The sequence below is a fragment of the Microtus oregoni genome, unplaced genomic scaffold (genome assembly GCF_018167655.1).
Source record: "Microtus oregoni isolate MIOR12 unplaced genomic scaffold, Mior012 000028F_ref0000031, whole genome shotgun sequence".
In the NCBI taxonomy this organism is placed as follows: domain Eukaryota; kingdom Metazoa; phylum Chordata; class Mammalia; order Rodentia; family Cricetidae; genus Microtus; species Microtus oregoni.
Window position 1 is genome coordinate 20,878,421 of NW_024543087.1, and position 144,179 is coordinate 21,022,599.

Here is a 144,179-nt window from a genome sequence, read left to right on the forward strand (position 1 = left end):
AGGGCTACCTCCACCAGCCTGGAAAGTGGGCTTTCTGGACCCCTTTTACAGGCAGGCATGGACTCAGGCTTTGTGTAGGGTGTTCTTGAATTGTAACAGCAATCCTGAGCATGATACAATCAATGCGTCTGACACTTTGTTCTCTAATTGAGGGGAAAGTAAGATCCTTAGAGCCCCTCTGGTATTTGAGAGGCAAGATTTTCTAGATGATAGTAAATGATCAACTATGACTATGGTATTCGTGGATACAGCTGTTTGTGACCAAACCCACTTCTGGAGACGAACTCAGGGGCAGTGATCGCGCCTCCCAAGAGCCGATTCTCATGGGTCTTTGACATTGGCCTGCATGGAAAGCAAGCCCAGGGCCCAAACAACAAGTAATAGCTAGCGCCTACTCAGCACCAGGCAGATGGCTTGAGAGTGGCATGGCCTCTGGCGCACTTGGCCACAAGCCTCTGAAGGTGGAAGGTTGTCCAGAAGGTACACATTGTGTCTGTTCTCTGATAGACACATGACGGCGCAAATTCATGACCAACTTACACCTATGACAAAATTATAATATATTAATAGCAATACAATAGAATAAAGGCTTGTGGAGACAACCAATCTTCCAGAAGCTAAAGATTGGCATTCATCGTTCGTGAAGTTGGCTGGAGGCTATGCCTTCAGAATCTGGTTAAACTGCAGTGAGCAAGCCCAGGGTTAGTTGCAGAGGATCAGGTTCCGAGAAGAACCTTTGCACATGCTGAAACTGGCCCATGAGGTTGTGTGCAGCCTCCTCCCAAGCAAGATGTGTGGAAATAATTCTGGTGGCTTCGGAAAGCATGCTGTCGGTAACGATGGCTTCCGCAAAGACTTCAGTGCACAGCAGCTTGGCCGCACTGACATAAACCTTTTGACTTCTCTCCATATAAGGCATTTCTGAAAGGCACTTAAATGTCACATAGGGCAATGACAATTGCCTAGCTACTTCAGGGACATGGTGAGGCAGCTCTCCGTTCTCATTCAGGGTCAGGTGCACAGTCAGTCTGTGAGCCCTCATTGGCATGAAGGGCCATGTCAGAATCTTCTCTGCCAATCTGTGGGCACGTGATATGTTTGGCAAGCATGAGCGTGTGCCTCTGATGCTCACCAACTGCTCTCTGGGAGGAGGCCCTAGTATGAATGGCGGTAAGATTGACAGGGGCGCTCTCAGAGAACAGTGTAGTATTCCTGCCAAGCACCATCTCAGCCAATAAACAGAGTCGTTGGTAAAACCCTCCCTTCCTCGGCTTCTGCCTTTGCCCCTCCGTTGCATAGCAGTGGTGGCCTCCAGCCCAGGCCCACTGAGGGTGACCACCTCAACCCAGAGGTAGTGAGAGGAAGTGGAGAAAAATGTCAATGAATACGACGTGTTTGCAAGCAAGCCAACCTGGCTGCTCTCTTTGTGGGCTGCAGCTTGCCATCAAGCACCGTGACAGGTGACATCCACTCTGCTCCATTGCTTGCTCTGGCTGCATCGCAGATGGCCTCCCTTTACTCCTCTGCACGCGGGCTGAGGTCCAGACAGTGGGGTCCATGGGAGGCTACTCTTCTGATTCCAGGGAAGGGTGGGGAGGGCCTCTTGTGTCTCTGAATGCGAAGGGTCTGGTCTCCACTGTGAGGGTGGGACACTGGGCCCTCCCCAGGTCGTCGTCTTGTAGCTTTCTCAGTTTGAAATGGAACCCCAGAAAGGCAGAGAGTAGAGAGGCCTCAGGTTCCTGCAAACAGTGTTTGAATGACCTGGCCTCTGGTTCCTTAGTTCCTGCTCTGATACCAGGGTGTAGGTGATAGAGAGAGGTCTGCACTTCCAAAATGGTGGCTTTCAAACCAGCCTTGAGGGCAGAAAGTGAGGAGACTAAGGGAGCCAGGCCCTGGTGAGTTCCACTCTAGACTGAACCCAGGTGGAAAGGGACTGCAGCCAGTTCCTTGTTAAGAAATCAACCTCCTCCTCCTCTTCCTCTCTCTCTGGCTCCAGGCAGAGGAGAGCTGGCTGGCCTGGCCGGGAACACACAGACCCCTATTCTCACTCTTAAGTATTCCTGAGAGGCTGGTGAGAGCAGGGGCTGCCTCATGGGCGTCTTGTGAGAGGACCCAGCACTGAGGAGAGCCTGCCAATGTGGGGCACTCCTTCCAAGAGTCAGAAAAACTGGACCCTCCCGTTCAGTGCTCATTCAGTTCAGTGCACAAGGCCTCAAGAACCATTGAGTAGACTTTAGGAGGGTGAGGCGGCTGAGACAAAGGAGGAATGGGACTGTCTTTCTTAATAATAAAGGAAGGGAGGGAGGAAGGGAGGGAGGGAGGGAGGGAAGGAGGGAGGGAGGGAAGGAGGAAGGGAGGTAAGGAAGAAGAAAGGGAGGAAGGAAGAAAGAAAAGGAAAAGGCACGTTAACATCAGTTAATACAGGCTAGTGTGGAGGGGGAGAATCCAGTCTCTGAAACGGGGGTAGCCATGACTGACGGTCAGATGAGGCCCGAGGCATTCTCTTGCAGGCTGTATTCCCTGTTCTTCTTCACCCTCCAGCTTATGAAGAAGAGTAGCAGTGTGCCCAAGGCCTTGTAGACCACCTGCAGGCCCAGGTACCTGTGAGACAGAAAGAGAAAGGAGGGCTCCTCAGTCTATGTCCCTGGGCCAAGGACAGCAAGAAGATGGACATTATTTTCACAGTGGCCTGGGAGCTGTGAAGGCCATCACTCAGCTAACAAGCTGCCTTCTCCCAGGTGGGGGCCGCTTTGGGCATACATACAACACTGGTGATCCTCTGCTCCTCAGTGGTACCACTGAGGGCCAGAGGTGGCACCACTGCCCCAGCTGTGCACCGAGGGCTTGCATCTTCCTGTTGCTCCTCTGCTGGTCTGCTCTGTCAGCCCTCTAGCCCTTGTACAGCCCCTTCAAGGCCACCTTCTCCACCATTTCTAGATGACAGAATGGCAACAAGAGAGAGATGGCTGGGTTTGGCTTACTGGCATCGGTTGGACCCCCTTCCTGGGACCTCTGCTGGGTGCTGAGCGACAGACCCTGTCTCTCTGAGCAGTGGAGGCTGTGTGGTATCTTCCACGTTCCTATTCTCTCTCAGCCTCCAGTACCCTTTACCTTTGGTGAACTTTTGCTGCTGCCATGGGCTCGTGAGGGACAGAACCTCGGGAGACATCTCAAAGGAGGCAGGCCCTCTGTCTCCTTACCTAAATGGCTTCTTACAGGTCTCCAGATGCGTACTACAGTGGCCCCTGCTCTCTGTCCATGACAGAGTTTGTTTGCAGACATCCCTCCTATCTTGTCCCTTAGAAGCCTGACAGCCCCTACCACAGCCACAAGGCAAATGCCTGTTTGTTTTATTTTGTTTTGGTCTGCTGGGACCACAGGTTGGATCTCTTCGACACCAGTGTGAGTAGGAGCCCTCACCTGTTTCGGAGAGCATCATTGTCATAATATGAGCAGGCCCCTCGTCTCCCTGAGCACAGGTAGTTCCACCGGATACAGGAGGAGTCGATGATGAGACCATACAGGGCCGGAGATGGCAGCCAGGCTGGCGACGATGGGAAAGAGAATTCAGAGTGTCTGGGTCATGTGGAGCTGCAGTCAGAGATGCCCGGGTCCCCCATACCAATGGCACGGTCACACATCTGAGGCCGGCTCTACTCCCTCTCAGAATCACAGTGACTTGGGAAAGTGGAAAACTATCGGTTAAGCTTAAATCCTCTTCTCACCAGAAGGCTAAGGAGATAAAGGGGGATCCTTTCAGGGCAGAGTGAATCCCAGGGTCAATCTGATGTCAGCTCCCCCACACTGCACACTTCAGTTCTTACACTCAAGGCTGGCCCCAAGTAGAGACTCTGCCTGGAGAGTACTAATGTCCCCAAGTTCTCACGTGGTCTCCAGGTGGCTTCATTACAATGCAGAGCCAGTGAGCAAGAGGGCACAAGGATTGCAGTGTGGGACGTCCTTCTATGTGTTGCTTTTATTGATTAATGAATAAATGTGTTTTGGCCAGTGGCTTAGCAGAATAGGGCAAGGCGGGAGTTCCAAACAGATAGAGGAGGAGACAGTAGGCGGAGTCAGTGAGACACCACATAGCTGCCGGAGGAGAAAGACACGGACACCAGCTGGGAACTTCGCTGGTAGGCCACGACCTCGTGGTGATGCACAGATTAATGGAGATGGGTTAGTTTAGGATATAAAAGCTATCTAGCAATATGCTTAAGCTACTGATCAAGTAGTATTGCAATTAACATAGTTTCAAAGTGGTTATTTCAGGCCTGAGCGGCCAGGAAACAAATGAACAGCCTTTGACTACAAGGATGCACTGAACTCCACTTGAAATCCTATGTTCTTCCCTCTAAACTGCTCTTCTGGACTAGACAACCCCCCTTGAAAACCCTTAATATCCAAACTGCTCAGAACCTAAGTTGCCAAACGTCTCCGCACCTGGGGGGTAATGTCTACATAGTCCAGTAGGCGCAGTGCTTTGCTGGGTGCTGAATATTCTAGATGCCCACTCCTCAACCCCACCATGCTCTGTGCTGTTGGCTAAATTCTGGGCAGCCAGTGGGTCAGAGTGGACTTGTTCATGACTGACACTGAGGATGGGCCATGCCATACTTAAAAACATAGTGCCCAAAACATCTGACTACCAACACCCTGTGAGTTGCTGTTTCTGGCAGAAAGAGGTGATCCAGCCCTTGGCCCTAGCCCATAAGTGAGAAACTTCCAGAAGCAGCCTCTCAGTCCCTGGTCACTTTCCAGTTTCCAGGTGAATAGTTACTGGAAACAGACTCTGGTGACACATCCTCAGTAGAAGCCAAGGAGAGTTTTCAACCATATCTCCACGGGTAACTGCACACCTGCTGGAGTTTATAAATAGGCAGTCTTTTCATCTACCCCAGAGTGGAGCTGTGTTCTGGAGCAATGAGTGGAATTTCTCCAGGCCTGCGTTTTCTAGCTGTGGTCCCACACTGTGTTATCTGAGCTCAGGTGGAAAAGCAAAAGCAGCAAGTGCTTGGAGCAGTGGGACAGAGAGGCCATTCTCTAAGTCACATATAGAAGCAGGGCAGGAAGTCATTTGGGAGGAATACCAGGTCTCTTTCCCAACCAGGCATTAGAATAAGTCACAAATGAGCTAGAGATGGTAAATCAGAAGTGAATACAAGGAGCTGTGTGGCCCAGGAAGGTGATAGGCATCATTTAGAGTGTCCTTTGGAACTTAAAGGGACTTCATCACAGGACAAGTGGCTTGAGTCAAGAAACTCCATTGAAATGCTGGCTCAGCCCTGCATAGGCTCCTGCAGTTGACCTTAGAAGGGATGATTGACACATGCTAGAAGGATAATGGTTGTGACCTGCACTCCTGCTTAATAATGCAGAATAGAGTCGGGAGGTGGTGGGGCACATGCGTTTAATTCCAGCACTCGGGAGGCAGAGGCAGGCGGATCTCTGTGAGTTCAAGGCCAGCCTGGTCTACAAGAGCTAGTTCCAAGGCTGGCTCCAAAGCAACATAGAGAAACCCTGTCTTGAAAAACCAGTGAAATAATACTAATAATAGTAATAATAATAATTAATAATAGTGCAGAACAAGCTTCATATAGGTTTCAGTGTTGAGGCAGTTCACATTAATAGTAATTGAAATCCTTCAGGTTGGAATCTCCAAATCCAACCCCTGCAATTCTTAGTGCAAAGATCCTCGGTTGAACTTAATCTCTTTACTTCTGTCTACCCTTCTAGCACTCGGAAAAAGCCAGATGCCTCCTGCTCCCATGGAGGTGCTCCCTCCATGGAGTGCTCCCTTCCTGTGGGTCTCGGCTGACCATGTGTACACCCAGCTTGAGTGTGGAGATAGAAAGCTCCAGGTTACTTGAAGACAAACAGGGTTCATAGGCAGAGGGCCCCCTGACAGAGAGACATTTGCTGAAACCAGGGCAGAGGAGTGAAGTCTGGAAAAGGGGAAGAAAGCAAGGGCCCAGCCCAGAAGTTGCTCTGTCTGGGGCAGAATGCGAGGTGTTGTTTCCTAGGACGGATTCTTGGCAAAAGTGTACAAATACTTGCTTTTAACTCTCTATGCGGTACTCTCAGCGATGCCCTTTTCTTTTCCTCTGCTTACATAATTTAGTTTGGCTTGAATGCCGTAAACAAAATCTTTCCCAATCTCAAGCAGTTAGGCAAACTGTTCCTGACAGAGTTTGGTACCTGATGCTGGTTACCCACAGCTTCCTATACAGTAGACGGGAGGCAGGGCTTCTCCCAATCCTGCCCCGCCCCATAGCCTTTCAATGTCCATTGGTCCAGGGCCTCTACCCCAGAAAGAAAGCTTAGTTACCTACCCAGCAAGCGCATCAACAAGAACTGGACCCCAATGGCAAATGACTTTTCATCTTGGTTTACCACGCTGAAAAGGAAAACAGGAAATCAGCATAGGAAAGGACTGCGAGGACTCTGGGCTGCAGTGTCACCTAGAGAGAGTGGGGCATGGGGTGAGGGGAATAGACAGAATCAGAGCAGGTTAGAGCAGGTTGGAACCAGTCCTTCCCTAGTCTGATCGGGCACATGGACAGTGAGATTTGCCTGATTAAGGGCTCCTATGACGCCCAAGGTTCTCAGTCGCTGCATCAGCTTTAGCAGAATACAGATTCTCAGTCTGACATTTATTCAAAATACACAGTATTCCAGGAGAGTTGGATGCAAACTTGAATTCGAGAACCTACAGTCTGTATCGTTTTCAGGGCTGTCCAGAGACTACTTGGAGAAAAAGCAGGCAAGAGAGACAGAGTAGAAGGGAGTTTCTGGCTGGATGCTAAGACAGCAGGTCTGAACAGCACCCATGGGGTGTCTTGTACCAGGAAAGGAGGGCCCTAGGCTCTCAGCTTCTGTGCAGGTATGAAAAAATTCCTTGCCCTGGGCCAGCTTTGTGAGGTGTGACTTGAGCAGCTGCATTGGATGCCGCCCTCAGAAAGGCCCAGTTTGGTTTATGTATGACTTGAAATTCTTAATGATTCACATGCCAAAGGCTTTACATTTTCATTTGCACCAGGTTCTGTGGATTTGATGCATGGCCCTTCCTTTCTCCTTCAAGAGGGAGGAGGAAAGGCCAGGTCAAGAGGTTTAGCTCTCCCTAGAGAGCTCCCCCCCTCAGCTGGAGAAGGGAAGTAGGGGACTGGGCTGTGGGGGGACACCTCACATGCAGGGTGGGAGCCCAGAGCAGAGGCAGAAGGGCCTGCCGTGTGACTAGACTCGGACTTGTCCAGGCTTTCAGCACACATACTCCTGGGTAGGGGACTGTCATTTGGAAAAGAACTCAGAGCTGAGGGGACAACGAGGACGAGGACTCCACAGTAGCCTCCAGACCATTGCATGTTGCTTTATAACTGCTGCCAGGGTCGGCCAGCAACTGAGAGACATCTCCAGAGGGATGACCCCGTGAAGGGATGCTCTTTGGGGTACTAGTGAGAGAAAGAGGCACCATCTGGGATCTCCCAGGGAACAGTGCCTGGAATCCTGATAGAATAGATGTTCTTTTCCTCTGTATCTATAGCTTCTCTTCAATGGCCCAATCCATAGTGGACACCTGATCTTCATTGCCAAGTTACGGGGCTGAAGTCAGCTCAGACACAAGTCCTTGGTGTATCTAACCATGAGGTTGCACCCTGAGAGGTTTGACTAAGCTGGGAAGACCTCCCACGGATGTTCACGGTACTGTTAAAGAATCTGGGGTCCTGCGCTGAATGGTGAACTTCACATTGGTGTTCGTCTTCCTACTTCTGACTATGGCTACAGTGCCAACAGTGGCCTCCTGCTCCTGCCCCACAGCTAGGGCTGCCCTTGCCAGCATGTCTCCTCTGCCATGATGGACTGTATCCTCGACTCTGCACCAAAGACCTTTCTTCTGTAAGTTGCTTTTCTCAGGCATTTTGTCCCAGAAACAGGAAAAATAATGAACTCATTGCCCCTGTGTCTTTGTCCTTCACCTAGGCAGTCTGACCACTATATGTTTTAACTTAGTAAGATTTGGACAGTCCAGTTTGGCTATTGACCGAGCTCCTAGGCCAACCACCTTGGGATCCTGGAAACTCCTCTCTGTTTCTACTCTAGACCAGCCAGTCTTCGGAGGGTTGAACTGATGCCAGTCTCTACACAGGAAGGTGTTTGATAGGGATTGAATGCCCTATCCAAATCCCTTACCCTCTCTCCTCTTAGGGTCTCATGCAGGTTTATGTCAGGGTCAGAAGGTTGGCCAGGACTACCTAGGCCAGCAGGGAAGAAGGGAGCTCCACTGAAGCACCCTGTGTGACAGAGCCAGTCCTTGGGGTGCACAATGCAGGAAGCAGTAGCATTCATGCCTATTCTTACTGAGATCTTATAGTCCTGACTCCTGCCTTTGGGCCATTTCCCTGGGCTGGGGCTGCAGGTAGCAGCCTTGAGGCAGGAGCTGCAATTGGCTCACGGCTCACAGGATAAACAGCGGCTCCCTCAAGCTCAGTGTTCTCATGCTGGAATGGAAGCCTGCTGCACACAACGCCTGCATTTGGATCTGTGTGTCAATTCTGAAGGATCCAGAGGACAAGGATAATGGATACACCTTCAGGGGATGTGCTGCTGTCTGTTGTAATGACATCTTTTGTTTTCTTATCTTCTGCCAGCATCACTGAAAGAGCAAGAGTGACAGGAGCTTGGCAGCCTATGGGCTAATGGACAGAGAACAGACTTGGGTAGAGTAAAATACTAGTGGCTACTTTGTGCTCCTTCAGTGCTGGAGCTCAAACCCAGGGTTTTGTGCATGCTAGACAAGTGCTCTGTCGCTAAATGACATTCTTGGCATAGCATCTGGTCCTCCCTCATCTCTTAACCTTCTGGAGAAAATAGGTCTTAGCCAATATGGACAACACCACCTCCCATCTCCTTTTTGAGGTAGGATGGGGGCTCTCAACCTTCCTAATGCTGTGACCCTTTAAGACAGTTCCTCACATTGTGGTGACCCTAACCATAAAAGTATTTTCATTGTGACTTCATAAGTGTAATTTTGCTACTGTTATGAATCTAATGTACATATCTGTGTTCTCCTATGGTCTCAGGTGACCCCTGTGAAAGGGCTGTTCCACTCCCAAAGGCGTCACAGATTGAGAAACACTGGGGTAGGGTTTCATGTTGCTTGGGTTGGCCTTTAACTTACTACGTAGGCAAAGATGACCTTGAACTCCTGATTCTCCTGCTTCTGCTCGAGTACTGAATTTATAGGCGACACCACCACACCCAGCATGGCACCTTCTGTGTACAAAGCAATTGATCCTGTAAAGCTGACACTATCAAGGAAACTGAGGCTCCTGAGGTCAGCCAACACCCAAGGACACTCGGGAAATATGATGCAGAAACTTTGAATCTGGCAGGGGAGTTTCCAGTCTCTGTGTTTCTCCTTCTCTGCTTTCTAAGTAAGCAGATGAGAAGGGCGGGAGGGCATAGACGGAAGCAGGCAGGAGGTGGCCAAGGAGGAGCACTCTCTATAAAAACCTTAGAGGCACTCAAGGGTCAGCTGCAATGAGACACCTCCTTTGTCCCGTCCAACCTGAGCCCTAAATCTCTAGCCTCCTGTGGTTTCCTCATTTTTACCCTTTCCCAAAGCTTCTGGAACTTTCTTCAGTTCCCAACTTGCTGTTTGTACATCCAGCTGATTTCCTCCTCTTTCTCCTCAGTTCTTTTAAGACTGAAAAAGAAGAGAGTCTGTGTGCACAGCCTGTCTTTAACATGGGGCTCGGCCTTTGGACAGCTCTGCCATCCCACGAATAGAACGGAGGGGCCAGCAGAGCCCGTGTCTCCTAGGTGCTGGGAGCCTGAGTGAGGCCTCCTTACCAGGAGCTCTTCCTGTGACCAGGAACATCTGCTGTTAGTGTACTCTGTTGTCTTGTCGCCACTGGACACTCGAGGGTTTGGAGGAGAGACTCCAAGCGGAGACAGGATGGAACATCAAAGGGAGGGCGGGAAAGATCAGAGACGTCACTCACCGAAGCACCATCATGTAGAGCGGGTTGTGGGAGACGCAGGCAATGAGCGCCACAAAGGAGATGAGGAAGATGGACGGGAGCAGGAAGTGTGCACAGGACACCGGGCAGGATCCTGTCTTTGCTGACGCAGACCCTCCAGTCACACAGCTGCAGTTCAAATAGCTCTTGACGAAGAACAGGAGGGGGTACGTCACGATTCTACCTACACGTGTCCCCACCTCCACACAGGCTCCTGCTGCAGACTCCCACTGGTATGAACCCCTTTGCCCTCCAGTTCCCAGGGAAGAAGGGGGAGCCTGGATTCAAAGACTGAGAGGCCAGACAAGTCTTCTAGAGTACCCCATGGGATGCCACCTCTCTTACTGTTTGGGCATTAGAAACAATCTTCACCAAGAGTCCAGCATGGGCTAAACTCCTGCAGCCTCTTATCTTATTATCATCTAGATGCCTAAGATCTCACCACCAGGCAAAATACCTGCAGCGAGGAGCCTAGAGCCTGGGAGGTCCTCCGGGTCCAGTTAGCTGTAGTGGTTGTGCGAAGATATACTTGGGGAGCCCAGGAAACAACAATGGAGTCCTTTGAGCCCTCTGTATCACTTCCCACCAAGGAGGCATCCTTTGGCCTAAGAGGGGACCCCAGAGGAGGCCCTGCCTTGTTGTAATTCTATATGGTTCAATACCATGGTACAACTCACTTGATGGCCACTGCTCATCTGGTCATCTTTACCTTCCCCCTTACGGTTGCTGATGGCCAAGCCTAGGATACGGTCAGAGCTGTAGCTGTCGCGGAGCTATGTGAACTAATGGGCTGAGAAGCTTCCCTCTGACAGATAGTGGGGCCCATGCTCCCGCCCCACCTTGGCTCTCAAGTTCAGAAGTTTATAATACACAATGCTGCTGTTACCTCCCTTGGTCTGGATTTTAAACTAGCAAGACTTTTTCCCCTTACAATTTATTATTTTTTTCCTTGATATCATGGTAATGGATTTTATCTTGATGTACTTGTGCTGTTATTGGAAGCTTGTCAAGATTATTTCTGGAAGTAGATGAGTCAGACGTAAGCAAATAAAGATAAGAAGACCACAGAAGCCGCTACTCTTCCAGTTAGAAGGTAAATTAAGGGACCATCTTGGCATGTTCCTTTGCCAAGGAACCCATAGAGGTGGCTGGGGAAACGGTCTTGTCCTGTCTCCTAGGAAGAGGTGGTAAGTGGAAGCTACCCTGGGTGATGGCCACCACACAAATGCATCCTTGCTACTGGGACATCCAAAGGCAATGGTGTAGACTTCCCATTGCTCTCTCTGGGGAAAGATCATCTAACCCCCGAGCCCAGCTTGTCCAGCCCTGCCCAGCGCTGGGCCTGCCTGGCCCTGGCCCTGCTAGCTGTGACACTCCTCACTTAACCCCCACCCAGCCTTCTCTCTGTTCCTGTGGTGCATTCACAGGGGGCTCTGTGCCTGCTCTTCCCGCACCTGCCATGGGCTTCGGGCTTCCGCAGGATTCCTCTGCTGGTGGCTCAGGTGTCAGTCATCTTAGGGACCCCCACCCCCATACTCTCTGTGCTTTCAAGTGTCTTTCCTTCTCACCTCAGCCTTTATCTTGGGCATTTATTGGACTGAATGTACATTGTGAGAACGGGGCTTTGTCGGAAGCTCCTCGTCTCTTCCTCAGCATAGCAGCTGCACTCAGTGTGCTGTTCTGTTTGCTGATTCATAAACTAATAACCGGAGGAGTCATTTGCTCTTGGTTGAGGCCAGAAGGCCCAGGGACACTGCCCTCACAGATTGATGGATGGGGCCCCTCTAGGTTGCCCAATAAGGAGACCCTATGGTCTTGAACTCCAGGTGAGGCAGGGCTTTTGCTTCTAATCCCAGATTTGCTCTTAGTTTCCTGGCTTCAGACTAGATCCATGGCACTCAAGGGAGCTGAGGGGTTGAAGCAAAGGCCCTCGACTGCTGCTCCCAGGACTGACCTTCCGGGTCCATTCCCAAAGTCCCTCTGCTCCCAGTCCATGTGACCCTGCAGCAAGGCCTGAGCCCAGAATGCAGAAGTGCCCCCAGGGAGTCATCAGGATAGTCACAAGTCTCCACTGAGGGCAAAGACTTCAACATGTTTTTTATTGTTTCACCAAGTCCCCAAGAATGGACTTGTTGGTCACGGGCCAATCTTTAATTGACTCTGGGCTGCAGGCATCTGGTCATGACCCTGGGGCAGTGAAGGTGGAGACAGGGGGAAGGAGGCTAGGATGCTGATATTGAGTACCAGAGCCCCCACACTCCATGCGGCTCCGTCTGCCCCCATGACCCCCGGGTCCTTACCGGTTGCTTGGAAGCTGCTGACGTCAGGTTGAGGCTGCTGCAGCCAGCGTGGCAAGGGGAGAGGTACTCTACTCCATTGTCTCCGCAGACTGGGTGGAAGATGGAATCTGGGCACGAGCAATCCCTGCGGCAGGCAGGAGGCTGCGGATGTATAGAACTTGATGTGCTGCCAGCAAGACAGGAAGCAAGGAATCAAACAAAGCAAGACCGAGAAACGGCGCTACACTCCAGCCCGGCATGAGTTCCTGGCCTGGTGGATGTGCCTGCATGTCTCTGTTTGTCTTGGGCGACTGCCACCCAAGGATCTGAACTGAGCCCGTGGGGGCCAGCTGTGAATCTGCCACTGTTTGGAAACCATGGCTCTCGCCATTTATGTTAACGCTGGAGCCAAAACGCACCCATTACTCAGTTGGAAAGGTCTAGCCAGCAAACCCCAATGCCACTGTCAGAGTCAAAGTGACCAACTGATTAAGACTTTGTTGAAAGAAATGGTGGATGCCACAGTAATGTCATTGGTAATACTTGCCTTCTCTCATCTTCCAGCTAAGCTTTGGTTAAAGGCAGTGGCTGGGACCTTTGGAGGCACCTGAGGTTCTCATTGCTTGCTCATCTCCTGATTCAATATGGACTTGATGATCTGGGTCTCCCTAGTCCCTTTCCCAGCCTGGCCAGAACTTCATCAAAGTGGATTTTAATGACTGATCTTATTGATCTTCTTTGGGGAACTTGTGACAGGGACTAACAGATCACAGCTGAATACTGCATTGATGAAACAATGCTAGTGACTGTTAGCATTTATGGGATGTCACAGTGGAAGGGGATCTTCAGGTATAGTCACCTCAGTAAGCCTAGAAACATTATGCTTCTTAAGAGGATGAGAAAACTAGAGCTTAGGTAGATAACGTCCCCATAGCAACAAAGAGAATCATACCTAGAACTCAGGCAAAGCAGATGACAGAGCTGGGACCAAACTCCCAGTGAAAACCTCCTAAAGGCCCAAGAGCTTTCAGGCTTCTCTGGGTCCAGAGTCAGCCTGCACAACAGCAGGGAGCTCCCCCACGCTAAACAACATTCTCTTCCTTTGTTTCCCATCTCCTCCCTCACCCCTCAAATACAGAGGTCATCTCAAACTATTTATTCTTTTGGGCTTTGCCTGATGCTGTTGCTATATTTGGAGATGTAGTTCTCTATGAGAAAAAGAACACTCAGGGGCTGAAAGAGTCTCCAAATCTTGCAAACTCCTTAGCCTACGTTCTAAAGAAAAGGTTGCAGGGCGGTTATTGGAGCGAGAGGGTTGGGGGTGGGGTGGGGGATTGTGCATGTCCCTTGCTCACAGGGTTGAAACACCCTTTCTGAAGATGAAGCTTTACTTTAAACGCATGATGCATGCTGCTTTTTACAAATACTGGCACCTGGACCTGCCCTTTGCCTCTCTGGCCCACTTTCATTGCTCGTCTCGAAATCTTTTCAAGTCTTCTCATCTTTCTTTGACAGATCAACAAGGTTTTACCTAACTCTAGCTAGCCCAGGGCTGGCACTAATCATAGATTATTTCCTGGTTCCTAGGGTTCAGGCTCATTCAGAAACCAAACCGATCAGTTTGTGATGCTTCTTACAAAACAGAACCTTAACCCCGACCACCGGCTGGTCTCATCTCTTAATGGAACACACTCTTTGAGACCTGGTTTTCTGTGTTTCCATGTCAGAGATCAGATCCAAGTAGACAGGACAGCGGAGGTAAAAAGAGGCAGAGCAGAAAGACACACAGTGACTGGATTCTGGCTGCGGTTACAAAGGGTATTTCTGCATCCCTTAGTTCATTACCTGAGGGGGTAGACCTCAGCCACAGCTGGTGTAGAACATCCCATGAAGAACAGAGGGGCGCAGAGGATCATGGAGATGGTCATGATGGCGGCAGCCACTCGGGGGATGGTTTGCAGAGAGAAAACAAAGCGTTTCATGAGGATTCCTCCAAACAGCATCCCCAAGGCCGCAGCAGGAAGGTTCACAGCACCTGGGGGAAAAGGAGAAGAGCTGGATACACAGCCCAGGAGCCCTGAGCTGCGCCACCAGTGAGGAGTGCGGCTTCATGAAGGAACACTGGGTATACTTGATTACGATAGTAGTGAATGACGACCAAGAATTATTAACTATTGAGTGTTGACTGGGTACATCCTGAGAAATTGCTTCACTAGAGGGTTGGCCTGGCTGATCAAAGAAAAAAGAAGACACATATAATCCCAGCACTTGGGAAGCAGAATCTGGAGGATCAGGAATTCAAGGTCACCCTACCCTACTTAGCATTTTTATTATTCGCCTGAACTGCTGTAGGCCTTGTCTCAAAGAAACAAAATTGGAAACAAGATGATGGTAACAAGGATAAGGAAGTGGATCATTTTTGGGTGGTAACCAAGTCTGAGATTGAAGAGGAGATAATAATGTCCTATCTAAAGCCTACACCGGAGCTCAATGAGTCCAGGGAGTCGTCCTCTTATCTTATCTTATCTTATCTTATCTTATCTTATCTTATCTATCTATGTGGTCAAGTTCATCTATGGATTGGTCCCAGGCATCACCCAGGCACTTGGTGGACCCCCCCATGGGTGGTTCTTAGCATCTACTGCAAGAAGTACGGACACCCCCTCCATAGATTCTGGGTTCCACTTATCCGGGCAGCTCTGAGCATTTGCATTGCCATTGTGTGAAGGAGCCTGATGTGTCATGACATTGAGACTCAAGTTCCTGGAGAAGGAAACCCCTGAAGAGGTGTTTTGTGTGTCTCAAGCTCCATGTTCTTTCTCTCCTCTGTTGCCCCTGATAAGGTCAGTTGGGAGGCTATCAGATTCCCACCCTCTTGATGGGAAGGAAGGCAGCCCCCAGTCTCCACCCACTCCTGAATAGAAGAATAGGAGTCTTAGAAATCTGCCAAAAACATTCTAGGTTGCCAACCAGGAAAAAAATCCTTAAAATTCTTTCTCTTGGGCAAGTCCTCCTGTCTCCGGTCTGTATCCGGTCTGGCCCTGGGTTATCCTTGGATGGACTGCACGGTACCCAGTTCCTCCCCAGGAGGCACCTCCCCAGGTCCTGCAGCTGTGCCCTCTGACGCACCGATGAGGAAGTTGGCATAGGCGGCTGAGGCCCCATACTGTTTCTCCAGGAACTTGTTGAGGAACGTAGAGAGGCCAGCGATGACAGAGGAGAAGGTACACTGAGCCAGGACCACCAGAATGAAGAGTGGGTTCATCAGCAGCCTCAGAAAGATGCGGGGGAACCCTGCAAGTAGATGGCTGTCAGGGGACAGGCCTTCGTAAGAGCATCACAGGCTTCCCAGAGCCTTGCCAGCACCCCGACTCGTCCCCCTAGGCAAGCTTCCTCTCTTCCTTGGGGCACAGTTAGAGACCCTCAGGCTCACAGTCATCATCCCAGGGGCATACAGTCCTTGGATTCCCACTCAGCACACTTGTAGTCTGACTAAGACGATGCTGGCAGTAGGTACATAGAAACTGGGCTCACATTGGGAAAGGTCTCCTCCCACAACTGCTACCTCTACAGGAAGTGAAGAGGAGAGAATGGAAGTGGAGGCTTGGGGTGGTGATTGGCTCTGCCTGGATTAGCGTCTACTGGTGCCTGTAAAGAACCAGCTACCAGAATCATTGACCGAAGCCTCTGAACTGAGGGGGCACCTAGGAGGTGAGGCAGTCCCAGATCTTGTTGTTTCTTGTCGCCCTGTACTCTGAACCTGGTCTCCTGCCACCCAGAACCAGCCCACCCAAGGCTACCGGGGCAGTCAGTTACGTTTGATGAAATCCATCAGGGAGCCTCTTGACTTGTCTTCCTCCATCTTCAGTGTTTCTTCTGCAGTAACAGACCTCTGAAGACAGCAAACATGGTGATGTTAATGGCCCATCCCTGTGCCCTTGACTCTCTGGACTTGGTGGCTCAAGAACCACGTGGATACACGGGAGGGCATCTTGAGGATGCACTCTTGAAGCAAACGCCACCTGTGCCTTAATGAGCCTGGTGCCTTGGCTGGAGACCAGAGTTAATCCATGCCAACACCTCCCACAGAACCTAAGGGCATGTTATTTCATCTGACTGTCCCATGACTGAGGCCAAAAGCATCGTCCTGGATCTTACCCCTTGTCTGTACGTCAGGGCTACACTGGGTCCCATATGCAGACCCAGGGATGGCTGGTTTCTAGAACAACAGGGGTCTCCAATGTCTACTCTTTTCAGCTCTCCCTTTCTGTGTCTCCTCTCTAAGGTCTCTGCTTTCTCCCCAGTCCAAAGGTGAGTCCAGGCTCTGTCCTAACCATTACCTGTGCCTTCTGGGCACATTACCCAAGTGCCCTTGCTAGTCTCTGAAGCCAGCAGTTCAAGACAGAGGCCGTGACTCTCCCTGAACCACTGCATAGATGTAGGCCTGCGCTCTACCGTTGACATTCTTTGGTGCTCCATTAATTGAGCACCTGCTCCACTCTGGGCAACATGCCCATCATTCCCCCTGCATTACCTCCTTCCTCACAGCTTCTTTCCCAGACAGGTTCTCTAATTAGCCCCAAGAATGCTACAGGAGAGGAAGCTTAGAAACAAAGCAATTTAGCTAAGATCATTCAACTAGTTTATGAGTGGAAGTCTTCAAGCTTAGATCTGTCTAACCTAGCCTATCAAAATATGTCATAACCTTGTAAATGCTTCCTCTACCCGTGACCCCTTTCCCACAGTGGGGCCCATTTCTGTCTCAAATCCCGGATACATGAGCTCCGACTCAGTCCACAGCCAAGTCTTTGCATCACCCCCTCAGGAACAACCAGCCTGACCTTGGCCCCATCTCTCTGGTGGTCATTGCCCTGGCCCTTAGCCATATTTTCCATCTTTTCTTGAGCCTCTCAGATCTCCAACTTCTATTCCTTCATGAATCCCAACCTCAGCCTACTGCCATATTGTCGCTAGGTGGCCGGGGAGTCACCACAGTGCCCAGTCACCCCATTGCCCGGAACTCACAGGAGAAAATGTGAAGCATTTCAGCCTCACATAAAGGCCCCACCCAGTCTCCATTCTCAACTTCCTCGTTCTTTTTCACAGCAGATACAGCCCTACTAAAAACATGCCACCCTCGACGCATCCTTGCACCTCATGCCTCAGATTGCCCTTCTCACCCAGGCTTTCAGGCTCAAACCTTAGTAAGCTCTATTAAACATAGAAGTCAAATGAGCCTCGCTGCCTGCTCAGCATGGTGTGAGAATCTGTGTGTGTCCATCCATGTGGAGGATAGAGAACAACCTTGGGTGTCATCCTCCAGGCACCCGCCATCTTGATTTTGTTTTTTCAAGAGAAAATCTTTAAGTGGCTTGGAGCTCCCCATGTAGCCTGGCCGGCTGGGAAACCCCAAGGAATCCTCCCATTTCTTTGCTTCCTCAGCCTGGGATTGCAATTACACAGCATTATATTTGACATTTTTAGAAAGTGATACTATGGGGCTCAAGCTCCGGTCCTCACGTTTGCACGCAAGCCCTTTACAGACTGAGATAGCTCTCTATCCCCCAGCCCATTGTTACTGTTTCCTAACACTTTCGCTCAGCTTAGGTGGACTCAGGGGTTCTAACACTATGCTCCCTGGAACCCTCTGGTCTTTGAAATGACATCATGGTAGGAGACGACTGAGGGGCACCTCCTCTCAGTCTCTGCTGAGCCCTGTGTCCCCAGACTTGTCACCTTCTCACCCAGCGCGCTGAAGCAGCTGCAGCTTCCCAGCTTTTCGTTTCCTCACCCCGTGTACTGTGCTTAAGTCGTGGGCTCTGGGAAACTTACCTCTGCTCCTCTGGGCATTGCTTGAGGAAAGAAAAAAAAGGGCAAAGAAGTAACAACTAAGAAGCCTGAAGAAAGGAGCAGGCCCAGCCACCAGGCTCCGATCCATCGGGGATCACCTGGGCTCAAGTTCACAGCCGCTAGAAAGAAATCAAAGGATGAAAATGTCTGTTGGTGGAACACATGCATTTTCTCCAGACTAGAAAGGGACTTTCAGTTCAAGGGGTGTCTCCTTGACTTTCTTCCCATAATGGTGACAGGACACCCCATGGTGTAGGACCGTGGTCACGACACTCCCTCGCCAGGCCTCTCTGGTCTTCCCAGACCACCTGGACCATTGCACAGAAAGTCAGACACTAGAGAATGCCCAGCCCCATCCCTCTTCATACTATGCTTCTTCCCTAGCTGTTGGCGGGAATAATGGTGAAATGATCTGGTCTCTAGAGGGCTGGCATGGTTCACGTACTACAAACTCCATTCCATCATCCTAGGGTCTCCTCTGGCATGTCAGTGGGGGAACTGTTACGTACATCTGACTTCCTCCAACGAATCAGGAAACCAAATCCCTGGTCCATTAGTCAATTTCAGACCTGTCTTCCTGGTACCCTAACCTATACTCTGAACCACTGAGCTCTGAGCTCCATTTTACACCCTACTTTTGAGGAACCCTAAGAAAGGCAGGTCTATAATTCTTAGTTGCCCAAGTATATAGCCATCAACACGGTGGGTTGCCTGTCCTCCAAAAGAGAAATTTTCTCCTGAAAATCTGCTCCACTCTCCATCTAGAAGCTTCCATTGTGTTCCTTGACATGAAACATGGAGACATCATCTTTCTTTTCTGGAAGAAAGTGTCAGAATGATCTCCAGTCACTCGGCAACAGGTATTGTCCTACATGGTCAGGGAGCTCCTTGCTCGTCTCTTTGTAGAGGGAGGGGATCAATCAGAAGCCACAGTAAAAGGGTGACAAGAATGTGTGTCTTCTGCATACCTACCAGTGTCCACCCTGCCATAGTCCACAAAGATCCTGAGCATGACTGAGCCCAGCAGGTACCCGAAAGCTGGTCCAAACACAGCAATAGCAAATAAGATGGCTGGAAATTGAAGCAAGGGATAAGGGGTTGAGGGGACATTGAGAATGTTCAGCAAGCCTAGTTTCCCAAACCGAGGGAGATTCCCGAGGTATCACCCACTGTCCCCTGGGAGTAAGGAGCCCACCATGCCTAGGTCACTTCCTGAAGCCCACGCCTATCACATCTCCTGCAGATAAGGACCAGATGCCAAGGCTGGCAGCACCGAGCCTGCTGCTCCTCCAGCTCCTGCCAGAGAGATCTCCCGGCCTGAAATGAACCTGCCTCCACCGTATCTTAAAAAATACCAGTCCAGGGCGTGTTTGTGGGTGAAGCTTTCTGTGTACAGTGCTGGGGCTCTGGCAAGCGAAGGTAGAGTCAGAGATGCAGTTTGTGACCCGAGGCCCTGAGAGAGCTCAGTGTGGCTTTTTCTGAGGGAAGAAATCAGGCACCAGTTGGCCATCTGCTACCTGCTTCACACATGACAACCTGTTCACAGCTCAGAGAAGTCGTGTATCACCCAGCATGAGCCTGGAAGACTGAGTGACTTGTGGGGGATCTAAACCCATGGCCCAGAGGCCACATGGTCTCCTGGATAGTTGCAAATGTGGCCCAATACACATTTTAATCTTACTTAAAACATTATGTGTCTTGTTGCATTTGAAGAACTCGATTGCATGATTCTCTAGTGTGAACTTGGTAGAACACAATGTCATGTATGTTGTGATGTCAAAGGCTCAAAACTGTGCTAAATGGTGATACATCAGCTCCTATAATCCCAAAGCACATGGGACACACAAAGGATCTTGGCTCTGTCTTCTAGGCGAGAGCCTGGAGACCTGCGCTAGCCACTTGAGACCCACACAAGTGGAAGGAAACAGAACTGGCATTCATAACAGGTCTTTGTCATCCACCGTATTGTGGGCCAAGAAGATCATTTCAACGCCAAGAGCTTCTGCAGGTGTCACATCAGGCCCCAACCTCCCCTGCTCATCCCTCTTAAAGTTCAAGACTCACAGATATACAGAGGGGAGTTGGTGGGCTCTGCAAAGTCATCCACGTAGGAGATCCCAAATGGCTGAATGGGCACGGTCCCAATGCCGGCCAGCAGCTGAGCAATCACCATCAGGGTCCACATGCTGCTGGTCTCCTTTTGCGTGTCTGGCACGGTGTTATGGCACTTGCTGGGGGGCAGGTCCGGCAAATGCTTCTGGCAAAGGTCGGCCTGAAGGCGGCTGCTGTTTCCTGCAATGATCATGCCCACGGGTCACCACCACCCTGGCCTCTTGCTTCCGCCATCTGTCCTCCATTCTTGCCCCCGTCTTGTCCTTTCTCCATACCCCAGTGGGAGGGAAGGAGGGTCAGGGAATAGGAAAACCTGACAAGGTGTTTGAGGAATATTCTTCTGCTTGACTGGCAGAAGGAACAACAGGAACTGAGGTGGGGGTAAGGGGGACTGTGGCTCCTGCATCAGGAGCAGCTCTGCCCAAGATGGGGCAGGAGCAGTCCTTCTTCCTTCTCTACTGCTGCTGGTAGAGGGCAGAGCACACGCATCAGACTGCAGCCTTGGAGCACAGCACTGCCCAGCTGGAAGAAGGAATCCACAGTCAAAACCCAGAGTTCTTGCCACTGCCAGCCTTGGCTCTGGTCTTCCCTGGGTCATGACCCCCTAATCCTTCACTTCTGAATGATCCCAACACCCCAGCACATCGAAGGACTTGCTGCCAAAGATATTCAGTGACCTGACCACACCTGGGCAGCTCCCCAGAATTGGAGATTCTTAATGCTTTTTGGCCTTTTGGCTAGGATCAAGTGAAGAATCACAAACTCGGAAAACAAGGGGATTTGAAGGCCCTCGCATGTTACAGATCGGGGAGCTAGACTGCACCTGGAAGCCCTCCTTGAAGGGCTCCAGTCATCTCAGCATGGACTTTGGATGCCACGGTTCCTGTGGCTTGGACCTTGTCAGGCTTGGCGGCTGCTTCCATGCTTCTGCTTTCAATTTGGTCCACACTAAACAATCAGCGTTGTTGGCTTTCCAAGGCCTTGAGGGGCTTGAGGGATCTTTTCCAGATTCCTTTTATTTCTGCCTCGTTCTGGCCAATGGAAATCACTGATGTCACCATTCTCGCTCTGTGGGGTTTTCACTAACACTAATGGAATCAGTTTAATTCCTACTTATAATGTTTCCAGAGGCACGACCCTGAGGCAGGGGACCCCAGAGTCTCCTGGAGAGGAAAAGTGAGGGTCATGGACTAGATGATAGGGCTGGGACAAGAGCTCTGCTGTCTCCGCTGCCCTTTTCCCCTCCCACCCAGGTCTCATCTGGCCTAACACCATCACTGCCTTTTTTCAGCATTAGGGTCTGGACAAGACCCATTTACAAACTTCCAGCAAAGGGGACTCATTGCTCATTGGTCACTGAGGTATGACTTAGAAAAAACAGAGGGGACCAAGGTCAAGTATTATGTGAAGCTATTTATGACAGTGCTCATCTGTAATCTCAGAACTCAAGGAGCTGAGGCAAAAGGATTACCAGTTAGAGGACAGCCTGGTGTTCATAGCCTGTGACCTTCCCAACAAACCAAAATATTACTATAACTACTAATTAATGCTGATGGGTTGTGCAGCATGTTGATGCCTTTGACCCAGACCCAGATAAGGGGCCCATTATCTGTGATTATTATCTGTTCAAGAAATAGTTTAAAGGTCATCTGAAAGCAAATGACAGTCCCAGGAAAGAGGTATAAAGACTTGTCCCCTTTGCCCAGCTCAGCCATTGGAGACCCATGCCTAGACCTGAGAAGCCATCTTCTGAATGGCAGTGTGGGTGATGCCTGCCTACTGAAAAACACCTGCACCAAGATTCACTGCTTTAGTTGCTCAGTCATCTTGATGTGGGATTCTCCTCTGTATGCTGTGAATACGGTTGGTGAATAAAGAAACTGCCTTGGCCTGTTGACAGGGCAGAACTTAGGTAGGCTGGGGAAACTAACTGAATGCTGGGGGAAGGAAGGCTTAGAGAGAGAAGCCATGTAGCCCTGCTAGAGACAGACATCGGAACTTTATCCTGTAAGCCATAGACTCATGGCGATACACAGATTACTAGAAATGGGTTAAATTCAGATGTAAGAGGTAGCCAATAAGAAGCTAGAGCTAATGGGCCAAGCAGTGATTTAAATAAAATAGTTTCTGTGTGATTATTTCTGGGCTGAGCAGCTGGGAGCCAACAAGTGGCCTTCCTTCAACAAATTGGTATGCCAACATGGGTAACTACATCTACATAAAAACCTGAGAAAGTTTAAAAAGGAATCCTAGACACAAAAGAACAAAGTTAAGCATGGTTTTTTGGTAGTGGCATTTTCTTGGGTGGGCTGTTTGCTAAAAGCAAGCAAAGGCATGGTCCTTTAAGAGAGGTTCTCCTGATTCAGTGGTAGCAGAAAAAAAAGCTGAGCTGTTTTGAAATGCTGGCTTTCTGGACTGTGCTGCCAGTCAGAACTCTGGCTCTTTCAGGAGGCTGAGCATTTAAATAGGGTTTGTAAACAAACTGTTACAAACTGCTTACTGGCTCAACATAGACCTGCTGCATACTTGCAACTGGGGCGGTGTGTGGCTCAGAGGCAGTGAACAGCTCCACCATGCTGGACTGGGTGGGGCAAGCAGTCAGTACCATATATGCCCTAGTAATGCCACATCTTTTTTTTTTTAAATTTGTTTATTTATTAAGGATTTCTGCCTCCTCCCCGCCACCGCCTCCCATTTCCCTCCCCCTCCCCCAATCAAGTCCCCCTCCCTCATCAGTTCGAGGAGCAATCAGGGTTCCCTGACCTGTGGGAAGTCCAAGGACCGCCCACCTCCATCCAGGTCTAGTAAGGTGAGCATCCAATCTGCCTAGGCTCCCCCAAAGCCAGTACGTGCAGTAGGATCAAAAACCCATCGCCACTGTTCTTGAGTTCTCAGTAGTCCTCATTGTCCACTATGTTCAGCAAGTCCGGTTTTATGCCACATATTAAGTTTTTAAAAAGCGCTTCACATTTTAAGAAGTGCTCCTGAACAGTAAAGAATTACAGAAACACAATAGGACACATTCAGACATAAAAGACCTCTAAATGGGTCACAATATTGGATAAATGTTTGTGGGCTTGGAAGAAAGAAGAAAAAGAATATTGACAGTTATAAAAAAAAAGTAAATGGTTTAAAAAAAAAGTAAAGTCTTTAAAGAGACAGAGTCCAGACAGTCATAGATTAAAAGGAGTAAATAAAGAATAAGCCATGTAAAGATGGAATACACACAGAGAGTCTGGATTATGTATATTATTGTGTTTTCTTTGATTTTTTGACTGCAGAGAGACATTTTATTCTGGAAACTGCTAAGATAAACCAACATATATATTTTAAGGGTATCTTGAATTCAAAATAAGGTCTAAGAATATATTGCTTTGGAAAAGAAGTTCTTCTTTTGTTTCCACAAAAGATGAGAGCCTGTGGAATCCTTCTAGACTAATATGGTTTGATGGACCAAGATACCTTGAAAGGTCACTGTAAATAACCCCAAAAATACTTCACCCAACAAAAATCAGGAAGAAGTTTGAAGAGAACTATGTCCATATTCTCAAATATTGTTTATATATGTTTCTTTACATTTAAAGGGGGAAATGCTATAAAGATTTACATTGGTATCAATCTTGGTTTATTGGTACAAATTTAAGGTCAATTTTGTATATGTATATTTCTGCTCTTGATTAAGGTATTGTGTTTGTGCATTTAAAAATGTAATGTATAATTAAGAAATATCGGTTAATAGATAATCATCTATAATAGTCAAGCTTGTAGGCATAGTCTAGATGTACAGAGATGTATTTCAGATGGGTAGGCATTCTTTAAACTTCTCATAGACTACAGAATATGACATTTAAAATGTTTAAGAACTTAGGAATTTTCATGACAGTGAGACACATCTGCTCCTGGCAGCACCATGCTACTTCAAGAGGAAGATGGGCATCGAAGAGGCTCCTTATGAAGTTGGTTAGCCATTTGGACAAGAAATTGCTTTTGCCTGGACTGCTTGATGGTATGTTGGGTGAACTGGACATGCAGGACCCACAGAGAAATGACTGCTGAACTTGCCTAAAGGTGAGGCTGTCCTTCAAGGTTCTTGCTTCATAAAATAATCTGCTAGACATTCTGCAGGACATAGAAGAAAGTGACTGACAAACTGCCAATATAAGCAGAACTGTCTTAGAAATTTTCTGCTTCATGGAAAAGTCTGCTGGATATTATGGGTCTGTTGGCTGAAGATGGATGCCCCAATGGTACAGAAGAACTTTGGGAGACTGTCCAGGCAGCAAGATGCCTCTGTCAATTCTAGAGTTTTGGAAGTTGCTTACAATGCACTTTCTGTTTACTAAGGTAATATTATATTCTTCTGGAGTCTTTGATGGAGTTGAAGAATAGATAGTAATAATATAGTTTTCCTTAGTTATCATAAAAGATAAAGTAAATATAAATATTGTAACTGTAATTCTTGCTTGGTACCTGTTTTATTATATGTAATTTTACTAAGTTAAAGTTAAAACCTTTCTTTTTGAATTCTCAGTATTCCTCATTGTCCGCTATGTTCAGCTAGTCCGGATTTATCCCATGCTTTTTCAGACCTAGGCCAGCTGGCCTTGGTGAGATCCCAATAGAACATCCCCATTGTCTTAGTGTGTGGGTGCACCCCTCGTGGTCCTGAGTTCCTTGCTCGTGCTCCGTCTCCTTCTGCTCCTGATTTGGACCTTGAGATTTCTGTCCGGTGCTCCCATGTGGGTCTCTGTCTCTGTCTCCTTTCATCGCCTGATGAAGGTTAATATTCATGAGGATGCCTATGTGTTTGTCTTTGGATTCACCTTCTTATTTAGCTTCTCTAGGAACATGAATTATAAGCTCAATGTCCTTTATTTATGGCTAGAAACCAAATATGAGTGAGTACATCCCATGTTCCTCTTTTTGGGTCTGGCTTACCTTACTCAGGATAGTGTTTTCTATTTCCATCCATTTGTATGCAAAATTCAAGAAGTCCTTGTTTTTTACTGCTGAGTAATTCAAGAATAATTGCAGTGGGTTTTTGATCCTACTGCACGTACTGGCTTTGGGGGAGCCTAGGCAGTTTGGATGCTCACCTTACGAGACCTGGATAGAGGTGGGCAGTCCTTGGGCTTCCCACAGGTCAGGGAACCCTGATTGCTCTTTGAGCAGATGAGGGAGGGGGACTTGATCGGGGGAGTGGGAGGGAAATGGGAAGCGGTTGTGGGGACGAGGCAGAAATCCTTAATAAATAAATAAATTTAAATAAAAAAAATAAAAAAAAACCTTTCTTTTTTATTTAAACAGAAAAAGGGAGATGATGTGAGATTCCCTTCTGTATGCTGTGAATACCATTGGTGAATAAAGAAACTTCCTTTGCCTGATGGACAAAACTTAGGTAGGAGGGGAAAACTAAACTGAATGCTGGGGGAAGGAAGGCTTAGAGAGAGAAAAAAACCACATAGCCCCTCTAGAGACAGATGCTAGAACTTTATCTGAGAAGCCACAGCCTCATTATGATATATAGATTACTAGAAACAGGTTAAATTAAGATGAAAGAGTTAGCCAATAAGAAGCTAGAGCTAATGGGCAAAGCAGTGATTTAAATAATATAGTTTTTGTGTGATTATTTCTGGGCTGAGCAGCCAGGAACCAACAATCAGCCTTCCTTCAACATCATCTGGCTAGTGACAGCTGACACAGGCATGGCCGATGTTGGGATCGTTTGAAGTCCTGGCCTCCAGCTGCTCTTTCCTGCTAGAGATCTTTACTTTCCTTTTGATTTGAGCTACTGAAAGCTGTGTCAAAGTTGTTTACCTGCTCTGCCTCACAAGCATGTGTTGCCTTGCCTTGAGGATCAGAGGATAAGGTTTTTACCTGTTGGCCCACCTGACTGTGTTGAGTATATCAGCCTCCATGGTGCTATTGAATAAAGGGCTTCTTACCAGTGACTAGAGGTCAGTGTCTCTGTCTCTCTGTGTGTCTTTGTGTGTTTCAGTCTCCAGCCCCTTGCCTGAAGCTCGGTAACTGTATGGTAGCTCATAGAGCGCAGAGAGGCGTTGTGTACTGCAGCCCTTACGTATTCTTCAACTCACCACTGGCTCCAGGTTCTAAGAAGTCAATCACAGTATTGCCTCACCAAATCAGAATCAGAATATCACTTAATACCCTGCAGGATGACTGGCATCAAAAAGCCGGAAAACAACAGGGGCTGGTGACGATGCAAGGCCAATGAGACCCTTGCACACTGCTGGTGGAGTGTGTGAAATGGTGCGGTCCTCTGCCAAACAGGTTCAGACAGAGAATTACCAAATGATCCAGCAGTTCCACAATAATGAAAAGAAGTAGAAGCAGGTGCTGGAAAGTGATCTTTATGGTCACCTTGGTTGGTGAAAACCAAGAAGTAGAAACAATCCAGCAAATAAGTCAAATACGGTCCATAGTACAGAATGTTATTCAGTCTGAAAAGGAAGCAAATTCTGATGTATGCTCATCGTGGTGAGCCTAGGGGACACTGCGTGCTAAGTGAGAGAAGCCAGACACGAAGAAGCAAGTCCTGTCTGACTCCATCGATAGGAGGCTTCTAGAGCAGTCAAATCCATAAAACCAGAGAGCGGATCGAGGTTGCCCAGGGGCAGGGGAGGTTGACCAGGGGCAGGCGAGAAGAGAGCGGAGGCTGCACAGTGGGTTCAGATAAGAATGCTCTGCAGAAGGATGGCTGTGATGGCCACACTTGGCACCTCCGGCGTCATCTTATAGTGCGGGAATGGCAAGTTTCACATTGCATATTTCGCCACAATTGAAAAAAAAAATACTGCCAGGCATGCACTAGGAGAGAGGGCAAAGGGTAAGTGGGGAAAACAGGAACCAGTTTGGTGGTGGGGGCAGGGCTAGAAAAGGTCCCCAGAAAAAGAGGCTTCTGAAGAGTAGGAAGCCAATATTCAGCTCAGCACTCAGAAGTAGGTGACGCAGGACACACAAGAGGTTTGGTGAGGCTGGTATGCAATGCAGCTACTGCAAGCGGGCTAGCAGGCCTTGGGAAAGGGCCTGGATTGCGTCAGGAGCAAACCCCCAGACAGGTAAAGACCTTGACAGCGCAATGCAATAAAGTTGCTGGGGGACTAAGGCCTGTGTTCCAGAAGCTCTTATGGGAGGGTCGGGAGTCCCTCAGCCAGAACGGCCTAGGGTTCAAACAGTGGAAGCTGCTACTGTGTGATAGGAGGGTCGGGCTTGTAGGGGCTCCATGGCTGTAGGAGTGAAATCTGTGCAAGGTTGGACTACAGTAAGAGAATGAAAGGAACAGGAGATGAAGTTGTTGGAGCAGAGCTAAGGGGTGACACGAGGAACGCCCAGGGGAAACAGAGGGCTCTAAGCATTACATCCTGATTTTGTCCATCCTCATTATTTGACTAGACTCACATTTATGAGAACATTGTTGTGCCTTGGCTCGCAAAGGCATTTTTTTTTTTTGGTGAGACATTAATGGTCATCAAAGATTGTAAAAACATTGACTGTCTTATTAAGTCTTCATGTGGCATATTGTGTGGTATGCCAAAGCCACAAAAATCCCCATGAAGTTTCACATAACGAAGTGACCGCAGCCAAAGTCTCTAGGGATTGCTTCACTATTACCAAGTTAAAAAAAAAATGTCAGTGTGCGGGTCAGAAATGCCTCTTATTCAAAGCAAGTATGAAAAAAAAAAAAACTAATCCGTTGGCCCCAACTCCATCCAAGTCTCCAAATTCTCCGTGGCTTTATTCTGTTTCCCACATTGATTCAATAGGTCTGTGGAGAACACGCTTTTCCTGATGCCAGTCCTAAATGGGACCCAAGTTTATTCCAGAGCCAGCTCTGATACCAGTGAAAAGAGGCAGGGCTGAGGAGAGGGCTCGCTTCATAAAGTGCTTGACTTCATAAGCATGATGGCCTGAATTTGATCCCCAGAATCCATATGAAAAGCCCAGCGTGGTAGCACATGCCTGTAATGCCCGTGTTGGAGAGGTGGGGATTGTTGGCCGCCGGGCCTAGTCTGATTGGCAAGCCCAGGTCCCACTGAGAGAGTATGTCTCAGGTGGATCCTTATATAGAATATTAGGAACAAACCAGAAATCCCCTTGTAGTGGGTGGCCCTGGCTATCACGCCCTGCATGAGAATATGGTCTTCTTAGCAATTTTGACTGACCATTAAACTCCTCCCTTCAAAACTAACCAGCGGGGGGAGGGCATCATGGAAGGTGACCGCAGAGGCAGGGAGAAGGGAAGAACAGGCCTTAGAGGGGACCTTGGGAAGGGTCTCAACAGAGAGAGTAAGTGTGTCACGGGTTGGCTTTCTGGGCTGCAGTCTCCCACTTCCTCCCCGTGGCAGAGTTCTCAGCCTTTTCCAGGGGCTTGAACCGTGTTAAGAATCAACAAGTACTTGTCATTTCTCAAGTCTTATACCTGGGGACATTCAGAGTCTTCCCCTGCTGTTCACTGTGACTTAGGAGATGGCTCAGTCAGTAAAGTGATGGCCGTGCAAGCATGAGGACCTGACTTCAGATTTTCGGCACGCACAGAAAAAGTCAGGTGTGGCAGCAGGCACCTGTAGTCCCAGCACTGAAGACAGAGAGAGGAAGATCCCTGGAACTCACTGGCCAGCAGCCTAGACCAATAGATGAGCTTCAGGTTCATCGAAAGATGTTGTGTCAAAAGGAATACAGTTGAGAGTGATGGAGAAGACACACAACATTGACCTTTGGCCTCCATACAAATGTATGTATGAACACATGAACACAAATGTACACATGAACACACATAAAAACATACCCATACACGTATACCACACACAATTTTTAAAAAATTGTATAGATTTATTTTATGTGTATGAGTATTCTGCCTGCATGTATATGTATGAATATTCACCATTTGTGTGCCTGGTACCCCTGGGGATCAGAAGAAGGTATTGAATCCCCTGAACTGGAGTTATGAATTGTTTGTTACAAGTCACATTGTGGGTGCTGCGAACTAAACCTGGATCCTCCGTAAGAATAAGTCCCGTTAATCACTGAGCTATCTCTTCAGTCCCCATTGGGGTCTCACAATGTATCTCTGGCAGTTCTGGAACTCACTATGCAAACCAGGCTGGCCTCAGACTCACAGAGATCTACTCACCTCTGCCTCCCCAGTGCAGGGATTTAAGGAGTGTGTCACTCATTATATCTGCTCCCTCACAAAATTTCAAAAATAATAAAAGTTCTGTGATAAGGCCGGAGAAATGGCACCCCCTTTTGCAGCCACTACAGAACTTTTCTGACTCCATCTGTCTACCTAAGGCTGTCTGCCTCCATACTGCAGGGGTCCTGTGTGTGTGTGTGTGTGTGTGTGTGTGTGTGTGTGTGTGTGCCTTCATTAACGGGATGTTAGCCTCTGTTCTGTCTTCCCCAAAGTAAACTCCAGAGAAGTACAAATTCATCAGAGCATCTTCTTTAACCCCGGCAGGACACCAGAGACCTGCTCCCATCAATCTTCACAGGACAGTGCAGTGCTAACTAGAAACAGGCTGGCCTCACCCCTGAGGTCACCCAGGCCCCACTCTGGCAGCACAGCACGTGAGTCAACATTCTGATTCATCCTGAACTTTTTATCTTCAAAATTCCAGTTCTTATTTTTGGATTCCTCGGCAGTTTTGCAATATAGGAGATTTTGTGTCAAGAAGTCAACTTTCCTAGGATGTGACCCATGGACCCAGGAAGGGATGGAGCAGGGGTGAAGTAGGGTAGAACAGAAATGGAGCAGGGATGGAGCAGGGATGGAACAGGAATGGAGCATGGTGGAGTAGGGGTGGAGCGGGGATTGAACAGGGGTGGAACAGAGTGAAGAAGGGGTGGAGCAGGGATGGAGCAGAGATGGAAGAGGGGTGAAGCAGGGATTGAACGAAGGGGGGTGGAATAGGGGTGCAAAAGGGGTGGAGCTGAGATGGGGCAGAGGTGGAGCAGGGATGGAGCAGGGATGGAGCAGGGATGGATGTTCCCAACATAAAGTAATAAGAAGTGGCTGAGATGATAGAGATATGTCAGTCATTCTGATCTGAGCAGTACACATGCATATGTATGCTGAAATGTCACATACTATGTAAGCATATGTAATTATTGTGTCATTACAAATAAAACATATTTTAGTATACTATTTCATTGATTTTTTTGAAAACTTCATACAGTGTATTTTTATCGTATTCATCCTCATTTTATCCCCTATCTCTTCCCAGGTCCACTCCTGCCTTCCCACTCCTTCACAACTTTGTGTTCTCTTTATTCATGAAACTTTATTTTATAAAATATTATTCTATAAAAATAATTTATACATCGTAATCTGGGACATAAAGGTCCTCCAATAATACTACTTTTCATTCAAAATGATGAGTCACTTTGAGAAACTCAAACGGATAAGGGAAACACCCATACGCAATGTTACTCAGGCTTTTTAAAGGATCCAGTAACAAGAGACAAGACCAATGATGGTTTCTGGCAACAACAGGTTACAGCAAAGAAGTCACGGCGCAAATGTATGTGCTTGGAAGGAGTGTGCTGGAGCTGGGGCATGCATGCGTGCTTGTGTGTGCATGTGTGTGAGTGTATGTGCATGAGTGTTTGCTGAGACTGGAACTCTCTCCCCACACTGCCTCCCTTGTTCTAGAAGGGGCCTGAGAAACGTTACTTGTACTGGGTGTGGGGCTTGCTGTGCACAGGACTTAGCAAAATCAGGATCCTCACTGCTGGCCTAGGTCTCCCCTCTCCTACTTGCTCATTGCCCTTTACCAGGGCACAAGAACCTACGCTGTGAGCATCAGGCTGGTTTCTGCAGTGACTAGGGGAGAAAAAATGGCAGCTTACAGCACTGGATTTAGTATTTAAGAAGCCGAGCACCTTACTAGTACCTTTTATTGGTTATGAAGTCGAATTTATTGCTCACAGTTTTATTTAGGCTGCCAGGGAGCTCTTTGAAGAAAACCCAGAATTGTAAACAGAGCCAACAAAAGTCATTCACACCTCCTCCCCGACACACATTTTCTTTGTTAGTGAGGCTCCTAAGCCAGCAGAAGCCATGGCATGGCATGGCTTGACTGGAGGCAGCCTGTTGACAAAGTCTGTCATTATATCTGCTAGGCAAGATGGGAACTAAATCTGGAGCATCCTCAGGGGAACCAGCTCACTGCATACCTGCTGTAGGAGGACTCTGTGCCTATCACTCTGTGATCTGTCCTCGGGGACACAGCTGGCAAGTCTCAGGATGACGGGAATGCTACAGAGCCAGGAGAATGGCTGAGAAGATACTCTGAATGCTGGAAGTGAAAAAATTAGATGCTCAGCTGCCTCCCTACCTCATTCAATTCCCTGCATGTAGCGGGAGCTGCCTGGCACATACCTATGTGCCATTGGCACACTCGGGCTACCTGCACACCGTGTGCCCCTCATTTTCCCCAAGGCTTCGGGCATCTCCGGTTCACACCATAGCTGGGTGTTTATCACATAGCCACTGAGCTCATGTTCCAGAGAGGTTCGCTCTGTGGCCTGGCCCTGAGTGGCTTACAGGTTTAGGGGATGGATTTGGCTCTGGAAATTGAGAACAGTTGAAGTGTTGAAGTCACACTGGATCCCAAGGCTCCACTCCCCTTACCTTCCTGTTACCTCCGCCCCTCCTAGGGACACCATTGAGAGCACAGGATAGGGACCTGCAGCTTCAGACATAAAGGGCTAGGAAGGGCTGCTTCTCTTTCTTTTCTTAATTGCTCCAAAAATACAACTTCCCCTCCTCCTTTCCTGCTTAGCCTCTGGGAAGCTTCCTGCCCAGGCAACCGTTTTCTGCCAGGCTGACTTCCGCATGGACTCGCCTGAATCTCTCACAGGTTTTCCAATTCCCCCAAAATACTGGCTTCCAAAGCCCCTCTTCTCTCCTGGGAGAACTGGTCTCACGCTGGCTGGTGTCCCATCTGCAAAAACTGCTCTGCACCTTCTAGACGTGGGCTTGGAGGGAGGCTTTGGCTGGGTAGCTAGTCTCCAAAGGCGCCAAGGCACATTTCCGGACCCCACTGACATTTAGAAAATCTAAACATCCATAAATGTCTGGATGGGCTTTTTAAAATAGGCAATTAGTTGTTAAAGGTCTTCGTGACTTCCCACAATGTTCAGCTCTGCTTCAACTTTCCTCCCCCTGAAAATCATAGTGTTCTTCTGCATTTCCCATGATCATTCCTGGAGCAGCTGTGTTCCAAAGGGGGAAGAAATCGGCAAATACTCATGAAGAGGAGGATGGGGCTGATCCTGATCATAAGCAGATCCCAAGTCCGACAGCAAGGCAAGCAAATAGAAATTTCCCCAAAGCCACCATGCGCCACATTCTTTATATCTATAATATATATGTTATATATTCATATTATTCCACTTTAGTTCTGAGAACACACCAAACGAGAAAGTTTTGCTGCTTGCACTTCACAGGTAAGGATCGTGTTTAGGAAGGAAGCATACCCCACTTCTAGGAGAGTTGGCAAGTGAGCGGCTGAGGCCCCATCTGAGTGTCAAAGTCCGTGCTCCGTCTACCAATGTGAGGCTCTGGGAGGCTCTGGCAGCTAGACAGATCAGCAGTCCATGTTCGCACCCAGAGGGACCCTGTGCCCATGAGGGTGCGAGGGAAGATCTAGGGTGAGGACTAACGTTCACCTGCAGGCTCTTGAAAGCTATCCAGCCCACAGCAAAGAACTTGTCAAAGGACACCAGCCCACTGGGGATTCTTAGGGGCTTCCAGTTCACTCTGTGTTCTATAGTTCTTTCCCCACTACCATATGAGCAAGAACCACCACATCCACATCTCCGCCTATGCCAGTCACTGGGCTAACTGCAAGGACACATGCCTCTGCAACCACCATAGCTTCATAGGAGAGGGGTTTCTCCTTTAGACCCTCCTGAGGTACTGAGACTCAAGAGGAGGAAATGGCCCAAAGCCATGCCATCAGAGAGTCTACAAGCCCGGTCTCAGCCCCAGGACTGCCTGGCTCCAGAAGGCAGTTCAGACACACCATTTGGAAGTCACATCTAATGAAATACGTATTCCCCCGTGACCTCGCCTAGTTCAAAGCTGAAGTTCCCATAGGAATACATTTGGAGTAGAGTTCCAATCAGCTTTTTCCAATGAAATGGGACTTGATGAATATTTATCTGAACGTATTAACATGGCGCACGTCCATGCTGCATTGACCCCTAGTACACAGCCCCACTAAAGGCCACAGATGTGACTCCTGGACCAAGGTCTTCCTCATCTCATTGTCTGGCACCAGGAAGATGCCCCGAAGGGAGTCCGTCCCTGAACACTTCCAGCTGTGGCCTGAATTCCAGTCAGAGCAAGTGTCACTCGCTTGTTGTGATCAGAATTTGCCCAAACAGGATGAGCTACAACAACAATAACGAGACAGTCCATCCGTTCTCTCAGCCTGTGCACACTGTGGAGCCGTCAGGCAAGCCGTGGTGATTTGGGCCAGGAGCAATGGGGTTACGAATGGGCTGGAAGTGACTTCCCATGATCTGGGGGCTTTGTGGTAAAGCCCAACTCCATCTAACCAGCCATCCCTAATAAGGAGAGAAGTGAGGCCATCCCTAATCTTCCTCCCATGGCTGCATTGTGCAAAGCAAATGCCACGGGCTATGGGCCCAGGCCGCGGTGAGCCGACCAGCCTGACTGAGTAGGCCATGGCATGTGGTGACTGGCAAAGTGCCCTCCCCTCAGCCTGGCCACAGTGCTCCAGGCTCCCTTGCTGATCTCATTAGCCTTGTCTTCATGCATCAGAAAGGTCAAGTCCTGACTCTCTCCATCAGAGCTGGTCTCTGATGCCTTGTCTAGATAGAAGGGAGAAAGGACAGGGCAGAGCCCATGGGCTTGGGTTCGTCATCCTTGTCTCATTTGAAGCAAGGCTCAGCCTTTAAATAGTCCAGGATGACGACATGCCTACAAAAATGACTAGGCCACCTGAAGGACGACAGAGACAGACACTTCGCAGTAGACTTCCCTGTTCCTAATCCTCCCCACTCCCCACTCCCAGTCAAACCAACTACCTGTCCCTGCGCAGGCTTTCACAACTTTGCTTCTTAAAGCAAAGAAAACCAGCCTACAAATTACTATCCCAGAGAACCTAGACAACAACGAGGACCCTAAGAGATACATACATGGATCTAATCTACATGAGAAGTAGAAAAAGACAAGATCTCCTGAGTAAATTGGGACCATGGGGACCATGGGTGAGGGCTGAAAGGGAGGGGAGAGGGAGAAAGGGGAGTGGAGAAAAATATATAGCTCAATAAAAAAAACAATTAAAGAAAGAAAAACTAGCCTACAGGCCACAACCCCAGAAAAACTAGACAACAAAGAGGACCCTAAGAGAGACATACATGGATCTACATAGGAATGTGGAAAAAAACAAAACAAAATAAGATCTCCTGAGTAAATTGAAAACATGGGGGGTCATGGGACAGAGTGGAGGGGGAGAGGGAGGAAGGAAGGAGAATAGAGAAAAGTGTATAGCTCAATACAAACAATTTTAAAAAGAACCTGATTGGAGTAAACACAAATCGGTTCCCTCCTCAGCATGTTCCTGGGTGGCTCATTCATCTTCCACTATGACAGACATTTGCAGGGAATTAAGGGTGAGCATTTGCACACTGGGCCCCTCGAAACTGCTCACCATGAAGTCACCACCACATCCTACTTCTCCTGACACAAGGACAAACTGATCCCGAGCTAGCTAGTTGACAAAAATTACCTGCAGAGCAGTGACGATAAAACACTCTACTGCTGGTGGTCCACTCCCAATCTGCCCACAGGTAACTTACACAGCGGAGAAAAAAATCCCACTACAATTCACTCCACAGTGAATTCAGTTCACTCCACAAAAGGATTCGTAACGAGCATGAGCAAGCAGGCACAACAAAAGGGGAGGAGTCACATTCCTAAAACTTGAGTAAGTGGAACACTATCAAAAAGACTACATAAAAATATACTTAAAATACTTGAAGACACCAAATAAATATATAATACACACACACACACACACACACACACATCAGTTTAAAGCATTAAGAAATCATAAAATTAGGGCTGAGAAATTTGAAAACAAATTATAACTCTTAGAAATTAAAAAAAATAGAGAGAACTCTTAAATTTTACATAGTGGAAGGGTTTGAGTCCAATTTAAAAGGCTAGAGAGAGATTCATAGAATGGGAAGACGTCCTTCAAGGAAACCATTAAGGAACAATGCACTAGAAACTACAGTGAAGAGATGAGGGGGTCAGAACGAAAGGGACTGACATGTATATTTATATAAAAGTTCCAGGGGGAGAGATGAAGAAAATCAGGAGCAGTTTTGGCTGACAAGTTTTTAAAATTAAATAAAAATTTTAGTCTTATCAAAACAAAAACTTTACTCCTAAACAGGAGCAGATTAACCCATATTCAAATATACTATGGTAGCAAAACCACAAAGAAAGGAGGAATTTTAACTGTAACTACAGAGAATAAGACCAGGGTGCCAAGTATAAGGGTTAATAATTAGACACATGAAGAAGGTCCACAGAAAATCCCAAAAGACAAAGGTGTGTTGTCTTCAAAGTTCTGAGCAGGAAAAACTATTAATTTAAGAATAGTTTGTAGTTAAACTATTTTAAGAGCAAGGGTAAAATTAAAATCTTTTCTGACAGAATTAATGAACCAAGGGCTCATCAAAGCAACAACAAAGGATATATCTCAGGAAAAGGAGGAAATTGAAGCAACAAAATAGGTGAGATGCCCCCAAGAAACAGTGAACACAGAAACCCATAATCCTGCAGGCAGATATTAACAGGAGCTGAGCACTGTGGGTAGGGGAAGGCAGGTGCATCCACAGCCCTGGGCAGCAATGACGGACAGTGGGCATTAAGGCATCCAGGGACCATGTTCTCCTGAAGAATAATGATGGTCATCAGCTTAGAGCTTGTTCAGTCATAAACCAATGTTAAACACAGGGGCAACTGATGTGGGATTCCCCTCTGTACGCTATGAATGTGTTTTGTTACCATTGGTTACTGACTAAAGCTGCTTTGGCCTACAACAGGGCAGAATAGAGCAAGGCGGGAATTCCAAGCAGAGATATAGGAGAAAAGAAGGCAGAGTCAGGAAGATGCCATGTAGCTGACCAAGGAGACAGATGTTGCCGGAACCTTGCCAGTAAACCATGAGCCTCATGGTAAAATATAAAATAATAAAAATGGTTTAAGATGTAAGAGTTAGTTAATAAAAGCCTAAACTAATAGGTCAAGCAATGCTTTAATTAATATAGTTTCTGTGTGATTATTTCAGGTCTCGGTGACCACCTACAGGCAATGGTGAGCCACACTATTTAAGAGTTAGAGAATTAGCTGAGTGGTGGTGGTGCACGAATTTAATCCCAGCACTTGGCAGGCAGAGGCAGGTATGGTAATATTTTGTGCTTTGACAGATAAAACTTGCCTGAAGATCAGAGTGCAGAGCTAAGCCACTAGTTAGCCACAGAGGCCAGGCAGTGGTGGCACACACCCTTAATCCCAGCGCCAGGGAGGTGGAGATGGGAAGTGATAAGGTTGAGTAGAGAGAGGAATATAAGGGAGACAGGAGCTCAGAATTCAGTCTGAGGTTTTGTAGAGTCAGCATTTAGTCTGAGAACTTGTAGAAATAAGATACCCCATTCTGTTTGAGGATCTCGTAGAGGTGCTGGCTGCTCTGCTTCTCTGATCTTTCAGCTTTCACCCACTAATATCTGACTCCGGGTTTTTATCATTAAGACCAATTAGAAATCACGCTACAGGCAGGTGGATCGCTGTCATTTCAAAGCCAGAACCTGGTCTACAGAGTGAGTTCCAGGACAGCCAGGGTTACCAGAGAAACCCTGTCTCAAAAACAAAAAACAAAAAGAGTTAGAGAATTACACTTAACAGGCATGCCAATTGATCTATGAATTTAATGCAAACCCAATCAAAATTCTAAAAGGATACTTTTCTTTTGAATATAAACAATTAGATCTCAAAGTTTATATAGAAAAAAGAACGAAACTAAATAAAACACTGGTAAAGGAGGTCCTGCAGTGCAGGCAAAGATGGCACACAGATCAATGGGCTGGAAAGGAAGTCCAGAGATGGACCCACAGATGTGACCAACTTTCTACCCAGTGTGGATGATAGAACTCGGGGTTTTGGGAAAACGCTCTACCATTTGAGCTGTAGCCGTAGCCCAAGACAATTTATCTGTTATAATGGTATAAATTGTGGTGTGGTGAAAAGACAGTTTTCGTAACAAATTGTGCTGGGGGAAAAAAATCACATCCATACACAAAAGAAAAAGTTTGAGTGCTGATAAATGGTTAATTCAAACAGTTCATAAATCTACATGTAAATGCAAAAAATAAAAACACTTCGAGAAAGAGCATAGAAAATACCCCTCTCCTGGGACTGGGGAGAGGTCGTGAGTATAGTACCAGAAAAATGAGTCGTAGGAGGGAAAAAAATTAAGGAAAAATTGGATTTCATCAAAAGTAAAACCTCCTTTTGTTCTGGAAGTGACATATATTCTGTTAAAAGAATACACATGATGAGCTAGAGACTGGGAGGAAATGTTTGAAAAGCTCACATCCAACAAAGAGCTATCTAGAATTTGTATGAAATTGCAAACTCAGCAATTTACAACAACAACAATTTATAATTAGTTAATGGGTTGATGGAAGAGAGGAACATTTCCTTCAGTGGCGAAGCCAGTGGTAAGGCGCCCATGCTCTTATAAATATGCCCTCATTTGTGCTCCTATAAGGAACCCTCCTAAAACTCACTGGTGTGCGTGCACGTGCGCGCGCGCACGCATACACACACACACACACACACACACACACACACACAGGAGTGGGGGCTAGTTCAGAAATGAAAAGGATTAGCAGGCGTGGGAGAATGAGAGCGAATATGATCAAAATACATCATGTACATGTATGGAAATGTCACAGTGAAACCTATTATCAAGTATAATTAATATATGCTAATTAAAATAATTCTAAAAATAAAATGCAAGGAAAGGTTTCCTTTCCCTAGATCTTTCAGTACTAGTTAATGCCATGTTTAACCACATAAATTCTTTGTCTATTTCATCCTGTCACAAGGCATTCCCAATAAAAAGCAGACATTTGGATCACAGAAAGAGCTCTTACTTGATGACGGTCAGGAAACAGGCCCTTTTCTTCCTTTCTCTCTCTCCTTAGCTACTTGGATCATGAGAAAAATATCTGAATACCTCCAAACATCAAGACCTACTATGTAGCCATTTCCTCCCAACTGAAACATTCCCTTCAGGTAAGAACAATGGTTCTCAACCTGTGGGTCTCGACCCCTTTAGAGTAGAATGACCCTTTCATAGGGGTCGCCTAAAGCAATCTGCATATCCGGTGTTTACATTATGATTAATAACAGTAGCAAAAATGCAGTTCTGAAGCAGCAGCAACAAAAATAATCATACAGTTGGGGGTCACCACAACATGAGGAACTGTATTAAGGGGCAGCAGCATTAGGAAGGTTGAGGAAGAGGGGAGCTCTTAAAACTAAGGAAGCTATAGAAACTTGTAACATTTGGAAGTCCCTAAAGTTACAAAGCTTTCCCCAAGGTCATGCAAAGCAGGAATCAATTGCTGGGGAAGAGGAGACTCTGGCAGAGTTGGCTACAAATTGTCCAGGAGGCTCTAATAAGGATACAGCTTTTGTGAGTCTTCACCATGGAGGATGCCTTTTGGTGATGTGGCTGCCTTTGATACCCATGCTCCTGCAATCCCTTACCCATGATCCTGTAATCCCTTACCCATGCTCCTGTAATCTCTTAACCATGATCCTGTAATCCCTTACCCATGCTCCTGTAAGCAACCCGAATAAACTTACTGGTTCACCAAGCTAGAGTTGAGTAGGATCATCTCTTTGGATTGTCATGTAGAGTGAACAGACATTTGTTCATGTTTCTCCTGGAAAAGTTATGTAAGTCCTCATCCTATGACTTTTCTCTATACTCCACTAGTGTCCAGGCATCAGTGAGTGTACCATACAAATATTATGTAATTTAAAGAAAAATCGATGAGTGTAACTGTCACCAAGCATCCAGAAATCCCCCAAACGTCAGTGTTCCACGCTTTGGTCCTCTTTCCTCCAGGCCTTTGGGGGCTCTGGTCCTGGGCAGGTGATGTTTGGATCGACCCTAACCTGAAGCACAAAGAGTCATGGGGAAAGACCAGCAACCACAGGGTCTCTTCATTCTCAACAAGCCGGAAACCAGGTGCTTCATACTTCTGTGTACTTCAATGGGTCCCACATTTCAGATGTGGTCTGGAGAGAAACTGAACCGCTGAGGGCGGTCTCTAGTGGGCAAGGAAAGACACATGACCCAAAGTGGAAACCCCAACCGCAGGGGCACCCCCATCAACTCTGCACCATGCTCATCCTGCCACATCTCCTCAAGGCAGGAGTTCGGACCACTCACCTGTGGTGATCGAGGTGTACTGATAGGGCTCCGACAGGAAGTGTGGGAGGGTGAGCACAAAGGCACCTGCCGCCAGGAGGAGACCCCCTATGCCGATCATCCGAGGGCGGTTCACCCGGCTGCCAAAGTAGCTGACAAAGATGATGAGGACAGCATTGCTGATCTGCAGAGGGGACAGAGGATCAAGTGAGAGCCATTGCTGATCTGCAGAGGGGACACGGGATAGAGTGAGAGGCAGGTTGGCCCTGCCCTTCCCCGGCCCAGAAGAAACCAACCATACTTCATCTAGGGATAATAGGCAGGGAAGGGGCTGTCCAGCATTAGTGGGGTCCCTGGCAAAGCCACGCCAGCCTTGCCCAGATTTTCTTGTTTAGGCTGTATTCTCACAGCACCGGTTTTCCTTCAGCCTCTGCTTTTGGGACCAACCCAGTGGAATTATCTGAAAACATGACAGATTAATCCAAATATTGATCATTTTATACACAAATTCTGAATGTGTGTATGTGTCTGCAAGAGGGTGTGCTCACTGTGAAAATGTGTATACTAGTAAACTCTTTTTTTCTTTTGATTCAGTTTCTTACCGACCTGAAGCTCGGCAAATATCTAGGCTGGCTGACTCCAGGGATCCTCCTGTCGCTACCTCCCTAACTCTAGGATTATAGGCACTTGCTACTACTACACCTGGATTTTTAAATGTAGGTTCTGGGGGTGGAACTCAGGTCTTTATGCTTGCACAAGAAGTACTTTACCAACCAAGCTCTCTCCCTAACCCTTCTAGGAAAATCTTTAGGGGCAAAATCCAAGGAAGCCTCTAATCCTGGAAGGTTACTGGAGTAGCAGATGTTTCTTAATTAAACTCCTAATCTTAGCGAAGTTCAGGCTGACATCCTCAGGGACTCTGGACTGAAAGTCAGAATAACAACCAAGTGACATTCGTGACCCCATGCCCCCTGCAACTGTTCTCATTTAAACTCCACGTTAGTTAATTTTCATCAACTTAAGACAAACTAGAGTCATCTAGGGAGAGGAAATCTCAGTCAAGAAAATACCTCCATCAGCTGGCCTGTAGGCAGGTCTGTGGGGACATTTCCTTGATTAATGGCTAGTGTGGGAAGGCCTGCCCCACTGTAGGTAATGCCATCCCTGGCAGGTGGTCCTGGGTTGCACTAACAAAGCCAGCTGAGAAAGCTGAAGGGGAAGCAGGGACATTTTCCTGCATGGGCTGTGTGCTGCTTCAGTTCCCGGGCTGGCTTCCCTCCACAATGGCCTGGTGTGGAAGGGGAAGAATGATAAACCCTTTCTTCCCCAACTTCCTCTGGTCATGGTCTTCATGATAGCAACAGAAATCAAGTTAGAACTTGATAGCAAAGCTGTCATGCCTGCATCCCTGAAGTCAGGAGACAGACTGAACTGGGTTGGGGGAGCCCAACTTTAGGGTGTCTACACCGTACTAGAGCAATCTTCTGGAGGAGCTGGCTTCTGCCTCAACAACTCAGGGTCTAATCCACCCCCACCCCATCCTAAATTCTTCAAAAGGAAGGACAAGGACCATGCATAGCCTTCCAAGTCCTGTCTAGTGTGCCCCTGATGGTCCTTAGAAGGTGTGTCCTGTGTCTACCACTGTGACCCTGAATGCATTTCCTCTCCCATGACCACCTTCTCATGGAACCTATCTACCAGAACTTTCTTTCTAAACTTTTGTCTTAGCTTTGTGTCCGTCCATTGCTTTCTGCCTCCCAGCATCGAGGGCAGTGTCTGGCACACAGCTGATGCCCAGTAACATGCGTCAAAGAGCATGACCAACAGACAGGGCTGTGGCACACAGAAGAGGGTGTGAAGCTCTGTGAGGTGAACGAGGAGGCAGCCTGGCTTCAGCAGGGACCCCTCCAACCTGAAGTTTCTAGAACATTCTGCAATGGGAAAGCTTATTCTTGAGCTTCTTGGGTTTCATTTTCCCCCTTTTTTGCTTTTCTATTGCTTTTGTATAAATGAACTGAAATGTCAGGCCATTTTAGCTCCTCTAGCTGACTCAAAGGGCATACGTGAGAAGTGGGCTCCAGAACAAACCCAGGAAGGAATGTTCGGGTACCTGGGCCCCCACTCATCTGCAGAAGCTCGGGTACTGGGTATTGCTCCCAAGCTTTTCCTCAGCAAAGGATGGTTTTGAAAGAATTCTTCATTCCTTTCCCATTGAAAGCACACTTCAAATCTGCAGTTGTTCTAGCCAAGGAGGAGAAGATTCAGGCCTCACCCATCACCCTCACAGCGCCCCTAGAACAGCTCCATCTACTTGGTGGTGTTGATCATTTGAAATCTGACATAACACCCATTAATATCATACTCTGTCCTTCCGTGTCTCAAAACCAAGGGGTTAGGGACAGGAGATGGACATTCAGAGTAAGGCCTTAGGGATCCAACCTCCCTTGTCTCTTCCCCCCTCGTGTCATGTTACAGTAGACGATAGGAGCAGTTGCTTCCCAAGGCTAAGACAGTCATGGCTTCTCTGTCCAAGCCCCTCCACCTGCCCTTGAGCCACCATAGCCAGTCTGTGTCCTTTCATCTCATCTGGGCCCAGGAAGGCTTTGGAATTGGAGCTTCAGTCTGAAGGTCTGAGCTCTCACTACACACTCAGATGGCCCCACCCACCCCTGCACCAGGCTGGACCCTCTTCACACCTCTCTGGGGGCACACACACACACACACACAATCACCTCCAACAGCACACAAATTCCAGCTGTTTCTGAACCACAGTTTTATTTCAAGCATTCAATGATGCAGATAGAGTTCAGGGGTAGGAGTTCATGGTTTTGGATTCCATTGACTGCCATGGGAGAGGGTCTACCATATATGTCAGATCTCATTTGTTTAGCAGAGGAGCCTAGAACAAGATGTGAGAAGGATCCAGAGGCCGTGTCTGGACTCCCCAAGAACTGTGGGTGACTTGTGATACGTATAAGGTCCAGGGCCAAGCTACAGTGACATAAATGTCGGAGTTTCCTTGCTGTCTGGTGTGTGTGTGGACAATATCAAGTCAAAGGCCAAATTTAAGGGTTGTATTCTACACTGGGCAGTAAACCCAGTCCCCTGTGACGTTCCTCTCAGATCCTGTGGTTAGGATAGTATACACAATGAAGGGTGATCAAGAGCCTCCCACTCAGGGCTGCGGAGACAGACGGCTTGGCACTTAAGAGCACTTGTTGCTCCTGCAGTAGACTTAGGTCTAATTCCCAGCATCTACATAGTGGCTCACAAGCATCCATAACTCTAATTCCAGGGCATCCAATGCCCTCTGTTGACCTCCCTGGGCACCAAACATTCATGTGGTACACTTACAGACATGCAGACAAAATACTCACACATAAAATAAGTAAATTATTTTTTTTTTTTTAAATAAAAAGCTTCTCACTCACCTCGTTCAGGCTGGAAATGAGACCCGAGGAAGAACTGGAGAGCCCAAAGCGCTTCTCAATTGTGGTGAGGCTGCTCTTGAAGTAGGCGCTGTAGAGCAGCTGGCAGAGCTGGAGGAGGCCATGGCACAGTACGAACACCTGGGGAACAGACGACAGCCCTGTGAGGTCTCTGCACAGTGGCCCGGGTGCCTGCCCAGCCTTCCAGCCGGGGCCTCTGGGGGCAGTTGGGACTGTCTCCTCCCTTAAGGTCAGGCCAGGGAAGTGGACATGTGAGAAGAGATCAGGTCAGGGACTCCCACTGAAGCTGGATTGTCATTGACTTTAAACGGCAGAAACGCCAGAAGCCAAGAAGGAGAAAAGGCCATAGACAAAAAGGGGCCCACGAGAAGCATGGTATGGGAAGGAAGGGCAGCAGGTTTAGAGCTGGTATCCTTTAGTTTCCGAGCATGGCGTTCAGAGAAGACCCATCTCCCTTCATTTCCACTAGTCATGAATTAGCAGGAGTGGGTAATCCCCATAGGAGGAGATGGTGGGAGAGAAACTGCCTCCAAGCCCTTCCTGAAAGACGCCTTTACTGTTTTCAGTAAGTACTGGAATTCTGCATCTTCATCCCTGGGCTAAGCCTTTGTCCCTGTCCCTTCATCACCACACTCACACCAGTTTTGACCACTGCAGCCCTGGCCAATCTGCACGCCTCACTGACGCTCTGACTGCTGTGCTGATGTGGGTCTGAGTCATAGTCCAGGGGATTCCGCACATGGAGAGAGACGGGATGTGCGGTTCTAACAGCAGGAGAAAATGCCAGGAAGAGAGAAATGCCACAGAGGGATGCTTTTGACCGAGCTTGCTGGTCAGTGCCACTCCAGGGTCACAGGCACCTGACTCTGATACCATTTCATGAGGACGGAACCAGGAGATCACCATGTCCTTGTCTGCTCAGACTTACCAAGTACCCATTCATAGCCAGCAGGAGAGGGAGGAATGACCACCCTCCGGTGTAAAAGTGACCGCCATCCCTTGAGGAGGGTGTGGTTTGAGGGGACGCATAGATTGACAGTGGAGTAGGGAGGACACGCTAGCTGGATTACAGCCTCCTACTACTTCACTTAGGCCATCCTGTTTTCCAAAGGGTTGGGTTGTGGGGCCCTATGGGACTAGGTTCAGATCCTGGCTCTGTAAGAAACCCGTGGCTACCAACAGGGTCACTCTGAGCCACAGTTCTTGTAACAGCACCCAGCGACTGTAAAACCCTACTGAAAGGATTACCCAAGGGGTGTGGTTAGGACTCTTGGCACCATGCTGGGCCCACAAGCTGCCCTAACTCATTCTCCCCTCACCCCTAGAAATGAACTTCTCTATGGCTTTCAGCTCTGGACCATGAGATGTGGGAGCTGAATGGTGCTATATCCCCAGGCTGCTACAGAAGCGGCCCCTTGCTGCACATGCTCCAAATCCAATGGAATTCCCTGGAGGTTGGGGTGTACTAGAACGTTCCCCCATGAAAACCTGCAATTACATTAGCGTGGCAAAGGCTCTGAGAAATCCTTCATTAACGACCTGCTCAGCTTTAAGCCAATTTCCCTCATATCTCTGTGTGTGTGAGTATGTGTGAGTGTGTGTGTGTAACTGGTTTGAAGCCAACCCCCAAGTGTTCCTCAGGAGCCATCTTCCTTGATTTTTTTGAGGCAGGGTCTCTCACCGGGACCTGGAACTGGTAGGTTAGGCTAGGCTTGCTGGCCAGGGAGCTCCTAGTGTGCCTCCCCTGCACTGGGCTTATACACACACACACACACACACACACACCCCACCACCATCACATGTGGCTTTTCACTTGGGTGCTGGAGACTGAACTCTGGCCCTCTGCTTTCGAAGTAAGTTCTTTATCCCACTGAACTTTACAGAACTATGACCCACCCTTCTTTACCTATAAACAGCTAAGTGCTCCACTCCATCCCATTTAACAGACAATAGACCTCTCCAGAACACCTCACAGAGAGATAAAGAAAAGTAAACAAAGACCGTATTCTAGGGATTACTACTATCAACCGCTCTCTAGCTCTGTGTTCTCTCTTCGTTCCTTCTCTAGGCATTTCTGGATTCCACGAATTATACGGCACATACGATTTCTTGTTTGTTGATATTTCCCCAACAGGCTATAGACTTCCAGGAGAAGAGGTGACAGGAGATTTTTCAGAACGAATAATCCCCTGTGCTTGAAGCAATGTCTGGTTCAGAACGGTCAAGGGATGATGGAGGAAGGTCATTGGCTAATAAAGGCACTGCCCTGGCCCATTTTATTGGTTAGAGGATAGGTGGGAGGAGTAAACAGAACAAAATGCTGGGAGGAACAGGAAGTGAGCTCAGAGACTCCACAGCTCTCTCGGGGGCAGACGCCTCAGAGAGAGACGCCATGCCCCGCTCCCGGGATGAAGCTCAGACCCAGGATGGATTAGGCTAGAATCTCCCTGGTAAGCGCACCTTGGGGTGCTACACACAGATGATTATAAATGGGCTAAATTAATATGTGAGAATTAGCCTAGAAGAGAATGGGCCAGGCAGTGTTTAAATGAATACAGTTTGTGTGTTGTTATTTCGGGGCATAAGCTAGCTGAGCAGGCAGCCGGGGTGCTGGGGACGCAGCCCCGCCGCCCCAATACTACATATGGCGCCCAACGTGGGGCTCGAACCCACGACCCTGGGATTAAGAGTCCCATGCTCTACCGACTGAGCTAGCCGGGCAGGCGGCTGGGGTGTTGGGAACGCAGCCCCGCCGCCCCTATTACTTCATATGGCGCCCACGTGGACAACTGCTTCCACATAAAGCCTGAGACAGCTTGGGAAGTAATTCTAGAACAAAATGAAAGCATTGTGCCTGGTTTCTTGGTAGCAGCAATTTCTCGGTTCTACTCTGCTTGCTAGAGGCAAGCAAGCACCTCATCTAAGAGAGGCTTCCTGACTCAGCTTCAGCTGCAAAACCCTGCAGCTCTTAAGAGGTCCTGCCACGAAACACTTAAATGGTGTTGACGAAAAGCTGAATGCATGCTTTTCGGTTTTCAGCTGTAGCAGGAAAAAAGCTGCGCCGTTTAAAAATGCCGGCTTTCTGGACCATCCTGCCAGGGCAAACTCTGACTGTTTGAGGCAGGAGGGCCGGCTACAGAGAGAGGACTTGAGTGTTGTCTGTTGTAGCTCACTTGCTGGCAGGGACCTTGAAATGCCATACAATTGTTGCAGTAAACATGGCTACAGCCTGTATATCCGCCATGAGGCTGGAAAGCTAAGGAATGGACTGGATCTAGCTGGCAAAACCACGCCTTTAGTCCTACTGAGATTGCTTGATAAATTAAAGATTCATGTGGTCAGAAAAAGAGAGATATACAGTAAAGAGAGATTCAAAGACAGAGAAAATTTCTGAATGGTTTAAAATGTGTTAAAAATATATGCAGACTAAAAGTTGAAGTTCTTAAAGTAAAAAACAAAAAAGGGAAGAGAGTTATTGTGTGTGGTAACACACGCCTTTAATCCCAGTGCCTAGAAGGCAGAGACAAACAGATCTCTGTGAGTTCAAGGTGTAGTAGTGTACACCTTTAATCCCGAATGCCTGGGAGGCAGAGACAGGTGGATCTCTGAGAGTTCAAAGACAGCCTGGTCTACAGAGTTACTTCAGGTCAAAGATACAGAGAACCTATCTCAAAAAGCAAAAAGTTAAAAGTAAAAATAAACTAAATAGAGGTTAAAACAAAGCTGCACAAAGATGAAAAATACACAGAGAATTTTGATACTGTATGCTATTATGCTCTCTTTGAATTGTTTGAATGCTGAGGAAAGAGCAAAAGCTGTTAAAAGATATTTATTTATAAATACTGCTGAACTAATCCAACATAGATATTATGAATTTGGATCTAAGGATATGATACTTTGGAAAGGAGTTTCTTATTTTGTTTTCACAGAGGATGAGACGCTGTTCATTTCTTCTATTCTGATGTGGTATGATGGACCACGTCCTCCTGAAGGGTTGCAGTGAACATCTTCAGAAAATTGCTTCGCTCAACTGCCAACTGAGATGAAAGTAGCACACAGGTTATACCATGAAAGACCTAATTAATGACGCCCCCATTCAGCAGGAAGCAGTTTGGAGAGAAAAAACTGCGCCCATGTTCCCAAATATGGTTTATAAACGTCCTTTTACATTTAAAGGGGGATATGATATAGGTATGAATAATTTGCATTAGTATAGATTTTGCTTTATTGATAGAGATTTACGGTCAATTTTGCTATATGTATAAGTGTTTCTGATTTTGATTAAGGTATTGTGATTGTGTAGTTCATTTAAATATGTACTGTATAATTAAGAAATATAGGTTGTTAATGGATAATCATCGATAATAGTAAAGCTTGTAGTCATGTTAGTTAGATTTTCTAGATATATAGAGATATATTTTAGATAGACATTCTTCATGTCTTTCAAAGATTACAGAATAGGACATTTAATGTTTTAATAACTGAGGACTTTTCATGACAATGAGACACTCTGCTCCTGGCAGCACCAATCTACTTCAAGAGGAAGATGGGCATCGAAGAGGCTCGTTATGGAGTTTTGATAGCCATTTGGGCAAGAAACTGCTCTTGCCTGGAGTATTGCATAAACTGGACACAGAGAACCCGCAGAGAGAGGACTACTGAACTTGCCTTTGGTGAGATGATCTTTCGGGGTTCCTGATTCATTCTGAAAGAGTCTGCGAGACATTCTGCAGGACACAACAGATAGTGACTGAACTGACTTTGAATTTTCCTGCTTTATGGAAATGTCTGCTGGATACCATGGGCCTGAAGGCTGAAGATGGATGCCCCAATGGTACAAAAGAACTTTGGGTGACTGTCCAGGCAGCGAGATGTCTTTGTCATTTCTAGAGTTTGAAGTTTCTTAGTTCTTGTTTACTTAGGTAATATATCTTTCTGGAGTCTTTGATGGAGTTAAGAATAGTTAGTTATAGTTATAGTTTTCCTTAGTTATGATAAAGATTATTGTAACTTTTACTTGATAACTGTTTTGTTATATGTAATTTTGCTATGTTAAAGTTAAAGCTTTTTTTTTGTTTAAACCGAAAAAGGGGAAATGATGGAGGAAGGTCATTGGCTAATAAAGGCACTGCCCTGGCCCATTTTATTGGTTAGAGGATAGGTGGGAGGAGTAAACAGAACAAAATGCTGGGAGGAACAAAGGGAGCATCGCATCTTCAGAACACTGCAATAACCTATACTCTGGACTATTTAGCCAGCAGAGAGCCACTCAGGAGCCCAGTGGTGGTGGCGCACACCTTTAATCCCAGCAGACGCAGAGGCAGGCAGATCTCGGTGAGGTCGAGGCCAGCCTGGTCTATAGAGCAAGTTCCAGGACAGTCAGGACGTCACAGGGAAACCCCATTGGAGGTGTGTAATATTCAGGGCATTGCACATTCATTGAAATGACCGGTCTTGATTATTTATAAAATTCCCCTTTGATGTGGCTATAATTGGTAAGCATGGGCCTGCTGTCCCCTAGCTTACCTGCCTTCCTCAGAATGGCACTTGAGTATTCCAAACCCACACTACAAAAGTTGAAGATTTGCAACTGTGTATACAGGGGCTTTCTGATGTGGCTGAAATCGTCTACATTTATATTTAAGGTCTGCGCATTTTATTGTAGGCAAACTAGGCCTCAATAAAGTTGACTAAAGGAAAATTCCTTTGAAGACAAAGTCACAAGCATGAAGGGTTTCCAAATAATATTCTGACGTTTTGAAGGACATTCTACAAACAGCCTTCTGGTTTTGTTTTTGTTTTAAACTATGAGCATTGGCAATGTTGGGAAATGTTTGTTTATTCAAGGGGCCTATGCTGAATGGTTCAAAACTCATGTAAATATTTAGATTTGTGTGTCTATACTAATGCAAACACCTAGGTTTACAGGGTGTGTGTGTGTGTGTGTGTGTGTGTGTGTGGTGTATGTATCCTTAACACAGTACTCTTGTAGGTACATCTTGCAGAGAAAGTCAGCAAACACGTCCTTGCTGGGAACTTTCTTGCAGGGCTGCATGTGAGGAAGGCTCTCGAACACCCAAATATGAAAGCCATGCTCACAGCTCCACTCCTCCAGCCCTGTTCCTCAGTCCTAACAGTTATGGAGGCTCTGGTGGGGAGGGTGAAAAAGAGAGAGACAGAGAAACTGGATTGGCCATTAAGACCAGTGACCTAAGAAAGGCTAGAGGAAGCCCATGACAGTAGAATGAAGTATCCCTGGCCCAAGGCAAGTTTCAGTGATGTGCGGAGGACAATGGCAGTGGCAAGCACTGGGGGTGAGTAGGGAACTCTGACAACTCACGATAATAGGGGAAGGGTCAAAGGACACCCTAGACAAGCTTTGGTTTGTCTTCATTATCATTTTCACAACCCATGTTTTTTCCTGTACTAGACATTGGAGCTATGAGGTCCTGGCATCAGAGCATAGAAACTCTGGCAGGTTATGATGCTGCCACGCAGTCTGACATGTGCCCAGAGGGTTACAGCCCAGACAATGTCTGCCCTGCTGCCACTCAGCTCTGATTTTGTACACGTTCATCTCAGGGAAGTAGAACTCTGCTCTTGGGAGTCTTTATGACCACTAGGATGTGACTTTGCTAAGGTGATTCAGGACAATGATGGGAGCTGGATAGCAGGATTAAATGCCTTAGGCAGCCTGAGGGTGGCCTGGCTGAGCATCAGGTGGTGACCTCCCAGCTTTTCCATCCCTAGATGGTAGCTGTCTGCTTCTCAAAGAAACTGTCAGGGTGGATGAGAAGAAGCAGTCCTTCCTAAAGAAGAGAAGGAGGGAAGAAGGAAGGAAGGAAGGAAGGAAAGAAGGAAGGAAGGAAGGGAAAAACTGGACATAGAGAAACTTTCCCCTCGCTCCACCAGAGCGTTGGGTGGTTCCGGGGTGTGCCCAAGCTGCTCTGAGTCCTCTGAGCCTGCTTTAGCTTCTTCGACTTCAGAGAGGGCCTGGAAGAGAGCTTGGCCTATAAAGTGTTTGCATCAGCAGTTAACCAACTCCCGGAACCCACATAAAACCCCAAATAGCTGAGTTGTAGTGCTGTGCACTGTAAGCCCAGCACAGCCACGGCAGAGACAGCAGGATCCCTAGAGCTTGCTGGCTAACCAACCTACCCTAATAGAGGAGACCCAGGTCCTAGACAAAGATGCTGCCTCAACAGCAACAAAATGAATGGCTAACACTTGAAGCTGACCTCTTGATCTGTGGCCTCCATACATCTGTATACAGGTGTTCTACACATACGCATACATACACACCATATATACATACAGATGCACATATACTCGTGTATACATGCATGTACACACACACACACATCTGGCCTCAGAGACCACTCTTCTTCTTTTGTCTCTAAGCTGGAGCTGGCTATGAGCCAGGCCATCAGGAATTACTACTGCTCAGAGAAATGGACTTCTTGGCAAGGAGATTTCAAACCACACTGAACCCCCAGCTGGGCCTGAGCAGCTCTGGCCTGCAGGGACTCCTGGCCTCCACAAACCAGGTCCCACTTGGGATATTAAAATCTGTTCATATTTCTCTATGCATTTTATTTCCCCCCTTCATCTTAGAATCAATATAATAACGTTCATATGCTTAAGAAACTCAACAGTTCAGAAGGGCTCAGAGTAACAGAGCCAGCGGGCACTCAGATGCAACTGGGTCCCGCCGCCCCATAGCTTAGGTTTTCTGTTTCTCCCAGACACCATCTCAGCCCTCTATGTTCAGTATAGAATCTCTTGTTCTGTCGTTGTAGACTATGCGCCTTCATGGACGGGGAGTCTGCTCACTTAGACGTGCCTTCTCCCTGTCCCTCCCAACTTTTCATACTTCTGTCAGTACCCTCATTATTGTTAGACCACCCCACTTTGTAACAAGCAAAGCGGAAGTCATAGGAACAGGGCTTGCCTCCTGGAAACACCCCTTCCCCCTCCACACACAAGATAGTGCTCTTGATCCACGAGCAAAGGGTAGCTGGGTTTTTCCTGGGTAAAGGGCTGTTCTCTGCTGACCCTCACCCCCAGAATTGAGTTTTCTGCCTCATGACACACCTGCAGATTCTATACCTGCTGCCTCTGGGCTGTGGCAGGCCTCACGTTCCCCACAACTGAAAGCCCCTTGAAGGAACCAGGGAGTCTGCCCCTCCCACTCTATCCCACCCATCAAAACTTTCCAGCTCTTGTCCATTCCACAGAAAGTACTGAGTTGTTTAATCCATTCATAGTGTCTCCCCCTTTTTAATTGTTTCTGATATCTTTTTTTTATCATACTTAATCATTATTTTCATCACAATGGGGAGGCTGGAGCTGAAGAGAGATGAACATATGCTCAGTCTGCCATCTTGAATTGCAAATCCAATCTATTCCCAACCTTCTGCCCACATTTTTTCAATGAAAAAAAAAGGACAGGCTCTAAGAAGCATATTTAATAAACTCCTCACAAAGAATATTCTACATAGATAATGTATACCATGTTTCTAACCTAGCTCACACTCAGCTTTGGGATGGGATGGTACCATGGGGCAGAATCACCTAAGAGAAAGACTATTTCATATTTCATAACAAGGTATTAGCTATCTCATAAAGTTTATTGAACACTGTACTGCAATTGGAAGACAGAGTGGTGGTGTGGGTGTACTTTCATGTCACAGTGGCGTCAAACACATCAATAAAGTACCATCTATTATATCCTGGGCAGTGGACTAAACTGTCAACCTCCAAAGTATAAACAGATCTCCTTCTCCCCCACACACTCGGGTCATGACGGTGTTATCCAGTTGGCGGAATCTTCTAGAGAGTGAGGTGTGCCTCTGATGGCAGACACTTGGCTTGATAATGGTACTGACTCTGGATGTATGCTCACCCCCACTTTCACTCCCCTGCTCCCAGCTCATCCTCCTGCTGCCTGGTAGTTCACCAGTGGCTAAGAGCTGAATGGGGAGGTCCCAGGTTCAAGACACCAGACTGCACCAGTCAATGTCATCAGACTTTTCAGAAAGCTGAAAAAGGAGAGGGGCTGTTGGAGCCTGTGGGACCCATCTGAGAGGTCCTCACTGTTGGAAGAGGGATGGGGAGTCTCTCTTACTTTTTCCAAAAGGTGAAGGAAATAAATGAAAGAATCAGAAGTATCTATACAGTCATTGAGCCCGCTTAAGCCTCCTGTACCCTCTGCAGGGCAAAGCCCGGTGCCCCACTGAGGAAGCTTCTCTTACAAAGTGATTCAGGAAATCAAGTATATTTCCATACAGGAAGAAATGTCTGCACAAGATAACACTCAGAGATTCAAAATAGCCAGCCCAGGCTCCAAGCTGGTGTCCTTTGGAGGAAAAATAAGTCAGAGTATCGTCACGATTATTACTATTGTTATACATTAGAGAAGGCCTTTGATAAGACAGTATCCTCTTGGCTCTTGGAAGTTAAAATGAACAAACAAAAAACAGAGTCAGAACACAGAAGATTGCAATACACTTCCTTGTTCCTTCATAGGGAAGCAGGCAACTTGGGGAGCTGGACCTGGGATTGTATTATCACTAGAAAGGGTCTTTGATAAGATGGAGTCCTGGGGTATCCTTTGAAGTCAAAGGATCCATCTGCTTGCTGTGGAAATGAAACCTGTGGCTTTCCACAATGCGTCCTCATTTTAAAACCAGGGCATAAAAGAGAGAAGCAGAGGTGCTTTTGAGCTCCCAGCCACACCAGGCACCCTGAAAGGCCTGCTGTGCTGGCTGTTCTAGGCTGCTCAGGTCTGCCCCCGCCCCGGGATGGGGCTGCCTGTCTGATACTCGGCACCAGGAAGGAGGGGTGGAAGGGTGACAGGGAAGAGCAAACTGTGAGAGATTGCCTGAGGGTGACATCCGGGTTCTGTGGTTTCAAAGTCACAGATTTGGGAAGAAAAAAAAAAGTTCTAAGAGGGATTAAAATGTGAGCATGTGAGGCCCTATGGATTTATCATATTAACTGGAAGCTTCGTTTCCTGGCAAATAAATACTTGGAAGCAAAGTTACCACTGGCGTTCATGTCAATATATGCTCGATTTCATTCTTTTCCAGAGATTCTGAGGGATTTATTTTATTTTATTTTATTTTTAAGACAGTAAAACACTCCTTAATGGAGAACAAGTACCATCTTGTGTTTTGGGGAAGTTGGCTTGGAGCACTTGTTAAGTTGAAATGAAGCCGCACTTGGGCAACGTGCTTTGAATGCATTTACTGCAGGGAGAGGACATTCAGACCCTGTGAATATGGAAACTCTTGCTATTTTATATCCTTCCTCATCTTTGTTCTGGTAACAAGATGGGATGTCAATATTTTTTCTCACATCCTGGAAGGGTTTGAAGATAAAGCACGTCCCTTCCTGCCTTTAAGCAAAGGGCAGCCAGTTTTTCAGACAGAGAAATTGCAAACTGTAATCCAAATGCAGACTCACACGAGTCTAGGACCTTTGGAGCTGACCTCAAGGGAGGGGTGCTGTGGCCTCATAACTGGGGCATGGCCACCAGGAAGGCTCTGAGGGGTGGCACTTACAGCCCTCACACCATCTTGTCTCTATTACTTGTTTTCCTTTCTCTGGTTTTCACTTGGAATGTTCTCCCTTTTACTCCTACAGACCAACACATAGCACAGACTCAGCACAGGCTTGCAAACCTAGTTAATCTCACATGCCCCTAGGGAATGAGTGATTCCTTGTGCCAGTGGAGAAGGTGAGGAAGGGCCAGGGGAACATGCAAAAGCATCTCATTTTGCCGTTGGTGAATGATAGCAGACCACAGACACCAAGCCTTACCACCCTTCCGTTCTACCACAATGTCTGCTCTTGGGAGCGCAGGAACTGTGTTTGCTGAGGATACAGCTCCTGACCATGACATGACATCAATGGATCCACCAAACCCAAGTTCTATAGGACTCTTATCTCTCTCTCTCTCTCTCTCTCTCTCTCCCTCTCTCTTCTCCTCTGTTTTCCTCTCCATCCCCTCCCAACCTCTGGGCTATATAGGAACTAGCTGTATAACCCAGGCTGGCCTCGAACTCCTACCTCCCAAGTGTCAGGATCACAGGAGTGCACAAATACACCTGATGTGGGATTCCCCTCTGTATTCAGTGAATACCATTGGTTAATAAAAAAGCTTCTTTGGACTACTAGCAGGGCAGAATAAAATAAGGCTGGAATTCCAAGCAGAGAGAGGAGGAGAGAGTAGGTAGAGTCAAAGAGAAGCCATGTGACCTCCACAGGAGAAAGAGGCCAGATGCTGGAAACTTACTTGTAGACTACAACCACATGGCAATACACAGATTAATAAAAATGGGTTAATTTAAGATATAAGAGCTAGCCAAGCAGTGTTGTAATGATACAGTTTCTGTGTGATTATTTTGGGTCTGGGCGGCTGGGAAACGAATGAGCATTCTCCGCCAACATATTCCCAGCTAATTCAACAAGGATCAACAGTGGACTATGTGATGCCGTTTTCTCTAGCTGTCTGCTTCCACTGTAAAACTCTTTGTAAAAGATTTCTTCACTCTCCCCTGGATGTAATGGTACCCAGGATGTCTGTGCCTCCACGCATACTTTCCTTAGGGGACTCTTTCACCCACCTGTGGGAGCTTGGCTACTTCCTGAAGTCCTCCCTCTTCAAATCAACTGTGTCCTTCCTATTCCCATTGACTTCCCATCAAGTCCGTGCCCCATACCATTCATGCCTTCTTACAGTCTCTTCTGGATTCTAAATTTTGCCCCTGGTGTATCCTAGCCAAATCTCAAATTTGCCATATTCATCCATTTCGGTCCTCTCCAGTCCCTGCCACCAGCAGCTCTCACAGGGCCACCCTCTGTCACATTTCCTTCACACCCCTACTCTCTCCTTATCCTCTCTCTCTCTCTCTCTCTCTCTCTCTCTCTCTCTCTCTCTCTCTTGAGACAGGGTTTCTCTGTGTAGTCCTGGCTGTCCTGAAACCCAGTTCATAGACCAGGCTGGCCTCAAACTCAGAGACCTGTCTCTGTCTATCAAGTGCTGGGATTAAAGGTGTGTGCCACCACACCCGGCTCCTATCTACTCTTCAAACACCAGCCAGGGAAGTCTTTTGAGAACCCTCTTATTGAAGTATGACATTCACCCAGAAAACGCATATGTTGTAAGAATACAGCTTGGAAAAGGTTCCCATCCCGGCTACACTTAAGGGACCCATAATAAAAACTAGATCGTTCCCAGCATCCCCAAAGCTCCCTGGGGTTTCTTCATTTCCACCTGCCTCAGCTCCAAGGCAGCCACTTTCCCGACTTCCACGAGCCCCCGTCAGTTTGCCTTTGGATTCTGTAGGAAAAGACTTCTAGGTGGCAGCATGATCTGAGAATAGAAACCAGAGTTTGCCGAGACAGTGACAAGCCTGTGGGGGTCCCACCAGCTTGGGTGAAATGATAACCCAGTGTCCAGCCTACAGTGCCCTCCGTTCCCTAACTCTCGCCCACCTTCCCCTCTCCCGGAGCTCCCATCACAGGGGCCACAACTGGCCTCTAAGGTCCCAACCCAACCTACATTCAGTGCTGGGTGCTAAGTGCTGAAATGTGTAACGAAATGGAAAGGGTGCTGCTCCCTCCCACACCGGGTGATGTGTTGTTGGGCAACACACGATGATGAGAAACGCTCTCGTTTGAGGGCTCTTTACCATCCTGTGTGTGCGTGCGCACATGCGTGTGAGAGCACGTACATGCGTGGGTGCATCTGTGTATGTGCGTAAGAGGCCAGAGAACAACCTCAGTTGTTCTGAGATGGGGTCTCCTACTGACCAAGAGGTTGAGAAGTAGGATAAACTGATTGGTCGCAAGCTCCTGGGATCCCCCTGCCTCTGCACTTTCTCTCACCCAGCGCTGCGGTTACAAGCACCCACACCACCACACTCGGTTCTGTCCTATTTTTTTTAATGTGGATTCTTAGGCTCAAGCTCAGCTCCTCATGCTACTCGACAAGCGCTTCACCGACGGATCCACCTTCCTAGCCCCTCTTTCCACGAACTTCTACTCACCAGTCTAGGGTCAAAGGATGTCCCTTGAACTATAGTTCTCCATGGTTCCTTCAGGGAGCTGAGCCCAGACTGCAATTACAGCCACCCTGAGTGTTCCGGACCCTACAGCGCTCCTGGCACCCAGGACACACCTGTTGCCAGCAGGATGGGAAGGGAATGACCACAGACGCACGGTAAGCATGAGGAAGAAGAAATCCTCGCCATAAATACTGACAACAGAGCGAAGGCAGGAATAAATGCCAAGTGAATGACACCCTAGTTACCCAGCCACCCCTAACCTAGTATTAAGTGCACATAAAAATTATCAAATTGGGTTATAAATTCATTGTAGAAGCAGGTGCTTTTCTTCCACTATACCCATTCACCTCCCCCTAAAAATTCTGGAGACAAAGAAATTTATTTAGCAAATCCTTGTGGATTGATTCCTTTACTCTCTTCAGAATCCCAGGGGCTATTTCTAGCCCAGAGCTCCCAACAGATCCATCTCTATGTGGAGAAGCGAAGCCTCAGACTCAGTTTTGACTTTTGGTCCTTCCCCCTCCCACAGGTTTGTTTTGGCAGACAATGGGCTGTCGAGTTTCTTCTGGGCATGAGAAGCAGAGGGTATTAAGCTGTGCCCCTGGGGAACCCAGTGGAGAGCCAAGAAAGTTCCATCAGAAATTAGTCAGTGTCCGGGCAGGATGGGAAAGAACCTTCATTCAGGGAAAGCCTTGTTCAGGGCAGCCTGTGTGCTCACCCACCACCCGTTCATCTCCACAGCAACAGCGGCTCCCAGGAGGCCTTGGAAGAAACCTTAATGCACTTGCTGGAAGCCACAGAAGCCACAGTGGGGCTCCAGCGCTCAGTAGTGGGTCTCTGAACAGATGAATAAGAGACATGAGGAGAGGACTTGAGGAGCATGTGTGTTGGGTGTCCATCCTTCCCGAGTGGGTCCCCGGCCCCACTCATTGTCAACACTATCTCCTCTGACTGCTCCCAAGTAAAAGTCCTTCTCCAGGTAAAGGCATTCCAGAGCCAACACCTGCACACCACAGGTGAGCGCTGCCCCCACCCACTGCTCAGAGACCACCTTCTCTGTAATCAGCAGTCCCTGTAAGACACGCTTGTTCTTTTACAGGAACATCCACACTAACACTCTACCACAGTCACCTCCTGCTCCCCTCTCCAGCCTGCCAGGGGACTCACAGAACTACAGGCTGTCTTTACAGGCATGTCCCTGCCAAAGTCCCACCACCCCAAATGTGATGTCAGTCCCCTGCAAGTTTGGCCCTGTGCAAGCAGGTCCATCTGAGCCAGGATAAGATATTCAGGCAAAGCTGGGTGGTGATGGCACACACCTTTAATCTCAGCACTTGAGAAGCAGAGGCAAGCAGATCTCTGATTTCAAGGCTAGCCTGGTCTATAGAGTGAGTATCGGAGAGCCAAGGCTATATAAAGAAACCCTGTCTCTAAAAACAAAAACAAAACAAACAACAACAACAACCAAAAAATATCAGCCAAACAAACAAACAAATAAACAAAAAGATATTCAGACAAAATAAAACACATCAGGAAGGATGTAACACTCAGCAGAGCCGACTGTTCCACCCTCCCTGCAGGAAAAGCAGGAAAAGAGGCAAGGAAGAGGGCGGTAGGAAGCAGAAAAAAGCTCTTACCCAGTGTTCAGATCTCTGCACCCCATCAGACACCTCAGGGGAAAGAAATGCCTCTCTGCCTTAAACTGTGAACACAACCTCCTAGTAACCTCCAGGAGCCCATGAGAGGGTCCTGCCACTGTTGCTCAGATTTTAACCAACCAAGTACCAAAGGCATGAACCCGAAGGTCGTGTGTGGGTGACTGTGGCAGGGAAGGCAAGCTGTGCACCCTCACAAGTCTCCACACCGTTTTCGTCCCCACCCCCCAGCCTTACAAGTGCTCCCTAGTACACTTTGCTATGGTCTTGCTCCAATCCTTTTAGGACTCACATAAAACATTAAGGACATTCTCTGTCCCCAGCCTCCTTGCTGGGTATTACAGGTTAAATCGTGGTTTCCAGAAAGCTACGTAAGCATCCTCACTCCTGACATCTGGTATTATTTGGAAAGAGGGTCTTTGAAACTATAATCAAGATGGTGTTGGGTTATTGAAATAGAGGAGGTTTGAGCCCACTGGCTTTTGCCCATAAGAGGATGTTTGGATAGAAAGCCACTGAGGCAGGGACATGGTGACAGTGAAGACAGAAACTGAAACAGTGTGTCTACAAGTCAGGGAATACCCAGGACCTCTGACTGTCTCTAGAAGGAAGGAGATTGGAATGTTTGCCTTCAGCCTTCAAGGGAACCAACTTGATTCACACTTGATTTTTTTTTTTTATCTCTGGCCTTCAAACACGAAAGAAGATAAATCCCTGTTGTTTTAAGCACCCCAGCTTGTGGTGTTTTGTTTAGTCAACAGACGCTGTTATAATACAATGGGGCCAGGGTTTTTCTCAAAGGCAAGTCTGAAGCCTGAGTGTTGCATGGAACCTGAACTTGCTTGTTTAAATGCTGTGAACTAGATGATGACAAGCCAGTCCCAGTGTCATTTCTGTGTGGGTAAAGCTGTGGCAATGGCAGTAACTATGAACAGCCCTGAGGGATTGCTCGGAGACTAACAGCGCACATTTGCAGGGTGCTTAGCATGAAGCTTTGATCCTGTTGGTCAACATTCATTCTTTGAGAGCCAAGATGGTGGCAACAGGGAACACTTTGTAATTGCCTTGGTCTATCGGTTTTGAACGGCTTGGTTTTTCTTAATCACGGCTATGAGGAGAGGGACGGTGTATTATTGCTGATTCTTCCTAGAAAAGAACATTCGAGACCATAAGCATATAGTTATTGACTAGCTCCCTAGGTCAGGTACATTCTAGGAGGGATCAAGAATCAAACAGGGCTGGATTCCCTTTGGGAACAGTTTGTTGACAAGATCCCTGAGTATAATAGCAGCAAAATCTCTTGAGGAGAATTGGCCAGACAATAGACAAGTGGCCCAGGTGCCCTACCATGACAAGGACTATGGACAGGTAAAGGCCAGGTCCCTGGAGAAGTGAGCTAGGTTTTTGAGGATTATTAGATTTTAGAAAGTGGAGAAAAACAGGGGCCATCTCCAGGAAAACAGTGTGTTCTGGCCAGGGGAAGGTCTGCTTAGCTAGGGAAAGCTCTGGGCACCGTCAGGAAAAAATTAAATCATAAAGGAGAATTGGCTCCATAGAGGGACCATAGGAGTTCATCTCCTTTGACCATCACAGGAGACTGCTAAGCCGGGATGGCAACTGCCGGACCTTTCACATGGGTTGACCCGCAACAGGGAAGAAAGCCGACAGACTAGGAGAGGGTAGGCTGCTAGACAAGGCAGGAAGTCTCTGGTTGGACAGTAGCCTTGGCTGGGGAGCAGCCAAGGGAGAGGATTTCTGGCAAGGTAAGGGCTGAGAACTAAGGTGGCCCAGGGATGGCAAGGGACATCTGAGAGACAAGAGAGGACAGAGTGGTGTGAGGGAAACAAGGAGCTCAGATGGTGAGGCAGACAGAGCAGGTGCTGAGAGGCACAGGCCACAGGGCTGAAGGAGAGCGTGCAGGAGCAAGTGAACAGGTCAGCTGGGGGAGGCAGTCTAACCGTGTCGTCCATCAGGAGAGGTCCCGGAAGAGAGAGTGCAAGGAGATGAGACAGACAGGGGACAGTGACAACAAGGAAAAAAGGATCAGTTAGCTGGGAGGTGGTGGCGCACGCCTTTAATCCCAACACTCGGGAGGCAGAGGCAGGTGGAGCTCAGTGAGTTTGAGGCCAGCCTGGTCTACAAGAGCCTAGTTCCAGGACTGGCCCCAAAGCAACACAGAGAAACTCTGTCTTGAAAAACCACCCAAAAAAAGAAAGAAAGAAAAAAAAAAGGATCAGTTAGAGGCCTAGTATGGGGGAAATCTGGGCAGGGCACCTCTTGTCTACCTACCAAGGACAAGACTTGCTCTCTCTGGTCTTATAAATGGGTTTCAGCAAGGCTCCAGATGGTTCCAGGGAAAGACAGACTTTTCTGCCCATTATTCACCTTCACGTCCTGGAGGAGAGCGTATGAAACACAAACACCAGTCCCAGTTTCTTTTTCCTTTCTTTATTTTACTCCCTCTTTCCATTTTTTTTCTTGGCAGTGCTGGGAATCAGACCCTGGCCTATGAAGGCTAGGTTGAGCTGTCTCCCCACCAACACTGATCTCATCATCTTTACGGCCTTTTTCTGCCTCCTTGCCAGGCTCCGCGTTGTCCCCACTAATAAGGTGGAAGGCTTCCTTGACATAGAGCCCCATGGACACCTCCTGACAGCTGAGATACTAAACTGACACCAGACCAGGACAAAGCCCCAGGCCCTTGACAGATACACTAACACAACTAAACCCTGATTTTCCCAGGTCACGGATCTGCAGCCAGACAAGGGCCACTTGAACTCTAACAGTATTTACAGTCTGGTTGAAGCCGAGTCTCTGGTCTAGCCTTGGATAGATGGAAGTCCACACATGTGGTTCTATCTGGAAGTTGTAGCTTTTTCCCTGATGGCTGTCCCAGGAGGGCAGAGAGCCAAGCTCTCCTCTTGGTGTTCTGTGGTCATTGCTAGAGAGACTGTGGATTCCACAATGGCTGCTCCTCCTGGCCAAGACGGCTACTCTTGTCTCCTGGCTCAGTGAGGTCTCAGGGTCAGTGACTTGACTTTTACCTGAGCCACATCAGAGAGTACTGGGAAGCTTTCACTGGTCAGTCTAAGAGGCCAGGCAAATTTCCTCCATCCATTATAAAAGCTTACATCAAAAATTCAAGTTGCCTGGCAACCAGGGGAGCCGAATATGAATTAATTCCTGCCAATCACTTGCATGAGTGCCTTGGCCACACACATAGTAGCAACCACAGGATGTTCACTCTACTTGCACGTCAGGGCCTCGAGATGTGCTTGCCTCAGAGGAGAGGTCCTTGATCTTTGGGGCACATCAGAAATATCGAGGGGTTTGCCAAAACACAGTGGATCCAATGTCTCCAGTTTGTCATTCGGTAGTCTGGGGTGGAGCACAAGGAAATGTTCCACTTAGACAATCACTGCTGGAGAGTCAAAGGAAGTCCGTCTGAGCCTAAGTCCTCCCGTCCTAACATCTTTCTGTCCAGTGAGGAAGCTCAATCTCTGGTCATACACATCGTGTAAAAACAGGGACGCTGAAAAGCAAACTCTTTCTGTGGAGTGAGAATCATGAGACTCCTCCCCACCCCCATGGCCAGGTGTGGGGGTCTGGCTGCACAGTGTGCATGGGGGAGCCCCCCATCCTGATTCCTTTCCTTCTTTACTTAGAACACTGAGCGCAAGTACAGGAGAAGAGGGGAATGTGAGCTCTTTATTTGCACCTGGCCGCTTTGGGCTGGGCTTTCTCCCTGCAGACCTCAAGATTCTTGAATGCCGTCATCAGTGAGCATCCTCAGATGGGAAAGATAAGTCAAGCAAACACGCGACGCCTACAGCTGCCGTTCCAGGAGCAGCAGACATGAGCTCACCTACCTTCCACCACCCGCCCATTTACGTCTGCACCCCAGGGGCCTGTGACCTAGCAGCAGGAAAGCACCATGCGGAAGGGGCATCAAGACGCTGGTGAGCCACTCATCCTGTGGCCTGGCAAAGTTGTTGTAGAAGGAAGCAGCCTCCCATCATAGCTTTTCCCGAACAGGAAAGGGACAGACCACACCCCTTCCTAGGCTCCTTATAGGAGCTCACCCAAGCACTCATGCCTCCCAGAAACAGTTTCAGGAGGGCCCCACATTTCATGGATTCCCCATGGTCCCATGGTACCCCCAACTCCTGGAGCGGTAACAGTCCAGCCTGCATAGGTCCTAATTGTAACAGTGAGTTGAACACGTCAGCATGGCTAGGCGTGCCTCCACCCATTCAATCAAACACAATCCAGATGTTGCTATAGAAGTCTGCAGATGTAATTAAAATGCAGAATCACCCGGCTTCAAGCAAAGATGATAGTCCTCAATAATCTGAGTGGGCCCAACGCAATCAATCGCAAAATTTTAAGAGAATTGGCAAGTGTGTGTGTGGAAACACACACACAAACACACACACACACACACACTATGGACAGAAGCTTTGGTCCCAGCCAGTAATTCCTAGGTGCCTATTTGTGATTGGACAGAATAACAGTGGCATTCAAAGAAACACAGAGACTCTAGCGTACCTGCTCAAGTTTTCCACATGTTTTCTTGTTGGTTTTCTTGTGCTATGTTCTGTGTATATTCTAGACGTGAGTCCCAGTCACCTCTAGATATTGCAAACACATTGCAGTCTGACGTGCTTTTGGCTTTAGGCATGTTTACTCATTACTAACATGGATAAGTCATCTTTATGTCTCGGTCTCCTGGTAACCTCCTGTCCCCTGACTGTCAACCTTTCTGGGTCATGTTGTTCTCATCCTTAAGTGTCTTGGTTTTGTTGTTATTTGGTTGGTTTGTTGGTTGATTTTTGAGTCAGGGTCTGATGTAGCCCAGGCTAACCTCCAACTTGCTCTGTAGCTAAGACTGATCTTGAACTTCTGGTCCTCCTGCCTCCACCTCCCAAATGCTGGAGTTACAGGTGTAACCTTTGAATATATTAGCTTACATGGCAAGAAGGAAATCTGAAGGTGTGATTAGGATGTTAAATTGGGAGCTTATCCAAGATCTCTGTGTATGTAATCACAAGAGTCTTTATGAGAGAGGAGGGGGGAGGAGGAGCTGAGGGACTTCAAGATGCTAAGCCACTATCTTTAAGGATGGAGGAAGGGGCAGGACAGGAAGGGACGTGGTTGACCCTCACATTCAATTGTTGTAGATGTCTCTTTTCAAAAGCACTTTGACTGTATATTTTAAAACAACCTGAGACTCTCTGGCATGGAAATGATGAGGGTAGGTCATTCGCAAGGGCTGTGATTTTCCTCTATCTGGTTGGCACATCATTCTCCACTTTCCAATGAAAGGGGTTTGGTTTGGGCTCTTTTTTTTTTTTTCTCCCCCTCTCACCTTTCCATTATTCTTCCATCCTTTGATTACATTTTGTTTTGTTATTATTTTTCTTTATTCTCTTCTCTTTTGGAAGATATGTGTCCAGAGCCTTTCCACCGATTACCCACATATATTTCTGGCTGTGGTAAACACATATTTCAACCCATTTGCCATCGTGACTGTTTACAGGGCCCGCTCCTGTGGCATTATGCATTTAGTGCTGTGCACCCATCACCAACATCCGCCTCTCAGACACTTCATCTCGCATATAGTAGCTCCCCACTCTCCTCCACCACTCCAACCCCAGGAAACTGCCACTCTTCATTCTGTGTGTATAAATTCGACCATGGTAGAGATAGCATTTAAATGAAATCGCATCTTTGTCACTTTGCGATTGGCATATTTCACCGAGCAGAATGTCCTCCAGGTCCATCCGTTTTTATAGTGTGCGAGAGAATGCCCTCCCTCCCTTTGGAAGGCTAAGTGCTCCAGCCTGTGGCTATGCCTAGTTTTGCTTCTTCACTTATACATTGGTGGAGACCTGGGCTGCTTCTACCTTAAGGCTGCTCTGATCACGGATGTTTAAATATCACGTTGAGACCCTACTTTCTGTTCCTTTGCCTGTGTACTGCCCTAGCTTCATTTTTGTTGCGAGGATTAAGTACCTGGACCTAAAGCAAAGAGAGAAAAGGATTTATTCAGCTTACAGTTCCAGGCCACAGCCCAGCATAGAGGTAAGTCAAAGCAGACCTGGTTGCTATTGTATACAGCATTGCTTCTGACTAAGGATCCCACTTCACAGTCACAGAAACAAGGAGGGACAATGAAGGATGCTGCTTGTTGACTCACAGGTAGGCTTGATGCTCAGCTAGCTTTCTTAGTTTAGGATTAGCTGCCAAGTGCTATCTAGGACTACCCGGTGCTACTCAAAGTAGGCTAGGCCCTCCCATATTAATTATCCATCAAGACAATCCCCCACAGACCAGCCTGATCTAGTTAATTCCCTAGCTGAAACCTCTTCCTCCGGTCATTCTAGCTTGTGGCAAGCTGACATTTAAGATGAACCATCATATCTACCCAGAGACAGAATCACTAAATCATGTGGTGATTTTATTTTTAACTCTTTGAGGGATCACCATACTATGTTCTATGATGGCTGGACCAGCTCACAGTCCCATCAACAGCATAAGAGTTCTGGTTCTTCTGCATCTTTTACAAAGCACCTCTATGTATTTGCAGTAAGACGGATTCCGTGCTCCATGGACCTGTGTTGTTGATGGAAGCCACTTTTCCCTAGAGCTCATTATGGTCCATCTTATGCCTTCTACCCAGCCTTTGGGAGGCAGAGACCTTGTTTGTCTCTTTCCTAGCTGTGTTTGACATTCAGTCACTCCATGGGAGGGCAGTGAGGATGACATTAAAGTTCATGGTCTGTGACCCAGGTATGTAGAGGAGACTCCACCTTATTTATCACCTTATTCTCCTTGGTAACAGTCAGCTTTCTCCCCTACTTATATGACGCGTGACATTGAGACTTTGCGATTCTTGGCCTAACTGTGCACTGTCTGTCTGTCTGTCCGTCTGTCTGCCTGGAGGACAGGCGCTCCCTTCTGCTTTTGTCCTTCACTGGATTGCTCACGGTTGATGGTAAGTGATGAAGATGATGAAGATGGGGGGATGACTCAACAAACTGCTTGCCTTGTGAGTGTGAGGACCTTGGTTTGATCCCCAGAACCAGTGTAAAAAGAAGCTGGGCAGGTTTTTGTGCACCTGTAATCCTGTCACCGAGGAAGCAGACCTTTGAGGCTATCTGGCCATCCAGGGTAGACTGCTTAATGAGTTCAAGGCTGGTGAGAGACCCTGTCTAAAAACCAAACAAAAACCAAACAAACAAACAAACAATTCTCTCTCTCTCTCTCTCTCTCTCTCTCTCTCTCTCTCTCTCTCCCTCTCTCTCTCACACTCATACCTAAACATGACTGAATAAATGAACATCGCCACTTTTTGGCCTCAGAGGGTCAGAGGTCACTGCTGCTTGAACAGAGTCCAGCCCTGCAGACAATGTGGGGCAGAGCAGCAATCCAGGTTCACTAAAGTGACTCTGGGCAAGTCCGCTCAGAGATGGTTTCCACATCTTCCCAGATATCAGCCCCCCGAAGCAGGATCATTCCTCCAATTAGTGTTCAGCAGATCCAGGGTGGCTTCTGTTCTTACTGTCTCACCCTTGGGCTGCTCTTCCTACAGGGCCTCAGCTGATCACATACACTCATCTCTGTAGGAAGTTCCGTCAACCCTTGGGGCCAGATTCCTAAACTCTGAGCCAGCCCCTGGTGTGTGGGGGGGGGCACGCCAGAAGAGCAGGGAGGGCTTCCTGGATAGACCTGCCTCCCGTCTTCCCAGAAAGGAGAATGTTCCACATTCTTGCCACTCTTTAAGGCTTCAAGTATTGTTATCCATCTGACTTTGCCTCCGTCTCTGGGAAAGCAGCGAGACTGGAATGCAGTCCTAGGCGTAAAGATGCGATGGGAATTACAGCCACCCTACAGGACCTCCCCATCCCTCTCACTGCAACCCTGCCGCATCCTTGGTCCACTCTCAGAGCCCTGGAAAAGCAACACTCTGTCCTCCATTGCTTTCCCCCCCACATACCACTGGTACAATGTCTTGGTGCACCTGGCAAGGGAGGGTGGATACCACTACACGCTTTAGGGTTTGGAGTTGTTAGTTTCATCTAAGCATAAACATAGGACATGTTTGTCGTAGAACAATAGAGAACACAGAAAGTCACAAAGAACAAAGTGAAACTGTTGATAGTTGCCCCCCCCCCAGAACCATTGCTGCCTAAAGTGTGCCTTTCTTAGAGCTGCCTTGCTCTGTGTTTTCTCTCAGAAACATCCATCCCTTTAATACAGTTCTCCATCCTACCTCGTTTTACTTAACATCGGAGAACAAGCTCCTCGCAATGGTTGATTTAATTTTAAAACTTTAACATTGATTTGTAGTTCAATTCCCAACATCACACATACACACGAAAGATTTGCAAAGATTCCACAGACATCTTGTGGTTTAGTCATGGACTCTCCAGTGACTTGATTGGCCCTTCCCTCAGTCGGAGTTTCTAAGCGGATGAGCTGTATGCTAAGACACTGTGGGATGGACTAGGTTTCCATTAATACTTTCTTTTAGAAATCAAGTGAGTTTTGTTTTTTTTTTTTTAAGCCATGATATAATCCCTTGTCTACACCAGATTTAAGGGTACTATACCCCTGGAATGTGGGTCTCCGTTCACGATGAGAGAAGAAGGAACATACATCCAAAGAGTTCAAGGACATTGGCAAACCCAGCTTAGGAAACAGCAACATCTCGGTACCTCTGGTTGGAAGCCATGATGTAGCACAGCTCTGGGAGAAACTACAGGAGATACATGAAGTACAGACCATCTGTGGAGGGGAAGAAAAATCTCCAGACAGCATCCCCCCAGAGAGCCCTAGTTCCAGCTCCAAACCTGTGTAAGTGACATTCCCTACAGGCCACCTCCCAATTTCCTCCACGGTAAAATGTGAAGTCATGGTTTGAACTTCACAGCAAAGTTCTGGAAGGACCTAGTCTCATCCACATATGTTCACTGAACTCGTACACAGCGGGTGTGTTCCCATACAGGAAGCCTAAAATATATTGATAATTATAGTCACCGCTGTCCATTTTTATATGGCTCACCATACACATGGTCCTAATAACATGGATATGCTTTTGTGTGTGATTGTGTGAAGGAATTTTGTTATTACTACTAAGAACGTGTTGGAATTAAGGGCAAGACTCTGATTTAAAGATAATCAAAGCCAGGCAGAGTGGCTCATGTACATAATAACCACACTTAGAAGGCAGAGGCAGGAGCATTACTGCAAGTTCAAGGTACACCTGATTTAATGAGTGAATCTTTCCCTGGTTTTGTTTACCTTATATCATCAGGTCATAAGCTAACATTAAGGGAAGTCAGGGCAGGAACTAAGGACAGGAATCATGGAGGAATACTCTTGCTTGTTTGTTCTCTGCCTTGTTCACAGGCTAGCTGTCTTATTCAACTCTGGGCCACAGGGCAAGATTCTGTCCCCCCCCCGCAAGAAAAGCAAAAGTGAAACTTAATTAAACTGAACTATAATACAAATAAGACAGCCAAACAGGTATGAATAATTCCACCCCACTCCCTATAAATTTTACATACTTATGCATTAAATATATACATAGGTTATGTCTTGTTAGCTTCAGCTATAAACTTGACAGAGCCTAGAGTCATTTGAAGGAGTCTCCATTGAGAGATTACCCAAATCAGACTGTCCTGTGGGCATGTCTGAGAGGGATTGTCTTAACTGATGATTGGCACGGGAGGGCCTTACCTAAGTGAGTGGTGCCATCCCAAGGCAAATAGGCCTGGACTGTAGGTGAAAGCTAGCCTGTGCATGAACCAGAAAGCAAACTAGCAAGCAACGTTGCTCCATGATCCCTGCCTTTAGTTCCTGTTCTGACTTCCCTTAGAGATGGATTAGGACCTAACGTATAAGACAAAATAAACCATTTTGCTCCCTAAGTTGCTTTTATCAGGAAAGCAAGATAGAACAGGCTAAATGGGGTCATGATTTGCTAGGAGGTGACTGACCAAGAGTGGAGGGGCTTCTGCAGAGCAGAGACATGGAAGAGCAGGGATCGAGTTTAGCTCAGCATGGACCAGATAAGGCTGGGGTGCTAACATCCGCAGGGCTCACCTGGTGATACACTGAGGTCCTCATCTTTGAAACTACATGGACAATGACATCAGTGGATTTCTGCATCTTTGAGGAAATGAGTTTGCACATCACAGTCAATTCTAAAATTCTATAATCCCCCAGACCAGGGAGCCTCATCTTTCTGTAGCTCATCCCATCTAATTTGGACGGATTCTATACAATGAACCAGCCATGATCCACAGTGGATGTTGGAAGTGGGGAGAAGGGTTTTCACTCATAAATGAGAGAGACTAATGAGCCTTGCCACTGTGCAAGCTGGTCCACCAGTAAGCTGCTCTCTGGAAGCTTCCATGAACCCCCAAAGTTCATTTCTATCCAGGAACATAATCTGTGCCCTCCTCACTACATACAGTACCCCCAAAGACAGAGGGTAGAAACTTGATTTTGTAAACTATCCTAGCATGGGAGCCAGTGAGTCAACTTACTCATTTCAACTTCCCTATAACATTTCCAGGTTTAAAACTGAAAATCCTGAGTCCTAGGGCAAATGGAAGCAGTGGTTCAGCCTGGGAACCAGGACATTCATCTCAGAAACGTGGGAGCCTCTTGGAGAGGCAGACAGAATAGCAATACCTAGCTAGAAAGGGTCTCACCCACAATCAGTCAACTACAGACTCCTTGCTCACCTCCTAACTGTTGCCTCAACCTACATTGTGAACCAAAGAAAAACAGGAAATTTAAGAAAAAGAGAAGGTCCCAAGGCCCAAGTGAAGAATGATTTACAAAGCTGAGTAAGAAGGTGGTTGGTTAAAATTTGTCTAGGGATCTGTTTGGCAACTAAAGACCCCAGGAAAACCTGCTATCTCTGCTGATAGATATTGGTAGCAGTCTACCAATATGTCCCTATCCCCAAACCCAGGGTTCTAACAGATTCTGTAACTGGCTCCTCTTTTGGAGTGTCCCACAGGGCTGAGTTTAAGAGTTTTCTGACCCACATCCCTATCCCTTTTAAATGGTCTAGAATCCTTATCTCAGCATCCAAGCAGCTGACGAGGTGAGCTAGCCGGATAAAGTAGCTCTCACCTGATGTCTATCTGGGTCATGTTTCTCAAATGTGGTGGGCTTCGTCTTGGGTCCTGCATTTGAGACACAAAGCAACTCCCTGGGCTGTTGATGTTACTACAAGATTTGGGAATCAAGAACAAACTTGCAGAAATAGATAACTGTGGAACAAAATATAAAATTCGCTTGATTTTTTAAAAAAATATTTATTTATTTATTATGTATACAATATTCTCTCTGTGTGTATGCCTGCAGGCCAGATTTCATTACAGATGGTTGTGAGCCACCATGTGGTTGCTGGGAATTGAACTCAGGACCTTTGGAAGAGCAGGCAATGCTCTTAACCTCTGAGCCATCTCTCCAGCCCCAAATTCACTTGATTTTAAGGGGAAAAAAGGATATGTATCAAAGAAATGTACCTCTCTGAGCTAGCTATATCCTCAGCTACATTGTCCTCTAGTCCTACCCAGGTGTGGAAACCCATTTACTCTGTGTAGAACCCATGGCCTTGAGATGGGGCATTTGACAAATAGGAGCTCTGTGTTGGTCCCTTCTGAGGACCTCTGTGTCCTAACCAAGACTCTTGGTGCTCTAGGCTAGCCCATATCCCAGGGAAATCAGGTGCAATGGTCCTCTGGATATAAGCAACTTTCCAGGCTCCTCTAGAACCCCAACAATCATTAAACCTCTAAGGAGGGAAGAGTCTGTGGTATCCCTCATAGTAGAAAGCAGTTAGCACCCAATACTGATCTTATTGAGTGTCCCATTGTCTCCTCACAAGCCCTCAGGCTCCCTCTCCTCATTTCACCCTTGGGTGTGGCTGAGCCTCTTGGAAATTCTGCTGAGCTTCACTACCCAGAATACAAAGAGTCTGGGAAGGCCAGCTCAGGAAGGGGACTTCCCACACCCCCACAGTATCAGTCCATCCCTCACCCCCAGTTCTGCCTTGGTTTCACTCTTCATTCCTGAAAAAATCTAATCAACTTCCAACAGTAAGGCGGACTCAAGGTCCTCAGAGCCAAGTGAGCAGGGATTGATGGAAGAATCTGGTTGTTCCCACCGGCTTCCTAACAGGTCTCCAAGCATAGCGCAGATCTAACCGGTTCCGCTCCTAGTCTCATCTCAATCAGCAACTGCCAGCATGAGATGAGAATCTGAGGCTGGGGAAACAACCCTGAGACCACTGAGCCCAAGCCTCATGGTCCCAGACAAAAGAATCTAGAAGTCAGAATCCTTCCATGGCCACAGGAAGAAGTGGACTGGGAGGGAGATGCTGGTGGGAATTTCTGCTTTGCCCGTTATTCGGCATGCAGCTATGCATGGTTCCCCTTTTCCTCAGCTGTGAGAAGGAGGTGTTGACACCTCTCTTCAGGGATGTCATTAGGATTCTAAAGGAATTTTTATTTATGTGTGGGTACGTGTCTGGGAACACGTGTGCAAGAGCACATACATGTAGATGTGGAGGCTGGAGGTTGTGTCTTTTCAGTCTCTCTCCGCCTTCGATTTTAGACAGGGACTCTCACTGAACCTGGAACTTAGGGATTCAGCTGGGTTGGCTGGCCAGTGAGCCTCAGAAATCCTTCCGTCTCTGCCCTCTCCACAGTGAAATTATAAGTCTGTGCCACTGCTCCAAGATTTTTACATGGGTTTTGGGGATATGCTTGCATGGCAGTCTGAGCCATCTCCCACTCCCAGAGGAAAGAATTTAGAAGCACAGATCTTAAAGTCCAATGGGGAAAGACATCAATCAGCTGAGGTCAGAAGACAAAATGGAGACAGAAGCGCATGAGATCTCATCCCCATTACCAGCAGCGAGCTTGAAACCTGCCCTGAAATCATCCTCAAAGATGAAGGGCAAGAGAAACTCTGTAAGTTATCAAGTTTGGTAACTACACCACCACAGGATGACAGCAAGCCCTTCCCACCTCAAACCTCACTCTACAGCCGCAACGACCAGGCAGTGGCTGGCCCGGCAAGAGCGGCAGACACACGCACAAAAGAGACACTGAATGGAGAGCCAGTAGGACCCAGAGGAGGACAACAGCCAACCGGCTTTGGACAGAGACCGTTTAGGAGAGGAGAGACATGGTGCAAGGGCAGCGAGAGGTAAGGAAAACAAGACCTTGACTCAATCTTCGAATCCACAGAGAGCTCAACTCAAAATGGATTATATTTAAATGCAAAAAAAAATTTTAAAGTAAGAAACAAAACAAAACAAAAAGCTTTTTAAAGACTTTTATGAGAAGGTATAGGGAAGAAAAACGCCAAAAAATGATGATTCAATGAAGGGTTCTTGAATATAGCACACAAAGAAGCATCCAGAACACTGTAAGCCAGACATGGCAACACACACTTGTTACCTAAGCAACTTAGAGATTGAATCAAGAGGAAGGGGAGTTCCAGGCCAGCCTTGGCTACACAGTGAGTTGAGGGCAGCCTGGTCTACACAAGACTAACAGAAGCAAACAAAGGCTGGGGTTGTCTACAGTAGTGAGCAAGAAATCCTATCTCAAGTAATGTGGAAGATGAGGGCTAATGCCCACAGTTGAGCAGGCGTACACACAAAAACATACAGAGAGATGGATAATTGGAATTCATCAAAATTAAGGATTTTCTCTATAAAATGATTTCAAATGATTTTTAAAAAGCAAACCTATAGATTCAAAGACAAAATTTGCTAACCAAATACCCGACAAACATTTTGTAGCTGGCGTACACGAAGAACTCTTAAAACTACATAACACTAAAGGAAAATGACAACATGTACGGCCAACAAACACATGAAGAGCGGTTCAGTCTTGATCCCGCCAGCGATGAGGAAAACACAAATTAGGACACAGTGAGAAGCCCCTGCACATCTATTAGAATTTTTACAAAAGCGAGTGACAATCTCAAATGCGGTCAAGCAGCCAAAACAAGTGTAAGGCGAGATAACCATTCCAGGAAATAGCTGGGAAGTTCCTTTTTAAAAGTATCCCTGCACAACACCCACAACACCCAGCAACACACCGTGGCATTAGCCCTAGAGAAATTATGAGCTATGACCACACAAAAGCCTGTGCCCAATCACTCTTGCAGATTTATCTGAAATAGTCCCAAATGGGAAATAAGCCAGAAGCCCGTCAGTAAGTGAACAGTGTGCCAGCGATGCATAGTACATCCACACCTGGCTATAGAAAAGAACCAACTCTTGAGACATGCAGCTCTTTAGATGGAATGGAACTCAAGTACATTATCCTGAACACAAGCAGTTGGGTTTCCAAAGGTCACCTGTTACATGATCCCATTCACGTAAGATCCTTGAAATCATGCATTCCTAGAGACAGAGACTGGGTCGAGGCTAGGGGTTAGGGGCAAGTGGTGAGAGGATGAGACGGCCAACAAGCTGGCATGGCGAGTTGTGTGTGGTGGGTGGTGAAACACTCCTGTATCCTCGGGTGGGCGGCGTCTGCACAAACCTGCGTGTGATAACAGTACCAGACCGTGTTGTAAGTGCACGAGATAGCAATGTCAATTTCCTGCTTTTGATAGCCCTTGGAATTACCATTGTTAGGCAGCATGGAACCCTGAGAGAAAGTAGGTGAAGGAGACACAGGACCTCTAAGGTCAGCTTTGCTAGGAACCCGTCATCGTTTTAAACTGAATACAGTTTTCTAAAAGACTCTCAAACAAATCAGGTCGTGTCTGGTACTAGCAACACAGGTGACTTTCTCATGGAGCCACTGAGAGAGAGCCCCGGTCCCCTAGTGACAGCCCTTGCATAGGTCCTGTGGGCACGAACAAGGGCAAACTCACAACACCGTTTCTTTTCAGCATTCCTTGAGAAAACGAGGGTAGAATCTCTGGATAGACTAAGAATAACAGAGAACAATCTCCTAGGGTCTCACTGAGGGTCCAGGATTCTTCCTAGCCTGAGTCTTCCATGTTCCTCTCCATCCCTGCCCTGGGGACTGGGCACATAACAGACATATATAGCCAGTGCCTCTACAGATAGAGAGGCTGGAGGGATGTGGTTAAAACCATGGTGTGGAAGAAAGCAAGCAAGGGAGGGAAGAGGGGGAATGGGATATGGGGGTCAGAGGCCTCTGACCGTCCCCTATAAACACCGTAACAGATGACACCGTGAGACAAGAGAAGGTGAGGAGAAGCCTGCCCCTCATCCCAACAGCCCAGGCTGGCTCTCCTAGCATGGAAAAAGGATAGCCATGTCACAAAGTCAGGAAAGATTAACTGCAGAAATGTGACTTGTTCTCATTTGTTCTGTGTTGGGAAGAGAAAAGCTATGGAGGGCTTTGAGTATCATCCCAGAGAGGATCCCAGTGTCCTATTACCCAGGAAGCCACCAATCCTCATCCTTTCTTCTCCCTACCCTTGCCTTCTAAACTTGCCAAGATGGCATTCTGAGAAGAGAACACTTCTTTGACTGCTAGAGAAATGCGCCCCCTGGAGGGAAGTGGGTACATCTTCCCATCTTCTTTTGCTGTTCTTTGGTGCAGGGAGTCCCTTGGGAGTGTTTTCCTGGGGATGGGCTGGATTACTGGCATGCTGTCCTAGATTCTGAAAACCAAGAAGCGATGCTCAAGATGCCTCCCCACCATTTGGGGGTCCAAGGCCTCAGAAGTTACAGACTCAGACAAGAACAAGATAGTTTCCCCCAGACTAGTGCTCCCAGTCAGCTCAAAGCAAGCCATAAGGTTGGCCCTTTTATCCTCTCTTCCCACTGTTCTTCCACTGGGTGCCCCTCCATCCCCTAATAGGTGTTGCTTTTCCTCAAGTTTGGCAGCCATCACCAGCAGACGGCTCCCCCTATAAGATAACCTTGACTTAGCTCCAAAGGGGTGTTTCACTTTAGAGAGCTCTGTCTGCACGAAAGTTGTCCTACCCCAAGATCTCCGAGGGAGCCTGCTTTTAACTTGGAGTCCTGGGGTTGTACTAAGGCAGTTGACAGCCTTGTCTGCGTGGCTCCCGGTTTCCTAAGAATCTTGCAAACAAGATCTTGGGAGATACCTCCTGCAGGAGGAGCTGTGAAAATTCACCCAGAAGGGCTGAGAAGGTAGCTCAGTGGGAGAATGCTTTCTTGTAAGTGGCTCTGGATTCAGCCCACAGCACCACAAAACAAACAAACAACAGAAACAGAACACTTCCCAAGGGATAAGACCACAGCCCAACCTATAAGCCTCTTGTCTTCTAATAGGAAGGAACCCATCTCCGTACTTAGCACCTATGTAAGAATGTCATTGCCCAAGGTCAGGGTGCTGTTGATCCTAATACTAGGTAGAGACCAGAGCTGCCCTGGGGATCCAGCCAACCAAACCTAAGCAGTGAGCTTCAGGATAGTTAAGACCCTTTCTCAAGGGAGATAGGTGGTCCTGAGGATGATACTGTAGTTTGTTCATTGATCTCTATATATCTGTGCACATGTGTCCACTTTTGTATACATATATACATACACACACACACACAATACAAACATTCCTCTAAGAGTTGCAAGTCTCTTTCACTGAGCATTATAAAGGGCGAAGAGGTAGGAGCTGATCGGTATTGAGGGTGTCTGTCTGGATACCCACTGTACCTCCTCCTGGATGTCTCCCAGACCTGGAGAAAGTACTGTTAGCTGATGGCTGTGTTGTTGCCACTTTCAGATCTGGAGCGGAAGGCAAGATACTGACGAGGGGCTGGATAGAACAATTTTCTGCTCTATGGCTTCTCCGGCTTCTCCTGCCTCGTTTCTCTCCCTGTCTCCCTTCCTGGTTCTGTGAGGCCCTGATTTCCTCATCAATGAGACTGATAATACTATCCACCTGATAGAATTGTAAAACAGATGGAATGTGGGCACACAATTCTCAAAGTCTGTCCATTCATAGAATCAATTACTGTTAGCTATTAATAGTTGCTGCTATTATTATGGGTATTATGATTAATATTAACTGTAGTTGTTAACTAATAACTGTGCATTATGAAATAAGTGAGATTTTGGACACAGATCTCATGTAGCCCAGGCTGCCTTAGACTCACTATGTAGTCAATGAGGACCTTGAGTTTCTAATCCCCCTGCCTTTATTTTCTGAATGCTGGGATTACAGGACCACCATGCCCAGTTTTTTCTTATTTTTATTATGTGTTTTGTTTTTACTTAACTTTTAAACAGTATTAAAGATTTATTTTATGTTATATTTTTGTACAATATCTTTTGATCATATTTCCTCTCCACCCCTTTCAGTTCCTCCCCACCTTCCTACCCACCCAACTTTATATTCTTTCTGCCTCTCTATCTTTAAAACACACACACACACACAAACTTGAAAACAAAAATCAAAACAAACAAAAAGCAATAAACCAAAACAAATGCCCAAACTAAACAAAAAAAAACCCACAAAAAATAAATAAGCAAAAAAAATCATGGAGTCCACTTTGTCTTGGCCAGCTACTCCCGGACACGGGGTCTGCCCAGAAGTATGGCTGGTGTTCCCAGTGATGCTCCATTGAAGAACACTGGTTCTCCCTTTGCTGGCACGTATCAATTGTAAATAGCATCTTGGCTAGAGGTGGGGCCCACTCTCCCTTCTCGGCTCTGGGACCCCATCTGGCTTGAACCTGCACAGGGTCCACAATGTGGTGCTGAGGCTGGAACCCAAGGCTTCATGTATACTGGGCCAGCATTGAAACAAGAACTCCTAGATAACACTGGAATACACAGTCCTGTTCATGGACTTTGTCTATAAACTTATCTCACTTGGCGCTCACTCTGGGAAGAGCCTTTCTCCTCTTACCCCACGTAATTCTTTACTGAGATGCAAGGGTGGGAACTGTTCATGGCACCCACATTTTCCAGAAGGGACCCCAGAGGCCCCAAGAAAGGAGAGCCATGTTTCCTGCATGACCCAGGAAGTGAGTGGCTGGGATGGGCCATGGATCTTGTCCTCAGATTTCACCCCCACTCCTGAACCATGTGGAGCATGGGTTTACAACAACATGACTCTTGGATCATCCAGCCCAGTGACAAAGATTCTAGCAAAACCAGCCTCTGAGCTGGATGTCCCTTGTCACCTTCCCTCACGTTATCACCTTTTCCCTACTGGGAAGGTATAGGGCAGTCATCCAACCTGTCATTAAGAGGAAGAAATCTCCCTTCAAATAGCGATGCCTCAGGCATAGCTTCCTCAAGAAGAAAAAGCTCAGCTGGTGGGATTCTCCATTCCAGGTGTGCCCGGGGTCTGATGGAGTAACTGGGTTCAGTTTATAGGGATGCCAAGACGGGCTCTCTCCCAATTCCCTGCCATCCATGGCTCATTATCCGTCAAGGAAGGAAATGTTTTAACAGAATCAAGAAAAACTCTCAACTGATAGATAAGAACACTTAACTCCCTTGGGAGGCCAACTGGCCTGGGTCCAGGGCTCTGACTTGAATCTCGGGCATGTGAAACATTTTTTTAAAAATCTTCTTTTTATATTTTTTTTTCAAAGAAAAAGCTGCCAGCCAATTATTTTAGGAATTAGGGGTAACTGCAGGATTATTCTCAAACTCTCCCACTCATCCTTGCCACCCTCACTGTCAGGAAGCCTAGCCCAGCCATCTCTCCTACCCTTCTTGGGGAAACTCAGAGTCCTCCCTCACCAGTCCTGCTACAGTCTCATTCCTTAGAGACCACCCAACCCAGGCGCATGCCTTTTCCTCTTAATTCCTCAGTTAAAAATATGAAAAAAAATCTCCACAATTCCCCAAGTCCCTCCAAACTGGCAGAACCAAAATAATACATGTTGTTCCCATCCAGGTCTGGCTCAAGCGGAGATCTGAGGATTGTTTACCGTTATCTCCTGCTTTCCATGTTATTAATATTCCAAGAGGGAAATCTACGCAACTTTTTAAAACTGTGGTGGAGAAAAGAATCAAGGCAGGGCTCGCCGCAAGGAACCCCTGTTCTACCAGTAACACCCTGTGGTAAAGATGTGGCATCCACTCCGACCTCTCAGTCTCCCTCTCTTAGACACACATAGACTGCACACAGTGCCCCAGTCCTTCCATGTGAGGTATGGGCATCCCATACTTGGAGCGCTTGTTGCATCTAAGGTAGGATTGTGGGAAATAATCTCTCAGCACCATACTCTTGCCTGATCCCAAGGTACCTAGATGTAGGTTCTGTTGCTTCTTACTTTCCACAGGGTCGTTTAGCGCTCCCAGGAGGTGCTTTTTTCAGGAGCCTCCCCCCCCCAAATACTATGAATGAGGATTCAACCATTCTAGGTCCTTCTAGACCTGTAAGAAAGTGGACCTCACTTCTGACCACTATCAAAGAAGGCGTTCTCATCCTAACACTTTCCAACACCCCGTTTTGTTTTTCCTTCCCTAATTTCCCATAACTCTCAGGCCACAGGCACCTCCTGTGACCTTTCTTAATAAACCTGGAGCGCCTGCTGTTTGCTTGAGGCCATTTCCAAACCAGAAGAGTTTGGGGATTTCTCAAAACTGCTGGGGGCTTTGTAGCCAGGTAGCAAGCTGGCTGGTCTGGGAGAACTGCAAGTGGGGAAGCCCAGCCAAGGAGTGCAGACTTCTGTCGTCCACCCAGGACAACGTGAGTGTGCTCTGACTTGCGGCATCTCAGCGTGCCTACAGCCTGTTACTGCCCACGGGGGTCCTCTGGGTCCACTCATTAAGGAAGAACGTGCCCACAGCAGAGACCCCAAAGACTTCCCTGAAGGTGTTCTCTCTCCGTGGAAGAACAACGGTACAGCTCCCTCTGTGTGAAGGCACGTCTATCCTGGTTCTTATCCCCCAGGAGAGCCTGTGAGCTTACATGTGCCATACACACCCGATCACGCACACGGGGCAGGGTGGGGGGAAGACAGAGAGAGAACAAGCGAACGCCCTGCAGTCGCCCCTTCACACTCCCTGGCATGCCCCAAGGATGTGGCACCGGGCACGGAGAAGAGGGCCGGTGTACTCAGAGCTCAGGGACTGGACATATCGATGCACTAGGTTGGTTCCCTTCCTCCCCTCCCCCGAATTCTACTCACCTTAATGTTGCTGAAGACCGAGCGGGAGCAGCGTCTGGCTGGGACAGAGGAGGTGCCGCTGCCCTGGCGAGCTCCGAGTTTGGGCAGGAGCCCCATCGCGACAGAGGCAAAGTCCCCTAGCCCGGCCCAGGCGGTGACGACAGGCTGGGGACAGGTTCTGCGCGACTTGGGACCTTCAAGCTGCTGCGGTAGTAACCAGGCAATGGGGAGCACGACTCGGTGACTGAGCAAGAGAGTGAACTCTCAGAAGTTTTTATAAGTGGCGGCGATGATGAAACGCACTCTCTCTCTCCTCCCTCTCTTCCCCGGGTGTCAGAGGTGCTGCAAGCCCCCGCCCAGCCGCTGCCGTTTCCCCCGGGCAGGTGTCTTGGGCCCTGACGTCGTCGCGGCTGCGGAAGCCCAGAGTCTCTAGGACTCGACCTGGTGAGCCCTAACTACCCAGGATGTCCCGCAGTCAGGGAGTTGGCTCGCGGGGAGATGGCGGCCCCCGAGGAAGGGGTCACCGCAGATGGAAGAGAAAGGAGGCTGCAGGCCAGTGGAGAGACCTGGGGACTTGGTGGGATAGAGGGTGGGCACGGAACTAAGGAAGGGGTGGAGAGTTGAAAGGGACCCGAGGGTCGCGGGTCTCCACTTGTAGGAAGGGAGCGAAGAGTCTCCTCGGCTTTTGGGATTGTCCAGAGCCGGGCTCTGCGTGTCAGCACTCGCTCCGCAAACCTGGGCCCTCGGTTCCGGTGATGGCTCTGAGACTCGCCGCCCAAGCTCTGTTTGTGCTGAGGACTGATTTATATTTAAACTGCTCTTTGCGCTGCAGAGGAGGGTGGGAAGGCGTAACAAGGTGGAGAGGTGGGGGCCGCCCCAGGGCTGGGCTCGAACTCAATGGAACCGAGCCAAGGTAAACTGCAGGCGCTGTCGAGTGTCAGCGGGTCTGGCCTGAAGTGCTGGGGGTTGGGACAAAGGGAAGCGCTGGTCTGACGGAATTGCCCCCGCACTGACCTCCTCTGTAGGCTGAGTGAACAAGGTTTTTCCCCCTCCTGGACTGGAATCTTAGAGAAAGAAGGTGATCCTTTTCCGGGAAAAACCAAAAAGGATCCAACAAAAGCACTTGAGGCAGTTCGGCAGAGGAGGCATCTTTCCAGCCCCCCTATTCCATTGTTCCCTGCAGAGCCACCTCTTCCAGCTGCAGCCCAGCCCAGGAAAAGACGCCCCTCAGGTTCTGGCTATTACAAATAATACTGCTATGAACATAGTTGAACAAATGCTTTTGTCATATGATAGAGCATCTCTTGGGTATATTCCCAGGAGTGGTATTGCTGGGTCCAGGGGTAAGTTGATCCCGAATTTCCTGAGAAACCGAAACACTGACTTCCACAGTGGTTGCACAAGATGGCATTCCCACCAGCAATGGATGAGGGTACCCGTTCCTCCACAGCCTCTCCAGCAAAGGTTATCCTTGGTGTTTTTGACTTTAGCCATTCTGACAGGTGTAAGATGATATCTCAAAGTTGTTTTGATTTGCATTTCCCTGATTGCTAAGGAAGTTGAGCACGACTTTAAGTGTCTTTTGGCCATTTGAACTTCCTCTGCTGAGAATTCTCTGTTCAGTTCAGTGCCCCATTTTATAATTGGGTTAATTAGCATTTTAAAGTCTAGTTTCTTGAGTTCTCTATATATTTTGGAGATCAGACCTTTGTCTGTTGTGGGGTTGGTGAAGATCTTCTCCCAATCAGTAGGTTGCCTTTGTGTCTTATTGACTATGTCCTTTGCTTTACAGAAGCTTCTCAGTTTAAGTAGGTCCCATTTATTCAATGTTGCCCCAATGGAAGAATGGATGAAGAAAGTATGGAATATATACACGCTAGAGTACTACGCTGCGGTAAAAAACAATGACTTCTCGAATTTTGCAGGCAAATGGATGGAAATAGAAAACACTATCCTGAGTGAGGTGTCCCAGACCCAAAAAGATGAACATGGGATGTACTCGCTCATAATTGGTTTCTAGCCATAAATTAGGGCCACGGAGTCTACAATAGGTGAACCTAAAGAAGCTAAGTAAGAAGGTGAACCCAAGGAAAAACATATAGTTATTCTCTTGGCTAAGGGAAGTAGACCCAATTGCCGGGGAGAAAATTAGGATTTTGGGGGTGGGGTGGGATGGGGGTAAGGGGAGATGGGGAGAGAAAAGGTAGAAGGGAAGGAGGGGGGACTTGGGGAATCAGGAGAATTGGGATAAAGGAAAGGTGGATAGGGGAGCACGGAACCACAATTCTTAGTTAAGGGAACCACTTTAGGGTGAGCAAGAGATTTGACCCTAGAGGGGCTCCCAAGTGCCCAACATGAGGTTCCCAGTTAGTTCCTTGGGTAGCTGAGGACTGGGAACCTGAAATGACCCTATCCGAGAGCAATACTGACGAATATCTTGCATATCATCATAGAACCTTCATCTGGTGATGGATGGAGACAGAGACAGAGACCCACACTGGAGCACTGGACTGAGCTCCCAAGGTCCCAATGAGGAGCAGAAGGAGGGAGAACATGAGCAAAGAAGTCGGGACCACGAGGCGTGCACCCACCCACTGAGACAGTGGAGCTGATCTACTGGGAGCTCACCAAGGCCATCTGGACTGTGACTGAAAAAGCATGGGATAAAGCCAGACTCTCTGAACATGACGAACAATGAGGGCTGATGAGACACCAAGGACAATGGCACGGGGTTTTGATCCTACTTAATGTGCTGGCTTTGTGGAAGCCTAGCCAGTTTGGATGTTCACCTTCCTAGATATGGACGGAGGGGGGAGGACCTAGGACTTGCCACAGGGCAGGGAACCTGGACTGCTCTGTGGACTGGAGAGGGAGGGGGAGAGGAGTGGGGGGAGGGGTAGAAGGTGGGAGGAGGGGGAGAAGGGTGGGAGGAGGGGGAGGGAGATGGGAGGCTGGGAGGAGGTGGAAACTTGTTTTTTGTTTATGTTTTTTTTTCTTCTTTTCTTAATAAAAAAATTATTAAAAAAAAAAAAAAAAAAAAAAAAAAAAAGACGCCCCTCAATAGGGGGGACACAGGCTGGGTGAAGGATGGTGCATGCTGCCTCGTTTCTACCCAAGGCCAAATGCCTTTCCAATTCCTGTCTGGCCTGGCGCTCTGGGAACTTCTCCCTATGTACCTACGGCCAAGGACACAGCAATATGCAAGAGACCGTTGGACAGTGGACAGCTTCTAGTTGTTTTGTTCCCCCGCAGAAAGAGGTACACACAGACCCGGCTTTCCAGGCCCACAGCAAGCTTGATTACCATTCTGTCCCTGGTGAGGTGGAACACGCAGACAGCTGCTGGGAGACGGAGGTGACACTCAGTGTACACTGAGCACAGGTGGTCACACCGATGGCGGGTTGTGTCTGGTGCTCTGGAGATTTCATGGACCTCCCCAATTCTTAGATCTAAGTGAAAGGTGTTTCGACCGTCTGGACTTTACAGGCAAGGATGCTAGTGGGATCAAATAGAAAGGGACCAAAGGCCACACAGCTAGGACATAATAGAACCGGAACTCAGCTTTGCCTGATGCCAAATCCCAGCCATGAAGCATTTTTGTGTGGGAGTGGAGGGGGTGTAGAGGTCAAAGGACAGTCATAGGTGTTGTTCCTCAGATAGCATCCATCTTGTTTCTGAAAGGGGGACTCAGTGGCCTGGAGTTGCGGGAGGGTGCTGGGCAGAAAGCCCCAGGGGTTCACCTATCTCTGCCTCCCAAGCCCTGAGATTATAAATTTTCTTTGACTGTCTGGGATTGAACTTGTGTCCTCCTACTTGCAAGGCAGGCGTTTTATTGAGAGCTATCTCTTTAGACCCAAGCACTTGTACAGTTATTTCTCTAGTACAGAAATCTCTTTCACGCGGGGGCCTCTTGGTGGTTAGAAAGTCTTCCTCAGCATGTGGCCTTCCCCATGCTCGTCTACCAGACTCGCCAGGAGAATCCACCTCTCCTGTGTTTATGTTGTCCTGCTCCTTTAACTTTGCCCTCGGCCTGGTATCAGGGCCAGTGTGTCAGCTCCAAAGGAAATGTGTGTTCAGAAACGTTATCAGTAGGGTTTGACTAAATGCCCTGGAGATCCAACCACAGTGGCTTCAGCGAAACTTATTGTCTGTGCACGAGCTGATGAAGTGGCCGCTCCACGGTATGGTTAGGGGGAAGGATTTTGTTGTAGATATGAGAAGAGAGAGAACAGCCAGAGGCAACTGGAAGAGTCCAGAGCGAGGTGGGTGAGGTGGGGGAGCAAAAAAGAGGGAGCATAGCCAAAGCAGCAGGGTTTTAAGGGGAATGGGTAGCTGACTTTTGTTTACCCGCCAGGATTTGGGGAAACGGAGTTTCCTTTGGACCTGTTGCATGAGTTTTGCTGGTAGGTAGTCAGAGGGTCACGACTGGACTCCCTCAGGGTTCCTTAGTATGTGACTTCCATGACTAAGGCTAGCTCATGGTCACTAGCTCCTCTAGCTCCTCCTCTAGCCTTCTCTCTTTATTTCAGAAAAGAAGTGGAAGATGGAAAACAGGAAGGAGCCCGGCTCACAGCAGAGAAGCAAACTTCACACACACACACACACACACACACACACACACACACACACAGAGAGAGAGAGAGAGAGAGAGAGAGAGAGAGAGAGAGAGAGAGGACTGACTTTGCCTTAAATCTTATTGGCTGGACCACAAAGTAACCCCCTGCAAAGGAATGCAAAAAAAAAAAATAAATGAGCTTCACATACAAGTCATCCCTGGGGTAAAACTGAGCTTCTGGTGGGGAACAGCAGAAAAAGGATGTCCTATCACCAATATTCAAGGTCTCCACGTCCATGTCCTTAAACCAGCAACACCAGGATCTGCCTGCTGGACTTCCCAACCCTTGACTTCAGGAAGTGTTTTCCTTCTCTGTGGAGAGAGTGGAGAGAAGCGTGTTACAGAGTGACTGTGCATAAAAGCTGTGCACGGGCAGGAGAGGGGCCCCAGTTCACACAGGACAGCAGGAGCGCCTGTCTGAAGAGGTAACTGTCTCTGCTCTGCAAAACCCTAAGAATAAGGAGGATTAGGAGGAACAGACAGAGGGAAGGAGGCTACATCTGCTTCCTGGTGTCGTTCTGGCTGAAGTCCAAAGCAAGGGACAGCAGGAATAGGTGAGGCTGAGGACCAGGCTGGAAAACCGAGTGGCATGCTAAGAATGGAGGTCTTCTCCCCAGTATCCAGGGATAAATATTGAAGGCTTCTGTGTTGCAGGGGCTCTGAACTGATTTGCATTTCCCATGGGCCTCCATGGCAGCCAGATGAGAGAGGAAAAGGGGCAAAGTATGCAAAAGATTCCAGGAATAGGGATGCAGGCTTGGCTTGCTCAAGGGGCGGGGAGAAAAAACTCAGGAAATACTATCAAGGGACAGCACTTGTGTGCCAGTGGTGGGTAGACCAGTGGTGAGTCCCAGGATTCAACTTGTGCACACAGCATTTGCCATGCTCATCCCTGGTAGAGGGGACCCAAAAGGACCAGCAGCCAGGGAGAAAGTCGGCAGTGTCCTATGGATTCATGCTGAGTTTTCCCAGTCTGAGCTACATGCAAGTAAAGATAGGCAGCTGAACTCTAAGTATTTATTCTTATACCCACAGATAACTGTAGTTCTCTTGTCTCATCAAAGAAACCCATCTCTGTAACAGATAGACACCACTGTGGCAAATTGCAACTGGTCAAAATGTGGAGAACATGTGATCATGCCTTGTTCAGTCCCGCTGAATAAACCTGCAACACAATTCTTGCCCTGAAGGCTCAGGGAACATTCAAGAACACTGGATGGAGAGATTGATCCTAAGAGTTGGAGGACCAGGAAATCTACTGGGAAGCTGTCTCCTAGAAATGAAAGGGAAGCTTCACCCTTGACACCCAACAATATGGCTGCCTAAACAAGACCTAACAAGAACACCAGGAAACATGCTAACAGAGATGGAGGAAATCTCACAGGGCCCCACCCACAGGCAAAGAACTATAGGCAACTAAGGAATGAGGAGAGTGGGAGAAATGGCCGGTCCTGAAATCATGTACACCCAAGAAACACCAAATAGACTGAGCAGGTTGGATTTACTTATTTAGGCGTGCGTGTGTGTGTGTGTGTGTGTGTGTGTGTGTGTGTGTAACAACAATTAAAGAAAAAGAGACCATGAATTTGAGAGGGAGCAAGGATGATGTGGGAGGAGTTTAAAGGGTAGGGAGAAATGACATAATTATATTTTAGTTTTTTAAATTAAAATAAAGATTTATTTATTAATTATGTATACAGTATTCTCTGTATTCTGTCTACATGTATGTCTGCAAGCCAGAAGAGAGCACCAGATCGTATTACAGATGGTTGTGAGCCACCATGTGGTTGCTGGGAATTGAACTCAGGACCTTTAGAAGTGCTCTTAACCACTGAGCCATCTCTCCAGCTCCCAAGAATTTTTTGTTTTTAAGGTGGGCAGCTGGGAGTTGGCTACGCAGACTCAGTGCCCAGGATAGACACTGAAGTCAAGAGATGGTTGAGTGGAGGCAATGCTAGCCCTCCAGAAAGGATGAAGTCTCCTGGTAAGCATGCGCGGAGGGGGGTGTCCAGAAAATACTGCAGAAACAAGGGATGGAAAGAGGGGAAGGAGGGATGCGAGGGGAGTGGAGAGATCAGAGAGGAAGACTGGAGCCTGCTGGTGCTGTGGACAAGGTGTGACCTGGGGGATAGTAATGAGCCAGTCAGGTCTTGCACTGAGAGTTTCCAGTGGGGAATACGGGTCAAAGTACGAGTTCTATGGGTCCAGGAGGACCCAGAAGGAGAGAGCGTAAACACACAGTGTTCCTGACCTCTTTTTTTTGTTTTATCACAGTTGGCACAATATGTGTGATGACTAAGGGCACAAGTCTTCCCGTCAGACAAACGCTCGGACTTCATACCAGCCTCGTTATTTCAATAGCTCTCTTAACCTTTACGATCTTCGTGGGGCTGTTGTAAAGTGTGCATGAGGTGACAGACAACTCGGACTCTTGCTGTGGAGCCTGGTGGCACAGATGCTAGTCTCTTCCTCTCTCTCCAGGTGACGTTAGTATCTCTTCCTCCAACTCAGCTGCGGGCTCCTTGAGAACACAGGTTTGTGCCAATTCTCTTTGTACATCCCACTTGGCCAGAATGCCTAATTACTTGAAAAGTGTTTACTGAGGGACTGGAAGGTGGCTCAGTTGGTGAAGTGCCTGCCATGCAAGTGCGAGGACATGTGTTCAATCCCCAGGAACCAGGTAAGAAAGCTGGACACATATGCTGTATCCATCTACGAAATCCTTAAAGAATTAATTAAAACAGTATAGTTTAAAAAGGCTTCTCACGGCAGCGTGCACCTGGAATCACAACACTGGAAGGCAAAGACAAGAGAATCCTGGGGTTTGCTGGCCAGACAGTCTAGGGAAATTTTTAAGCTTTGGGTTCCATGAAAGAGCCTGTCTCAAAACAGAAGGTAGGGTACAATTGAGGAAAAAACTTGGAGTCAGCCTCTGGCTGCCACCTGAACAGGGGCGTGCGCGCGCGCACACACACACACACACACACACACACACACTGTAGTTGACTGAAGTGACACCAAAAGATTCCAGCAAATCCAAAGTGACTTCCTAATTCCTAAAGTTCCTGGCCATTGCTCTTACTCACAGTCAGTCTCTGGAGACGTGGGCTGTTCCCGTTGGTGGCTACTGGCCATGGCCTTGAGGGTAGGGTCTGTCAGTCCATGGGCTACACAGCTCACCGCTGCAGTAGTTGATGGACTTTCCTTGGGTACTTATACTTGAGTGTGATCATGAATTAACTCTGGCTGATTGGCTCCCTGGTGGTTTACTCCAACAAGGACAGGGTTCAGGGATTCTCTGATAAGTGCCTCTCCCTAGATGGGGAAACTCTCCTAAGCCAAGGACTCAAGCTGTCTGTCACCCATGGGCACCTGCTGTCCTTGCAGGGTACCCTAATGACTATTTTATATTTTGTTGTATATGCTTTATTATTATAACCATTTCTCATTTATTCTTTTAGAGTTTCATCTACAAACACACACACACATTTTGGCCATATCTCCTCACCCCCATTATCATCTCATTCCCTTCTCCCTCTCACTAAACCCTTTTGTTCCCAGCAAGTCCCCTCCTACTTTTAAACCTTTCTTTCTGGTATTGCCATTTAGTTTGGGGCTTTTGGTGACCCACTGTATTTAATTAGAGTTGCCCGCATGAGCCTGGGTGGGGAATTATTTACTTGAGCAAGAACAACTTACCAGCGGCTAGACCACTGAGAAACATGACTCTCTGCCCCAGCAACCATTAACTGCCTACAGCTCCTCGGGGAGGGGTGGGGCCTTCTGAGCCCCTCCCTTGTCCATGATGGGATGATTTCATGGTACTCCTTCCCAGCCTTGGCCTCTCCTATCCTTCCCTCCCCTCTTCTGTGATGTCCTTAGAGGCTTGGAGAGGGTGATACAGATGTCCTGTTTAGCACTCAAGAGTCACTTATTCTCGGTGCTTTGACCATTTAGTCTCTATATTACCCATCACCCACTGCAAACAGAAGCTTCTCTGACAAAGGCTGAGAATAGCACTGATTTATGGAGAAGCAAATGTTTGATACTCTGCCCATCTAGCAAAATAACAGTTGCCGGTTCCTCTCTAGGGCCTATGACCTCCCTAGCCATGGGCTTTTCACCAGGTTTATAGTACCTGGTTTGAATTCCTCCTCTGGAGCAGGACTAAAAGCCAACAAGAAAGTGGTTGGTTGTTTTTATTCTTTGCTATTTTGGGGGCCCACCACCCAGCTCCCAAATAAATACATGGCGATTTGTTCTTTCTTATGAATGCCCAGCCTTAGCTTGGCTTATTTCTAGCCAGCCATTCTTAAATTACCCCATCTACCTTTTGCCTCTAGGTTTTAACCTTTTTCTATTTCATCATATCTTTTCTTTTCTTCTTATTCCATGTCTGGCTGTTTGGCTGGGTGGCTGACCGCTAGCATCCTCCACTCTTCCTTCTTTCGTTCCTCCTCTTCTCATTCTTTCCTTCTATTCTTTTTCTCTGCCTGGCAGCCCTGCCTATGCCTCTCTCCTGCCTAGCTATTGACTGTTCAGCTCTTTACTAGATCACTCAGGTGTTTTCAGCCGGCAAAGTAACAGAGCTTTGCAGAGTTAAACAAATGCAACATAAAAGAAAGCAACAATTATTTGCATCATTAAACAAATATTCCACCGCATAAAAGAATATGACTCATCTTTAACCAATATTCCACAACAGTCCAGTTACCCCCACATAGCCATGCGGCTACTGGTTGGTGGTGTAACTCTTGGGGTTCACAGCTAGGTGAGACTATTAACCGCTTTCCTCCCCTAGCTGCTTGAACTGCACTTAGTACCTTTTAGCACTCTGAGGACTAACTGGATTTGATTTCTTTATGTCCCGCAACAAAAGCAGGTGGTATATTCTGCAATATGATCTTATCATCTAGTTCTAGTGGACAATTGAGATCAATGGCAATAGTCTGTATGGTTTTGGGAACCCTTGGGTCTTCCCTCACTGACAACTCATGAGGAGATATCTCTTTATATTTTTATTTAACACATTTCGAAGACAGTGCTCAAAACAATAGCAATTCATTCAATCCTCTAAACAACCCAATGAAAGATGATGCCTTTTGTTAGTTCTGATTTACATTTGAAGAAACTGAGGCTAGAGGACTAGAGAGATGGTCCAGTGATTAAGGGTGAATACAGCTTTTACAGCAGAGGGATGTAGTTCAGTTCCCAGCACCCACATCAGATGGCCCGCAACTGCCTGTAACTACAGCTCCAGGGAATCTGCCACCCTTTTCTGGTTTCCATGGGCAACTGCACTCACAAGTACATACTCTGACACAGACACCCATGCATACACATAATGAACAATAAATTTTTCTTAAAAAAATTTTTTAAAAAGGGGGGGGAGGGCCTGGTGGTGATGGCACATACCTTTAATCCCAGCACTTGGGAGACAGAGACAGGTAGATCTTTGCGAATCCGAGGCCAGACTGATCTACAAGAGTGAGTTCCAGGACAGCCAGGGCTGTTACATAGAGAAACCCTATCTCAAAAAATAAACGAGAGAGAGAGAGAGAGAGAGAGAGAGAAGAAAGGAGAAGAAAAGAAAAGAACCTAAAGCACAGAGAAGAACACTAACTTGGTCAGTCACAGAGCTGGTAAGTAGCAGAGCCGTAGAAACCACAGTCTAAGCACCTGGGGGCCCTTGCACGCAGTCTGCAAGCCACAGCTACAGGCAAGTGACATCCAGAGCCCATGGCGGGATGCCTCATCCATGTCTGCCCTTCCCTTCTAAAAACTGCAACCCCTGCCACCACCACAACCAGCCTGGTGAGTTCCTCCTAAGCAAAGACCCAAGCCAAGCTGTGGCCACCGGTGGGCTCTGTCGGGCAAGTTACAAGGATGCTGTTTCTCTCTTTACTGTTCCACACTTCTGGCCTTCCGGCGTGGGTTTTCTCTGGGCCTTCTTCATACCATTGTTTCTCCCAGCCAGTCTCTCCCTCTCAACACTCAGACACAAACTACTACCACCACCACCTCCCTCCCCCCACCCCGCCCCAACCACGAAAATGCAACGTGACAATTGGACCGTATTACAGCACCGGAGTGCTATGCTTCCTGCTGCTCTCCGTTTTCTCCGGGATGTGCCAGGGCCTGGCCCACGCCCATGATCGTTTCAGTTGTCTTTCATGATGACGTCTTCAGGATCTGGCTCGGCTGGGCTAGCTCCTGGTCTTACCCAGTGCAGGTCATCTGGCAAGGAAAGAAGAAACTCCCACGGGCCTCTCCCACACATCTCCCATGTCCGCTCCTTCCGCGGCCTCTTCCTTGGGGACCTGGGTCCAGCCTGCCCCGTCTGCACCATACCTATTCGGGTTCAGGTCATAGCCCCAGCCATGCTGAGGGGGTTTCATTGTCACTCCTGTGAGTAGAGGGGTCAACTCTGCAGGCACACGTTCAGCCTGCTTCTAATGCTCTCAGTCCTGCAATGGGGACCTGGGGACCCATGGGTCTTGCTGTCTCAAGGTTGTGGAGTAGATGGAGAACCATAGGTGGGCTCTCTGACACGGTGCTTGTTTCTACGATTTACTGTGTTTTAACTCTACTGGGAAAGTTATATTTTTGTTGAGTTCCCATCATTCCATATCACTATTTAAATTTTGTGGAATTTTCTCCTTCCCCTAATTCTTTCCCAATAAGCTTGATTGTCACCTAAAAACAGCACCAACAGTCTGAAGTGTATCATGTTGGCAACTACCGTTTTAGACAAAAAGGGGAAATGTAGTGGCTTTTCAATTGTATTTTAATAAATAAAGCCTGCCTTATTTGCAACCGGGAGTTGGTACACGTGTAAGGGGCTTTTCTTCTCCATCTCAGAATTGACTGCGGGGCAAACAGGAGTTATTCGACCATCTGCTGGGGTTGAACGATGCAAACGTCTTTAACGTGCTCATTGTATAAATAGTGATTTCTTTTCCTCTAACAGCCCATCTTCGGACCGAGGGCCGGCAGTGAGTGACTAAGCTCACTGGCTAGGAGCTCACCTAGAGATCTTTTTCTCTAATATTTAACATCTCCTTTCCTGCTGCATTTCTGCCGAGTAGGTCGCTTCTTCCTGGTGCGCCTTTCTGTTCTCCATAGTGCAGGGCCAGCATGGTGAATGACTAAACCCTCTGTGGAAGGTCTCCCAGGGAGTCCTCTGGTCTCCCTTGTCCCCAGCATTACACAGAAAGCTCTGCAGCTCCTCACAAGGTCACACAGATCCATCTTGAAGCTGACTAACGTTGCTATGGGTGCAACTGCCTTGATCCAGCTCTGAAGAAAAACTCTGCCTCCCCCCCCCCCCCCAGGACCGTACATGATTAGGTTACTCCCCTGCACGATCCAAAGTGGAGTTACCTTCTTGCCTCGATCCTGTGTGTCCTCATGTGGCTGGACTCACAGGTCACCATCACCAGAGATGTGACTTTCTTATGTGTTCAGCTGTGACTTCCTTTTTCTTGGTCCCTCCCTGAATGTACCCAACTTGTTTTGTTTGGAGGTTCTGCCTTGTCTGGGCCCAGGTCCTTTCCACCGCTGACATAGTCTCCTTCCAGACCCATGGTGGCTGTGGTTCCAAGCCCAGGTCCTCTCCACAGCCAGCATAATCTCCCTCCAGGTTCATGTGGAGAGCCTGGGGGCGGGGGGGGGGGGGTGTCTCCGCACCAGCCTCAAATACCATACCTCTTGCAGGGAGCCTGTCTTGCCTGCAGTATACAGACAGACAGGCAGACAGACAGACAGATGCATACAGGGGGGAGGATGAGAGAGAGAGAGCCTTGACAACAGGCTTCCACACACACAGCCCTCTCAGTTCCTCTGCCCTACCCTCCTGTCCTGTGTCTTCGTACTTCATCCATAGCAGAGTCAACCCTTGGAAGCCCTCATGAGCAGGCCTGAGGACGCCTGCCCACTTCCTGGATTTCCCGCAAACACCTAGATCAACCTCTGACCTCTCTGCAGCAGGTGTCCTGTACCCTGGCTCCAGATCTAGGTCTGGGGCCCTCTCTCCTCAGGCGGCTTTCCTCCCTTTATTTGTCTAGATCTGTAGTGTCCTCTATTCCTGGAAGGGCCTCAGGCTCCTTGTTCCCTCTGACCTCAGGACCCCTATCACTGTCTCCATAGCACCGAGCCCCGATTTTCTCACCTCTAAACGGGAGCAGAGCCCTGCCTTGCCATTGATACACCTACACTGCCCTGCTTGGATTGACTTCCTGCCAGGAGGCTTGTAAACCTTCAGGACAAAGACCAAGTGCAAACACAAGAGCAAAAAGCAAGAAGTCACTGTAGGACACACAACTAAGAGGCTCCGACAGGCAACTGCCCCTCTTGGCTGCTCTAGTACCAGGGCTGATGGGAGACATACTTACTGCACATCTTTGTTCCCTGCTGAACACAGATAGGGCCCTGAGTGTTGAGACTGGATAGGGGTTTCCAGCCCCACCCCAGAGCTGTCACGGTCAGCCTTTCCCCGTTCCAGATCCTGCCCTCCCCCACCACTGGCTCTCCCACCCACTCACAGACCCTTCAATTGGGCCCGAGACTGTAATACACCTTGGACCATATCCGCGAAGGTGAGATGAGTCACCTGATGAGGTCACTGAAGGCCAGCCTCCTCCCAGTTCATGGTCACCAGGTTTGAGTGCCTGAGGGTGTGGTTCTCTGCATGTGGATTTGAAAGAAAATGTCCACTGCATTAGTGGATGGCAGACAGGAGAAGAGGTTGATGGGGAAGATTCTGGCCTCATCATGATGGGTTGTGACTATCAAGCCCTCAGGGGTTGCTGGGCTTCCTGCTCTGAGAACTTCCTCTAGCCGCAGTGGGATCAGTGTTGTATGAAGGACATAACTGCTATTCACCCCTCCCCAAGCTGGCCTCTCTTTTGATGAAAGCATCCCTGACTCTTCTTGGGGCAACCCTCAACCCCTCACAGCATAGGAGGTGTAGGTGTGTGGATGCCCATTGAGGCAGGAGCTACTTGGGCCTCGGCTGGAGCAATCAGGCCAGTGTGTTTTCTCTTGGGGCTGCCAGCAGTAGGGTACTGTCCTCAGTGTGAAGGTCTGGAAAATACTGCAGAGAATGTTCCCTGGGACGGAGTGATCAGAACTGTAGGCAGGTAGGACAACAACCCCTGAGGCCTGTGGTCGTATCCTTCAGGTTCTGTGCCCCTCTTTGGGTCACAGGATCTGGACTTGACAATTTTGTGAGCTAATAAATTCTCTTTATGGTTTAAGTTTGTTGGACTGGATTCCTGTTGCTGGCTTCTAAAGGTTCTGGTGAATCCAGTAAAGCAAGATCTGGACTGAGCTGGCAGCTCACTTGCCAGGTAGCTGCCCTAGGAGGCAGGTGGTTAATCCCATTTCAAAGACATGAAGTGAAGGCAGAAGTCCAATGGTTGGCTGGTCCCATGGGGAGGTCGGTGTGACCTGGCTCTCAGGTCTTCGGAGTGACGACATCGTCCCCTCTTAATCTCATACATGGCAGAGCCGCTAGACCCTACTGGGCTCAGGATCAGAGGCAAGACTTCCCAGTCCCTGGGGAAAAGGGATCCCAAAGTGTACAGACCCAGCACCCATGGGCTATCTAAGTTGTAAGAATAAGGAAAACATCTGTATCATATCAAATAAAAAGTGAAGCTAATTTGGGTGGACAAGATGGCTCAGTATGTAAAGGGGTTTGCCACCAAGCATGAGGACCTGAGTTCAATCCCTGGGAAACACATGGTGGAAGGAGACAGCCAACTCCTCCAAGCTGTCCTCCAAACTACACACACACACACACACACACACACACACACACTAAATAAATAAATAAACACAATTTAAAATTTTAAACTAATTTATATATTCCATATATAATAGATGCTATTATGGTTTTACAATGCAGGTAGAGCCAGGTGGTGGTGGCACACACCTTTAATCCCTGCGTTCAGGAGGTAGAGACCTGCAAATCTCTGGGAGTTCAAGGTCAGCCTAATCTACCCAGCTAGTTCCAGGACTGATAGGGCTGTTACACAAAGAAACCCTGTCTTGAAAAATCTAAATAAATAAATAAATAAATAAATAAATAAATAAATAAAATGCTGGCAGAGGTGGATACAGCAGTGTGTGTCTGTGAGCCCAGCAGTAGATAGGCAGAGACAGGCAAAAGCCTGGGGCACACTGGCCAGGCAGCCTACCTGAATCCATGAGCCCCAGTTTCGTTAAGAGAATCTATCTCAAAAACTAAGGTAGAAAGTGATTGGAGGAGACACCCAACGTTGACCTCCGGCCTCCACATGTGCACACGAACGCATATGTACTCAAACCACACACATGCTATTTACATATACTATAAGACCAGAACATGCAGTGAAATATCAGTGCAGATTATCATTATACTTAGTGGACATGTGCTGTTGTATACTTTCAGTTTTCTATATCTTCTGAATTTTAGAAGTATTGCTTTATAATGAAGCAGGGAGAGAAGTTATAAAAAGGAGGGAGAGGAGAGGGGACCACCTGAGCATGCAACAGTTTCCTGTACACTCAGTTTGGCAATGGAAATCCATCACCAAGAATCCCACATGCAAGTGGGGTCGAAGACGACACCCCGGGTCCTGTCCTGCCTTGTGGTTTTGGACGAGTCACAACTCCTCGCTGTGGCTTCAGTACACAATGGGAAGTCACATAGGAGCCTCCAAGCTAACACTGAGGCAGAAGAAGCTAATTAAGGGACCTGCCTCACTAGGCCCGTGGAAAAGACCGGCATGGAACTCAAGCTGCAATCTGGCCTATTCCAAAGTCCAGGCCACTGGCCACACTGTGACATTGCCTCTCTTCTAGAACATTCCTGGGTGACATGTTTATTTGTTCCTTTCACAAATATTTGCTGAGCACCAGCTATGCACACAACATGGTTCTTGTTTGCATAGGAGATGGGGAGGAACTCTGAGGCTACCCTGTCAGTTCTCAACAGACAAGGGGAAGTGCATGTCCCCTACTGGGGACACGGGACCATTGCACAGGCGGTATGCAGAATATAGCGTCCTTTCTGTTTACAGCTCTGCCAGTGCCATAATGGTTCATTTCTACTTCTCATAAACTTTACAGCACACAACTTAGTATCATATTAACTCTACATAAAACACGCCTAGGGGCTGGAGAGGTGGTTCAGCGGTTTAGAGCCCTGTCTGCTCTTCCAGAGGGCCCAGGTTCAATTCCCAGCACCCACACGGCATCTCCCAACTGTCCCTCACTCCAGTTCCAGGGGATCTGACATCCTCACACTGATGTAACCTCACACAGACAAAAACCACCAATGAGCATAAAATAAAATAAAATAATTTAAAAAGTGTCTGTTCAATCTTACATTCTTTCTCATTCCATAGCCTACAAGCTCAGCTGCTAAGTGACTCCCAGACTACTGACAAACCTTACTCCCTATGATGGTTAATATTGTTTGCTGACTCAACAGAACCTAGATTTGCCTAGGAGGTAAAGCTTAGGGCACAGCCTCACAGCGTGAGGAATCACGTTGATTGGAGTAATTGAAATGAATGGAAGCACACACAGGAAGGCACCAGTCTCCAGGCGGGGGTCCTGAACTGCCTACCAGAGAAAGCAAGCTTAGCACCAGCCAGCATCCACTGCTCTCTGTTTCCTGGCTTTGGATGTTCCTGATGCTGGAACCTCTCTCTCAGGATATGCCATCACCTTGAAATATGAGCAAATACAAAACAAAACAAGAATCCTTTCTCCCTTACGTTGCTTTTGATCAGCCTTATCGTGGCCTAATGGTTCCCCTTCTTTATACAGTACCTGTATCTCTCCCTTTATTCCATCTCTTCATGAAGATGGGTACATCTTACAACCTCACAAAAAGGGGGAGATAGAGAACATTCATATAACTTTACGTTGCTTTAGTCAGACATTTAATCATAGAAATAAGAACAGTAACTAATCAACCAATGATCTCCGGACCTGGAAATACTCTGGTGACTTTTTTTTTAAAAGACAGGGTTTCTCTTTGTGACAGTTCTGGCTGTCCCGGAACTCACTTTGTAGACCAGGCTGGCCTCAAGCTCAGAGAGATCTGCCTGCCTCTGCTTCCTGAGTGCTGGGATTAAAAATGTGTGCCACCATGTCAGGCTCTTGTGACATTTATCACAACCTATTGTTGTAATTGCTCTATTTTATAGTCATCGTTGTTTGTTGCCCGTACCTAATATAGTAATTAAAGTTTATCGTGGCTATACATGTTTATGTATAGGTGTACCAATAGGGCTAGGTACTGTCTGCCATCTCAGGGATCAATAAGGGATCTTAGAGGTAACCCCTGCAGATAGGGGGCTTATGTGCCAGCGATAAAGCTGGAACTTAACTGGGCGACAAGAGTACAAGGGACTCTTGACAGACTGTGACATTCCTCAAGAGACATTCCTCAAGATCATCAGGACTCAGAGGAGGTGGCCCATCCTGACCTCCCTCCTCCCTCCTTTGGACTCCCTGTTACCTCTGATTGCATTCCTTTTCTGCCTTCTTCAGACTCAGCCCATGGAGCTCCCGGCCCCAGATAACTGCAAGTCCACGCTCAGCTGCTCCATGCGAGCATCCACAGGCTTCTCTGCAAGTCTTGGTACTTCCTTCTTTATATAGAAATGCCACTACAGGGCAGAGAGGCAGACTCTTTTGATGTTTGTTTTGTTTTGCTTTTCAAGTGAGGGTTTCTCTGTGTAGCCCTGGCTATCCTGGAACTAGTTCTGTAGACTAGGCTGACCTCGAACTCAGAGAACCACCTGTCTCTGCCTCTCTAGTGCTGGGGTTAAAGGCATGCACCACCGTGCACAGTATGGGAGTCAGACTCTTAATAGTGAAAGAGAGTGGGCAGCTGTGCAAATCCCCACCCCCAGTCAATTTGCTTCTCTCTTTTTATGTGTCTGGCCGCCCAATATATATTAGATGCAGCCTGTGCCAAAGGCAGTCCCTTGTTGATAACATAAGATCTGTCCCCCTTAGAAGGTCTAACTTTGGTCTTATGATGAAAACCCACTACCTTCTGCTTCTCTGACCTTGGTATAGCTTTCTGAGCTCTCCTTCTCCCCGGTTGCTGAGGGGAAGAGTCATGGATCCTAGGGAAGATGGCCTGCCCCTTCGGTCTCTAAGAGACCTAGGCTCTGCTCATCTCTGCGGCATCTTCCACACGCCATGGCACTGCAATCAAAAGTAGAAGAAGAAAAGTCTAGACATAGCAGTGGGGACCCCAGGAGTACCATCCCTTAAATTCTCCCTATGCAGTAGTGTTTGTGTGGCCTGGCAAGGTGGCTGTGGAGCCCATGGAGGGAGGTGGTGTGCACAGAGCAGGAGCTTTTATGTTTAAGTGTGCTCCGGAAGCTCCCAGAGATTATTCAAACAAGGTCTCTGGGTCCTGCCTGGAGCCCCGGACTCAGAAAGTCTGAAGTGGGGTCAAAACTGCATCTCTGACAAGTTAGCAGGTGCTGTTGTGATTGCTTCAGACCCGAAAAGCACACTTGCAGAATCCTTATTTTAGATCAAAGCACACGATTTTGGCTATTGTCCATGAGCACGGTAGGTTCCTGTGCAAGAAGACAGAGTACAGTCCATCTTCTGTGTTAGCTTCACTCGTCATCGACTTGCTTCAGTGACTGGCGGGACTCACTCATGCCTCATTTCCCAGTTCACTCAGGGTCACTCTCTCTGTGACTCGAGAGCAGAGAACGGGCATGAGTCATGCATGCGCAAGGCAATGGTGAGTAGTGATGACAGCCACCGGAAGGGCACTCTGCCTGTCCCCAGCCTCGGGGCTACAGTCCTTATACACTGCGTTTATAAAACTTAGTGTGTAAATATGGATGGTGGCGGCGCATGCCTTTAATCCTAGGTCTCAGGAGACGGAGCTAGGGTGATCTCTGAGTTCAAGGCCAGCTCTGGTCTACAGAGGTAGTTCCAGAATGGCCAGGGCTACATAGAGAAACCATGTCTCAAACAAAAACAAAAGCAAGCAAACAAACAAACAAAAACCAACAGTGTGTATGTGTGTGTGTGTGAGAGAGAGAGACACACACACACACACACACACACACAGAGAGAGAGAGAGAGAGAGAGAGAGAGAGAGAGAGAGAATATGTGTGTAGTGTATGTATAGGTCAGACGACAACTTGTTGGTTCTCCCTTCTACCAAGTGAGTCACAGGGATCAAACTCAAGTTGGCCCCAGATACCCTTGCCCACTGAGCCATCTTGCTGGCCTCTCGTGTTCATGTTTTCTAGGCCTTGTTCCCGTGTGTTTTAAGAAGACATAAAGCCGCACTTCCGTCGAGGCCCTCAATGTTACAAACTGCACTCAGTTTAGGCTCTCACTTTCCTCTAATACCTCAGGCGTTCCCTCTGCCAAGCCCCCAGATTCTGTGCTGAAGCCTAGAAAGACCACTCACCCTGAAAAATGCCAGCCCCAGAGAGGACAAGGGTAAAGGCATTCATTTATTGTTGAGGTAGCCACCCACGCGTGCACGGGCAGTCTCAGGCTGAGGTCAGCAGAGCTCCCCAGGGCCATAACCCCAGAGCCACTAGGCTCCTTTCTCTTTGCCCTCGTCTGCATGCGGCTTTACCCTGAGAGCTGTGCCAAATGCCTACCCTGTTTTCCACAGCCGGGGGCTGATGCTATCTACACAGGCAGAAGGCGGCTGAGTCCCAGGGGACCGAGGAAGCCATGGGGACTAACATTTTGTGAAGTGCGGGGGCAGGAATCAGGTTTCCCTGGAGGAAGCCTAAAAGTATTTGCTATTTTCTTTGGTAAATACTATAATAAAATGGTCCTTGCTTCCTTCCAAAGAACCAGTTCTGATTTAATCATTCTAAACAGTCATACTTTAACGTCTGGGCACCAGGGCCTGGGTCACTCTCGCCTGGCTGTCTGAAGGTGCCCAGTAAATACTCACGGGGCAAATGAACTCACAGTCTCATTCCAGGGTCGTCTGTCCATCCCAGCAGACCTAGGGGATCCTGGCAGCTCTCATCTCAGTGGGGGGTTTTCTGCTTCTTTTCATCCTTCCCTTCCATAAGGGACCACACTGGACATAAAACAAATTCTCTTTTATCCTGCAACCTGGCTGCCAGGGAATAAAGGACGGGTCACTTGGAGTCAGTAGAGGGTGTCACTCCGCAATACACAGATTAAAATTCCTCCCTTGTGGGCCTCAGGAGCATCTCAAATGGAACCAATCTTTTCTACTGGTGTCTCTGATGGGTCCCAGTGAGATGCAAGCATCCAGGACCCCTCATCCTTCTCCTTACACTTAGGCTCAGGAAGCTGTCTGTAAGGGAACGCCTGTGCTCTAACTACTGTGAAGGTCAGAGGTCACCAATAAAGTCACCTCTTGTATATTCTCCAGTCGAAGAGTAGTATTACTTATTTCCCACAACTTCAAAGATATGAGGGATTGAAGGAGTCAATAGAAAGAGACACGTATGTTTTTAAAGGGTTGATTTGATCATCAGTACATACAACTCAAGTTGCCTTGCCTAGGGACCAAGGTGGGAAAGAGCCACTCAGAGCTGTATCTCTTTTCAATCTTGATTGACCTTATTCTTTAGGCTTTCTGTGCTGGACCTAAGGGGTACCGCCCAAGCCGGACATGAGTTCTTTCTTGAGAGTTTGTTTGGGGTTCTAGCAGGGGATTGCTCCTACTCTCCAACTCTAGTCTCTTGACCAGAGACCATTCTTCCTCCATTCAGAGAAGGTCATCTTCTTCAACCAAGCACATAGCTTTAGGATGAACACACACGGAGCAACAAGGGAGGAAGGCAACACCCACCTAAGCAAGTCAGATCAGTCAAGTTCACCCTGTCAATCAAATGGAGTGACAGATGGTCCTCACGGCCCATAGACTGGGAGATGAAGCCATCTTCCTTAGAACAGCAGTGGTCTGCAGCAGTGTGGTCTGCAGCGGTGCAGTCTGCAGCAGTGCGGTCTGCATCTGCAGCAGTGCGGTCTGCAGGTCACTCTGCAGCATGCCATGATGTGGGACATGAGTGCGCTGGAGTGGGACCCACACTTCTTCAGTTTTCCTCAGCTCATATCCTCTACAGAAACACAAAAGTCTGTAGACCTAAGCCCGTATTAAGTAATACAGTAAAGTGAGCGGCTTTCTTTGAGAGGTATTACCACAAGGCTCTGGCCAGGGAAGACTTCCCCTATAAAGCTGTAGCCAATGACCGTTGTCCTTCAAGTCCAGCTAGAAGGGACAAGAGTTAGTGTTGTGGGAGGTCCTCCCACTCCTCCAGCCTATCACCGCTGAGGTACCAGCCCATTGGGGCGTGGTTTCTCTCCCTTTAAAAAAGCGGCCACTTCCCTCTCCTCTCTCTCTTCACTTCCTGCTCCGCCGGCGACTAGACTCCTTTCCTGGTTGCGTAGAGGGCTGTTGCCTGGGACAGTGATCTGTAAGTTTTTTCCCCTTTAAATAAATACCACCCTAATAATCATAACCCCGAATTGGTGTGGCATTGTTTGTGACTTACGCCTTCAAGTTAGATTTGGACTGTCTGCTCCAAAGTGACAGCCCAAGTTGCCTCTCTGTGATAAGATCCCCAAGTGCCTTAGAAACATGGAGGACAGTGAACATGGGGTGTACCCTCCAACCCCCGCCAAGGCAGGGTCTGTCCTTTACCTTTCTACCTGAACCTCTTGCCAGCCCAAGTAGATGACAAGAAAACTGTTCCACCCCCCCCCCCCAAAATCTCCCAGCAGTGGCCCTAGCTCAAGGAAAACCACAACGAGAAGAAATAGAAAGTTCCCAGGAAGCAGGTTTCTGCATCAGCCAGCCTGTGGGGTTAACAAAGCCTGCTGCTGAAGGAAATCTGACCGCTGAAGCTCTCCAAGCCGTGCAAAGGACAGCTCTCAGCAGCACCTGTCCCTGAGTCCCTCACAGGTCCACCTCAGCTGTCCGCATGTCTCAAAGACACTGTGTATGTAGGGAAGCAAAGCAGAGCTTGCCACCGCTGTGGAATTTGGAAGCAACGCTTGCACCAAAGCATTTCACAATTATAGGAGTAAACAAACCAGCCTAAAATGCCATGTTTTACAGGATAAATAAGCAACATCAACCCAAACTCTCAAATACTGACCAGGGAGTATTGATCTGGCTACATATCTTCACTGATGTCATCAATAGCCTTAGAAACCTTACTGAAGATGAAGACCAAATAAGGCTTTGTAATTTTTTTTTTTTTGGTTTTTTTTTTTTTCTTTTGGTTTTTTCGAGACAGGGTTTCTCTGTAGCTTTGGAGCCTGTCCTGGAACTAGCTCTTGTAGACCAGGCTGGTCTCGAACTCACAGAAATCCACCTGCCTCTGCCTCCCGAGTGCTGGGATTAAAGGCGTGCGCCACCACCGCCTGGCTTTGTAATTTAAACCACAGATAAGCATTACTCTGAATGGTGTTGTCCCAAAACCCAACCCTGGCCTCATGTGGGAGCTGTGTCCCACGTGTTCACAAGGGTTATCCTTGCTCAGATGCAAGGTCACTGGGTGGTTGACATGCTCTTTATGAAGCTTGCCTTCTTCCTCTGGGAAAACATGTTCGTGGGGAGAAAGAAAAATAGGAAGAACCATGGAAGTATGAACTCAAGGCACTACCCAGCTTGCAATTTCTACATAAGACACCAAAGTGACCTCAGGACCAAGCAACCACGGTATTGGCAGAGCCTACTTTCTAGAATGTTGAAGAGGATATGACTGCTGGGAAGAGCCTGGCTCTGTCCTCAGTAAAAATCATTGACAAGCTTAGTGGTTGCTATGGCAACAGTTCCCTTGCTGAGCCTCTGAGGCCCCATAGCACAGACAGTGGGTGTAGGCATCAGCTTAGGGTCAGCGGATGGGACACATGATGCCAGATAAACCACATGTTCTGTGGTCTGCACAGCAGGCCATTAAAGTTATTCCATACTGGGGGCATGCTTTCACTAAAAACTCACCCATTGATCTAAAATTCAAAATGTCCTTACAATAAAATGCTAGACCTGACAACCCTTCTCTCGGTGGCTAGGAGCTGTTTTGAGCCTCCTCGAAATGTTAGTGACTAGCATCCACTCTGGCTAAGCATCTTTGGATAGTCAGGAGGAAGTAAAGCTATTCTTAAGTGGCCTCTAAGGGAACTGGTTTATTTAATTCATCCCAGGGGTCAGATGTCATGGTTCTGGAATTTTGTCTTGGGCACATGAAACATTTCTGTAGGAAGAAAGTTAACAGCGAATTGAGTGGGGACTGAAGTTGACAAACTGTGTCTAGATGCTATACATAAAAATTTGTGATTATTTCTGCCTTTAAGGTTGCAATGTCAAGTTCTTGATGGGAGGAAATATGAATCTTTCTAATGTACTTAATTTCTCCTAAGCTAAACCTCTTCTTATTTTCTCTGAGATGTGCTGGAGGAATAGCAAGAGTCTACCAGGACACATTTTGTTGGCACAGGCTGTCAACAAAGGTGCCCTTACCGAGGGTGGGGATAGGCAAGCTAACTTCAGGCAGAGGGTATAGAGAGGAACAGTTTATGTGGCTGCATGGGAGTGGGGGTGTCTTAGGATATGAAATACCTATGGTGTATGTGTGTGAGCCTGTGTGTATGCATGTCTGTGCCTGTGCATGTGTGCCTATGTGCATGTGTGCTTGTCTGTGTCTGTGCCCATGAGTATGCGTGTGTGTGTCTATGTCTATGTGTGTATGTGTGTGTGTGTGTGTCTGTGTGTGTGTGTTGATGCTGTGATCTGATGCAGACCCTGGCAGGACAGTGAGTCAGGGCAGACTCCAGTGAGGCTAGTTGTGTGCAGCCGGGAAGGCTGGCTCAGCTTCTCATAGCCTATCCCACAAGGTGGATTCATCAGAGAATAGTTGGGAACCATCTGATAAGATGCTCTGTGAGAGTATCCAGGACCTGCCTAGCACCTGGCCAGGCTCGAGAACACAGTGAAGGTAGTTATAACATGACCACTGAGGGCCCAGGGGGCCATCTCTGGGTAACCATGTTTTCTGGGAGCCATGATGCTTGACACAGAATATCATTTAGGTGTGAGGTTGGACACCAGAAGCTTCCTTTACCCACTGTTGGCCAACCAGCAGCCAACATCCTTTCTCAGTGCTAGGTCTGACCACTGCCCTGCCCTGGGCCATAATGCTCACACTGTGTTTCCCTGGACAGACAGACCTCTTTGCGGAAGATGCTAGTGAGGTGTGCTCAGTGACATGACGACCTGTCTTACCAGGGCAGCTGGATCAAGCTGATCGCAGGGCCAGGTCCTGAGGCCGGGACATCTCCACCCAGCATTGCTCACCGTGGCCCTGGGCCATCACGAAGGTGCTACCATCTCGCTTTCTCAGAGCTTCAGCAAGGGAGTCTGAAAACGAAAACCACAAGAAGAAAAGTGAAACCTCCTCTCCTTCCTGGCTGTGGGGAGGGACCAGGAACCTGGCCTCTCCGCTCTCATGCTGGGTGGGGGACCAGGAACTTGGCCAGGTGGAAGAGGCAAAGGTTACTTTGTGCTCCTTGAGACAAAAACCCAGAAGAATCCTTGGGACTTCCCCCCTTTCTGGACTTTGACACAGGTTTCCGAATGGTTCTGGTTCCTGGGGTTCAATAGGCCCTGTAAAATCTGTTATTATAGCCCTGTAGCCTGTGACCAGGAGGCCTGGCCCACCCCATCCTGCACTGTGGCAGGATGGGCTCCTAAAGGCAAAAGAGAGCTTTCCCCCACACCAGCCATGCACAGAAATCACGTGCACACCGGGGCGGTCAGGGTCACACTCTCTGTGGTCAGGATCACAAGTGTCCATGTGCTCATTCTCAGGTGTGTATGCACACAGGAGAACCCCATCCTTAGCTCCCTGACTGCACACACACCCCTCCCCGGTATAAAACTACATAACCCCCTTCCCTCCAGAAGACATCCACATACCCATTCATCCCGGCACAAACACAGATATCCATGGACACACAGGATATTCACATTACGTATCTACTGCTCCTGTTCCTCACAAGTCCACTGCTTCTGGAAGTCCTCCAGAAAGACCAAGCCCCTAGATGCTTATTTTGAAATGTGCCCTACTCTAGCCACCAGAGCATTGCTCCCAAAATCGTGTTCTATCCTGTTTGTACTGGATGGAAGACCTTTTGAAGCCCAGGTCCTTTACGGGCCATATGGGTGAAATGATAGGATAACTCAGGTTCAACACACCCACAAAGCTCTTCTTATTTCCATTCTGAACAGGCTCATCCAGATGCAAGAAACACAAACATGCCAGTTACTTGACACGAAAGCTGCTTATAGTAGAAGAAGGAAGAGTGGATAGAGAGATAGTTGGGTGGCTGGACAAATGGGTGGGTGGATGGATCTCACATGGATAGATGAACAGGACATCAGCAGGGCCCAGTAGCCGGGACTTGGGGGTTGGAGGTTGATCCTAGGGCCGGGTAGGTAATGATGATAGCTTTTGCTTGTCAAGTGCTTCCTCTTCCTGGGTTTCAGGCAGGGCACCAGAGACTCTGTGAGATTCATCTTTCACATTCTCACAGCTGAGGAAACAGGCCACATCCATCACCCCTACTAGAAGCATGTTGAGACTTAGGGAGCTTTATGACTTACCCCCAAATCTCAGGATGAGTATGTTCAAGGCTGGAATGCAAGCTTCACCTATCAGTCCAGGAGATGAATCCTCATTTCATTGCTCACCGGAAGCCAATATCTGTGACTTCAGTCTTGATGGATCTGCCACTTTTGGGACACACCTTCCTTAGACCTCTGCATCTCTTTCATCTCTCCCTCTCCACCCCCCGTATCCTCTGCTTTCCCTTCTGTATGTTCCTGTGGTGTTTTGAATGAGATTGGCCTCATTTGGTCACCAACTGGTAGAACTATTTGGGAAGGATTAAGAGGTGTGGCCTTGATAAAAGGGGGCAGGCTTTTCCCAGTGTGTTCTCTCTGCCTCCTGCGTTCAGATCCAGATGTGAGCCCACAGCTGTTCTTAGGAACTTGCCCTTGTTCTGCCATCATAAATCCTCTGAAACCATAAGCCCAATCAAAATGCATTCTTCTATAAGTTGCCTTGGTTGCAGTGTTTTTCACAGAGATAGAAAAGTAACTAAGACAGCCCGGACTGGAAACTCCCAGAGGGAGGATCGTTTGGACCAGTCAGACTCCAGCCAACTTGGAGCCACTCTGAAGCAAAGAAAGTAGAACACTCGCCCAGCGGAGCCCAAGAGACCGAGACCCTCGATCTCACCCGCCAGTGGGACCTGAGCTGGGGTCAGGTCCGTTATCTGAGTCTCTGGACCGTCGTAGGAACTCTTTGTTGAATGCATTTCTCGTCTTCCTGACTCTGGAAGATTCCTCTAGTCAGCACAATTGAACACTTTACAAAATTAGTCAGAAGTTTAGGATTCCTGGGATGGGATTCTGAATGCCAACTAGAGCACACTGTGAAAGTAGGAAATGAGTTAGTGTGTAGTGACAGCCAGGAAACCCCCTCAACATCTTTGACACATGCATTCCTGCTTGGTTCATTCCTCCCTTGTCTATTGAGGCAACTTGAGGAGAAAAAGTCCCTGGCAATGGGTTCCAGTGAAGTTGGGTGCCATGGCACCCACAGCAAATACAGGCAGGCCCAGAGATTATGTGGCCTGCTTCTCTTTGGCATTTTCAGCACGGGCTGCTAAAACAGCCATCTGCACGGAGGACCTCCAGAGAGTTCTCAGACCTTAGGGGACTGAGCCCAAGTCCTCCATCATCTTCCTTCCTGGGATCCATCCACAGTGACAGAAAGATGGAAGATGGATTTCCCAGGTCACTCCAGTCATAAGACCTGCAAACAGAGGCTGCTAATCCAGTCTTGGAACTGCCAGGCAAGGCCCATTTCAGTCTGACGTTTTGTACAAACAGACTAGAGACCACAGACCTTGACGTCTGAACATTGTTCCCCTTCTACCAGAAAACATCCACGTTTAGGGCTGGTGGGACATGACATGGGGGAAAGTGAGAAAACATCACAAACACGTGAGCGAACTGGGTGTCCGTCCGTCCGTCGGTCTCAGGGCCGAAGTGGGAATACCGAGCCCTGATCCTCCAACACCCAGAAGAATCCCCAGGGACTCTGCAAGTGTCCCAATGAGAGCAGCTATTTGGACACCAACTAGTTCCTGTTGGGCTTGCCCTCCAGTCTGACCTTAGGGTTCTCAGACTCAGGAAAGATGTGGCAGCTAGGTAGTAGGGCTGAGATTTTATTCTCTTTGGTGTGTCACAGATACTCAGAGAGAGCAGAAGAGATGAGGTGAAGGGTGGAGGCTGTGGAGTTGACAGGCGGGGTCCTGGCAGCTCCTTCTTCCTAAATCAAGGATGAGGCAAATAAGGAGATGGCCACCGACCATGGGCTGCAGAGTGACAGTTACATGACAATGGACCCAAACCCATAGCTGCTCCTGGCAGGCCTAGGTTTTTGAGGAGAACATATGTGGGTGGTCTTGTTTACTTTCTAGTGTTCTCCTTGCCTCTAAGAGAAAGTAAGATTTCCTTTCCACCAGGTCGCACACAGTTTCTGCCCCGCCCTTTGACTGGGACATTCTTCCCAAAGGATTTCATTAATGTTCACAATAGCCACACATTGAGCTCATTCCATTGGCCTTTGGCCTGTATTGTTGACTATAGCAACTGAAAGAGGTCTCGTGGCCAGAATGGGGGATAGGGTAGTCCTGGTAAGAGGACACTGTGACCTTTCACAATTAAGTCAAAATCTAGCCCAGGACAGAAGGTATCCAGATGAGCTGCTCCAGCAGGCGACAGCTACTGAGTAGAGAAGCCAGGACAGACCTGGCAGTCAACTGAAGCCCTGCCCCCTCTCCTGTGATTGACATGAGAGTCTCTGGCTCAGGATGCAGCACTGCATGCAGACACAGCTCCCAACCCTAGCAACCTTCTGTGTCCACACAGGACCTCTGGACTGTTGAAGGGAGAACGAGGCCCCTTGTTCTGGCCACCCCGCTAGCTTACACCTAAAATAATCACACAGAAACTGTATTCATTTAAACAATGCCTGGACCATTAGCTCTAACTTCTTTTTTTTTTAAATATATATTTTTTTTTATTGAAAAAAGGAGAAAAAAAAAAAACAAGTTTCCACCTCCTCCCAGCCTCCCATTTCCCTCTTCCTCCTCCCACCCTTCTCCCCCTCCCCCAACTCCTTTCTCCCTCCCTCTCCAGTCCAAAGAGCAGTCAGGGTTCCCTGCCCTGTGGTAAGTCCTAGGTCCTCCCCCCTCTGTCCATATTAGCTCTAACTTCTTATTGGCTAACTCTTACATATTAGTTTAACCTATCTCCATTAATGTATATCACCACATGACTGTGGCTTACTGGCAAGAGTCTAACCAGCGTCTGTCTCAGGCAGGAGAACCATGGCATTTGCCACACTGTCCTTCTTCCCAGTATCCAGTTCTGTTTACTCCACCTATCTAAGTGCTGCCCTGTCAAAAGGCCAACGCAGTTTCTTTATTCAACCAATGAAAGCAGCACATAGACAGAAGAACCTCCTACATCACTGGACAGGTCGAAGGAAGAGGGAGTTTGGCTTAAGACCTGGGTGCATGTCTGCCCTTCACGGAGGAGAAGAGACCTCACTCATCTGACTCAGACATGGGGGAAACTGGTGAAAGTCCTTCTAGAAGCTCTTCCTTGAAAGCCATCTTCCTGGGGTCTAGCTCAGGAACAGTGCCCACAGTGTTCTAAGGACAGTCTTGAGCTAACAGATCTCTCAGGGATAGGCTTGCAATTGCCCAGCTCTGGAGTCTAGGAGGAGGGCGGGTCTGGAGAGGGGATGTTTGGAGCGATGTGTGGGAAGAGGTCTGCATGGCTGGAGAGTCAGCGCCTCAGCGTTGGGGCTGCTGTGATGGAGTACCACAGCCTGGACAGCTTCTGCCTCAGGAATGTATCATTTCCCAGTTCTGGAGGCTGGAAGGCCAGGGCGCTGGCAGGGCAGATGTCTCTGGGGTCCTCTTCGCTCTTCACTATTGGTGATCACCTCCCTGTCTTGATATTAACTTCTCTTTATAAGGCCTAGGTCAAAACTCCCCTTCCTAGAGGAGGGCAGTAGGGTTGGATCCCATCCCACCCTAAAGACTTATTTGTAAATTTGCTGCCTCTTTGACAACCCTGTCCCTAAATACATAATCATTCTGGAGTGTCTTGATGGTTGGGCCTTCAACATAGAAATCTCAGGGAATACAACTGAGCTCATGTGACCTGCCCAAGCAACACATTGTCCAAAGCAGATAGGCAGCTTTGTGGGCCTGCTGTCAGTGGAAGCCACCTACCCCCCAGGCATATTCCCACACTGCTCCTAAAGCCTTCTACCCCCTATGCACAGCCCCACACTGCTCGCTCCTAAGGTGGCAGTGGCAGCAGCAGCAACAACAACACTCCTACCCTCCCATGCATCCTCAAGTCAACAGAGAAAACATTCTGGTCCCATTTCACAGAGGGGAAGACAAAGATCCTCAAAGAACTAGCTGGCCCCAAACCTCACTGCCAGCAAGTGGGAGGAGGCAGAGCCGAGTACCATGTGTACTCTCCCACTGCAGGGCAGTTCCAACCCCTGGGGCTCGAACCAGAATATGTTTTCTACAAGGAGAGAAGATAATACTTCATCCGAGGGTTTCACACCTAAATCAAGCCTGCTGGTCTTCTGCCTGCTCTACTTCACTTTATGACATTTACTTGCTAAAGAAAGGCCCTTCTCCCCACAGATGGCCCTTGCTAGGCACCTCATTAGTACTATGGCTTGTAAAAACTCCAGAAAAACCCATGTTTGTGGGTCACTAAACAGATAAAGTGGGTAGTACTGAAGAGACCCACTGAGCTCAATAGAATAATCTGGAAGTAGCTGGGCGGTAGTGGCACACGCTTTAATCTCAGCAAGCAGGAGGCAGAGGCAGGCGGATCTCTGTGTGTTCGAGGCCTGCCTGGTCTACAAGAGCTAGTTCCAGGACAGGCACCAAAGCTACAGAGAAACCCTGTCTTGAAAAACCAAAAAGAAAAAAAAAAAGAATAATCTGGAAGCAGCCGGGTGGTGGTGGTGCATGCCTTTAACCCCAGCACTTGGGAGGCAGAGGCAGGCAGATGTGAGTTCTCTGTGAGTTCAAGGCCAGCCTGGTCTACAAGAGCTAGTTCCAGGACAAGCACCAAAGCTACATAGATACCTTGTCTCGAAAAACCAAGAATAAATAAATAAATAATAATCTGGAAGCTCTTGTTCTTCTGCCGAGCAGTAGCCTTTGGTCATGACACTTATTTAAGCCCTGGCTCTGTTCCAAACCTAGGAAAGATGCTCTTCTAAGTGTTGCTCAGTTTACAGAACAGACACCCCCTCTGGCCATGTGGATCTTATCTTCTCCTGAGGGGACAAAGAATACCTGGAATAAATAAGGAAATTATGTTGTACATTAGAAAGGAAAGATGCTTTCAAAAAAGAAAGAGAAAAGAAAAGAATAAAAAGCAGGGATAAGGGAAGGAGTGACTTGGTACTAAACCAAGAGTCCAGTAAGCTGATCTGGGCCTGGTAGCACAGGCCCCTCATTCTAGCTACTCAGGAAGCTGAGGCAGGAGGATGGCACATGAAAGGCCTAGATGGAAAAAAAAATGAAGCATCTAGCAGTCTGCACTCCTATATAAATTCTATCAGTACCCAAGGGAGTGGGTTTGCAATTGCTGCATTCCTCAGTTTCCCTATCTGTCAGATGTGGGTGTTGATGGAAGTCTCTGAGCATCTCTCCAAGCTCTAGAGGTTTGGGGGCGGGGGGGCTGAAGAGAGCCTAGTACAGCAGGGACCCAAGGAGGGGTCTTTATTTTCCAGGCGTCATTTGACTGTGCACTCTGGCACACCCCCACTTTCCAGCTAATCCCTTAGCTAGGTCTGAGCCACTTTACAGGAAGGACATCTAGGGTCAGAAGAGTCCTGGGCTGAAACTGAGTCACACAGACACGGCCCACCCACTGCAGCCTCTTGGGTGTCATGATAAGCATGGTGAATGCAGATGGCCCTGCTGGAAGATTCCATAGAGAAACCAAGTTTATATGTGGGCAAGCTAAGAGAAAGAAAGGGACCTATCCAGAACGTCGCAGAAGTCATGGAGAAACTCGGATTTAAATAATAACTTTACTGGCCCACACTGAGCTACACATAACTGTCTACTTTAACAAGTTTAGGTGGACATATTCAGTCATAAAACTGCCTCTGTGACTGAGGCATTTATGTCCCCATCATCACCAAAGTTTTCTCAAGCCTTTCTGTGGATGGTGATCCCTTGTCCCAAAGTTCAGGTACCACAGATCGGCTTCCCGTTCTCAACAATTAGCCTCTGCGTGTATTTTAAGACAAAATTGACAAAATGGCTAATGGATCTGGGTGCGGGCTGTAAGAGAAAGAGGAAGGTCAGGGTGACTCTAGGATTTTGGCATGAGCAACTGGAAGGACAGAGTCTCCATCCTCTCAGGTATGGGTGGAGTCAGTTTGGACTGCCTGCCCAGGGCTAGTGGAGCCATCTCCTTCCCTCAGTGCTTGTCTAGGAAAGGGGGTGAACCGGGGCTAGTCTGGAGTCTGGAGCTCCATATAGACTAAGAAATTCAGGGTGTGGGACTGAAGACCAACCCCACTCTCCGGGGGCACATGTAGGAGTATGGGGAAGCGGGATAGGGTCGAGCTGAGGGTGAGCAGGAGTCAGCGAGAGGAAAACACGGGAGAGGGCGTTCCTAGCAGAGGAGAACGAGTATACAAGTGTGAGGGCTTGAGAAGACCCTTGTGCCCTGATGGAGGTCAAAACCCCTGGGGGTGTCTATGAGAGCCAAAGGACCAGGATTTGCAAGTCTCAGAATAAGATCTTGCCCGATCTGGCCAGGCCGTGGTCCTGAGCCCAGCAGCATTGTATGGGGAAGTTCAGCCTCAGTTCCCACCAAGCAGCTTCAACACCTCTGTCCAGCAAAGAGAGACCTGCCAACTTCGCAGTCGGTCTAGGGAGAGGAAGAGGCCCAGATCTTCCATCTGCTGTGAGTTTTTGACCAAAAAGGAAAGGCCAGGCCCTGGAATGTGCTGACCTCTTCATTCTGCATGGTTCAGGAACCAAGGTCCATTCTTTCCAGCACCAACATGCTAAGACCCAGAGAAGGGCAGGGCCATGCAGAAGAATCCATTTCCCTTAAGATGGTTCCCAGAAAGGTTTTGGCTCTCTCCTGCATCCTTCCCTACTCCACCCTCCTCAGCATCCTTCCCTAATGAGGGGGGAAGGTCTCTGAGGCCAGGGTCAGCCACAAGCACACAACCAGGGAAGCGCTGGCTCATTGCTTCCTGGGCAGGACTCTGCCGGGAGCCCTTGAAGCCGCCACTCTAAAGCACATTTCAGGAAACCTCACGGTTGGTTTAGGAAGCCAAGCCAGTCAGTCTGTCGCATTGGAGCATAGCACATGTGATCTGTATTTGGAGGAAGTTGCCAAAGGTCAGGAGGAGTGGTGGTGTATGTTCCTGACGTGAGGTGGGTACCATACTATCCCAGCCTCTGTGGCCCTATCTATAAGATGGAAACACACCTGCTTTGACAAGTCCCGTGAAGGAGTTTGAGGTGACAGGAGAGGAAAGGGGTTTTCAAAACATCCTTCGTTATCCTAGGGAGATCCTGGGCTCAGCCTTTAGCTATGAAGTAAGGAGGTTGGTAAGCTGGGGATCTCCCCGCCTGGGACCTGGATCTACCCAAAGGGTGGAGAGGTAGCACGCTAGGCCTTCTTTACCCAAGGAGATATGAACACTGAGTTCCCTGAACAGAAGACCTGGACTTGTGTTTGGGACGGAGTCCTTTGAGAATCTTGCTCAGAAACAAGGGAATGCACACAGACCCCGTGAATTTAGACATGCCTTCAGGATTGAATGATGTGCAAAGACCTGGGGGAGCAGGAAGCTGCTATGTGGGCTGAGGATTAGGATGGGAATTATGTACAGTTCCCGGCAAGCTGCCTTCCCTCATCTCTGCTCTCCATCTTGAAATGGACCTATCGGTCCTGTGACCAGGGAGTTCTCCAGGGTGCAGAGCAGGTCTCGTTCCTTTTGGAACCCACAGGACAGGGGATCTGCACGTGGAAAAACAGACAATAGAAACGCAAGCTGGACTCTCAGCTGTCTCCTCCAGCTTGGCCGCCAGCATCCAGCACAGCACCAGATAGACAGTGGGTACTCAACAGATGTCAGCCAGATGGCTGCTTGCTCCTCATGGAGACCCAGCCCTGTAGATGGCAGGGACTGTTGGGTATTTCTCAACTACACTATTGTTTTCCAGCTTCCCAGGCCTCACTCTTTCTGCCTTGGGAGTCCTCCCAAGTCCCTCTTCCAGTGACATTTTCAACATCCCTTTTGGAATGACTTATCTGACCTGCCTGACTTCAATCTAATATCACCCTCAGTCAAAGCCCCTCCAGGGCCACCCAAGATTTCCTGAATCTCAACACTCACCCCGGTGTCCAGCCTGTCCCCAAACCTTACCCTAATCCTGGCACCTAATACTACATCAGTACTGGCAGATGGCAGTCCCCCAGTGTGCAAAGGCTTGCATACACTGGGACACACACAATCCCAGTGTGCACAGATCCATGCCCACTGCTCCTCAGGAGACCCCAGGGTGACCAAGTTGAGAAGCCCTGAACCGCTTCCCACTGAGGGAATTTGGCAGATTTTGAAGAGCACAGAGCTGGTGAGCGAGAAGGCTGGGTAGGTGACTAGAAATGTCATCTCACTAAAGTCTCAGTGACCCCATCCTGTAAAATAACCAAGAAGACTATGTTCTTTCCAAGGTCGGTCTTAGCACAGAATTCTAACACAGGGTAATAGGCCAATTGTAGGGCAAGGTGGGATTTCCCCTAAGTGGCCCTGGTGTAGAAGAGAGGAAGATGTTACCCATTAAAAGCAGCACAGCTTCTCTCTGCTTCCTTAGCCTCAGGCCAGCCTCCCGCTGGGAACAGCCCCTGCCACTGAGGAGGCACAGGCAGGCAACTGGCTGCCCTGTCAGAACTTTGCCTGTGTCTGTTTTATCCCCATGGCTGTGGTGGCAGGTGACCTGGTCAGCTGGTCCACCTCACCGCAGGCAGATTTCCTATGGATTTGATGGTAGGTGGCCTGTCTGTGGTCAGCTGTCCGGCCTCATTGTAGGCAGATTTCCTGAGGAGCAAGGCCTGAAATTTCAGAGAAGGGAGAACAAATTGGTTCCAGCAAAAGACTTGCTTCCAAGAACATTAAATCCAGCTGTTGTTTCTGCAGCTTGGGGGACTCCTCCCCCTCTGCTGGCTGCTGCTTCCCTGGGGGGCCACCGCCTCCCCTCCCACCCTGCCTCTGTTCTTGGAAGCCGAGGAAAATGCCTTCTTCTGGCCCTTGGTCCCACCACTACCTTCTCAGTTCCAACCAGCAGCACTTCCGGCTGGGGTTCTCCACCTTGGACTTGCTCCCAGGAATTTCTGGAAATATCAATGGTGCAAACAGATTGTTTTCATTATGATTATTCTGGGTTTAACCTCCTGGCCCTGCGTCACCAGGCTCATGGGCTCTTTCTTAGTGTTGCACGGGGCCAGGGGCTTGTTTTTCCCTTGGTCTCACACCCTAAACCAATCTTTAGTTTCTTGCTTCAAGTCCAGACCCTCTCATGAGAGAATCCCAGGCCTGTACACACAGTCTCCTTGTCTTCAAGCCTGTAGTTGACAGAGCCAAGGGGTCCCAGGGGCAATGGATAAGCTGCCTTCCCAACCCAACCTGTGACCATGTTCAGATCCAAACCAGCACCGTTGGCTCCAGGCTGACTCTCAAAGGGCTTCGGGGGATGTGCCAACATTTGGTTTGAATGTTTCTAACATGAAGAATTTCCTATTCCTCAAAAATTATAATGAAAACAACACACCCACTCAAATGTGTTACATACAAATTTTAGCATATTGAAAACTACCCACCTAATAACTTGTACTGTGGGTTTTGTGCCCACCTTAGAATAAAACATCTGTGTAATTAAAGGGAATCCTAAGAGTGTTGGGAACAGTGATCTCTCTCTCTCTCTCTCTCTCTCTCTCTCTCTCTCTCACACACACACACACACACACACACACACACACACACTTGCTGGTTACAAACACTTCTACCTACTAATATTTTTTTATTCAAAATAGAAAAATAGATGGCAATGGTCCTTGCCTGGGGTGATCTTGTTATCCGAGGGACATGTGAAATGTCTAGAGATGTTTTTGGTTTAAACAAAGGGGCTGGCACTCCTAGCATTGGGAACAGAGATCAGTGTTTCTGAAAATGTCTTTCAAGACTCAGGACAGCCCTGTGACTAGGGTCACCAGGCACCCATGTTGATAGTGCTGAGGTAAAGAGAACCAAAATATGGGAAGGTACCGCACTAGGCTGGCTTGAGACTCCCTGCTTCCCATCACCCTGGGTTTCAAGTGTTTTTGTTGATTTAATAAACTGCCTTATTGTTCTCTGACAGGCCTTGAATAAAATTATGTTAATAAATCACTGTTCACTTTGGCTTCTAAGTGGGATGCATTTTTATTTTTTACATTTATTGGTTTGTGTGTGTGTCTAGGTGTGTGCACCTGTGGGCGCATGAGCACCCCTCACACATGTACCACCTGTGGGGACATGAGCAGCCCCTCACACGTGTACCACCTGTGGGCACGTGAGCAGCCCCTCGCACGTGCACCCCCTGTGGGCACGTGAGCAGCCCCTCACACGTGCACCATGTGCGGGCACGTGAGTAGCCCCTCACACATGCATCACCTGCGGGCACGTGAGTAGCCCCTCGCTCGTGCACCACCTGAGGGTGCGTGAGCAGCCCCTCATACAGGCATCACCTGCGGGTGTGTGAGCAGCCCCTCACACGTGCACCACCTGTGGGCGCGTGAGCAGCCCCTCACACGTGCACCACCTGAGGGTGCGTGAGCAGCCCCTCATACAGGCATCACCTGCGGGTGTGTGAGCAGCCCCTCACACGTGCACCATCTGCGGGCACGTGAGTAGCCCCTCACACGTGCACCACCTGCGGGTGTGTGAGCAGCCCCTCACACGTGCACCACCTGCGGGTGTGTGAGTAGCCCCTCACACGTGCACCACCTGCGGGTGTGTGAGCAGCCAGCCCCTTACACGTGCACCACCTGTGGGCGCGTGAGCAGCCCCTCACACGTGCACCATCTGTGGGCGCGTGAGCAGCCCCTCACACGTGCCCTGTGGGCGCGTGAGCAGCCCCTCGCACGTGCACCACCTGTGGGTGCGTGAGCAGCCCCTCGCACGTGCACCACCTGTGGGTGCGTGAGCAGCCCCTCACACGTGCACCACCTGTGGGCGCGTGAGCAGTCCCTCACACGTGCATCACCTGTGGGTGCCTGAGCAGCTCCTCATACATGTACCACCTGTGGAGGTTAGAAGTTGTTTTTCTCCTTCTGCTGTGTGGGCTCAGGCATTGAACATAGGCTGTCAGGCTTGGCAGCAAGCACATTTACCCATCTTGCTCGCCCTAAGTGAAATTGATCCAAATTTTTGTTGTTGTTGTTGTTAAGTCTAGAAATGTATATAGCCAGATGGGCTGGCGACCATCTGTACCCCACAGGGGAGTAGGGGAGATATATCCTTCTCAGGGTATACCTCGAACATCCGGGGAGGAAGTAGGCCCCAAAGATGGGCTAGGCCAGGCCATGTATGTACTGGGCACTGGTAATCTCCTACCCACTCCCACCAAGGTTCACTATTAACAACCATAAAAAATAATTTATAAGGTTTAATCCCTAGAAGCAAGTACATCAGCGAAGTGATTCCTCTCAGTTTACACAAGAAACTTCACCAAGCAGTGAGTGGTACCATGATTCTGGCCCACTTAGCTCTTGGTCTTTGCTTTGCTAGACTATAAACTTCCTAAGGACAGGGACCATGTCCCATTCACACCTGTGCTCCCCGAGAGAGTCTGTGAGGGTGTGTAGAAGGGACTTTTGCTTTGGTGACAGGCTGTCTGAGGCTCTCCTCATCCTGACCCTCCTCTACCCTACAGGGTACCTGTCACCATAGGCTCTTGTATTGGATCACGTGGCTTCAACCTTGAGCCATCACCTCCCAGGCTTTATGACCTCAGATGCATCGCTGCTCCCTCCAGACCTGGATGTCCTTAGTCATGTGATAACAGCAATGCTACTTGTGTCATCGGTCCGTCAAGGATGACCAATCAGGCACCGTTGTCACATCAAGTGCCCTGGGTAGTGCCAGGCACACAGGAAATCCCCCATAAACACTAGATCACTCCACTATCAGAGTCCAACAACCTGCAGATCAAAATAGGGGCTGAGGGTGGCTCGGTGGTTAAAGAGCTTGTCATCCGTGCATAAGGACCAGAGTTCAGATCCTCAGACCCACATAAATGCTGCCTACCTGTAATTCCAGTTCTGGATGACTGAGAGAAAAAGAGAACTGCTTGGCCTGATAGGGCAGAACTTAGGTAGGCAGAGAAGACAGATCTGAATGCTAAAAAAAGGGCAGAGTGGCAGACGCCATGGTTTTCCTGCCTGAGACGGACGCTTGCCAGTAAGCCACAGTCACGTGGTGATACACATTAATGGAGATGGTTTAAACTAATATGTAAGAGTTAGCCCAGCTAAGGGGTCAGGCAGTGTTTAAATGAATACAGTTTCTATGTGATTATTTAGGGTGTAAGCTAGCCTGGCAGCCGGGACAAACAAAGGGCTACCGGCTCTCCTTGTAACAGGGATTCCCAGAACAAACTGACTAGCAAGTTTAGCCACATTGCTGAGCTCTGGGTTGGTTTGAAAGACCCTGACTCAATGAATAAGGTGGAAGAGCTACCAAAGATGAGTCTCCACGTCAGGGTTTCTCAACCTGTGGGTCGTGACCCCACAGGGGTTGCAGATAAGATATCCTGTATCGCAGATATCTGCACTATGATTCATAACAGTAGAAAAATTATAGTTACGAAATAGCAACAGAATGATTTCATAGTTGGGGGTCACCACGACATGAGGAACTAACTATATTTAAGGGTTGCAGCATTAGGAAGGTTGAGAACCACTGATCTACACCAGCTTCAGACCCCCACATACATGTGCAAACATGTGTATGCATGCGTGGGCACTCAGACACATGCCACCCAAACACACACACACACAAATGGGAAAAGAAGATATCTCAAGTAGTAAAAAGCGGCCGCTTGTGTTCTCAGCAGAGGATCCTTGCTTCCGAAGAGAGAACTGCAGCAGCCCCTCCCCCACTTGAGTGGCCAGCTGATGTTGCTAGGTAAGCAGATGCAGAAATTTGAGGAGAAGCTCTTTCCATCTCCTCACTGAAAGGTGGCTGTGCAGAGACCATGAGGGAGGGGGGAAGGAACGCCTACCCCAGGACAGCCAGAAGTGAGGGTGCTCTTGCTGTTTCACAGACTCCAGTGTTCTGAAAGACGCCATGCCTTCCCGCCATGGAAGTGTACCCATTTCCCGCAACCATGCTGAGTGGGTCTGAATTCTTGTGCCTTGTGATTGAGACCAGGCTGTGTGTTTATAGCAAAAGTCAACACTTCACAACTACGCCGCCCGGAAGAATCTATAAACTGGCTTCTGATTCAATTTTGAGAAATTTGATCTAAATCTGACAGGTCTGAGCTGGTCAAAATGAAATGGGGGCAAGGACAGACGCAGTCCTGTTAGACTGTTCAAGTCTGGAGAGCCCTAGGGCCCCTCCCCTCACAGGAGACTGTTGAGCAGCCAGGTGGACCCTAGAAAGTGTAGGGATTTGGTGTTTTCTTCATGAGTGTGTCTCTAACCACTGACAATGTGTGTGTGTGTACATGTGTGTGTGTGTACATGTGTGTGTGTGTACATGTGTGTGTGTGTGTGTGCGTGTGTGTATGTGCGTGTGCGTGTGCGTGCGTGTGCGTGTGCGTGTGTGTGTGTGTGTGTGTGGTGTGCTGGGGTGGGGAGAATTGAAACTGTGAGGCAGGTTTGTCAGGTTTGTCTGTGGCTATACAACAGTCAGGTTGAGAATGACTGAACTGTCTGTTCTTGACACCTGAGTACACTTTCCCTCGGAGAGGAACTTCCCCCTCCCTAGCCAAGGCACTGTCCTCCCGGCCAGGGTCACTGTCGTGGCCTCTTCCCCGGAAGTTCTCTGCTTCTGCCCCCAACTGCTGCAGCCTTTCTCCACACAACTTCAGACCAAATGGCTTTGTCTGTCAGTCTGATGCCGTTGCTGTCCTGAGATGGATGCTCCAGTCCCCTGAAGCCCTTCCCATTTCAGAGTAAGGCCCAAAGCCCTGTCTGCACCAGCTCTCACTTCCACCCTACATGCAGCACCGCCGTCCCATGCTTCTGCCCCATTGCTCCTCCATCGCCAGCCTCCTTTTTTCTGTTCCCAACCTCTCGCCATCCCCAGCACGTTCCAGTCACTGCTGCTGCCTGTTTTCACGGACAGCTCCCAGACATTACCTGCCCACTCCCCACTATATTTTGTGTCCTCTTCAGAGAGATCTCCCCTGGCCCTCCTGATAAAACTGCTGGCATATACTCCCGCTCTACACCCTGGCCTGCTGTGCCATTTGTGGGATGCATTGCCAGCACACAGCTGTCTAACTATTGCTTAGCTCACCCTCCTCCCCAGAATAGAATCTTCTCAAGGGCTGGACATTAAGTCATTCACAGCTCATGTCCGGCAGACCATGGAAGGAGCTTAAGATCCTCCTAGTGAGAGCAAGCATCCCATAAAAGGAGATCAGAGGCAGCAGAATATTCCAGGGAGAAGAAACAAAAGGCAAAAAAACCCAAAAAGGGTTGAGCAAGGGCTGGCGGGATGGGATGCAATCACACAGACAGGGCAGATTCCAGTATTTATGTTGTGGGCATGGCAGAAAGAAATTTTTGGAACATTTATGGTATGCCAGGCTTTTGTGCTAACAGTGTGGGAAAGACCTGTTTTCCTGATCCCGTTCACTCTGCATGGGACAGCAGGTGCCAGCGCCATGCATGCAACACAGTGGCATCAACATCCTGAGGCCTGCAGAGCTAAAGACCCATGGGACAACTTCATAGGTGGCGTCCATTCCTGCCTATCAGTGGCCAAGATCATCTCCCACCTCCAGACAAATCTTTCCCAGCGGATCCCTGTTCCTTCCACCGAAACCACTTACCTACCTGTTCCATCTGAACCACAGAGAAAAGCTCAGTTGTAGCCACAAAAGCAGTGTGAGGAAGGTGCCTGTGCTTCCCAAAAATTAGCTCATTGCTCCCTCTCACTATGTACGTGAGCCGGGACCTGCAGGAACAAAGATGGCGGGTGGGGAGGAACAGGAGGCGGATTCAATTTTACTGTGTTTTATGCTGTGTCGTGAGTTTTGGTTCACTGCTTCGACAAAATAAGCAATTCAATAAGAATTTTTAAACTCTCCTTTTTCATTGTTCAGGCTCCACGGGGCCAGACTGTCTATGGCTGCCCTCGGGCTTCCTTCACCACCAAGTACCCAGCATGCTTTGTGCAGAGCGTAAAGACATGGTGGCTGCCAGGAGGCCAGAGCCAGGAAAGCCAGGCTGCTTTTGAGCCACTCTGGGAGCTGCATTGAGTGCGCTCAAGTATAAACATGACTCAGCCCTCTTGGTGGCCTCCTGTCTTGGAGAATAAGGTCCCTGAAAGGAAGACCCACTGAGCAGCCCTGAGCCTGGTGCCACCCTGGGCTATGTCAAGGGAGCAAGGGAGGGACCAGGAGTGGGCATCTTGCAATCATCTTGGGTTATAAACATGGCTTCTTTTCTAGTGGAAATTGGTTCCACGAGGTGTCAAGAGGGTAACCAAGCCCCCTAAAGTGGCCCCACACCCTCCATGGGGTTAACAGAACAAATGTGCTTGAAGTCAAATGGGCTTCCAATTCCAATTTCCAAGTGGGAGAGTGGACAGTCAGATCAAAGGGCACGGAGCGTGTGTAATGGGCCATGGGAGACTACACTCATTTCCCATTCACAGGGAGGACATCCCAGACTTTGGGGAACGGCTACGCTATTTTGAATGTGAAGTTATACTTCAGAGACAATTAATAGGATTGAGACCACATGACTCAAGTCATAAATCCCCCTGGTCTGAGGAACCACGCCTGAGCCTGTCCCTCAATTTCTAGTGAAAAGCAGAGAGCTGGAGGCTCAAGATGACGAGGGACATGGAGAGGTCCCAGCACAACCCACGTCTTTCTGGCTGGGTAGCTACCTCTTGGCAGTCTTGGGGGCACTCTGTAATCCATGCAAGGACATTGTCCTTTCATAAAGACGATGAAGTAATCGGAGCAGAGAAACCCTATCAGTGATACAAGTCTGGCATGGAAACGCCTACCACGAGGCCTGAAGATCAGGCTGCCAAATACCAGGGTTCTCACTTGGCCATTCTGAAAGCATGACTAACCCCCAGTGAATAAGGATGAGAAAATTCAGTACCAGGGGATTGCTTTTTATTATACTGAAATGAAAGCCGTAATTCAGAATGGCTGAAAGCTAATGCACATATTTATTGGTAATAATGCACCATTGTTACCAATAAAATCATATCCTTCATCAGCATAAGAGAGGCTGGAGGCTTTCCAGTTAACATTGACACCAAACAGGCCAGACCCTTGTGTGTGTGTGTGTGTGTGTGTGTGTTCACATGCATGCACGTATGTGTGAGCACGCATGTGGATGCCCAAGGACAACCTCAGTGGTATTCCTCAGATGCTCTCCTTCTTTTGTTTATTCTGAGACAGGATCTCTTATTAGCCTGGATCTTGCCAAGTGCTTGATGGGCTGGCCAGTGGGCCCCAGGGAACCTTTCTGTCTGAAATCATAAGTGCGCACCATCATGTCTGTGCTTTTACATGGCTTTGGGGGACTAGAACTCAAGTCCTGGTACTTGCACAGCGATCACTTCACAGACAACTATCGCCTTTGACCCCACAGAGACCATTTTTAAGACTGCTTCCAGTCACAGATGGAAGATAGGAAATAGGCATTGTCATTTCCTTAGGGCATGGGCTCCGCTTGAGCTTCAAGTCTCTTCTGGTTCTCTCTGCAACAGTAACTGGGCTCGTTTTCTTCTGCTATGCGAACTTTCGGCAAAGGCGAGGTAGAGTTGTCTCTAACTGTTGAAGGCTCTCAGGAACCCCTCCGTCCAGACCTGTCTCTCCAGTAGAGAAGCCACTTGTAGTCTGTTCAGAACTGAGGGGATTCCCAGGGAAGGGACTTTCAGAGCACAAACTAAAGAAGCTCAGGGCAGACTAGGGTAAGCTACTCCACCTATTGCCTAGTTGTCTGGTGCTGACCTCACTGTCTCCTACACTTAGGCCCTGGAAGACAAAGGAAGGGTTGTGTGTGCTTGGCGTGTGAAGTTCGATGATCCTTGTCTTTCCCAGGCATTGGTCTCCCAGACTCAGCCAAAGGTTTTCCATGTATACACACCCCACATTTCCCACTAATGCTTCCCCTAGGGTCACCTGAGCTGCAGATGAGGAGGCAAGAATGGAGACTCGGACCTATGTGACATCAAAGCCTCGCACTTCACCCAGGACTGATACAAATATTTAGTTTCTTATACCACTTGTGCTTTTTAATTGTTTGCGTCTTAACAAATAAAAACAAAATTAGACATATTTGTGGGAACCATATGAGGTTTCACACACACATACACACACATACACTGAGGATCAAACTCCAGGTCTTCCTTCATATGTACTAAGCAAACATGCTATAGCTCCAGTCTTGTACAATCTTTAAATTAGGGCAACCAGATGTATGATCACAAACATTTGCCATTACTCTTTTTTCTTATATGTTTTCTTAATCTCCCACTCCACCCCCCGAGGACTGAGCCCAGGTCCTCACAAATACTAGACAAACACTCTATCATTAGTCCTATCACTTGCTAATAGTGAAAATATCCAAAATCGCTTCTAATGGCTCTAAACAAACAATGCATTATCGCTATCTATAGTCTCCTACTGTGTCACAGCGCACGAGAACATGTGACTCCTCTCAACTGTCCCTTAGGACCCACTGATCAACATCCCCCAATTCCCTGTCCATTCCCTGATAACAACCGCTCTATTGCCAGCTTCCATAAAAAGCTACTTTTGGAGATTCTATGTCAGAGTGACATCATGTAATGCCTTTGTGTGCCCAATTTATTTGATATGACCTGATGATTTTGAGGTCCATTTGTGACAAATGACATAGTAGAGGATCATTAGCTCAAGGCCAACTCTGGCTGCTTGGTTAACTTGAGCTCAGCCTGGGCAAACTAACAGTTTTGTGGGGTTTTTTTTTTTTTTGAAAGATCTTTGTACTCTCCCAAAATTAAGTAAAAAGATTATTTTACAGGTCTAAATTGCTGTAAGTATATAATTTCAGATACACTAGAATTATTAAGAGAAATGCCACATCACTCGTGATAATGTATTCAGTGACAGAAAGTGGCAAGGCCCAACCCTGTGTGCCTTACTTAGGGTTTGTGTTGTTGTGATGAAACGCTATGACCAAAAGCAGGTTGGGGAGGAGAGGGTTCGTTTGGCTTATACACCCACATTGTAGTTCATCACTGAAGGCAGTCAGCGCAGGGCAGGAACCTGGAGGCTCCAGCCAACACAAAGGGCAGTGAGGGGTGCTGCTTCCTGGCTTGCTCCCCACGGCTTGCTCAGCCTGCTTTCTTATAGCACCCAGGACCACCAGGCCAGAGATGGCCTCACACACAATGGGCTGGACCCTCCCACATCAATCACTAATTTAAAAAATGCTCTAGGGGCTTGCCTACAGCTGGATCTCATGGAGACATTTTCTCCACTGAGGCTCCTTCCTCCTCTCTGATGACTTTAATTTGTGTCAAGTTGACATAAAACTAGCCTGCCCACTGCGGAAAGGAATTTGATGATAGCTAACAAAAACTACACTAGCCTTTACTCTTTTTTTTTTGTACTAGATACAGTCATGATACACACAATTAAAAAAAAATTAAAAGTCAAAGATCTTATTTACCATGCTGATGTGGGGAGGGGAAAGGGAGCAGATGTTAGAAACATAAACGAACTTAAAAAATGAAACGCTTATTATTGCAAAAGGTGATGACAGGGAATGAATGGCACCAGCCTAGACAGCATTCAGTACCGATCTGAGAACAAGCCTTGTTTGCAATAACAGGTTCAGGGATCTCATAGGATCAAGCAACTTTGGGGACGGGCTTAGAGTCAGCCTTGCTCGCTCTCTCATTGAACTTCTACGAATCTAGTCACGGATTTACTGGTAAATGACAAGTGAGTTATCATCAAACTGTCACCCGCGAAAGCATTCTTTTCAATGGCAGAAGTCTGGAGATGCACGGTGGAAGAGCAGGAGGATGCCTGATGAGCCCCAGCAAGGCCAGACAATACGGTGGTGGCGCTAAGGAGGAAGAAAAGAACCGTGATGTAACAGGCACATGTTGTGAAAGAAATGAGGGAGATACAGGCCACGTGTAAGCATGTGCATCGGTTGCTTGTCTTGTGGTCGTGATCAAGGACCTGAGAGAACCACTACAGGAGGCTGCGCTGACTTCTGACTCACAGTTTCAGAGGGATTGCGGTTGGTTCGGGTAGTGAAGACATGGCATCAAAGCTTCTGAGAGAGACCAAGTCAACAGCTATTCATGTGACAGAGACAAGACTATGGCTGGGACTCAAGCTGGAACCAGGACCAGGTTTAATCTTCAAAGGCCCTTCCCAGAGGCCTGTTCCTACCAGCCAGGCCCCTTAAGGTGTCACAGTCTTCAAAATAATACCCCAAGTTGGGTAGCAAAACATGAGACAGTGTAACTATATGTTTTTTGTTGTTGTTTTGTTTTGTTTTGTTTTGGGGGAGGGGGGTTCGAGACAGGGTTTCTCTGTGGCTTTGGAGCCTGTCCTGGAACTAGCTCTGTAGACCAGGCTGGTCTTGAACTCACAGAATTCCGCCCACCTCTGCCTCCCAAGTGCTGGGATTAAAGGCGTGCGCCACCATCGCCCGGCTCTATATGTTATTTTTTATGTAAAAACTAGAGTCATGGGGGCTGGGAAGTTGACTCAGTCAATGCAGTGTTTGCCACGAAAGCACAGGGACCTAACTGAGTTCAGACACCTGGCAGCCATGGAAATGCCAGGTTTGGTTCACACCTGTAACCCCTAGAATGGGGGTGGGGCCATAGAGGAAAATAGATCCCTGGAAATTGATGGTCAGTCACTCTAGCCAATGGATGAGCTCTGGGTTCAGTGAGGAACCTTGTCTCAAAAAAAGAAAAATGAGGTAGACATTGATAGAAGAAAATACCCGATATCAACATCTAGCCTCCACATACACACATGTACACATGCATGCACACCCACAAACACATGTGCACAAAACATGAACATATACACACACATACTCCATACACACACACACACACACACACACACACACACAATTTAGGAAAACAAAGATAGAAACACAAATTTTAAAGTTCAGTTGAGCCCAGAAATCTGAAATTTTAATCTAAAATATCAATATGATCCATAATGGTTCTGTATTTCAAAACAAATATTTGTTTTCCCTAAGACAGAGAACGGACAGCAACCTAAGAGCACACTTCCCACCTAGTTTGTGTGTCTAGACACCAGCAGCCAGCAAAGGAAAAGGTACGTGAATTCTGTAGTAGGAAATGAACAGGGCGAGCTGAGATGACCTTGTTAGACTAGAAGGCTACGCAGGACCATGGCAGTTACACCAGCAAATCACAGGAGCCGAATCAAAGGCTCCTATCAGTAACATAAGGGACACTGAGTACCAGCAAAGGACGATGAATGCAATAGAATGAAATACACCAAGTGTATTTAAAGATAGTCACGCCTTTCCATAATAATTCAAGAAGCTCAGCATATGAGCCCAGTGCCCCTTGCTTTTCTCCAGCCTTACCCAGGCCGTCTACCATAGTTATGTGTGCACAGAGTAAAGGCATTGGGTCAAGCGATGTCGTACTCGGAGCAAAGGCGAATCTCCCAGGTCCAGTGTTTCTCAGCTGCCACACAACCCCACTGCACAGACAGTACCCATCTGGGCAACACTACACCAGCCTAGAGACTCAGAACAGGGGAGAATCGGCATGAGCGCTGTCAGTGGTAAAGTCCACCACCTCTGCTTTGGTATTTGTGAGTCTTCAGGCGACACCCATGAAGGTGGCAGGCTAGCCTGGTGGCTTTCAAAAACATTCAGAGGTTAACACTGGTCTCATGATTGCCTATGGCAGATACTGGGACACAAGCTGAGGCAAACGTTTACCTGAAACTTCTACACTAACTGTATTCCTGGGTAGTTGCAGATCTAGCCAAGTGCTTTAGGTAATAAATTTAGGATCTTAGCTAATAAATTCAGACCTTGAAAACCACTTTTTGCATGTCATAATGTAATGATGGACGAAGGCCATCAAGGAAGCCTTACCTATTTTAACATTTTTTTTGTTTGTTTGTTTATCGTGTGGGCACGTGTGTGCCATAGCACTCATGTGGAGGTCAGCGGACAACATTCAGGAGTAGGACCACATGAATTTCAGGTACCAAACCTAGGTTGTCAAGTTTGGCAGCAAGCACCCTTAGCCACTGAGCCATCTTGTGGGCCCCTGGGTGTCATTTTAAATGACAGAGTATCATGGAAAGCTTTTTGAGGAATATCTCACAAAAACAGAAAACAGACACGTTTGCTAGAACTTACCATATGTCTGATTAAACTCCAGATCTAACGAACACCCACTGTCAGGAATGAGAGACCAGAGGAACATGCGACAGACACAAAGAAGGAGAGTGTAGTCAACAACAATGAGCAGGATATGGAAGATTCTGCAGGACATGCAACTTGGCTTTTTCTTTCAACAGATATATTACAATAAAAATAACGGTTCTCTTAAGGAAACTTAAGAGATATGTCAACCACACACAGTCAGCGTGTAAACTGTCTGACAAATCATCTGTGAAAAGCCATTAGCAGGAGCTGGATAAAGCACTCAGCAGTAGGGGCTGCTGTGTAAGCAGAGGACCTGAGCTCAGACCCCAGAACCCACCCAAAAACGGGTGTGGTCACCCCTTCACGGGTCACCTCAGCCCATCGGAGGACAGAGAGAGGAGGATTCCTGGGGCTTACTGACCATCAACCAAGTTCTGAGTTCAGTGAGAGAGTGTATCTCAAGGGGAGACGGCTGAGCACAACAGAGCAGCAGTCTCCTCCTCTGACATTTTACACTCAGTTACCAACAGCTGGGGAGTTCCATGGCACAGAATCTGCCGATATTCAGGAACCACAGTTAACTCTACGGTGCTGCATTCATTAGCTTGTGCGTCTGGCTTTGAGGAGAGAGCCCCATTTCTTAGAGACACTAGGTATTCGTGGAAGAAAGTCTACAAGGCTGGAGCTTGCTTTACCATGATCCAATGGTCAGAGGCGCTGGAAGGGTGGGGATGGGAGCTGGAGATGAAACAAGGCTGGTCAGATGGTAGTAATCATTAAACCTGCTCATGCGCACTGGAGATTGACTGCACTGTTTGTTAGACTTTTTACATGGTCAAAAAAATGCTATTTTTAGGTAAAATACTATTCCTGGGCTTCTCAAATAAGACACCTAAAGAAATCCAAGCACTTGTCAATCAGGAAGGAAAGTCCACTTTGCCAAGGCTCGTTCACCTCATTCCTAAGCAACATTTGGAAGAGTTTGTCCTGTGTCTATACCTAAGTAGATGGTCTGTTTTAAATTTGCTTTCTGGAAATTATTAGCATAAAGAGAAAGCAAAAATACTATTACTGTCAATCCAGCAAAAGACATCAGATGTTTTCAATATCAATGAACAACAACCAGAACCCATTGGATGGAGGGAGTGTCAGGGGCAGCCTCCTCTTCCTTGCACCCAGCTCTGGTCCTCCCTTCTCTATCCCCTATAGCTCCCTCCTTGGGCCTGCAGCTGTAGTAAGCCTGTGCTATGGTGCAGAAAGAGAAGGGTTCCTGGTGATGCTCTAGACTTGCTCATGAGCACAGTCCCAGTCCTCCTGCACCAAAGGGCTCTGCCACTCTCTTCTCATGAGTCCTCCTCTCCCTCCTCACATTCCTTCCTTGGGGTCTCCAGGTAGAAAGATAGGGGGTCTGGAATCTACCATGTAGGCGCTTCCAGCCCTTTGCTGGCTATTGCTGTGGGTGGGAAAGTGAGGAGGCACACATGGAATGGAGGGGTCCTAGGGAAAAGTCGTCACAGGAGAGTGTGTGGTCAAATCAAAAGGCCAGGCTAGAATTCCCTCCAAATCGGCCAGTGAAAGGAAGAAAGAAGAAAGAAAGAAAGAAAGAAAGAGAGAGAGGAGGAGGAGGAGGAGAGAAGAAGGAAGAGGAGAGGAGAGGAGAGGAGAGGAGAGGAGAGGAGAGGAGAGGAGAGGAGAGGAGAGGAGAGGAGAGGAAAATGATCCTAGGTGGAGGAGAAAGTTTATTGTGGATATGGGGATATATGTGGATATGTGGATATATGTGGATATGAGGGAGAGCATAGCAGGGACATCTGGGAGAGTCCAGAGTGGACATGGCCAGACTGAGGGGTGTCATGTGAAGAGAGAGGGCAGGGGGGAAGAAGAGGAAAAGGGGAACCAGGTACAACCCCAAAGAGAGCAGGCAAAAGAACCAGGTAACCAAAATGGTTGGATTATATAGGGAAGGGCAGCTGGGGGAAAGGCAGCCCAGCCCCTGGACTAGAGAGTTTAGGGTAGTGGGGAGGGATATGTCAGCCAGGAGGGCCTGGTCACAGGTAGGGACTAGGGGATTGCAAGGAGAAGCTGGTGGCCTGTGTCTACTTTGATATGTAAAATAGGCACCTGCTGTTTGTTTCAGGGTTGAAATCTAGCAGCCAGGACTTGAAGAAGTGACATGAGTCTAGAAGGTGACAACTTCTGCCCTCGGTTGGGCCTCAAGAATGGAGTGGGGGGGGGGGGCAGGATACACAGCTCAGTGAAGAGGGCCAGCTCAGAAGGGTGGTCAGTCCCTCCTGATTCACTCACTCAGAAAACATGGGTGACAGGGTACACACCTATAGTCTTAGCTACTGGAAAAGCTGAGGCAGGTGAACCATTCAAGCCCAGGAGTTCAACACAAGCTTAGGCAACTGCAGGGCCCCTCCCATTTCAAAACAAAATTAAACAGTACCTGAAAACTCGGGCCGAGTATCTGAGGCACAGACCTACAAGGCATTCTTGAGGACTCCCAATAGAACATAATCCCACTGAAGCCCCATCCACACCCAGGCCTGAGACAGCAGGGTCTTGGACTCTCGGCTCCTGAGGGCTGACCTTATGAGCTCCATGACTTTCTGGAAGCCACTGTCAGAGCTTCAAAGTTTCTAACCTGGCAGCCAGGTTATGAATCCCTTCCCCAGGAAGCATGCTCCTGCCCAGGAAAACAGGCAAGCTGCACAATGATATCATTAGTTCTAAAGGAGACTCCAAGCCCCCCAAACTCCAAAGGCAGAGATGAGCGCAACCTGGCCGATAGGAAGATTTCTGGGGTTAGATAAAAGCCAGCCGCCCTCAGGAACTTGTGAAGCTGGTTCCCCTCTACCCAAAGGAGTCATTTCCCTTACTTCTGGGAGAAGGGGTGTGTGTGGTGCCTATCAGCAAACCAGCTGGCCTCGGGGCTCCCTCAGTATCACAGGCACCTATTACACACTTCAAAGTCCATCCTAGCTCTCCTCACCTCCTCCCCCACCACAAACTCCTTCCAGCTCATGGGCTCTCCCCCCCCCCCCCGCCCACCCAGCTATTCATTCTCCTGCCATTTTCACTATTCTCTCTCTCTCCTTCCTTCCCTTTCTCCCTTCCTCTCCCCCCCCTCCCATGAACATGGAAGCCAAAAAGCCTATTTCTATTCACCTGGCAAAGGTGCACACTGTGCCCCGTGCTGGAGGAGTCAGCTCCTCCCCCATAAACGCTGCATCCTGTACACAAGTCACTCAGCTGCCTGTGACTTATCTGTGTGTCACCTGTGTCTCTGAGTTCCTGGACCCAGCTGCAGTATCAGGCCTGCCTCAGAGGCATGGACAGCAGAGGTTGAGTCAATAGAGGAAGAAAGACGTATATGATCCCAGTGCCTGGGGAGCATTTCAGGAAGTGCCCTGCCCATTTGGTCCTTGGCTCCACAGCTACAAAATTAAATGGCTTTGGCCAGTTAAATGGCTTTGGCCTGCCTCTGCAGGCTGTAGAGTCATACTTCCAAGGAAAGCGGTTCAAAAGGACCAAAATGTCTCACTCCTAGAGGGAGAGGCCACCTGGAGGCTAGGGCTGGCCTATCCCAGAATGCATTTGGCTTCCATCCAGATGTCTGAAGCGCAAAGCCCCCAGAGGGCCATGTGCTCTGGATGACGTGGTCAGCAAGAGTAGACGCCAGCGGTCCACTCTGTAGAACCTCCGTTCCTGTTCTTGCGCATCAAGTAAACCTGCACAGGGGGATGGGTGGGGACAGCAGAGACTGCACCGTAAAACTAGAGACACTCAACCTGGGCCACAGGTCACAGTCACTTCTTAACCTCTGGGGTGAGGCCCAGGCACTGATGAGTCTCAGAAGTTCTCTGGGTATTACATAGACACAGAGCCATAATACGTAAGTCTTACATAGTACACAGTCAGGATGGAGAACCCACCCTGAGCTCTGGTTGTCCCCAACTCCTCCTGACGTGCCATGTGAAAAGGCAACATCGAGAAGGAGCTGGAACACGACATCTGTGATGATCTCATTTAAATTTTGTCACCGTGGGCCATACCCTATGATGTCCTGCTAAAGGGCCTGCTCCCCCAGATAAGGTGCGCTAGGCAAGTGGCAGAATGTCCAGTCTGGAAAACAGTGCCAGGTCAGGGCTGTTTGCTCTGTGGGTACTGTTGAGCCTCCTGGCCCCCAACAGTGTCAGAGAAAGGGAGAGAAGTGTACAGCCAGGAGTGCTGGGGTGTGAGGGGGGCTTTCTGTTCGGCCTCACTCCAGATCAGATAACCCTATCTCTCCCAGCCTCCTTTTTTTCTTTTTTACAATCTGAGGTTAGTGGCTCTGGCTGCCTCACAATTTAAGAGGATGACTGATGAAATTGTCCTTCTCCGTGCCTGTTCACGGCACCAGTGCAGACCCAACCCCAATCTGCCTCAGGGTATTAGAGAGGTGATTCAGGGTGTCGCCTGGTCTCCAGTGCACAGAGCTGTGCTTCAGTCTGGGCTCATCCCCACAGCCTTGCTCCTGTAAACACGGCCCACTCCACTTTGTGTTCAGAGAGTGGGGGCTCTCTGGTGGGGGCTGAGCAGAGTAAAAACCAAGGGCAGGTATATACATCACTGAACCACAGCCTGGGCTTTCGTCATACCTAGCTAGAGCCCCGAGGCCGCAAGGATGCCGTCACACGTCACTGCCATTGGCTTGGGACTGTCAAGAACAAGGACGAAGGGTTCTCACACTTTGGAGGCCGACAGACAAGTGTGCAAACCTAGGCTTGGCTTTATCCTAGCTGTGTGGGCTAGCATGAAGCAGGACACCACACACACCCGCCTGATCCTCGGTTTGTCTACCTCTAAACTGAGGAGAATAGTACCAATGTTACAGTGTTGGAGAGGTGTGCCCCAAGAACAGTGCATGGGACACCAGCGGATGCCCAGCTCTCCCCAGGACACCTTTGTTCCACTGTACTGGGGATAAGCTTCCAGGCTTGCTAGCAGTCAAGGCTCTGACTCACTTGGGACAGCCAGGTAATACTGGCACAGGTGTGGTGAGAAGTGACCGACAGAGCCTGGCTTATCAGAACAGCAGGAAATCCTCAGAGTTCTACCTCCACCCTTAAAGGAATCAGTGAAGTCTCAGACCATGTTTCTTTTTCTTCAGAAATTAGGTTATTGCCTCCCAAGAAGGTTTTTCCCAGTGGCTTGCTATAACCCAAGACCAGGTGAGTGATTTTTCTCAGTACTCGCTGCCCCTGAGTCTACAGTGATTTTTTTTTTCACCTTCTCACGGAATGGCCAGCACCCTAAGGGCAGGGCTGTCTTCATCACTGTGGGCATCCACAGCAAGGGGTCTGATGGTGTGGCCTCCAGAACTCCAAATGTAGCATGAAGATAATATGTCAATGCCTGGTTTGACCTTGTCTTCTAGATGGCACCAGCTGACATCCGGGTTTCTTCACGCCCAGCAAGCTGTAACGGGGCCATCTCACCCAGGATCATTAAGAGATGGCTGTTATCTTGGTTGCTGGACAGAAAGGCCCTGGGAGGAGGGGTCCCCACCCCTCACTTATTTCACCTGAACTGACAGTGTGACCAGTGCTCCTTTGAGATTGATCTGTGTTCTGTGACACGGCCCTGTCACCTCAAGAAGGATACAAATTTAGCTGTGTACGTATACATTTCCTGGGGGGCAGGACAACCCCACACTACGGGAGGGTGACTACTTTATCTGTCTTCTCCCAACAGCTCCCCAATACTGGTAACTGAGCTACTTCCATCCTATAGTTCACTCCTTGCAGAGATGAGTGTCACCGAGTCCCCTATGTCTAGACAGACAGCCTATTATAAAGTCTTTGATTAATCATTACCTTGAATGGAATCACTGAAGGGCTTGGCACTGGAGAGGGATGTGTTCTGACTTACGATTTAACAGACTCTGACTGTCATATGAGAGTGGATGGAAGCATGCGACCATTTAGGGGGCTACACAATACTCAGTTAGGGTATACTTGGCATGAGCCAAGGTTTAGTCCTTACCCGTCAAACCACGATGTAGGCATATTAATCAATCTCTTTATAAATAAAAAAACTGAACCAAAGAGATTAGATAATTGTCCAAATATAAACAACCAGTGGATTTGGTAGATTCAAGATTTGAACGTAGGCACTTAGTCCTAGATTCCATGTATTTAATCAACTCACTATATAGAATACACACAGGGATTTCAAATAACTAATATGACCTAACAATGACATGCTGTGAGAGTGTAAGAAATAAAACAAAAATTATCCTAAAATTTACTTCTTATTACAACTATTCAACATAATGGAACTAGCTTGGGATATAAGATAAGAAAAAAAATAAAAGGAAGAATAAATGCTAGAAATGAAGAAGTAAAACTCCCTTTATTTGCAAACAATGTTTTCAACAAAAATCCTAAGGAATCCATCTTGGAAAATTACTATTGGCAATAATAAGATTGAGAAAGGCTACAGGAGGCAAAAATCAATATATAAAATATTGTTTCTGTCTAGCAGTAATGAATATTTGGAAAAAGAAAATAAAAACAAAACACCCTGAAGTAGTATCAAGAAATATGTAATATTTAGAGATAATTTAAACCAAGTGTATTTAAACCTCATTCACTGAAAACTATGGGAAATCACTAGGAAAAACTAACGAAAACTTAAATAAATGAAGAGATACCCATACCCATGTTTATAGATTGGAAAGTTCTATGTTGTTAAAACATCAATTTATCTCCAATTTGACCTATGAAATTCTAATAAAAATTCCAGCAGGTTTTCCTAGTAGAAATAGACAAACTAATAGTATATATAATAGTTGATATAACAATGCTAAGGACCTATGATCGCTAAATAATCTTTTTAAAGATATATCCATTGGGAGACTTGATGTTCCGCTTGATTTTCAGAGGTGCTATAAATCTGATGCCCAGGATCATGGAAACTGTCAGTTGACTCTCTAATAGGGTTCTGTTGCTGTGATAAAACACCAAGACCAAAACCAACTGGAGCAGGGCGCTAGTCTATCTTAAATTTCACAGCCTATTATCAAGGGAAACCAACCAGGTCAAGAGCTAAAGGTAGGAACCTGGAAAGAAGAGCTGAAGCAGAAGCCATGGAGAAACATTGTTTACTGACTTGGTCCTCACAGCTTGCTCAGCCTGGTTTCTTACACAACTCAGGACCTGGTACCAGCCCAAGGGTGGCACCACCCACAGTGGACTGAACCCCCAACATCAATCGTTAATTTAAAAATGTTCTACAGACTTGTTATTGGGTAAAATCCAATCTTTGGGAGGCGTTTTCTCAGTTGAGAGTTCCTCTTTCAAATAGCTTTAGTTTGTATCAAGTTGACATAAAACCAGGGATGGAGAGGTGGCTCCGCAGGTAAGAGCACTGGCTGCTCTTCCAGGGGACTTGGGATTGATTCCCAGCATTCTCAAGGCAGCTCACAACTGTCTTTTAACTCCAGTCCCAGGGGATCAGACGCCCTCTTCTGGCCTCTGTAGGCACTGCACCCTCATAGTACAGAGACATACATGAAGGCAACATTATTTTAGAGTTGACTTAACACTAACCAACACAACAGTGCAGAAATAAAACCACATAGATGGTCAGGGAAAAACCAATAAGGAATCCCAATAGCTCCATGGATAGAAGAATATAGTTTATTCTTCAAATGAAAGAAGATACCAGGATATCAATAAACAAAACTACAAAGGAATCTCAATTCTTACCTGGTACTATATGCAAAAGCTGAAAAAAAATCATAGACACAAGTGTAAAAGCTAAAGCTCCAACATTTCTAGAAAAAAAAGTGAGATCCCTGGTGTATAAAAAGAATCAATCAGAAAAGAAACAGTGGCCACTTTGATTTTATCACAGTAAAAAGACTTTCTTCATAAAACACTATTGAGAAAATAAAAACTCAAGCCACATGAAAAAGCATTTTAAAATGTTGTATGTTCCAAGCCAGGCAATGATGGTTCATTTCTTTAATCCTAGGGAAGCAGAGGCAGGTGGATCTCTGAGTTTGAGGCTAGCCTGGTTTACAGAGATCAAGCTCCAGGACAACCAAGGCTACACAGAGAAACGCTGTCAAAAAAAAAAAAGATTTATATCTGATATATACACAAGAAAATTTAATTTAAGTATAAAACATAAACCTATTCTAAATGGTCGAAAAATTTAGACAGATAAAGAAAGTACAAGCTATATCAACACCATTATAATGAAGGAAAGTTACGTTAAACCTCAGCAGGATTCCACTGTACATTCTGTGCAAGGTTAAAGTTTAAAAACTGTTAATATCAGCCGGGTGGTGGTGGTGCACTCGGGAGTTAGAAGCAGGCAGATCTCCGTGAGTTTGAGCCAGCCTGGTCTACAGAGTTCCAGGACAGACTCCAAAGCTACACAGAGAAACCCTGTCTTGGAAAAAAAAAAAGTTAATATCTCTAGGCAATGGTGGTGCATACATGCCACATGACTTCTGGAGCAGAGGCAGGTGGGTCTCTGCGAATTTGAGGCCAGCCTGGACTACAGAGCTAGTTATAGGACAGCCAAGGCTACCCAGAGAAGAAGCCTTGTCTTGAAAAACAAAACAAAATCCTGATGATGTCAAAGATTACATCATCAGCATGTAAAATTATAAGATAGGTACATGATGGAGTCTAGAATTTTCTTATACAGTTAAACATACTCTGGTAGAAAAAGCCCAACAATTCCACCCACCCCTAGACATTGAGAGAAATTAAGGCATCAAAGTCCTGCACACAATTATTCTTAAGAACTGTGCTTGTAATACCCTCCAAGCTGGATCTAACCCAACTATCCCTCTGTAGGCAAAGGGATAAAGTGTAGTATATGTCTACTATGGAGTAATACTCAGAATCAAAACAACCACTGCCAATTCTCTACTACATTGTGCTGAGCTTGAGAATCAGACACAGAAGAACACAAACTGTGTCTGCTCATTTTCGTGGATCTCTAGGAAGACAGACAAACCTACAGTGACTGAGCGCTGGGCCGGGGTTGGGAAAGATATTACAAGGGGACCTAAAGACTGTTCTGAGGATGATGAAGGAATTCTAAGTTGACAGGGACTGTGTTTATCCAGATGTGACCATGTTCTAGGCATCTATAAAACTGAGCACTTAACATTGGTATATTTACGGTAGAGTCTGTAAATTATTTCAATGAGTTCTCTATGCTTGGTACAGAGCCTCTTGCTTGTCAGATATCAGTTGTCTTTATATGTGAATGAGTGGAGGAAGGTGATGGAGAAGAGGATAAAGAGGTCTCATGAAGCACAACGCTGGGTAAGCACTAAATCCCTTCTCTGCCCATCTCTGTGTGTGTACATATGTGTATTGTGTACCTGTGTGTTTGTACATGGATGTTCATAGGTACACATGTATGTGTGCATGTCGAGGCCACAGGTCTTAGTTAAGGCTTCTGTTGCTGTGAAGAGACACCATGACCATGGCAACTCTTATAATGGCAAACATTTAATTGGGGTGACTTGTTTACAGGTCAGAGGTTCAGTCCATTATCATCATAGCAGAGAGCATGGCAGTGGGCAGGGAGACATGGTGCTGGAGAAGGAGCTGAGAGTCCTACATCTTGCAGGCAACAGGAAGTGGTCTCAGACACTGGGTGATATCGTGGGCATGTATGAGACCTCAAAGTCCACCTCCACAGTGACAAACTTCTTCCAACAAGACCACACCTACTCCCACAAGGCCACACCTCCTAATAAAGCTACTCCTTGTGAGATTATAGGGACCAATCACATTCAAACGATGACACTGGTGTTCAACCTTGGTTGCCATTCCTCAGGTGTCAACCACTTTGTTGAAAATATGGAACACATGAGCTGGAGATTTGGCTCAGTGGTTAAGAGCACTGACCTCTCTTCCAAAGGACCCAGGTTTGATTCCCAGCACCCGCAGAGTAGCTCACAACCATCTGTGACCCTGCACTCCGGCCCTTAGGGTGTTAGCTACGGAGAACCTTCACCCAACTGACCCCTCCTCCCTCTACATGTGATGAGGAAGTACCCTTGTGAGCAATCCTGGCTTCTGCCTCCTGCTGTTCTCTTCCTGGCATTCTATGGCCAGTTCCTGGAGAAGGCATGCTGTCTGTCTCTCCCTGTAACTGCCCCATGGGCAGGACTTGGGTGGGGGTGCTGCCTGGAGCACCTGGGGAGCCTAGCAGGCAGGATCAGAGGCTCCTGGTTCTGTTGATCTTCTCCAGGACTGTCTGCCGTTCTTCACGTGTTGCGAGATAACAATGGGGCTTTCACTGTTGTCACAACATCAGAGTCCTCAGACCATGGCCTTTGCTCTCTAAACACCCAGGGCTGCCTTGTTGCTTCACAAGGGCAAGGACTGGTGACCCTGAGGTATGCTTCCAGCTGACCACATTCCTGGGAGGCAGATGAAACCAGAGCTGGGGAAGTCACGGAGCTGACCAAGCCATGTTTCCCAAGTATCATGTAGGGATTATGAAATGACGGAGTAAGGAAGCCTCTGCTCTCAAACAGACACTGAAGACCCAGCCGAGAATGGGAATATTCTATTACTTACCGCTCATAGAGGAAAATCGCCATGGATGGGAGCGATCACACAAAGGGGTCTACAACCATTGTCGGCTTCCTCACCTTGCTTCTAAGCCACATCGTCGGTGGGTTTAAACTACTAAGAGCCACAAAGAGTCATGTGACTGTTTGTAGTGGGAAATTCCTTTCTGTGGTCAGTTGGTCAAGCATGCTCAGATGCTGGTGAAGGGGTAGAACATTCTCTTGGCGTAGGACAACCGTAGGCAACTGCCTCACTGTTTCTTTCTGTAAGGCAGGATAATTTCAGGCAGCTGCTTTTCCCAGATAACTACCAGGCACCATTTCTTAAGAAGTTTTAAAAAAATACCTTTTTCCTCTTAATTTTCTCTTTTACAGGAGTTCATTGTGGCCAGGGTAATGCTTCCTGGTCTAAGCAAGTACGTGTATGTGCTGTAGCTTGCACTGGGAGGCCAGAGGACCATTTGCAGGAGCAAGTCCCTTCCTTCCATCATGTGGGTCCCAGGAATTGAACTCCGGTCTTTGGTGGCAAGCGCCTTACCCTTGAGCCATCTCACAGGTCTGTGTGTGCCTCTCTTTATGGGCATGTTCTATTGCTAGCAGGTTTTCCATCTACCAATGACATACGCAGAAGATTTCCTCTTACCTCTACGAGCCCACTGTGCATATCATGTGCGCAAACACTCACTCTATCAATCAATAAAAATACGTTTTTAAGCAAAATCTAAAAAAGACAAATTCCTTTCAAACAAATAAAGAAACAGCCTTATATGACAAACTGCTGATACCTCATCTGGCCTTTCAACCCTTTTATTTGTTTATTTATTTATTTATTTTCAGTTTTCTTTGGCATCAGTAAACTATGTCTTATCTTCTCCATTATCAAGGTGTAACATGTCACAGGTCACAGGTTACAGCAGACAGATAAAATTTGCCTAGTCTACTTTAAAGTGAGGATGTGTGGAAAGAGAAACCTTTATCCACTCGCTGCTGGTGGGAATATTCTCATTTGCCAATATTTGTTGTTTGTTTTCTTGATGATAATTGTCCTTACTGTGGTGACATAGAGTCCTAAAATCAATTGCATTTGCATTGAAATAGTGACTGAGAGACAAGGTGTGTCCAACAGTGTAATAGCGGCATGGTGGTTATTAGAGTGACCAACCCTTTTCAGATTGGATTTGAGACCTTCTCTGTTATTGGGGTGACCAATCCTTTCCAGGCTGGATTTGAGACCTTATCTAGTTATTGGGGGTAACCAACCCTTTCCAGATTAGATTTGAGACCTTCTCCGCAGAAGGGACTCATGTGTGGCACTGAAAGTCTGGTTAAAAGCCTGTGAGCCTGGAGATCTTAGGCCCTAGAGAGGGAATCCACTGGTGTTTGGAAAGTGGTCATGTTGTCAAAGTATCTTCTTAACATTTATGTTTATACACACAGATTTGAGGTGCTCTCTGCCTTGGTCAAAGAAGCTTGTTTTTGCAGTGGGTGGTGGCTAACACAGAGATTCACAACTGGTCAAAGTGCTGAGAGTTAGAGACGTGAGTGCTCAGCCACAGAAAGTCCTGGACAGTTACAGACGATTATATCAGCCCCGCCCAACCCACCCAACCCACCCAACCCACCCAACCCACCCAACCCAAGTCTCAGGAAACACCAAAAAAGAAGGGTGGGAAGAACGTAAGAGCCAGAGAACGGGAAGGCAAGCTATGAAAGGCTGATGTAGGCTTCAACTCCCGGCAGCTGTAGCTGCCTGTACCAAGTCCTGCACAAGAGGAAGTCACTCAAAATTCCAGCATGAATGAGGCCTCCCCTCTAAGTGAGCCTCTTAGTTTGATGCTTACTTAGGGAAAGAGAATAACTTTTCTATAGGAACGTGGTCACTGGGAGTCTGCCCATGCCTCACTGAAACATGGCCCAACGTCCATATACATCTGGCCAGCTAATTCAACTAAAGAGACTATTTATAATAACAATATTTTTTTTAAAAGACATGAAGTTGGGAGGGAGACAGGTTGGTGGATCCTTGCAGAAGTGGGGAGGGGCTGAATAAGATCAAAATATATTATATACTTGTATAAAAATTTCAAAGTGAATATAAAATGTTATTTTAAAAAGAAAAGGAAATGTTGCTAAGGATATTGAATGCTTTTTTATTTATTTTATTTATTTATTATGTATACAATATTCTGTCTGTGTGTATGCCTGCAGGCCGGAAGATGGCACCAGACCTCTTTACAGATGGTTGTGAGCCACCATGTGGTTGCCGGGAATTGAACTCAGGACCTTTGGAAGAGCAGGCAATGCTCTTAAAGTATTTACTGGCTATCTGTATTCCTAGAAGGTGGGCTACTAAGGAACAGAAAGGGAGCCGCAGGAGGGAAGAAAGAAAGAAGACTGGGGGATGGCTATGATTAAAGTAGCTATGGAAAGGACTGAGAAAGAAACCCATCATTTTTCACAGTTAAAAATACCAATTTATTTTTAGTGAAACTGGCTCCTCTTAAAAGGATTAATGGACCCAAAAGCTGCCTTTTATGTTCCGGACAAGGTCGTTCCAGGCACCCTTCATTCCCTTGGACAGATCCACACTCCTATCTGACGCAAGGATTTCTTTGATCTTTCTTGTCGTGCAAGTTTGCACTTGCCGATGACTTCCTTTGGGATTTTTAGGCCTGAAAAAAGTTATTTCACCGTTACTGAAAGACATTTTTACTAGGAAAAAAAAATGCTCTTATCTCTGTTTTAAAAATGTTGTTCTAGCTCGTGACGATTCCGGAAGACTTCTGCTCTCTTCCCTCGGGCTATGGTTTAGACTTTGCCTTGTCAATCTTGGAGCATTTGATCACGAAGTGCTTGGTGTGGTTTCCATAGTCAGTAGCTCATAGAATTGCTTTCGTCCCATCTCTCCTCTTCAGGGGCTCCAATGACATGCGCGCTGGGGTGTCCGTTGCTGCCTCAGAGCTCACTGTGTCTCCCCGCCCCCAGTTTTCTGGGTGTTTTTCCTTTGCGTTTCCAGGTGGTTTGTATCTCTCTGGCTTCTGTTCCCTCGTCTTCTCACTGTGATGTTCAACCCACCATTTTCAATACTGGATAAACCTCCCTGTTTGTAACTTCGGTCTAGCCCTTCTCCTTCTTCCGTACCTCCCAGCTTCCCCCCAGACGCAGTGAAGCGATGTGTGAAGGTCTTGGCCTACTGCGTCTATTGTTTATGAAGGTTCCGGGTTAGTTCTTATTGGTAACATTCTCTCTTTGTTGTGGATCATGTCCCTCTGCGTCTTTTCATACCTGGTAATATTTGAGTGCATGCCAACATGCAAATATTACCCTGTTGGGTACTAGATGTTTTGGTATTCCTATAAGCATGCTTGAACTTTGTAATGAGACATAATTAAGACACTTAAAGACTGATTCTTTAAATTAAAAAAAATATTTTTAAATATGCGTATGTTTGCGTGTGTTTCCATGTGGGTGTGTACACATGAGTGTAGCCTCCCAGAGAGACCAGGAAAAGGCCCTGGATTCCCTAGAGCTGGAGTTATGGGGTGGGAGGGCTGGGCTGCCTATTGTGAGTGTTGGAAGTGAACTCGGGTCCTCTGCAAGAGTGGTATATGCCCGTAACTCCTGAGCTACCGCTCCAATCCCAAGAGTAATGCTTTTAAGACTTGCTTTTAAATTTGATTATATTAAATCAGAGTAGCATTTAGTCTGAGGCTAATTTCTTCTGGTCACGGCTTCAGTGACCAGACTATAAAAGTTTCCATTCTGGATGGCACAGCCAGGGTGCTTCCTTTCCTTTGAATTAGAAAGATTCCCCCCTTTGGTCTTTTTGGAGGATGTGTTCCCCTGCCTTGTATGACCTTCACTCTTGTGCTCTAGATACTTGAAGGGCCCTCTGTAAATTTCTAGTGTTTTCTTTCTACAGATTCTCTTGGCTAATCATTTCTTTTGCAAAGCCAAGCTCTTTTCAGCCTCCAGTTCTGTCTCCTCATTTTAGGGTGATTCTTTCATCTCTCCCTAATTTATCCTTCTGGAATCAGCTGGAACACGGTGGGCTGCACCTTTGTTGCCTCTCTTGCATCAGGGGTTGGAGTTCCTTCTTGCCTCATGTCTAATGCGTTAAGAGAGTGTGTCATACATTTGTCAAGAAGTTTGGGCTGTTGAGGGTGGAAGTAAACCTGCTCCATTAATCCATCTTGTTCAGAACCGGGAGTCTCGAATATCCATCTTTTGTTGGATAAGCCTGAAGTCTCTGTTAGTCATCCGAGCTGTGATGTATATCCCGAGACCTTATGAGTCAAAGGCTGTGGGGAGGCAACTTGTTCAGTCCCCTGGGAATGGCCTGTTTTCTTGGAACTTGCTGCGAACACCTTGGCAGCTGACAGATAGGAGAGGATCCCAAGATGTTCTGTGCTGGGAGGAATGTGTGGCCCAGGCTTATTCCCCACTCCAGCACCACCGTCACTCTGATGACTGTTCCATCTTGAACAGACAGAACCATGTCTGCTGCACCGCTGTCGAGGCTTGTGGTAGATTACAAACCGTAATTCCTTCAAGTGCTTACTCAATGGCTAATTTCTCTGTGTTGAGTTCCGGGTATTAATCATAACACATTCTTCCTCCTCCTGTTCTCAAAGCTGAACATCGGCTTTCTCACGCCCACCACGGCTGTCTCTCCTCTTGAACAAAAAAGACAAATTAAAATTTTTGCCATGAGCATTTATTGAATGGGTATGACTAAAACGTTGTTGTTTATGAAAAATCTCATTTTATTCCTTCTCAGAGCTTCAGAATATTCTATCATTATTGTCTCTCCAACACGCTCCTATTTTAGAATGTCTTGATTTTATTGTATTTCTATTTTATGGTGGCAGATTCTTTGCTGGGTGCATGACAGTCTTGCAGTGCTAACTTACCCAATGACATCTGTGCCCACTGTCCAGGACTCTGCTCACCTTTTCCTTCCTGGTCCAAAGGTTCTTGCAGTGTGTGCCCTTCCTCTCCCTCTGGACAAAGCACTGGGGCCTGAGTCACAAACTAAAAAACAGCACCCGGGAGCATGCTGTGTTAGCTAGCGGGCTACGCTCTTGAGTTGGGGGCAAAATAGCCCCACGTTGGGTGCCAAAATGTAACGGCATAAACAAATGCAGACAGATTGTAAAAATATATATACAGCTTTAATGGAGAAATAGACTTACAGAACCACCGTTCCCGCGGAGACAAGGAAAGCAGAAGCAAGCACTGAGAGCATGCTCGCCAGATTTATAGGTAAACATTAGCCCGAGGCGAACACGCCCCCTGAGGGGCGGGGCTTATCCCTACATAGCTATGTGGTCTTGAATGAGAAACAGAAATGAAAAGGAAAGGAAATGACTGGCCCTGGGTTTCAGCACCAGATGAATGAGTGAGAAACAAGGGGAGGGAAGGACATGGCTGCTATGAGTGTGGTGGAGGGGAACGTTTACTGCAGATAAAAAGGAGAGCGTAGGTAGAGGCAGGATGTCTGGGAAGTTAGGAGCAAACATGACCAGACTGAGCTAGGGGAAAGGAGAAGGGAGGCAGGGGAATGAGGTGCAGCAGCCAGGAGACCAAAGGTACAAAAGGGGCAAGTAACCAAAATGTCTGGATTATATAGGAAAGAGCCTCTGAGGCTGGAGGATTCAGGGTAGAGGGAGGGGCATGTTAGCCTTACCCAGGAACAGGAAGGGACTGAGGGATGCGGGGAGAACCTGGAGGCCAGATTTACTTTGATATGTTAAATAGGGACCTCAGCCTCTGTCCCAGGTTTGAAACGTGACAGGCCTCATCAAGAAACAGGGAACAAAAAGAAAAGAAAGAAAGAAACAGGGAACACTAGGAAATGGAGTCATCATACATGGAATTTATTCTGAAAGACAAAGAAAATTGCTTGGAGATTTCCCAGCACTGTCCAGGTGCCAATCTTCACATCCTCCCGCTTGCATCCCTTTCCCCACCGTAGTCAGGAGCCTTCAAAAAGACAAAAGCAACAGGCTAAGTTTAAGACATAAGGAAAGAGCCGGGCAAGCACTCGGGAGGCAGAGGCAGGCAGATCTCTGTGAGTTCGAGGCCAGCCTGGTGTACAAGAGCTAGTTCCAGGACAGGAACCAAAAGCTACAGAGAAACCCTGTCTCGAAAATCAAAAAAAAAAAAAAAGACATAAGGAAAGAGATTTACTCTAAGAGACTGGCAAAAGCAATTACAAAAGTTGAGATGCCCCGTGATCTTTGACCTGCAAACTGGAGAGCAAGGAATGCTGATATACTTTTAAGTTATGAAACTTGAGACCCTATAGCCAATTGTATATTTTTTAGTCTGAATTCAAAGACTTAAGATCAAGGATACTGACCTCTGAGGAGAGGAGGAGGGGAGGGGAGAGGAGAGAACAGGAGAGGAGAAAAGAGAAGAGAAGAGAAGAGGAGAGGAGAGGAGAGGAGAGGAGAGGACCATTTCCTAGGCCTTTTTGTCCTATTCTGGTTCTCAGTGCATTGGATGATGTCCACTCCTACTGCGGGGTGATTTTCTTTATATAGTCCCTGACACAGTGTTTTCTGGAAACATCCTCACAGACATACCTAGGAATAATGCCTAACCAGCTCTCAGGACATCCCTTAGCCTAGTCAAGTTGAAATAAAAAATTAAGTCTCCTATCCTCCTCCTTGTGATACACAGCACTTCTAAGCACTGACCATTTCAGAGGCTGGGGCACGGGGTAGCCAAGTGTTGTTGTTTGAGTGTGTCCTTCCAAAATCCACAGGCTGGAACCTTCAGTTCTTAATTGGCAGCGTGGGGAGTTGATGCCTAGGGACAAGGAGGTTGGTGTCGGCTCCTTTTGGCTCTTTCTCTCCTGTGTCTTGTTCCACATTATTTTCCCCTTAACACCTCATACTTGTGAATACAACTTTTTCTTAATTCATGGTGGGGGGGTGTCTCAGAAGGGACATATCACTCTCATGTCACTAGTGGGGGGACATGCTTCCTTCCCTAGGACAGAACCTAGGCTTTTATACTCGGACTTCAAAGAAAGGAGTCTATGACCCTCCTCTGTAGTAATAAGAGCAGCGGGGCTGCGTCCCCAGCACCCCGGCTGCCCACATGGCTAGCTTATGCCCCAAAATAACAACACACAAACTGTATTCATTTAAACACTGCTTGGCCCTTTAGCTCTAGCACTTACAGGCTAATTCTTACATCCCGATCAACCCATCTCTAATAATCTGTGAGAACCGGTCTTACCGGGAAGATTCTAGCCTAGTCCATCCTGGGTCGGAGCTTCATGGTGTGTGTCTGCCCAGGAGCGGGGCATGGCATCTCTCTCAGGCGTCTGCTCCCGAGAGGAGAGCTGTGGAGTCTGAGCTCACTTCCTCTTCCTCCCAGCATTCTGTTCTGTTTACTCCTCCCACCTATCTTCTAACCAATAAAATGGGCCAAGGCAGTTCCTTTATTAGCCAATGACCTTCCTCCATCACTCCTCTTGGACACACAGTCTGGGGAGAAAGAATTGCCTACCGCAAGGATAGCTCCCGTTGGTGTCAGTATCCACCCTGTTGCCAGACCTTGCGGCCCCTGCGAATGCAGACAGATCTTGTCTGTCTCTCTGCCTCTGGCAGCAGATACGTGCTGAATAAAAGAATGTAGAATGGGGGAAACTGAGCAAGACACTCCCAGGGCTTCTCCTCTGTCAATGGAGCTGACTCTAGTCTTTGTCTTGAGGAAGTGGAATTTGTGTGCAGCAGAGCATAGTACGTGGAGGGAAGAAGCCTCCTGAGGCCAAGTGATGGGAGGCTGCTGCTAAAATTCTTTCCTGGGGGCAGACAAGCAACATCTACCTTTCCTCCCCAGGGCCCAATGGCACACTAGGGCTCCACCAGGCTTCTCTCTGGAGGGCAAATGACTTTAATAACCTAGGTGAGGGGTTACTTTCAGGGGTGTGACACTCCTCCCACAGCTGTCACATCTGGAAAGCCTTAACCAACAAGCACGAGGGTTTCCTAGCCTTCCCCAGCTTGCTCCTTCCTCTAGCTCCTTCCCCAGGTGATGTGCAGAGCTGCTGGGTGGTAGGGAGCAGCTGAATACTCAGGAGAGGCTCTAGCGTGTAAACTGTCAGTCATCCCAAATGGGATGGTCTTTTATGGGGGGGGTACAGCTGAACTCTCCAAGATGGTGGTGGTTGGACTTAGGGGACAGTCACTTATTGCAGAGGTCCCACATCAGGAGCTTCAGCTTCAATTAAGAAAAGGTTCAGGGCCCCTCTGCCCACTCGGATGGACTAGGAGGCAGAACTACTCCGATTAGTGCCTCTCATGTTTGTGCTGTAGCATAAGGTCTTTAGTTATGACATCATTGTAAAGTTTGTTGAATATTTATCATGTGCTGGGTACCATGTTGGGTGCAGGCGATCTCATACAATCAACATGGGCCCTAATCTAACAGACCTTCCAGCTAACTAGCCAATAGCTATCTGTAGAGTATGGGGACTTCGCAGTGCCCTGTCCACTCCTCCTTCTCTACACCCACCCTGGGTGACAAGAAGGCTCTATGTAGATGAGCAGGGTTTCTTTACCCATCATTTGTCTTCCTGGGGCAAGATTGCAAGCCACTTCATCTCTTCCCAAGTATGATGGTTAGCCTACATTGTCCATGTGACTGACTTGGAATCACCTAGGGACCACATTTGTGGGGGTGTGTGTGAGGATGTTTCCAGAAAGGCTTAACTAAGGAGAGAAGACCCATTATTTTTTATTTTATTTTATTTTATTTTTTTTGGTTTTTCAAGACAGGGTTTCTCTGTCGCTTTGGAGCCTGTCCTGGAACTAGCTCTTGTAGACCAGTATGGCCTCGAGCTCACAGAGATCCTCCTGCCTCTGCCTCCCCAGTGCTGGGATTAAAGGCCTGCACCAACACTGCCCAGCAAGAGAGACCCCATTTTAAATGTGAGTGGCACCAAGCCATGGGCTTAATGAGAAGGGTAAAGAGGAGGCCAACTGGGCACCGCACTCCTCTCTTCTCTGCTTCCTGGCTCTCGGCACAAGATGGCCAGGCATTTC

At 47.8% G+C, this 144,179-nt stretch overlaps 1 protein-coding gene and 1 non-coding gene across 2 annotated transcripts; both read right to left on the bottom strand.

The window, feature by feature from the left end:
• Positions 1 to 2,303: 2,303 nt before the first annotated feature.
• Positions 2,304 to 78,819, bottom strand: Slco2a1 (solute carrier organic anion transporter family member 2A1). The gene is made up of 14 exons (XM_041677519.1): positions 78,094 to 78,819; positions 43,203 to 43,340; positions 39,793 to 39,955; positions 20,213 to 20,440; positions 19,121 to 19,219; positions 18,131 to 18,267; positions 16,115 to 16,190; positions 15,428 to 15,592; positions 14,144 to 14,333; positions 12,320 to 12,485; positions 10,002 to 10,165; positions 6,333 to 6,397; positions 3,421 to 3,544; positions 2,304 to 2,601 (listed from the first exon to the last, which is right to left on the bottom strand). Exons 1-14 carry the CDS (start codon positions 78,187 to 78,189, stop codon positions 2,481 to 2,483), a joined length of 1,932 nt encoding a protein of 643 aa, XP_041533453.1. The 5' UTR covers positions 78,190 to 78,819; the 3' UTR covers positions 2,304 to 2,480.
• On the bottom strand, positions 45,869 to 45,941 carry Trnak-cuu. Its single transcript has one exon. It is a non-coding gene; the product is annotated as a tRNA-Lys (tRNA).
• Positions 78,820 to 144,179: the final 65,360 nt, after the last annotated feature.

Bases quoted from the DNA above. Each gene is read 5' to 3' on its own strand.
- Slco2a1 (XM_041677519.1), bottom strand. From the start codon at position 78,189: ATGGGGCTCCTGCCCAAACTCGGAGCTCGCCAGGGCAGCGGCACCTCC. The intron at 19,220-20,212 runs GTGAGTCTTGAA...TTCAATTTCCAG, and splicing joins CAACTCCCCTCTGTATATCT to CCATCTTATTTGCTATTGCT. The intron at 18,268-19,120 runs GTAGGTATGCAG...ATTTCTTTCTAG, and splicing joins CTATGGCAGGGTGGACACTG to CGGCTGTGAACTTGAGCCCA.